Here is a 143588-nt window from a genome sequence, read left to right as displayed (position 1 = left end):
ACAATGCCAAGTGACTCCTGCAATCTTCCATCCAGAAGTGGGGCAGGTGAGTTTTGTTTGCCAGGATAAGGGCCGAGATTTGTGTTTGGGGGCCTGTGTCCAGGAGTGGCTGCCTAGACCCTGAAATTCCACCATAAACAGGATGGGTCCCAGACCCAAGCTGGCACCAGTGCCAAGTCGGGCTGGTTTGACAATGCCAAGTTGCTCCTGCCATCTGCCATCCAGTATCAGGACAGGTGAGTTTTGCTTGCCAGGGAATATGACTGAGTATTCTTTCGGGGGCCTGAGTCCGGGAGTGGCCGTGTGCCTTCCTTAAGATGCACGAGACGCAGGATGGATCCCAGACCCAAGCTGGCACCAGGGCCAAGTCAGCCTGGTTAGACAGCACCAAGTGGCTCCTGCAATCTGCCATCCAGAAGCGGATCAGGTGAGTATTGTTTGCCAGGGAAAAGAGGCGAGGGTTGTCTTTGGATGTCTGTGGCCGGGAGTGGCGGTCTGGCTCCTGAAATTCCACGATATGCAGGATGGTTCCCAGACCCAAGCTGGCACCAGGGCCAAGTCGGGCTGGTTTGACAGTGCCAAGATGCTCCTGCAATCTGCCATCCAGTAGCGGGGCAGATGAGTTTTGTATGCCAGGGAAGAAGAACAATTATTTCATTGGGGAGGCTGTGGCCGGGAGTGGCTGTCTGGCTCCTGAAATTCCACCATACGCAGGATGGTTCCCAGACCCAAGCTGGCACCACTGCCATCTGGGCTGGTTTGAAACTGCCTAATGTCTCCTGCAATCTGCAATCCAGTAGTGGGGCAGGTGAGTTTTGTTTGCCAGGGAAAAAGGTTGAGGTATGTGTTTGTGGGAATTTGGCTGGGAGTGGCCGTCTTGCTCCTGAATCTGCACGATACGCATGATGGTTCCCAGACCCAAGCTGGCACCACTGCCAAGCTAGGCTGTTTTGACAGTGTCTAGTGCTTCCTGCAATCTGCCATCCCGAACCAGGGCAGCTGAGTTTTGTTTGCCAGGGAAAAAAGCCGAGGTTTGTCTTCGGAGGTCTGCGGACGGGAGTGGCCGGCTGGCTCCTGAAATTCCACTATAAGCAGGATTGTTCCCAGACTCAAGCTGGCACCAGTGCCAAGTCGGGCTGGTTTGACAATGCCAAGTGGCTCCTTCAATCTGCCACCCAGAAGTGGGGCAGCTGAGTTTTGTTTGCCAGGGAAAAGGACCGCGGTTTGTGTTTGGGGACCTGTGTCCAGGAGTGGCCGGCTGGCTCCTGAAATTCCATGAAACGCAGGATGGTTCTTAGACCCAAGCTGGCACCAGTGCCAAGGTGGGCTGGTTTGACAGTGCCAAGTGGCTCCTGCAATCTTCCATCCAGAAGCGGGACAGGTGAGTATTGTTTGCCAGGGAAAAGTGCCGAGGTTTTATACGGATGTCTGTGGCCGGGAGTGGCCGTCTCACTTCTGAAACTCCACGATACGCAGGATGGTTCCAAGACCCAAGCGTGCACCAGTGCCATCTTGGGCTGGTTTGGCATTGGCAAGTTGCTCGTGCAATCTGACATCCAGTAGCGTGGAATGTGCGTTCTGTTTGCCAGGGAAGAGGAAAAATTATTTTATTAGGCAGCCCCTGGTAGGGAGTGGTCGGCTGGCTCCTGAAATTGCACGATAGGCAGGATGGTTCCCAGACCCAAGCTGGCACCAGTTCCATGTAAGGCTGGTTTGACAGTGCCAAGTGGCTCCTGCAATCTGCCATCCAGAAGCGGGGCAGATGAGTTTTTCTTGCCAGGGAAAAGGGCCGATGTACCTATTTGGATGCCTGTGGCCGGCTGGCTCCTGAAATTCCACAAAAAATCCGATGGCTCCCAGACCCAAGCTGGCACCAGTGCCATCTAAGGCTGATTTGACTGTGCCAAGTGGGTCCTGCAATATGCCATCTAGAAGCGGGGCGGTGAGTTTTTTTTTGTAAAGGGAACAGGGCTGAGGTTTGTGTTCAGGGGCCTGTGGCTTGGAGTGGCCGCCTGGGCTTGAAATTCCAAGATACGCAGGATGGTTCCCAGACCCAAGCTGGCAGAATTGCCAGGTCAGCCTAGTTTGAAAGTGCTTAGTGGCTCCTGCAATCTGCCATCCAGTAGCGAGGCTGGTGACTCTTGTTTGCCTGGGGAAAAGGCCGAGGTTTGTGTTCAGGGTTCTGAGGCCGGGAGTGGCCAGATAGCTCCTGAAATTCCACGATACGCAGGACGGTTCCCAGACCCAAGCTGGCACCAGGGCCAAGTCGGGCTGGTTTGACAGTGCCTAGTGGTTCTCGCAATCTGCCATCCAGTAGTGGGGCAGATGAGTTTTGTTTACGAGGGAAATTACCGAGGTTTTTGTTTGTGGGAATTTGGCCGGGAGTGGCCGTCTTGCTCCTGAAATTCCACAATACGCAGGATGGTTCCTAGAACCAAGCTGGCACCAGGGCCGAGTCGGGCTGCTTTGGCAGTGCCAAGCGGCTCGTGCAACCTGCTATCCAGAAGCGGGGCCTGTCAATTTTGCTTGCCAGGGAAAAGGGTCGAGGTTTTTTTTCGGGGGCCTGAGAACGAGTGTGGCCGGCTGCCTCCTGAAATTCCACGATAAGCACGATGGTTCCTAGAACCAAACTAGCACCAGTGCCAAGTCGGGCTGGTTTGACAGTGCCAAGTGGCTCCTGCAATCTGCCATCCAGAAGCAGGGCAGGTGACTTCTGTTTGCCAGGGAATAGGACTGATTATTTTATCTGGGAGACTGAGGAGGGGAGTGGCTTGCTGGTTCCTGAAACTCCACGTTAACCATGACGGTTCCCAGACCCAAGCTGGCACCACCGCCAAGCTTTGGGCTCGTTCACAGTGTCAAGTGGTGCCTGCAATCTGCCACCCGGAACCGGGGCAGGTTAGCTTTGCTTGCCAGGGAAGAGGACCAATTATTTTATTCGAGAGCCTGTGGCCGGGAGTGGACAGCTGGCTCCTGAAATTCCAAGATAAGCAGGATGGTTCCCAGACCCAAGCTGGCACCAGTGCCAAGTCGGGCTGGTTTGACAGCTCCAAGTGGCTCCTGCAACCTGCCATCCAGTAGCGGTGCAGGTGACTTTTGTTTGTCAGGGAAGAGGAAGAATTATTTTATTGGGGAGCATGTGTCTGGGAGTTGCCGGCTGGCTCCTGAAATTCCACGATACGCAGGATGGTTTCCAGACCCAAGCTTGCAAAAGTTGCAAGTCGGACTGGTTATACAGCGCCAAGTGGCTCCTGCAATCTGCCATCCAGAAGCGGGGCCTGTGAGTTTTGCTTGCCAGGGAAAAGGGCCGAGGTTGCTGTTTAGAGGTCTGTGGCCAGCTGGCTCATGGAATTCCACGAAAAATCCGATGGTTCCCAGACTCAAGCTGGCACCAGGGCCAAGTCGGCCTGGTTTGACAGTGCCAAGTGTCTCCTGTAATGTGCCCACCAGATGCAGGACAGGTGAGTTTTGTTTGCGAGGGAAAAGGGCTGAGGTTTGTGTTCGTGCACGTCAGACCGGGAGTGGCCGGCTGGCTCCTGAAATTCCACGATACGCAGGATGGTTCCCAGACCCAAGCTGGCACCAGTGCCATCTCACTTTGCTTTGACAGTGCCAAGTGGCTCCTGCCATCTGCCATCCAGAAGCAGGGCTGTGAGGGTTTTTTTTCGAGGGAACAGGGCTGAGGTTTGTGTTCAGGGGCCTGTGGCTTGGAGTGGCCGCCTGGGCATGAAATTCCATGATACGCAGGATGGTTCCCAGACCCAAACTAGCAGAATTCCAGGTCAGTCTGGTTTTAAAGTGCCTAGTGGCTCGTGCAATCTGCCATCCAGTAGCGAGGCTGGTGACTTTTGTTTGCCAGGGAAAAAGGCCGAGGTTTGTGTTCGGGGTTCTGAGGCTGGGAGCAGCCACCTAGCTCCTGAAATTCCACCATACGCAGGATGGTTCCCAGACACAAGCTGGCACCACGGCCAAGTCGGGCTGGTTTGACAGTGCCTTGTGGCTCCTGCAATCTGCCATCCAGTAGTAGGGCAGGTGAGTTTTGTTTGCCGGGGAAAAGGACTGGGGTTTGTATTTGTCAGAGTTTGGCCGGGAGCAGCCTCTTGCTCCTGAAATTGCACGATACGCAGGATGGTTCCAGGACCCAAGCTGGCACCACGGCCAGGTCGGGCTGGTTTGACAGTGCCAAGTGGCTCCTCCTGTCTGCCATCCAGAAGCAGGGCAGGTGAGTTTTGTTTGCCAGGGAATAGGACTGATTATTTTATCCGGGAGCCTGAGGAGGGGAGTGGCTTTCTGGTTCCTGAAACTCCACTTTACCCAGTACAGTTCCCAGACCCAAGTTGGCACCACTGCCAAGCTGTGGGCTGGTTTACAGTGTCTAGTGTTTCCTGAAATCTGCCATCCCGAACAGGGGCAGGTGAGTTTTCTTTGCCAGGGAAGAGGACCAATTATTTCATTTGGGAGACTGTGGCCGGGAGTGGTCGGCTGGCTCCTGAAATTGCACAATAGGCAGGATGGTTCCCAGAGCCAAGCTGGCACCAGTGCCAAGTCAGGCTGCTTTGAATGTGCCAAGTGGCTCCTGCAATCTGCCATCCAGAAGCGGGGCAGGTGAGATTTGTTTGCCGGGAAAGGGCAGAGGTTCGTGTTTGGGGGCCTGTGTCCGGGAGTGGCCAGCTAGCTCCTGAAATTCCACAATAAGCAGGATTGTTCCCAGACCCGAGCTGGCACCAGTGCCAAGTTGGGCTGGTTTGACCGTGCCTTTTGTTTCCTGGAATCTGCAATCCCCAGCTGGGGCAGGTGAGTTTTCTTTGCCCGAGAAAAGGGCCGAGGTTTGTGTTTGGGATCCTGTGGCCGGGAGAGGCCGGCTGGCTTCTGAAACTCCACAATAAGCAGGCTTGTTCCCAGACCCAAGCTGGCACCACTGCAAAGCTGGGCTGGTTTGACAGTGTCTAGTGTTTCCTGCAATCTGCCATCTCTAACCGAGGCGCGTGAGTTTTCTTTGCACCGGAAAAGGGCCGAGGTTTGTGTTTGGTGGCCTGCAACCGGAAGTGTCTGGCTGGCTCCTGAAATTCCATGATACGCAGGATGGATCCCAAATCCAATTTGGCGCCAGTGCCAAGTCGGGCTGGTTACACAGTGTCTGGTGTATCCTGCAATCTGCCATCCAGAAGCAGAGCAGTTGAGTTTTGCTTGCCATGATCAAGGGCCGAGTATTTTGTTTTAGGGGCCTGTGGCCAGGAGTGGCCGGCTGGCTTCTGAAATTCCACGATACGCAGGATGGTTCCCAGAGCCGAGCTGGCACCAGTGCCATCTCAGTTTGCTTTTACAGTGCCTAGTGGCTCCTGCCATCTGCCATCCAGGAGTGGGGCTGGTGAGTTTTGTTTGCCCGGGAAGAGGACAAATTGTTTTACTGTGGAGCCTGTGGCTTGGAGTGGCCGGCTGGCTCCTGAAATTCCACGATAGGCAGGATGGCTCCAGACCCAAGCTCGCACTAGTGGCAAGTCAGGCAGTTTAGACATTGCAAAGTGGCTCCTGGAATCTGCCATCCAGAAGTGGGGCAGGTGAGTTTTTTTTCCCGGGATAAGTACCGAGGTTTTTGTTTGGGGGCCTGTGTCCAGGAGTGGCCGGCTGGATCATGAAATTCCACCATAAACAGGATGGGTCCCAGACCCAAGCTCGCATCACTGCCAAGTCCGGCTGTTTTGACAGTGCCAAGTTGCTCCTGCCATCTGCCATCCAGTAGCAGCACAGGTGAGATTTGTTTGCCAGGGAAGAGGACCGAAAATTCATTCGTGGGCCTGAGACCAGGAGTGGCTGGCTGGCTCATGAAATTCCACGATACGCAGGATGGTTCCTAGACCGATGCTGGCACCAGATCCATGTCGGGCTGAATTGACAGCGCCAAGTTGCTCCTGCAATCTGCCATCTGTTACCGGGACAGGTGACTTTTGTTTTTCAGGGAAGAGTACCAATTATTTTATTGGGGAGGCTGTGAATGGGAGTGGCCGTCTTGCTCCTGAAATTCCACGATACACAGGATGGTTCCCAGGCCCAAGCTGGCGCCAGTGCCATGTCGGGCTGGTTTGACAGTGCTAAGTGGGTCCTGCAATTTGCCATCCAGAAGCTCGGCAGGTGAGATTTGTTTGCCGGGGAAAGTGCTGAGATTTGTGTTCGGGGACCTGCATCAGGGAGTGGCTGGCTGGCTCCTGAAATTCCACGATAAAAAGGATGGTGCCCAGGCCCAAGCTGGCACCAGGGCCAAATCGGCATGCTTTGACAGTGCCAAGTGGCTCCTGCATTCTGCCATCCAGAACCAGGGCATGTGAGTTTTGTTTGCCAGGGAAGAGGACCGAAAACTCATTCAGGGCCTGTGGCCAGGAGTGTGGCCGGCTGGCTCCTGAAATTCCATGATGCGCAGGATGGTTCCCAGACCCAAGCTTGCAAAAGTTCCAAGTCGGGCTGGTTTGACAGTGCCTAGTGTCTCCTACAATCTGCCATCCTGAACCGGGGCAGGCAAGTCTTCTTTGGCAGGGAAAAAAGCCAAGGTTTGTCTTTGGATGTCTGTGGCTGGGAGTGGCGGTCTGGCTCCTGAAATTCCACGATATGCAGGATGGTTCCCAGACCCAAGCTGGCACCAGGGCCAAGTCGGGCTGGTTTGACAGTGCCTTGTGGCTCCTGCAATCTGCCATCCAGTAGTAGGGCAGGTGAGTTTTGTTTGCCGGGGAAAAGGACTGGGGTTTGTATTTGTCAGAGTTTGGCCGGGAGCAGCCTCTTGCTCCTGAAATTGCACGATACGCAGGATGGTTCCAGGACCCAAGCTGGCACCACGGCCAGGTCGGGCTGGTTTGACAGTGCCAAGTGGCTCCTCCTGTCTGCCATCCAGAAGCAGGGCAGGTGAGTTTTGTTTGCCAGGGAATAGGACTGATTATTTTATCCGGGAGCCTGAGGAGGGGAGTGGCTTTCTGGTTCCTGAAACTCCACTTTACCCAGTACAGTTCCCAGACCCAAGTTGGCACCACTGCCAAGCTGTGGGCTGGTTTACAGTGTCTAGTGTTTCCTGAAATCTGCCATCCCGAACAGGGGCAGGTGAGTTTTCTTTGCCAGGGAAGAGGACCAATTATTTCATTTGGGAGACTGTGGCCGGGAGTGGTCGGCTGGCTCCTGAAATTGCACAATAGGCAGGATGGTTCCCAGAGCCAAGCTGGCACCAGTGCCAAGTCAGGCTGCTTTGAATGTGCCAAGTGGCTCCTGCAATCTGCCATCCAGAAGCGGGGCAGGTGAGATTTGTTTGCCGGGAAAGGGCAGAGGTGTGTGTTTGGGGGCCTGTGTCCGGGAGTGGCCAGCTAGCTCCTGAAATTCCACAATAAGCAGGATTGTTCCCAGACCCGAGCTGGCACCAGTGCCAAGTTGGGCTGGTTTGACCGTGCCTTTTGTTTCCTGGAATCTGCAATCCCCAGCTGGGGCAGGTGAGTTTTCTTTGCCCGAGAAAAGGGCCGAGGTTTGTGTTTGGGATCCTGTGGCCGGGAGAGGCCGGCTGGCTTCTGAAACTCCACAATAAGCAGGCTTGTTCCCAGACCCAAGCTGGCACCACTGCAAAGCTGGGCTGGTTTGACAGTGTCTAGTGTTTCCTGCAATCTGCCATCTCTAACCGAGGCGCGTGAGTTTTCTTTGCACCGGAAAAGGGCCGAGGTTTGTGTTTGGTGGCCTGCAACCGGAAGTGTCTGGCTGGCTCCTGAAATTCCATGATACGCAGGATGGATCCCAAATCCAATTTGGCGCCAGTGCCAAGTCGGGCTGGTTACACAGTGTCTGGTGTATCCTGCAATCTGCCATCCAGAAGCAGAGCAGTTGAGTTTTGCTTGCCATGATCAAGGGCCGAGTATTTTGTTTTAGGGGCCTGTGGCCAGGAGTGGCCGGCTGGCTTCTGAAATTCCACGATACGCAGGATGGTTCCCAGAGCCGAGCTGGCACCAGTGCCATCTCAGTTTGCTTTTACAGTGCCTAGTGGCTCCTGCCATCTGCCATCCAGGAGTGGGGCTGGTGAGTTTTGTTTGCCCGGGAAGAGGACAAATTGTTTTACTGTGGAGCCTGTGGCTTGGAGTGGCCGGCTGGCTCCTGAAATTCCACGATAGGCAGGATGGCTCCAGACCCAAGCTCGCACTAGTGGCAAGTCAGGCAGTTTAGACATTGCAAAGTGGCTCCTGGAATCTGCCATCCAGAAGTGGGGCAGGTGAGTTTTTTTTCCCGGGATAAGTACCGAGGTTTTTGTTTGGGGGCCTGTGTCCAGGAGTGGCCGGCTGGATCATGAAATTCCACCATAAACAGGATGGGTCCCAGACCCAAGCTCGCATCACTGCCAAGTCCGGCTGTTTTGACAGTGCCAAGTTGCTCCTGCCATCTGCCATCCAGTAGCAGCACAGGTGAGATTTGTTTGCCAGGGAAGAGGACCGAAAATTCATTCGTGGGCCTGAGACCAGGAGTGGCTGGCTGGCTCATGAAATTCCACGATACGCAGGATGGTTCCTAGACCGATGCTGGCACCAGATCCATGTCGGGCTGAATTGACAGCGCCAAGTTGCTCCTGCAATCTGCCATCTGTTACCGGGACAGGTGACTTTTGTTTTTCAGGGAAGAGTACCAATTATTTTATTGGGGAGGCTGTGAATGGGAGTGGCCGTCTTGCTCCTGAAATTCCACGATACACAGGATGGTTCCCAGGCCCAAGCTGGCGCCAGTGCCATGTCGGGCTGGTTTGACAGTGCTAAGTGGGTCCTGCAATTTGCCATCCAGAAGCTCGGCAGGTGAGATTTGTTTGCCGGGGAAAGTGCTGAGATTTGTGTTCGGGGACCTGCATCAGGGAGTGGCTGGCTGGCTCCTGAAATTCCACGATAAAAAGGATGGTGCCCAGGCCCAAGCTGGCACCAGGGCCAAATCGGCATGCTTTGACAGTGCCAAGTGGCTCCTGCATTCTGCCATCCAGAACCAGGGCATGTGAGTTTTGTTTGCCAGGGAAGAGGACCGAAAACTCATTCAGGGCCTGTGGCCAGGAGTGTGGCCGGCTGGCTCCTGAAATTCCATGATGCGCAGGATGGTTCCCAGACCCAAGCTTGCAAAAGTTCCAAGTCGGGCTGGTTTGACAGTGCCTAGTGTCTCCTACAATCTGCCATCCTGAACCGGGGCAGGCAAGTCTTCTTTGGCAGGGAAAAAAGCCAAGGTTTGTCTTTGGATGTCTGTGGCTGGGAGTGGCGGTCTGGCTCCTGAAATTCCACGATATGCAGGATGGTTCCCAGACCCAAGCTGGCACCAGGGCCAAGTCGGGCTGGTTTGACAAAGCCAAGTGGCTCCTGCAATCTGCCATCCAGTAGCGGGGCTGGTGACTTGTGTTTGCCAGGGAAGAGGACCAATTCTTTTATTAGGGAGCCCGTGGCGGAGAGTAGTCGGCTGGCTCCTGAAATTCCACGGTACCCCGGATGGTTCCTAGACGCAAGTTGGCACCAATTCCAAGTCAGGCTGGTTATACAGTTGCAAGTGGCTCCTGCAATCTGCCGTCCAGAAGCGCGGCAGGTGAGTTTTGTTTGCCGGGCAAAGGGCCGAGGTTTATGTTTGGGGCCCTGTGTCCGGGAGTGGCCGGCTGGATCCTGAACTTCCACGACAAACAGGATGGTTACCAGACTCAAGGTGGCACCAGTGCCAAGTCGGGTTGGTTTGACAGTGCCAAGTTGCTCCTGCAATCTGCCATCCTGAACTGGGGCAGGCGAGTTTTGTTTGCCAGGGAAAATTCCAAGGTTTGGGTTCGGTGGCCTGAGGGGGGAAGTGTCCGGCTGGCTCCTGAAATTGCACGTTACGAAGGATGATTCCCAGAGCAAAGCTGGCACCAGTGTCAAGTCGGGATGGTTTGAGAGTGCCATGTGGATCCTTCAATCTGCCATCCAGAAGCGGGCATTTGAGTTTTGTTTGACAGGGAAGAGGACTGAATATTCGTTCAGGTTCTGAGGCCGGGAGTGGCCAGCTGCCTTCCTGAAGTTCCACGAGACACAGGATTGTTCCCAGACCCAAGCTGGCACCAGGACCAAGTCGGCCTAGTTTGACACTGCGAAGTGGCTCCTGCAATCTGCCATCCAGAAGCAGGGTAGCTGAGTATTGTTTGCCAGGGAAAAGGACGGAGGTTTGTCTTTAGATGTCTGTTGCCGGGAGTGGCCGTCTGGCTCCCGAAATTCCACAATACGCTGGATGGTTCCTAGACCCAAGCTGGCACCAGTGCCAAGTCGGGCTGGTTTGACAGTGCCAAGTTGCTCCTGCCATCTGCCATCCAGTATCAGGGCAGGTGAGTTTTGCTTGCCGGGGAAGAGGAACAACTATTTTATTTGGGAACCTGTGGATGGGAGTGGCCATCTGGCTCCTGAAATTCCACAATATGCAGGATGGTTCCCAGACCTAAGCTGGCACGAGAGCCAAGTTGGCCTGGTTTGACAGTGCCAAGTGTCTTCTGTAATCTGTCCACTAGATGCAGGACAGGTGTGCTTTGTTTGTGAGGGGACAGGCCTGAGGTTTGTGTTCGGGGACCTGAGTCCAGGAGTGGCCAGCTGGCTCCTGAAATTCCACGATACGCAGGATGGTTTCCAGACCCAAGCTGGCACCAGTGCCAAGTCGGGCTGCTTTGACAGTGCCAAGTGCCTCCTGCAATCTGCCATCCAGAAGCAGAGCACGTCAGTTTTGTTTTCCGGTAAAATGGCCGAGGTTTCTTTTTGGGGTCTGTGGCCGGGAGTTGCCGGTTGGATCCTGAAATTCCACGATAAACAGGTTGTGTCCCAGACCTAAGCTGGCACCAGGGACAAGTTGGGCTGGTTTGACAGTGCCAAGTGGCTCCGTCAATCTGCCAGGTTTGTGGGTCAGGTGAGTTTTGTTTAGCAGGGAAAAGGACTGAGGTTTGTGTTCAGGGGCCTGAGGCCAGGAGAGGCCGTCTGGCTCCTGAAATTCCACAATACACAGGATGGTTCCAAGACCCAAGCTGGCACCAGGGCCAAGATGGCCTGGTTTGACAGTGCCAAGTGTCTCCTGTAATCTGCCCACGAGATGCAGGACAGGTGAGTTTTATTTGTGAGGGGATAGGGCTGAGGTTTGTATTCGGGGACCTGTGGCTGGGATTGGCCGGCTGGCTCCTGAAATTCCGCTATACGCAGGATGGTTCCCAGAGCCAAGCTGGCACCAGTGCCAAGTCGGGCTGGTTTGCCAGTGCCTAGTGTTTCCTGGAATCTGCAATCCCGAACTGGGGCAGGTGAGTTTTCTTTGCCAAGGAAATGAGCCAAGGGTTGTGTTCGGGGACCGGTGGCTGGGAGTTGCCGGCTGGCTTCTGAAATTCCACAATACGCACGGATGTTCCCAGACCCAGGCTGGCACCACTGCCAAGTAGGGCTGGTTTGAGAATGTCTAGTGTTTCCTGCAATCTTCCGTTCCGAACTGAGGCAGGTGAGTTTTGTTTGCACCGGAAAAGGGCCGAGGTTTGTGTTCGGTTGCCTGAGGCCCAAAGTTGCCGGCTGGCTCCTGAAATTCCACGATACGAAGGATGGTTCCCAGACCCAAGCTGGCACCAATGCCATCTCAGGCTGGTTTGACAGTGCCAAGTGGCTTCTGCCATCTGCCATCCGGTAGCAGGTCGGTGAGGTTTTTTTGCGAGGGAACAGGGCTGAGGTTTGTGTTCACGGGACTGTGTCGTGGAGTGGCCAGCTGGGCCTGAAATTCCACGTTACGCATAATGGTTCCCAGACCCAAGTTGGCAGAATTGCCAGGTCAGCCTGGTTTGACAGTGCCTAGTGGCTCCTGCCATCTGCCATCCAGTAGCGAGGCTGGTGACTTTTGTTTGCCAGGGAAAAGGGCCAAAGTTTGTGTTCGGGATTCTGAGGCTGGGAGCAGCCACCTAGCTCCTGAAATTCCACCATACGCAGGATGGTTCCCAGACGCAAGCTGGCACCACGGCCAAGTCGGGCTGGTTTGACAGTGCCAAGTGGCTCCTGCAATCTGCTATCCAGAAGCGGGGCCTTTGAGTTTTGCTTGCCAGGGAAAAGGGCCAATGTTTGTGTTTGGGGTTCTAAGGCCGGGAGTGGCCAGCTAGCTCCTGAAATTCCACGATACGCAGGATGGTTCCCAGACCCAAGCTGGCACCAGTGCCAAGTTGGGATGGTTTGACAGTTGCAAGTTGCTCCTGAGGTTTGACATCAAAAACTGAGGTAGGTGGGTTTTCTTTTCAAAGGAAAAGTGCTGAGCATTGCTTTTTGGGGGCCTGTGCATGGAGTGGTCTGCTGAAGGCTGAAATTCCACAATACGCAGGATGGTTCCCCGACCCAAGCTGGCATCGGTGCCAAATCAGGCTGGTTTGACAGTGTCCAGAGGCTTCTGCAATATGCCATTGTGAACCGGGGCAGGTGATTAAATTTCCCAGAAATAAAGGGTGAGGGTTTTTTTCGGGGCCTATGTCTGGAGCGGCTGGTGGACTCCTGAAATTTCGCAATATGCAGATTGGTTCCAAGACAAAAGCTGGCACCAGTGCCATAACAGGCTTGTTTGACTGTGCCAAGTGGCTCTCGCAATTTCACATCAAGAACTGAGGCAGGTGATTTTTGTTTGCCAGGGAAATGGAGGCGTGGTTTATTTGGGGGCCTGTAGCAGAGAGTGACTGACTGTCTCCTGAAAGCCGGCAATACGCAGGATGGTTCCCAGACCCAAGTTTGCACCATTCACTAGTCAGGCTGTTTTGACAGTGCGAAGTGGCTCCTGCAATCTGCCAGCAACAACTGAGGCTGGTGATGTTAGCTTGCCAGGAAAAATGGGTCCGCATTTCTCTTGGGGGCCTCTTGTCAAGAGTGGCCGTCTGGCTCTTGAAATTCCGCAATACACTGGACCCAAGTTGGCACCAGTTGCAAGTCGGGCTGGTTTGACAGTGCAATGTGACTCCTGCAATCTGCCATCAACGATCGGGGATGGTGAGTTCACTTTGCCAGGGAAAAGAATTGATGTTTTTATTTGGGGGCATGTGGCTAGAGAGGTTGTCTGGCTCCTGAAATTCCACATTACTCAGAATGGTTCCCAGACCCAAGCCGGTTTCACAGGTCCAAGTGGCTCCTCCAATTTGCCATCAAGGACCGGGCCAGGTGAGTTTTCTTTTAAAAGGAAAGGGGCCGAGGTTAGGGTTCATAGGCTTGTAGCCGAGCATGGACGGCTGGCTCCTTTAATTCTGTGAAATGCAGTATGGTTCCCACACGCAAGCTGGCACCAGTGGCAAGTGAGGCTGGTTAGACAGTGCCAATTTGCTGCTGTAATATTCCATCATGAACCGGGGCAGGTGAGTTTTGTTTGCCAGGCTAAAGGGCCGAAGTTTGAGTTTGGGGGCCTGCAGCAGTAGTGGTCATCTTGCTGGTGAAATTGTGCATTACGCATGATGGTTCCCAGTTTCAAGCTTGCACCAGTGCCATCTCGAGCTTGTTTGACAATGCCAAGTGGCTCCTGCAATCTGCCATCAAATACTGAGGCTTGCGAGTTAATTAGCCAGGGATAAGAGTATGCATTGCTCTTAGGGGGCCTGTAGCCGAGAGTGGCTGGCTGGCTCCTGAAATTCTGCAATACGCATGAAGGTTCCAAGACCCAAACTGGCACGAGTACCAAGTCGGGCTGGTTTGACAATGCCAAGCGGCTCCTGCAATATTCCTTCAAGAACTGGGCCAGGTGAGTTTAGTTTTTCAAGAAAAAGTGTTGAGGGTTTTTTTCGGGGACCTGTTGCCGAGAGTGGCTGCCGGACTCCTGAAATTTAGCAATACACAGGATGGTTCCCAGACCCAAGCTGGCATCAGTGCCAACTCGGCCTGGTTTGACAGTGCCAAGTGGCTTCTGCAATCTGACATCAACAACCGGGGCAGGGGAATTTGGTTTGCCAGGAGAAAGATCCGAGGTTTTGTTTTGTTATCGGTTGCTGCGAGTGGCCGTCTGGCTCCAGAAACTCTGCAATACGCAGGATGGTTCTGAGACCCAAGATGGCCCTAGTTGCAAATTGGCCTGTTTTGTGATTGCGATGTGGCTCTTGCGATCTGCCATGAGGGATTGGGGCAGGTGGGGATTTTTTGCCAGAGAAATAGGCCGAGTTTTTTTAGATGGACCTTTGGCCAAGAGTGGCTGGCTGGCTCCTGAAATTACGCAATACACAGGATGTTTCCATAATTCAACTGGTACCACTTGCAACTCGGGCGGGTTTGAGAGTGTCAAGTGGCTGCTGCAATGTGCCATCAACAACCGGAGCAGGTGAATTTTCTTTACCAGGTATTGTATGGCATTTTTGTTCACCTTTCAGAGGCTGCCGCTCTATCCATCTCCCAGAGTCGTACCAGCGGCTGCTTGGCGCGAAGTGCATGGAGCGGTTCGAAGAGCATTGTGCCGGTCGCAGTACGCTCTGGAGCGCGGCTTATACCCAAAGACACCTGGGATCGGCACCCAGCTTCGGAGAGCTCCGTATCTTTGTCTTTAGCGTCTCCTAGTGCCTTTATCTAAGCAAAAGAGCTTTTCCACTATGTCTCACAAGGAGAAACTCTGCCTGTTCAGAAAACATTTCTGATCATGTTCTTCAGGTTGCACCGAGGTCTGCAGAGTGTTTTGCAATTGTCCAAAAACCCTTTGATTCAGATGTAATGTGAATGGAAAAGGCTGGAGAGTGGAAAGGTACTGTTTTCTATCAGTTTGGTAGCTGCGCACACAATCACAGTGTTGTGCGGCTTCGTTGTACACCTTTCGGAAGCTGGTGCTCTCTCCGTCTCCCGGAGGAGATGAAGTGTCTTCTTCGCACGAAGTGCATTGTGCCGGTTGAAGAGCGTTGTGCTGGTTGTGGAGTGCTCCTGAGCGCTGCTTATGCTGAAAGACGCCCGGGACCGTCGCTTTGCTTCAGAGAGCTCCGTATCTTCGTCTTTAGTTTCTCTTGTCAGCTACATCTAAGCAAAAAGCTTTTCCACTATGTCTCGCTAGGAGAAACTGTGCCTGTTCAGAAAACATGTCTGATTGTGTTCTAGAGGTGGCACGCAGGTCTGCAGAGTGTTTTGCAAGAAGCAAAAGAAAATTTTCCAAACACCCTTAGATTCAAATGTTAATGTGAATGGAAAAGACAGGAGAGGGCTAACGTACTGTGTTCAATCCGTTTGCAAGCTGCGCACACAATGCCAGTTTAGTGAGGCCTTGCTCTTTGTCTTTCAGAAGCTGACACTCTCTCCGTCTCCTGGAGGAGAAGCAGGGGCTTCTTCACGCGTAGAGCATTGTGCTGGTTGTGAAGAGCATTGGGCCGGTCCCTGGCATTTTGTGGCAGAAGCCGTGCTCCTGACCACACCGCCTCTGAAGCGCAGCTTCTGCCGAAAGACACCCAGGACCGGCACTTAGCTTCAGAGAACTCCTTATCTTCACCTCTATCGTCTCTTCTTGCCTACTCCTTAGCAAAAAGCTTTTCCACCATGTCTCACAAGAAGAAACTGTGCCAGTACAGAAAACATCTCCAAACAAGTTCTAGAGTTCACGGAGGTCTGCAGAGAGTTTTGCAAGAAGCAAAAGAAATTTGTCCTGAATGCCTCCCATTCAAATGTTAATGTGAATGGAAAAGGCAGAAGAGGGTTAAGGTAATGTTTTCTATCAATTTGCAAACTGTGCACACAATCCCAGTGTTGTGCAGCTTTGTTTTTTGCCTTCCAGAAGCTGCCCCTTTCTCCAGCTCCCGGAGGCGAAGCGGCTTCTTCACGCGAAGAGCATTGTGGTGGTCACGAAGAGCATTCTGCCGGTCAAAGAGCATTGTGCCAGTTGCAGAGCATGGTGCCAGTCACGGTCCGCTCCTGAGCGCGTCTTCTGCCGAAAGACACCCGGGACCGGTGCTTTGCTTTGCAGAGCTCCTTATCTTCGTCTTTTGCTTCTCTTGTCGCCTACATCTTAGCAAAAAGCTTTTCCACTATGTCTCGCAAGGAGAAACTGTCCCAGGACAGAAAACATCTCCAGTAGTGGTCTTGAAGTTGCACAGAGGTCTGCAGACTGTTTTGCGAGAAGCAAAAGAAAGATATCATGAACGCCTTCTATTCGAATGCTAATGTGAATGGAAAAGGCAGGAGAGTGCTAAGGTACTGTTTTCTATCAGCTGCAGCTGCAGCCACACTCCCTGTATTGTGAGGCTTCATTCTTCGTCTTTCGGAAGCAGCTGCTCTCTCTGGCACCTGGAGGCGAAGAAGCGGCTTCTTCACGTGAAGAGCATTTTGCCGGTCACGAAGAGCTTTGTGCCGGTCACGGTGCGCTCTGGAGCACGGCTTCTGCCGAAAGACGTCCGGGACAGGCGCTTAGCTTTGCAGAGCTCCCTATTTTCATCTTTAGTGTCTCTTGTCGCCTACATCTTAGAAAAAAGCTTTGCCACTATGTTTAGCAAGGAGAAACTGTGCCAGGACAGAAAACATCTCTGATTGTGTTGTAGAAGTTGCACGGAGGTCTGCAGAGTGCTTTGCAGGAAGCAAAAGAACATTGTCCAAAACACCTTCTATTCGAATGTTAATGTGAATGGAAAGATTGTGGGTGCAGATTGCAGGTGATAGAAAATAGTACCTTACCACTCTCCGAAGCTAAGGGACTGTCCCAAGCGTCTTTGTGCAGAAGTTGCGCTCTGGAGCGCACGGCGATCAGAACATTGCTCTGTGCATGAAGAAGCTTCTTCTTTGCCTCCGGGAGACTGTTGAAGATTGCTTGCAAGATGTTTCCAATTACCATCTGTATGGCAGATTACCTTTTTCAAGTGGGCAGTTTGCTTTATCTCTCTCTTTGAGTGACCACATTCTCATCTCCCTCGGGAGGAGACATCTGCTGATAACAGACTATTTAATGTCACTGCATGAATGTTAGGAACTATAGCATCCCATTGTGAAATGCTCCGCCCAGAGGGCAGAGCCAAGCATTGCTAACCTGATATAATCCAGAAGTTTTTGAGCGAGAAGCATGACTTTCTCCACAGGATTCCCCAGAGGAACAGCGGCCATCACTTCTTCCACTGGATCTTCAGAGGAAGAATACATCCTTCTGTACAGATCCCCCTTTCTCCCACAGAACCACACCTGATACTTCAGGAGGACTGCAGCAGCATTTCCAATTGGACCGCCACCAACACCCTGACCCACAGGGTGTCAGCTTGGGTTCTGACTCTGTCAGTGTTTTTCTAGTGTACTGCATTGTTTTCATCCTTTCATTTTTTTTTTTTTCCTATTAAAGAACTGTTATTTCCTGCTCCCATATTTTTTCCTGAGAGCCCCTTAATTTAAAATTTATAGCAATTCGGAGGGGTGGGGAGGGTTTATATTCTCCGTTTCAGGGAGGCTCCTGCCCTCCTTAGCTGACTCCTGTCTTTCCAAACCAAGACAGAGACGGAGAGAGGGGCAGCTTGTGAGAGGCGAAGAATGAAGCCGCACAACACCAGCATTGTGTGTGCAGCTTTCAAACTGATAGAAAACAGTACCTTACCACTCTCCTGCCTTTTCCATTCACAATAACATATGAATGGAAGGAGTTTTGGACAACCTATTTTGTTTCTTGCTAAATACTCTGCAGATTTCTGTGCAGCTTCTCCAGCAAGATCGGGGATGTATCCTGCACTGGCACGGTTTCTTCTTGTGAGACATAGTGGAAAAGCTTTTTGCTAAGCTGCAGGCAACAAGAGACGCTAAAGACGATGATACGGAGCTCTCCAAAGCTAAGTGCTGGTCCCGGGCGTCTTTTGGCACAAGGCGCCCTCTAGAGCGCACCATGACCAGCACAATGCTCTGTGCACGAAGAAACTGCTTCTTCACCTCCGGAAGACAGAGTGAGCGGCAGCTTCCGAGAGGCGAAGAGTGAAGCCACACAACACTGGCATTGTGTGCGCAGCTTTCAAACTGAGAGAAAACAGTACCTTACCACTCTCCTGCCTTTTCCATTCACATTAACATTCAAATGGAAGGAGTTTTGCACAACTTTCTGTTGATTCTTGCTAAACACTCTCCAGACTCTTTGGGAATTCTAGAACAAGATCGGGGATGTTTTCTGCACTGGCAAAATTTCTCCTTGTGAGACATAGTGGAAAAGCTTTTTACTAAGCCACAGGAGATAAGAGACACTAAAGACGATGATATGGAGCTCTCCGAAGCTAAGGGACTGTCCTGGCCATCTTTTGGCAGAAGATGCCCTCCGGAGTGCATGGCGACCTGCACAATGCTCTGTGCACACAGAAGCCGCTTTTTCGCCTCCGGGAAACAGAGAGAGAGGCAGCTTGCGAAAGACGAAGAATGAAGCCGCACAACACTGGCATTGCGTGCACTGTCGCCGACATCTTTTCATTAAAAATTCTTACTTAGGATTTTTCTTTCTGACAAGTTGAGAGGCCTCAGGAAGAAAATGTAAACAATGGTTATCTGCTGCTGTGGAATGCAACAGGTGCATCTGTGATTGGCCAATCTTGGATGTTTATAATTAATGGCTAATCACACCCCAGTTAGCTTGGACTCTCTGTCCAAGACACAAACCTTTATTATGCATTCCTTTCTATTCTTAGCTTAGCAAGCCTTCTGAGATGAAACTTTTCATTCTGTTCTCTTTAGTATAGTTATAATGTAATATATATATAATAAAATAATAAATCAAGCCTTCTGAACATGGAGTCAACATTCTCATCTCTTCCCTCACCGGAAAACCCTGTGAACACCATCAAAGATGGTGACCCTCGACTGAGGAAGAAATCATCACTTAGTGAGACTCCTGAAGAGCACTGCTACACTGGGTAAATCCTGAATGTGTGGCATTGATGGTCACCTCACAAGTGACGACAGAAGTGGATTGTAGCCAGGAGCTGGAGAACTGAAGGTCCTGATTTGGACAGAGTTCACAGCCAAGGCTGACCACAAGGAGAACCTTTTGAAAAGCCTCCAGGGAAGATGTCTGGAAAGCCTAGCAGCATCACACAGCCTGCCAGAGCCTGGTAGACACTGTCACAAGGTACTGTTAGCTTTTCCCTTCCTGACGATGCTGCCCTTCGCAGATTGTAGTTGCACATGTGGGGGAGGGTCCCCACGGAGGCACAGGTTCAATTCTCCCCCTCAAAGGAGTAACTTATTGCCCTCTGGCAAAAATGGGGTCATGAGGACAGTATTCCTGTGGTCAAAAGACATTTCTATGAGTTTTTTCCATGGGCAACGTTCTATGGGTTTTTTACGGCTGTGCTCTATGCCTTTGATATGTTCATATAGGAATGCATGGAATCAATTTTGGAAGCTGCCTTGGACCATGGCCTTGGATATCCTCGGATTAATCCATCATTCAGGACGCTTTTTCCGGTCTTGAAACGGATAGCAGCTTCCTTTCTGTAGATTGCTGATTGCAGGAAGCAGGCGCCATTCCCCCCAATTCCCACGGGAGAAGAAGATCCTTTTGGAGGGAGACGATCTACTGCTTCCCACGGAGCCGCATTCCCCCCCCCCCCCCCCCCGCCGCCGCCGCCGCCGCCGCCGTTGCTCTCTGGGGGGATCTGAGTTGGCCGCGCCTCACTGGCCAGCCCCATGGGCCCTGCCCCGCCCAGCGCTGTGGGCAGCACCGGTCCCTGGGGCCCCGCCTCCTGAGCCCATGGGGCCGCCCCAACCCGCCCCACGGGTGCATGTGGCCCCTCCCACAGGCGTCCCTCCAGCAGAGCTTGTGGGGGCTCTGGCCACAGTGGCTCCGCCTGCACCTTCACCTTCACGGTCGATCTCAGAAGCATCACTTCCCGCAGCTTCACCTGTGTTGCTAGGCAATCCACTTGGCCACACTGGCGGTCACCGGCAGGGAGTGTCTGAGGTTGCGCAGCCTGCGGATGCTCCCAGGGCCACCTGGCGCCACTCCCGCCTCTCCCCCCTGCTGTCGCGCCACCTCCCTAGCGGACTCTGCAGGATTCTGCGATTGCGCTTCCGTGGCCGATCCCAGAGACAGGGGCAGAAGATGCTGCCCACCCCGTGCCGTCCCCGCCATCCCCTCCCGCAGGGACGGAGCTCACGCTTGCGCTGCCGCTCCTGGAGCCAAGTGAGATGCCTGCTGCGCTTTCCTGCGCACCTCTCGCACCCCTGCTGCCCTTGCCGCCCGACCCGGTGGTTCTGCTGCCTTCAGGGACTCCGTCCTCTGTGTCTGCATCAGAGGCTGCCCTGGAACCAGCAGCATGTCCGAGCTCGGACCGTGCCGAGCCGTTTGCCCCTGCTGCAGCAGCTCTCCTTCCATGGGGGAGATGTGGCTCGGCAGCTGAGTGCAAGCGCAGCCTGGCTGCCTGCTTTTAAACTCAGCGTTTTTGGCAGGTTGGTGCGTGTTTGGTCAGTGGTTTCCCCTTGGGGGTTCCAGAGGTCTCTGCCATCCCTTGCGCGCCCCAGCAGCAAGGGGGGGTGGCTCCCAAAAGTTCTGCCTCTGGTCCCCAGACTGGGAGGCGGATGGGAGGAACACCTTTTGCATTTGCATTGCAGAGGCAGAGGAAGCAGCGGGAAGTGATCATCGCTCGCTTGCTGTGGGGAAAAAATATTCCCAGACCCGAGATGAAGATTCTTGGGATGAAGATTCTTGGGACAGCTTCTATTCCCCCACTGCCGATACGTGTCGGTGGTTTGGGAAGAAGGAAGTGTTTGGTCACTCATTCTGCCATTGCATTGGCAGCAGGGTGCTGGTTTGTGAGAACACAAAGCCCACTTTGGGGGCCAGGACTGGGCTGTTTGGGTCGGGTCCCTGGGCGAGGGCCACTGCCCAGCCTCCTGTTGGCCTTGGGGGTTTTGCTTCCCCTGTCAGGTCCTGGGCAACCATTTTGTGGGCCAGGTCTGGGGTTCCAGATCCTTCCAAGAGGGCCAGGGCCCCCCAGGGTCTCTCAGACTGTGTGCTGCTGCTGCTTTTCCCGAAAAAAAAAAAAAAAAGAAAAAGAATTAACTTAAATAAAAAAGGTTGAAAGATCTGGCAGCAGCTCAAAAGCATTGAAGAGCCAAAAATTAGCTTCAGTCCAAGTTGTTCAATAAAGGGCTGTGGCCAAGACATTCCAGAAATTTTCTCAAAATTGTTTGATGACTGTCAATGGATTTTTGATAACTATTGATGGATTTTTCTTTAATACTTTGTTGTTCCAGGATTCTGCAAGCCTGTTTCAGGACCAAAATGGACGTTCAGAGTTGTCAAAGAGGAACATCTTCAGTCCATGGTCTTTTCCTGAAACTCAGCTGTTCGGACTTGGACTTTCTTTGCATTGTTTTTGGATTTTCTTATATTAAAAGACTGTTTTAACGATATGATAGAATTTTATGTTCTACTGGAGAAGAATTTCCCTGTTCATTCCACATCAGCACTTGGTTGAGGTTTGATTGGCAACAGATAACCTGTCAAGTGTTTGTTCTTTCCTCTGCATGAGCCCAGCAGAGAAAATTACAAACATTTTTCTTTTAAATTTAACTAAATAAAAAATGTGACATGTCGCAGACATATTTCATTAAAAATCCTTTCTTAGGATTTTTCTTCCTGACAAGTTGAGAGGCTTCAGGAACAAAATGTAAACAATGGTTATCTGCTGCTGTGGAATGCAACAGGTGCATCTGTGATTGGCCAATCTTGGATGTTTATAATTAATGGCCAATCACACCCCAGTTAGCTTGGGCTCTTTATCCAAGACACAAACCTTTATTATGCATTCCTTTCTATTCTTAGCTTAGCAAGCCGTCTGAGATGAAACTTTTCATTCTGTTCTCTTTAGTATAATTATAATGTAATATATATATAATAAAATAATAAATCAAGCCTTCTGAACATGGAGTCAACATTCTCATCTCATCCCTCACCGGAAAACCCCTATAAACACTGTCACAGTGTGCAACTTTCAAACTGAGAGAAAACAGTATCTTACCACTCTCCTGCCTTTTCCATTCACATTAACATTCAAATGGAAGGAGTTTTGGACAACTTTCTGTTGCTTCTTATTAAACACTCTGCAGACGTCTGTGCAACTTCTACAGCAAGATAGGGGATGCTTCCTGTACTGGCACAGTTTCTCCTTGTGAGACATAGTGGGAAAGCTTTTTGCTAAGCTGCACGTGATAAGAGATGCTAAAGATGATGATACGGAGCTCTCCAAAGCTAAGCACAGCTCCGGGGCATCTTTTGACAGAAGCCCCACTCCAGAGTGCATGGCGACCGGCACAACGCTCTGTGCTCTTTTTGGCAGCCAGGAGGCACAGAGTGTGGCAGCTAGCAAGAGGTGAAGAACGAAGCCCCACAACAGAGGCATTGTGTGCCCAGCTTTCAAACTGCTAGAGGACAGTGTTTTCCCACTTGCATGCCACTTCAATTTCCTTCTAGCATTCGTATGGAAGGACTTCTTAGACAACTTTCCTCTGTTTCCAGCAAATTTTCTAGCAGCCCTCCATGGAGAATCTTGGGCTTCCCTTGAGGCTGCGAGATGCAAAGAACTCATAGATTTCCTAGGGCAAGTTCAGGGGATGTTTGATGTGCTGGTACAGTTCCTCCATGCGAGATGGAGTGGAAAAGCTTTCCACTTAAACGCAGGCGACAAGAGACACAGAAGACAGAGATACGAGGCTCTCTGAAGGTAAGCGCCAGTCCCGGTCATCTTTCGGCAGAAGCCACACTCTGGAGCGCAAGGTGACAGCGTGATGATTTGTGCGCGAAGAAGCCGCTTCTGCGCCTCCGGGAGACAGAGAGCACGGCAGCTTGTAAGAGGTTTGGAATGAAGCTACACAACAGAGGCATTGTGTGCGCAGCTTTCAAACTGACAGAGGAAACTCTTCTGCTTTTTCATTCACATTAACATTTCAGTGGAAGGACCTTTCATAGACCTGTGTATAGATTATCATTTGTCTTTGATTGACCCCGTCAATTTTTGACCCCGTCAAAACTCATAGCTGGTTTCGGTTGACTGATGAATGGAAAGGGGAAAGTCACAGAGCTTAAGTGGTTCCCATGTCAGCAACTTCTCAGTAGCAGGGAGATTTCTGTTCTCAAGTTTGTTACTTCAGCTAGCAGATTATGCTCACTCCAAAAGAAGGTGAGAAGGTTACTTCCCTAAATGGTCCAATAATTATTCCTGCTATTTGTGACTCTTCTGTATTACTGGATTTTGTATTACTGGAGTTTGTTACAGAGAGTTGGATTAAATTGCATGCATTCGCTCTTGGGGGAAACCGAGTATTCTTTAGCCAATAGCATGAAGGCTTTTAACAGAGATTGTCTTAACGGACTAGGAACTTAAAAACACAGCAATTCCTGCTAGTTCCAATTCCATTTTTAGGCTCAACAAACTGAATGGTAAACCTGCACCAGTAGGGAGGGAAATTTAATTAGATTTCCTCCTTTTTGGAGAGAAGATAATGAAAAAGTTTCACCAGAATCAGAGCAGGCTGTAAAACAAGAAGAGCATCATGAAGAGGCCAATCCTATCTTTTTAGTATTACTATTTGTGATTGGACTTGAATGAAATGTGCCAACTCTGTGTTCCTAGGTATCACATCAAAAATAGGTACTTCAGCTGCTTTACTTCTCTCCTAAAGCTAAGAATAGCATCCAAATAATCATGACTCCATGGTTACTATTCACCCTGTGATGCTGACAGATGAAAAAGGAGTGAAAGGTGCACCTGTAAATTAACTTGAATGGCCTATCTAAATCAGCAGTCACTGATTTCCTGAAGGCTTACTTAAGCAGTTAATCTGCCAGTGTGACTCATTTGGTATCATCTCATAAAGCAAATTCTGCATAGTTTCATGTTCTGCACAGTTTTCAGTTGCCAAGGAGCATAACCATTCAAGGGGCAAAGAATTGTAGGGCTGGGCAAGTTCAGGTGCTGAAACTGTAAGTGGTTAAGTCATGCCATATTAAAGTGACAGAGCAAATCAGTTGATACAGGACTTTCAGCTGGACACCTCTAAGAATAGCAACTTGTCTGCAATGACACAGCCATCTTCCTAGCTGTATTCCAGAAAGAGAAAAGGGACACCTTCAGTGGTTAAGATGTTTGGCATGAAAAAACAGCAAGAAATGTACCACAAAATACTTGAGCTGGATAAAGTGTGTTTTTCTAGTGAGAATTTTGCAGTTGTTCTTTCTTGTCTGTGCCTTTACTTTCACAGAAAATGATGGGAGGTTTAATTATTATTTTTCTTTTTTATTTTGTTTTGTTGACCTCCCTCTTTCCACCTGCAATTAACAATTTTGCCTTTATTTTATGGCTCCTCTTTACTTATAGAAGGTCGCATGAGGTCATCCAATCTTGTCATAAACATTCTCATACAGTGAAAAGAAGTAGAAGGTACATCTAAATCCACAAAAATAGAGTTTTTTACAGTCTTCTGTGGGAACATTAGGACACAAGATATCTTTGAACTATGTTATGCTGTATTGATTTAACTTTTAGTCCACTCATTACTATTATTACAAGTGTTTGGCCTTTAGTACATAGCCTTTGAAATCATGCAGCCCAATATTTTAGCTATTTTTTTTTAATTTCTATAGAGGGCTTTGTTTCTTAAGGAATATTCCAGAGCAAGAGCGTCCATGGTAGAGTTATGACGTCATAATCAAAAGCATCATAAATTCTGGTACAGTTTGTGCCGGTAATACATCTAGAAATTAAAGGGTTTAGATCTTTTTTTTCTTTCAAATGTACCCATTATTTGAAATAGTTAAGAGTAGGGGGTTTTCCCCCCCACAAAATACTTCTCTCTGAAATGTTACTCAGGGTTTACACACAAAAGCCCACCCTGTAAAACCTGTGGCAGATACTCTGCAGTAACTGCAGCATTGCAGCTAGTGATGATAACATGGGTTAAATGACATTGCTTCTGCAGTGATGGAAACTCTGTCTACACCGACATACTCCACAAATGTTACGATGACTTAGCTCCCATCCTAAAGTTAATGTGCATTTTAAAACTGCCCAAGAAGGTGAATTCAAGCTCCTTCATTTCTCTGCTCTGGAGTCCAAAGACAATTTCAATATACTTTTTATCATTTACAGCTGTCATTACTTAGCTCTTGAACATAAGAGTCCCTCTTGACTGATGACAGTTGTCTAGTTAAGAATTGGTCAAAGACATGGTCCTGCTCTAGAAGGAGATGAAAAGATTTTTGCAGTCTTACTCATCTCTACTGCTTGTGATTTCTATATGAAACCAGTGGGAAGTTTTCTGAAGGTAGTCCAGAAGCTGGCAATATGGACAGTTTACAGCCGAACACTTGCTGCAGTGCAACCATGGTGACACCAGAAAGGACTTCAAAAATTTCAAAGGGCAAACAAAGCAGCTGAAAGAAAATGAACATTAATCATTATTCCATTCTTCTAATATATCCTTCCTTAAATCATTTCCATGAAGTTTCACAACTTGAATTGGTATCCGTGAAAAGGAATCTGAGACAGAGTAAGCTTTTTAATGGAGTAGATGTGCCAAATGCAGGCCAAATTGTCTTTTTTTGCATCAAATATGAGTTATGCTTGACCTACCCTTTGCTTAAGGTACTTAGCTCACACTAAGAATTTTTCTCATGAGTGAGTAAATTTTACTGTCATGATTGAGTAAATTTCACTGTCACTCAGAATTTTACTGTCATAATTGTCATTGAAACTTTTCAAGGAAAGCTCTGAATAGCAATATTTGTGTAAAAACAGTATTTTATCTCCTGTATTTGTGTGAAGCAGGTAAGCCTTTTGCCATCAACAGTGTTACTTAACCTTTTATGTCATATCCCTCTTCATATCCATATTGAGCTTATGGGATGCTAATCTACTTCAGAATAGTGACATGTGGAATAAGATTACTTTTTCTTTTTGAAAGCTAATGTCATTTGACCTACTTACAGCAAATAATTCATGAATTCCAAGTCCCCGGCTAGCATCTTTTACACATATTCTAACCTTCTAAACAAGTAACAAAAGCACTCTCCAATACTTTACTTTTTTAAGCACACAAAACACTTCCCTCCTTTGCACTTGGTAACTCTAAAACAAATGACATGTCTGTGGTATTTTAATGTGTGCCATATTTAGCCAAGTAATTCAAAACAAATAAAAAGTAGTCCCTTCAATTTGGAAATATTTTTAAATTGGTTTTGAATATATGAAACATACCCTTACCTTACATATTGCATGCAGATTAAATCGTTGTGAAAGCAAACCAAGTGTTTCTGTTCGAATAGCACAGTTTTCCAGTTTTCCAGAATTGTTCTTGGCACAGTTTTCTACTTAACGTGACTTTTAGGACACTCAAAGGTACTTCTGAGGTACTGTAATAAGCTGAAAAGGAGGAGAGGTTGTGCCTTATTGCTGGCTTCCTTTGATTTTCTTTTTGGTTTTCTTCCTCTTGCTCTTTTTCATGCCACCTTTCTAGATAGATAGTGATTTAGATTTGCAATTTACTAAGCTATGTTTTCTGTCTGGAAATCTTGTAAATTTTGAAAGGAACCCAACCTGTAAATATGCATCTTTTTATGGTTTGCTAGCAACATTTAAAATCTTCCTCCTGCTCTAAAATGCTTTTATTTGAAATGCATTTTTATCACCATTCAAACTGAAAGAGAACAATTCCCATATTCACTGCTTTTGTACTGCATTCAGGTCAATGTGCGCTAATGGTGCAAAAAAAGTCCTGCTGGAAGAAAGAATCTGCATACAAATTGACCTAGACACATGCTACAAGGGTCTTGTAAATCTTCGAAGTGTCTACCTCTCTGGCAGTCTGTCTTTACAGCAGGACTTGGTTAGGTATTTTGCTAGCATTTATTTGACAGAAAGTGATAGCAAAGCAAGCAAAATGGAGCAGCAAAAGAAGATAGCAGCAAAACATATATTATGCCCTCTTTTATGTATCATTTCCGAAACAAAGTTTTTCTCACCATGTTACTTAAAATACCTTAGTAGAGCTGAAGACTAGGAAAATGCAACTTTGTTCTGGATTCATTAAAACCAAACCTATCTGTGGTCAGAAGTGCCCAGAGTGATGCTGGGAACTCCTAGCTGGTTTCAGTAAGCTGTCTGGAGAACTGCCTTTTCGTTGGGCTTTACTTGCATGTCTGTAAGGTGGGGAGTTTCTGTGGGGCCTTGAGCCCTGAGAGTGCCATGGGCACAGAGACCCATCATGTAGCTCTCTGACCAGCCACAGCACACTGAGGCATGATGGATTACTCCCAGAGTTCACGCGGTATAAAGGTTTTCTGCCCCCATGAAGGATGACACTTCCATTTTCCTGCCCAGAGCCATTCTGTATGTTACAATGGCACCTTGAATTAATCAAGTGCTTATTTAACCAATGGTCAGGGAGCTTGGATTCTTAAGCTTCTTGTGTTTGATCTGTTTCCTGTTTCAGTAAATAGCAAAACTTCCAAGGACTGCAACGACAAGAAGATGAAGCTGCTACCATATTCCAAATGTTTGCCTAATAAAATGGTGATTCTTGCACATATTCACAATGGTAATTTCAGGTACCGAAACACCAGCTCTGCTCAGGGTAATTCTGAAATTGACTTGAGCTCTTTTCCATGTTTCTTAGCGGCTGAACTGAGACACTTGTAGCTTTCAAGGCAAGGTGTTTGACAGCAGCCTCAAAAAGGCTCAGGCTGTTGGATGAAAAGGTGAAAAAACTGGGGTGAATGGGGGGAAATCTCACTTATGGTTTATGTCATAGATTCAGCCAGATGATCAACAATCATTAGTTTAATGAGGTACCAGCATAGTCTTTCACTCTCGCAGATCCCCAAAAGTTTAAAACATCCAGAAGCTTCTTCTTTGCAACAACCACCACAGCCAAAAACCAGGCTTGGCCTTCACCTTCTCCTCGCAGCCTACAAACTCTGCCAGACATACTGGTGATTCTCATTTTCCTTCTCAGCTACATGGAAAAGCGCATCCTCTGAGTGTCACACAGTCCTTAGTGAAACTGAACAGCGGTTCACCTACAAACAGCTCAAGTGTGCCAGGACAGAAAGCTTTCATTGACTTGTCCCCTTGCCTTTTCCTTGCAGCCTTCTATTTTCAGAGCACGCACTGAGGCATTGCACTTTGCTTCTCAGCTGAGCGTATTGTCATATTGCTGGAATCCCATATATCCATCTCCTTCTCACACAAACTGCTTCTGTTGAAACATGCTGATGTGATGTGCTTTCCTGCTCAGCTATTCGCACCATCTGAACCTCAATGGAGAAGTTTCTGGCTATGTCTCACACACACAGATATGCCAGGATGAAAAGGTTGCTTGGACCTTGCCGCTTAGGTTTGAAAACACCCGTTCACTCCACAATCAAGAGACAGCTTTCTTTGCTTTACATCCTGCAAACTTCTCTCTCTCTCTCTCTCTCTCTCTCTCTCTCTCTCTCACACACACACACACACACACACACATGAGAGAGCTATGCACTTTCTTTCTTTCTCAGCTGCACTCACCTATCCCTGTTTTGCAGAGAAAATAAGAGAACTCCACAACTTTGTAAAAGCTGTAAAGCTGGTATGTTTGTTTATTGCAGTGCTGGACACATGCGGATATTTCTCTCCCTAAAAGGGCATGCGTGCCTCTGAGAACTTCAGATCTCTTTTTATCTCTCCTCCCAAATACATATGCATACAGTTTCACAATAGGTTCATACATATTCATTCTTATGGACTCTGTGTGACATTTATCATCAGTTCCTCTTTATCAAAAAGAATTCCTGGGTCAGGGCGGCCTGCCCTTGCAGTAGTTTCTGTTTTGTTTTTTTTTTTCTGTCTCTCTCTGTCTCTTCATTATCTCTGTCCTGCAGTTTTCCCTTCAGCTTTGGCCTTACAGACTTTTCACCCTTCCTAGACATTTCACCTAATTCAAAATGGATTTTTACTCTGGGAGATTTTTCACTCTGTCTAATTCCCCCCTTTCCTAGAAAATAAGTAAATTCTTTTACTTAATGCAAACCCTTACGACAATAAGTGTCTCTTAATGCTTTACCTTGTAGGTTTGATAAAGAGGTTAATACAACTATTTGTTGTAGTATTCTCCTATTCTAAATTAGCAATATAATAGATAATCTTAAACTTATCTCAACTAATATTAACAAAACTATAATGGGATGACACAACTTATTAAAGATTCCGTTTGCAGTTGGTGACCACCCAAAGATCACATCTTACCAGTGATGATTCACATTTTGTATTATTCTTTGTAGAACTCTGGTTATTTCTTTTGTATCATGTTGGAAAGTAATTCAGGTTTTCTTTCTACTTTCTTGGATTTCCTTCAAGATCTCTAGTAGGTCTTGGTGCTTAATTAATTGTTTTACTAATGTAACGTCCATCTTAATAGGGGTTGGTGATAGTCCGTGATACATTGTATAATTGGTTTTAAGCAGCTGGTGGGACATCACTGGGGCCAAGTATGAAAAATCACACCTGATAATCTTAACAAGATTACAAATACAGAAATTAGAATTATTTCTACTAGACAAAATAACATCATTGCTATCAATTTTTACAGCAGCACAAGCAGTTCTCAGGCACACATACTCTTTTCTAGTATATATGAGCACAGTTTTTGGTCAGTGACTGGATGAACTTCGAAGTGACAAATACTCTGTTCAGTGTCTAAACACACATCCTGGGCATTAATAGTATTGCTTTCACAAATGAATCTCATCTGTTCTCTAGTAATGCAGGATTCTAAGTTTACTGTCTGCTACTTTTCATTCATCTTTTGTGCCCACACTCTATGTTCTGAAGGGTAGAGTATTGTTTTTTCATGGTTTAATCTTAGTGCAATGATGGGATGGATAACATAAACAGTGGCATTATATTACAGTGCCTGTGTGGGTGGCTGCTGGTGAGAGAGAGACGGGAATCTTGTTTCTTGATCAGAAGGCTGGATTTATTGATATATGATATATAATACATTATAACTATACTAATAAGAATAAAGAGAGAAGTTTGCAGATGCTAGCTAGGCTAAGAATAGAAAAGAAAGAATCCAAAACAAAGTTGTGTCCAGGGACTCAGTCCCCTAGCTTGCACTGGTGATTGGCCCTTAATTATAAACATAGAAAATGAGCCAATCAAGGTGAATCCTATTACATTCCACAGCAGCTGATAACAATTGTTTACATTCATCTTCTGGGGCCCTTTGCTTCCCAGAAGATACAGAAATCTGAAAGAAAGGATTTCTGTGGAAAAATGTCTGCGACAGCATTATATTTGGTAAGCTCAAAGGCAGTGGCCACATTAGAAGCAGGATCATAGGTGAAATTTACCATAGTCCACCAGGATTGAAATTTCTTTTCAAAATCAATTGCATTATCTCAAACAATTTTTCGAATTTTAGCTGGAAAATTACCTTCACCCCTTTCCCATATGATCAGAGCTGCTGTTGCTTGCATCTATAACTGTGCTTGTATACAACTGAAAGCTAAAGACACATTATCTTGAACTGTACTAAGTGCTTCTACTATTAACTTGTGGTCTTGGTCTCCAGCCTTTTCGTACTTTCTTACTTTGGCAGTAGCTTTGAAATCTGCCACTGGCCAGTTTCTAATGCCAACAGAGATGACTGTAAAGGCTGCTTCAATTTTGTTAGGCTACCTGCTGCAGTGGCCAGTTTATTCACCAGTATTTCTGAATCAATTCTATTTAAAACTCTTAATCTTGTCTCTAATATCTCAGTTAGATCTTTTCTTATTCTGCTCTTGAGATATACTTGTCTTTGTAACTATGTTGTCTAGCCTTCAAAGGATGTTTTTAGGAAGGAGGAGCAGGCTGGTTGGATTTTTGAAATGTTAATTTGCATTAGCAACTCAACACTTTTGAGAGACCATTCTGGATTGAATAATAGTTGTTGTTCACCCACATTCTTTGCTCCATAGGGGCTTATTTCATACACTTTAGGTTAAAGTTTGGGTTGAATCTGAACTATTTGAGTCCTAGTATGTGTTGTATAAGGCCCTGCTGTTGCAAAAAGTGCAGCGTCTACTTTGAATTTAAATGAAAGTCTGATAGCAACTCAAGCTCAAAGGCAGGTCACTTCTACAGGCTGTATCAAGGTGAAATTACACCAACAGTCTGATTCACTTAGGCTATCACAGACTTCTTGGTGTTCATATACACCAGGAGAGGTTGAGACACTAACTGCATCTGGTTTCTCATAAGCTGTCCTATTGATGACCTGACACCCTACTTTGATTTCTTCTCTTCTGATTTCTTGAAGTGCCCACAGTTCTCATTCCTGCCATTCTTGCTTCTCATATACTCGATTCTCGTGGATTACTACAGTAGATACGTTTAAATCTTTTTTCTCAGGAAGTTGTCTCATGGATCTAGTATACTGATTAAAAGCCTGGGACTAAGGCCATTCAGCATTGCTTTGGATAGAGGTACCCTTTAGTTCTGAAACTTCAGTTATAATTACATACAAAACAATTCTGTAAACTAAAGTATGAACTACTCTCGACTGCAATATACTCATTTTGCCTGAGTAAGTTTTAGTCTCAGTTCATTGTCTTCTGGCGTCACTCTCTAAGGGACTTCTAGGGCTTTCTTCACTCGAGAGTGATGGATCTAGGCATTCTGCTCCTTGATTTTTATTGCGGTGAAGGTGGTAAGAAGTACTTGCAGTGGTCTCTCCCACTGTGGTTCTAAAGTCTTCTCTGTTAGAGACTTAACATATACATCATCCCCAGGCTATCTAACTCCCTGCTCCGAGTTTTAGTTATATGTTTCTCAATTTCTCTGAGCTGTTTGCTTAAAGCCACCATGTAGGTGGCCAGTGTTATCACTCTAATGTGGGTGGACATTCCCTTTGTATTCCATATGGTCTTCTATAAGGCATTTCAAAAGGATTCAGCATTCTTTTAGCTCAAGGTTTAGTTTGAATTTGCAATAGTGTCAGTGAAAGAGCTTGGGGCCAGGGTAGATTAACTTCTTGCCCCAGTCTTACAATCTGCTGCTTAATCAAATGATTCATTTTCTCTACCTGGCTGCTTGATTGGGGCGTTATGGAGTGTGAATTTCCTAATCTACGCCCAGGCAGCTACTAATCTGTTGCACTGCTCTGGAAATGAAATATGATTTTCTATCTGAGGATATTGTGGCTGGAACTCTGAAGCGTGGTATTACTTCTTGTAGTAATACTCTGGTCACCTCTTGAGCTTTGACAGTTCTGGTGGGGAATGTTTCTGGCCACCCTGAAAATGTATTTGTCAATACTAGTAAATACTGATACCCCCCTTTCCTTGGGAGTTCTGAAAAGTTAATTTGCCACTGCTGTACAGGCCCATGGCCTCTCCCAGTCTGACTGAGTTTCGGCCTAGGGGTATTTTTGGGGTTAGTCTGGAGGCAAGGATCACATTGTCGGCTTACCTGAGTGATAGTGGCATATAAATTCCTGACAACAATTCTTTCAATCAGATGTATGTTCTAGAAAGCCTGTGGAAATTACTACTTCAAAGTCAACACTTCATTTCAATGCACTCTGTATCACTGGCAGCCTTGGTCATTTTGGGAAAGTAGCCACACTCTCTAAAAAGCTTTCAAGCAGTTAGGCCCTAGTGTGTTTTCTAGTGCTCTTCCTTCACTAGTAACCATGAAAATGGGAAGGGATTACTAGCTGTCTTTCAATGGTAGTCCACCCCTTGTCTCTTTTGTACGTCTCTTTTGATTAGTATTATTGTATTATGGCTTACTTTCAAGGAAAATCTGTCCATAATTACCTCATCCTTTGCTGCTTTCTTTGCCTCTCCATCTGCCAGCTCATTTCTTTCTTCCAATTTTAAGCTCACTCTCTGGTGTGCCTTAATATGCTTTTTCAGGTAGCTGAACTGCTTCCAGCAGCCAGATTGTCTCTTCTTCCTTTGTGAAGTTAGCAGTCCCCTCTCCTTCCAGATGGCTCCATGTGCATGCATGACTCTGAATGCCTTTTGCTGTTTCTAAGGCATGGGTCAATGTATTTATCTCAGCCTTCTGTGCAGAGGTACCTGTTGGTAAGGGTCCAGACTCTATTACCTCTCTGCAGGTAGTCACTGTGTACTTTGCATGTTGCTTTCTACTGGCAATGTAGCTACTCTCGTCAGTGAACCAGGTCTCTGCATCATCTAAAGGAGTGTCCTTTAAGTCTGGGCGGCTGGAGTAGGTAGCTTCAATGGTTTCTAGGCAATCATGGTGTACTGCTTCTCCTTGATTCCACTGAGAAAAGAAGCTGGGTTGACAATATTAGTCACCACTCTCTCTACATGATCTTGCTCTACCATGATGGCCTGGTATTTCAGAAACCTCTGTGGTGAAAGCCAGTGGCCACCCTTTACTTCTAGTACTGCAGACACTGTGTGGGACACTAGCACAGTCATTTTTGTCCTAGGGTAGACTTGGGTGCCTCTTGAATATTCAGCACAACTGCTGTTACACCTCTGAGGCAACCTGGCCATCCTTTGGCTGTTGCATCTAGTTGCTTAGAGAAGTAAGCAACTGCCCTTCGGTATGGACCCAAGTCCTGAGCCAGTATTCCCAGGGCAATTCCTTGCATGGAAAAATATAAAGAATGGTTTACTTACACCTGGAAGTCTCAATGCTGGAGCTGACATGAGGGCACTCACTAGCTGGTGAAAGGCCTGTGTGGCTCCTTTTGTCCACTGGATATCTCTGTTTTCATTGGCAATAAGAGCATAGAGGGGTCTGACGAGCAGTCCATAATTATAAACCCACACTGGCACTACCCTGCTATGCTTAAGAAGATTCAGAGTTCTTTCATGGTCTGGGGTTTCGGGGTTTGGCATATGGCTTCTGTGCCTTAAAGTCTGCTGCTCAGCACTCACTTCTTACTCCAGGTAGATTACCTTCTGTTTCACTATCTGTGCCTTTTTCTTTGATACTCTATATCTTTGGAGTCCTAGGAAATTCAAAAGGCTTACCGTCCACACCACACATGCTTACATGCTTCTCTCGTCCAAGTGGCTACTAGAAGATCATCCACATACTGCAACAGATTCCTTTCCTCTTGTGGAGCTTCCCAGGACTCTGGGTCTTTGCAAGCTGTTCTCCAATCGGAGTGGGGAATTTTTGAAGCCTTCAGGCACATGGACCATGTGAGCTGTGTTTGAATGCAAAAATTTTCTGGCTGGCTTCGTGGATAGGGAGGCAAAAGAAGGCATCTCTTAGGCCTAAAACAGTGAACCAGGTTAGCTCAGGTGTTAAAAAAGTTAGTAAAGTATATGGATTTGCTACCACAGAGTATAAATTCTGTGTTATCTTATTGACAGCCTTCAATCTAGTACTATCAATTATTGGGCTGATTCCTTCTCTATCTTCCTTTTGAGGGTACTGCTCAGTTCTCACTGGTTGTGTTCTTTCCTTAAGCTTGATTACTATGCAGGGGCATTTTTCACTCTCCCTGGTACAGCAGAGTCCCATACCCTCGAAAACACTTATTTACTTATTCTAATATCTCTTTACTAATGTCTTTCTTGATTTCAATGGCTGTTAATGTTAAGCCTAACATCTTTATATCATTTGCCTCCAGAGTAACCTTTCTCATTTGAGAATGTTTAGTGAATTGAGCAAATTGTACAAAAGCTATTAAGTACACATAGTACACATGTTACTTAAAAGGTTTGCAAAAGTATGCCTTCTCAGACTGGCCAGTTGTTCTCCACACAACAACATAAACATTCTCCACAGGTACTAAAGCTTTATTTAAAACTGAATATATGGCCCTTGTGTCAACTAAAATTCTACCCTTTTCCTTCTTCTGATCTCACTGCCTCTTGCAGAGGGGTCTGTTACATCTTAGTTCTGGATGAAATTGAACTGCCAGGAGCGGGGAGGGTGATGGATTCGAGTGGGTATACTTTTGGAGCCTAAGTCTTCTTCTGTTTTGGGGAGGTCATCTTTATCCTTCCTCCCTTACCTTAGGAGGAGCCTTTAACAAATCATTTTGTGTACTCATTTTGCGAACTGTAATCACTTTGCATTTTAGCATGATAATCTTTGTTTGACTTCATACGTTGCTATCTTATGCTGCATGCTGAACAACATGCTTGATTTGCTTTCTCTTTGCCTTGTTTTCCTTTTCAAGGGCCAAGACCAGAGGGTGGTCTGATCTCACAGTCTCTTTGCCATTCTGGGTGATTTCTTAAAACAAAAAGACATATCAGCATACAAAACCCCATCCCGTTTACCTTCCTATTTTAAAACAGTATTAACTGCAATGAAGTATTGTAAATATTTTTATTTTCTGAGCTGCTCCTACTGGCAGCCTTCTCCCAGTGAGCGCCTCCTAAAAGGAGCTAGTTTAGGATCCTCTTTGCTCTGGTCAGTTCTCATTATCTCTTTCTCCTTGCCCTATCTCGCTTCCACCAAAACTTCTCTTTACAAAGCTTCACAGTAGTTTCTTAGTCTTCTTCTCACACTCCCACATACAACTCCAGGTGGCAGGTATCAGATGTGAGTTCCTACACATGAGCTTTAGGATCTTAGTTTCTGAATCAGCTTGATCAGAAAACTTTAATTTACACTCGGGGCATGTGCCCTGACGCTTATTAGAACAGCAATACCAGCATCTCTCACAAACTCTGCACTGCAATAATAATAACGCAGCGTGCCAGCTTCTTGATGCACTAAAGGCTTACAGGAATTGCCTCCAGAAGCAGGCTATTCCGTTTATTACAGAGAACTCCAAATCTCCTACAGCAGGCTGTTCCCAGTCCAGACTTACTATAGTAAGCTGAAGTCTCATAAATTCATTCATCTCTTCTATCTAAACTCTGTTTTACAAAATATTAGTCTTTTCTAGTTCTCTTCTTGCGCAATCTAATTAAGCACTGTGTCTACTTACACTCGTTTTACTGCGTTGCAAAAAGGCTGTGCTTGTCACAGCAGAAACTCTGATATGCCCACAGACACATGCACCCCCCTTCTTTATCTCAAATTCACTAGAGCCAAGGCTTGAATTGCTGTGGGGGGGAGAATTCTTGGAATTCCTTTAATTCGCTTTACTATAGTTAAACATAAATCACCATACTATTGTTCTTCTGTGTAAAATGCTACTCTTGTTGTAAACAAAATCTTAAAATCTCCACAAACACCACTATACAATCCGAGAATCAAATTACCACAATGCAGTGGAAGAAAATCACCACACAAAATCACTGGGAAAGGGCATATCTCTCAAAGTGCCCACTTTTCTCAACACAACACAGCATACCATAATTCAGCATTTACTCACATCAGTTTTCCCTGGACACAATCAATCAAAATAACAGCACACAGTCCAGAGATCAAGTCCAAACTCTCTGAGCTTTTACTCGTGGTTAAAATGTACCAAATCTACACAAATCACTACATTTAAACACAATAAATACCATCACAGACGTTCCTCCTCTCATTCCGCTTCTCTGCGGGGCACTCCCTGCCCCCACAGCCTGCTGCAGCTGGCGCCTCAGGCCTCACTCGGCTGCTTCAAACACAGGTAGTACTCACCCCCCTGCGCCCTGGGTGAACTCACTTGTTTGCTTTCTCTTTCATATACCACACACTTGCACGATTACAGACACATTAATATTAACCACACAATGCATTAACTATACAATGACACAGTGTCTGGACACCACACACACACACATAGAGATTCACTCGACCCACCCCCAGGGTCGCTAGCGGTCTGCCCTATCAGAACAATGAACCCCCGATACAGTGTCTGGACACTACATACACACACACACACACACACATAGAGGTCCACTTGATCCACCCCCAGGGTCGCTAGCGGTCCGCTCTATCAGACAATGAGCCCCCCCCCCCCGTCTCTAATCCAGCTGCTCCATCAGCTGCACCCAGACGTCTCTAAGTGATTTACTCCCTAGTTCTCTTTTCTCCCGGGGGCCCCTCAGTACATACCATATCCTCCTCCGCAGGCCAGCAGGTCCTTGTCTGTCTTTGCAGGAGGGAAGCCGAGACGAGCGGAGCCCCACTAGGAAAAAAAATCTTAGAGCACACCTTGGAGGTCTGTCTATCCCCCCTGCCCCTGTGGGGACAGAGAACTCCTGCCTCGCTCACCAGAATGTTTTGCAGAGAAAAGAAGAGAACTCCACTACTTTGTAAAAGTTATAAAGCTGGTATGTTTGTTTATTGCAGTGCTGGACACATGCGGATATTTCTCTCCCTAAAAGGGCATGCGTGCCTCTGAGAACTTCAGATCTCTTTTTATCTCTCCTCCCAAATACATATGCATACAGTTTCACAATAGGTTCATACATATTCATTCTTATGGACTCTGTGTGACATTTATCATCAGTTCCTCTTTATCAAAAAGAATTCCTGGGTCAGGGCGGCCTGCCCTTGCAGTAGTTTCTGTTTTGTTTTTTTTTTTCTGTCTCTCTCTGTCTCTTCATTATCTCTGTCCTGCAGTTTTCCCTTCAGCTTTGGCCTTACAGACTTTTCACCCTTCCTAGACATTTCACCTAATTCAAAATGGATTTTTACTCTGGGAGATTTTTCACTCTGTCTCATCCCCTACCTTGAACTTTCTACCACTTTTCTCTTGGCTTTGCTGTGCATGGACATTTCCTCTTAAGACACCCATTGTGTTGCCTACCCCTCCCCTATATTGCCTTGCCTTTCCTACCCAATCTTGCATTTCCTTGTCATTCCTGACCACTCCTTTACCTTCCTGACCCATGCACGTCCTTCCCTTGCCCTTTGTACCAACCCAGTGGCTTGCTCACCTACCCTCCTTTTCCTTCCCAGTTGACCAGCTCCAATCTTTCATTTCCTTCTCCTTCTAGGACTCTTATTGCCTTGCCTCCCTCTCTTTTGTGTTGCCTGGCAAAGCCACCACTTGTCTTGCCTTGCCCTTGAACGCCTTCCTTGCCTTGCATGACCTTGCTCACCTGTCCCCCACCTGGAATTCAACACATCTCTGTTGGGATCTATAAAATTAGAGGGTTTTGAGAAAGTGGTAAAAAAGACAGGCCTCAGACAGCAGATTTGTGAACAGTGCTAATGCAGCAGAAAAGGTTTTCTAAGCTGTAGAGCAGACGTGAGAAATAGAACAATAAGCTTCTGTGATTTGCCCTTTTAGGTTGCAACAAGTTTATTTAGTGTACATCTTTAGAAAGTTAATATGAATGAGTCTCTGTGCGTTGTCTCTCATAAACGAGCCATTGTGTTAAAGTCTCTATTGTGTTAACTACAGTTACGTGTGCTTCATATGATTGGATAGAATTATTGTCAATATGTTTTTGCTCTATGTGTGATTGGCTGAAACTTGGACTGAGATGGCTTTATGCTCCGCTGTAACGTTACGTTTCCTTGGCATTCTATTTGAATCAGCGAGCTGTTAACATCTGTTGTCTCCATTGTCCTGACAATCTACTGAGATTGATGTTTGAAATAAACAGCTCACGGCACTAATTTCGAGTGTCCCATCCTGTTCGCGACTGTATATAGTGTGCCGATGGCAAAAATCTCCTTTTGTGGAATTTCTTCAGCTTGCATTGCCCTGCCTGCTTCTCCTAGGATTCTCCAGGCTTTCACTGGCTTTTTTTTCTCAAGGCCCCAGTGTTTCAGGAGCATGTGGGAGGAAGCCCGGAGGAAGTCACATGCAAGCACACCTATCTGTCCTGACAGCTTTGTTCTGACATCTATCCTTGCATGTCTTGAATTTTGGATGCAAAATTCAGGTTTCACCCTTGGGCTTCAAGACCAGAATGACAATTCTTTTGCATACAAAGGAAAGCAGGTAATGCAAGTGTCTTAGTGCAGATTAGCGATGGCCCATGCAAGATCAAGGCTGGACAGAGTGGTCTAACCTGGCCACTTTTGTGTACAAGCAATATTTGAATGTACCTGCCACTTGCCTTGCTTTGGCAACCCAACATTTTCCTTGCCTTGCCCTGCTGATCCTCCATTGCTTTGCATTCTCTTGCATGCCCATGCCCCACATTTGACCTGCCTACAGTTTTCCTCTGGGGCTTTGCTTTGCCTAGCCCTTTCTGCTAACATTACTTCCTATGCCCAGCCTTGCCTCTAACTTCTGGGACTTTTCTCACCTACCACTCCATTTGCTTTCCCCTCACAGCTCCAGCCTTGCCTACCTCTCCCTTGATTTGCCTACAATTGCCTACACTTGCTTTGCATTGCCTTACCTCCATGGAAGGCAAGGCAAAGAGTGGTAGGCAAGGCAAAGCCAAGCTAGGAAGTTATTTGTAGGGCTAAACGAGGCAGACATAGGCAAGGAAGCAAAGCTAGGGTAGGCTAGGAAAACTAGGCACAGTACTGGAGGCAAGGCAAAGCCAAGTGACTTGGAGTGCCTTTCCATAGGAAGTAAAAGATATGGCGGCAATGTTGGTAGGGCAGCTGATAAGGTACCGTGGGGAGGTATAGTCCAGCAAGACATTTCTGTCCTGGCCCCTTCTGTGTAGGAGCCATTGTTGGACAGAGTCAGTATGGGACGTGGTATGCAACTTTTGCTTGTTAAGTTCCTGAAGGAGAACAGCAATGCTTTCTCATGGGAAGGAAAGAACTTAGCCCCAGTTTGGAGTTGCAGATAAGAAGCTGTGTCGTGCAGCTTAAGGGCAGCAGTAACTTTCTATCCTGGCATATTTGGTTTGGAAGCACTGACTCAATTCGTACATTCATGAAGTCGGTATCCATCTTTGGAAGGCAGTCTCCCTCCTGAAAGAATCCATTTGGCATATGTTTTCCACTTCCTCAAGGCAGCCTTCTTGAAATTCTGCAAGCACACTTCTTTTGGACAAGGTAAAGAGCTGGGCTGGGTCTTAGTGTGCAGCATATCTAGTGCCCCATGCAGCTAATGCCCAATAGCAGTGTTCTGACACCTTTCTATAGGATCAGGCCCTGGATGTTTTGGATTTTGGAGGGGCTGCCTTTTCTTTTGAGATGGGCTTCTAGTTCTTCTTCTCCTTGGCAAAGTTTGGATGGGCACTTTGGGTGGTCTCAGTGAATTGAAAGGCTTTTCCCAACAGGCAGTCCTCTGGGTTAGAGTTGTTGAACTGTCAGTGGGAATGCAGAGGCCAGGCAGGGTTTTGTCCCTTGTAGCTTTCATGCATGAGCAGACCCTAGTGCCATTTGGATCCTGACTCAGAGACTGAAGGTTAACGATGGTAACTAGAGCTGAGAAGGAAAGTGGTAATAGCAGGGTGGGTGTTTGTAGTTTGATGGGTGCAATTGAAATTGTAGGTAGCAAAGAACTTTCTCCACTGACAGTTTTGCGAGATCTGTTTTTGGCCAATGTTTGCAAGTTTGTTACCAGACTCTAAGAGAAAGAAAAAGTTTGTTAGGGCAGAGGAGTTGGTGTTGGCCTTTGAGTGTGGTGCAAAGAAAAGTATCCACTTGGAATGTGGGAGGCCATGGGTCAGGCACTGAAGTGGGAATGCCCTGGGAAGAAACTCCATTCCAGTTCAGGGTGAGAAACTGAAACATTTTCCCAAGATTCTCCATTCCATTATGTAAATCTAGCCTTGGCACTCCAATAGTACTCCCTCCCCTGTTCTAGAAGACTCTGTACCTTCTGTTCACCCACTGGCCTCTGTTTAGAACCACTCCCCTTTCCGGTCACCATTGGATGTGGTCGTGTCACCCCATCCCAGCTCCTCCCTTCTCCCCTAACCCTGCTGGTTTATTTGTGTCCCAACCCCTCCCACTTTTCCCCAGTTATATACCTGGTCCCCTCCCCTGCTTGGGGCTGTCAGTGCCTTCTGCCTGGGTGTCTTGTGCTTCTGTGGGAGCGATCAGCACCCTCTCTCTGGCTTCTTGAGAGACCCTTGAAGGGTCCAGAGACCCTTCAGTTGTGGTTGTGAGCCTTCCAGCCAGTCATACTCTCCACCTCACCTGGACCCTACCTTCCCTAGAGCCTCCGCTGTTCCTGTAATAAAGCCCAGTTGGAGTCCTCGAGTCAAGAGCCCTCCTTCATTTTCTGGTCGAGCGTGCATTTATTCCATCCAGGCCTGAGTTTAAGGTGGTCTGGGGGAGCTGGTCGTCTGGACCGGGAGGGGATTGCTCTTGGGAAGGTTGTCACCCCAACAGCACCTGCCCAGGGGTGCCTGTGTTGCAAGGGGAAGATTGGCTAAATCTTTTTGTCCGGACAGAGTTGATTTGAGAGCAGGGACGTTGCTGACTTGGCTGTATCCTAGGGGTGGTTTCAAGCTGGGCTCGGTGTGTGTCCTTGTTTTGTGAGTCGACAACACCATGGTGTGGTTATTTTGATGAGCATCGACAGTGCCCAGGAAAAAGACAAGTGCTTTTCTAGCCCAGCCCTGTTTGTGTGGGAGCAGGGTGGGGGCAAGAGCTCCACTGGGGATCCTGGCTCTTGGGCACTGACAGAATGTGATACTGCATATAGCAGAGAAGGAAGAGGAATCATTTCATTGTTGGAGGTACAGTTTATAAGCTTCAAAATAAAAGGCAATTGCAGCACGGCCTCTTCATTTTAGAATGTTTTCTGGGCCATCAGCTGCTCAGCATGGAACTCGCACCCACTGAACCGCATCCAGCTCCCTGGAGATATGCACTTTCCATCAAGATCTATGTACCATCTTGCACTCTAACTCCTGAAGATCCCAAACCGCTTTAAAATGTCCAGCAGCTGCTCTCAAAGAAAAACTCCTACAACAAAAAGGCAGTGTTGGCCATAACAGTCCCTTGGCAGTCTGTCAACTAAACGAAACCAAATTATTCAACAAAAACCCAAAGCTGTAACTTTGAAAAAATCTTTTATTGAAAAGTAGTAAAACACTGGAAAAAGTGTAAGTTAACTGCTTGTCAGTTTGCCTAAAATGCATAAAGTGAATTCCTGCTATACAGAAGCTCCAACATATTAACAACATGATTTGCAAGTCTGCCTTCTCAGACCTCCAAACAAGGTGGCTGCACATACAAGAAGGCTCTTCTGATGAGTTACAGCAGCCTCTCATAGAACAGAAGATAGGCTTGGGAGCTCAGCACTTTGGACACAGAGACAGGTTGTACGTGGGTATCGCTGATGTGGAACCACTGACCCTTGACTGGCTCCGTTTCTGAAGCTGTGAAAGGAAAAATTTAGGAGTAAAAGTTACTACAAAGAATTGAAGCAATCAGTTCTATTACTGTTCTTCAGTAAGAATCATAGAGTATAATCATAGAATCATTGAGGTGGAAAAGACCTCCAAGACGGAATCCAACCTGTGACTGATCATTGCCTTGTTAACCGGACCAGAGCACTGAGTGCTACATCTGGTTGTCCGCTGAACACCTCCAGGGATGGGGATGTCGCCACATCCTTGGGCAGCCCCTTCCAATGCTTAACCACTATTTTGTCCTCTTTTCTTCCTAATGTCCAACCTGAACCTCCTCTGGCACAGCTCAAGGCCATTTCCTCACATCCTGTCACTGGTTGCCTGGGACCAGAGCTGGACGTCCACCTTGCTACACCCTCCTTTCAGGCAGTTCTGGAGTGTGATAAGATCTCCCCATAGCCTCCTTTTCTCCAGGCTGAGCCCTCCCAGTTCCCTCAGCCACTCGTTATATCATTTCACTAGCTTCATTGCCTTTCTCACAGAACTTAAGAGCCATGGCAGGAGGCTGGAACTACACGATCTTTAAGACCCCTTCCAACCCAAACCATTTTGTGATTCTGTAAGAAATAATTTGTAAAATATTTCTAATTATTTACCTTGAGATTGTCCTCTAAGAACAAGATCAGAGAGGTGGCTGTTCATAGCTCTCATTTTAACATAGGCAGTGTAGTGCCCAGACCTCATTGTTCCACTGTGTTCGACAACTCCATAGAGAGAGTACAAGACCTTTGTATTCCCTTCAGCCACATTCTAGAAAACCACAAGTTTAGCTATGTCAGCCAAGTGCTGGGTTTTGAAGAATGCAAACTCTTTGATTTTTTTGCTGATGAAATGGAAACTGATCATTAGAGATTCATGCAAGCACTACAGTTATGAGCAGTGAAGTACAAGTTATCACACAAAGTAACAGGCTTGACAAGCATTGTACAAAGATTTTGCTATGCAGCTTTGTTGTGAAAGCACATTAGAACATGGGAAAGGAGAATCTGATTGTTTTCCCACTTACTTTACATTTAGCTGTACAGAAAGGAGCCAAGTCTATCACTTCTGGGAACTTGATATGCCTGTTAACCTTCTGCAGATTAAATCCAGCCTTAAACAACCAAAGTAGAGGGAAAACCCCATCATGTTAAAATGGAGCATACTAAAACCACACTTAGTTACTAAATGTTTCAGGTTAAAGTTTCAACAATACAAATTAGTTTTACATTACACAAAACTGAGAAAAAGCAGGTTTTTTTCCTCTGATGTCCAGTATTCCAGCATTATTTCCTTGGCCCCACATGCTGCACAGGAGCACAAGTTAAGATGGCTCTTCAGCTCACTCATACATTAATGTAATAGTAGCAGAAGTGGAAAAATAATCAGCTCTAATGCACTTCAGTAACTATGAGGACAACTCTGGCTTCTCAGATACTGTCACATGCCTGAGGATCTGATCTTAGAACACCCGAACTGACGCAAACTGCTCCCACCTTAATCAAACAATCGTCCAGTATCAAACTGGAAAAACAAAAGGAGATGATGATAAATGTTATTTTCTTCATAGTACAGTCTCGTGGATCAGGCTACACATTTCCATTTTCTATATGAAATTGGTTTTCATCTAATTAAAGATGCCTCCCTTATTTTTCAAGTATATCGACCAAAAACACCAAACAGGTTTAAATTTAGAGGTACTGTCTCCCTTTCCTTTCTTCCTCCTCTCTTGAAAAGCTAAAGCCCTGAGTCAAAAATTTTTCTACAACTTGGGAATAAACAGGTCAGTGTCTGTAAATAAAACTTAAGTTACTTTTCTTTCCTTTCATCCTTCCTTCTGCTCCACAAGGCTCAGAATCCTCTCTTTTCCACTTCTGCCAACTTGTTACTTATTTGTTATTAGTAAGGGATTCTGTTTACCTATACCTACTGAAATATATGAGCCCATGAGCAGCTGTAATTGTAGGAAACCATTAATGCTCGGATTCTGGTTAATACAGTAAGCAGTAAGAATAATGAGGGAATATGTTGTGAATACATTTACAAAACAGTATTTTGCAGTTAATTAAGGGAATATTCTTTCAGGAAAACACATGTTAGTGCCTCAACGACCACAAAACACAATGCTGCATACGAATGCCTTCCAAACTTTGGGAAAAAACCCAAACTAATTTTATAGAAAATAAAAGTAATGTTAGCATATTTTCAAGTTAAGCTAATACTACACACACATGTACATGTATATACATATTAACTTGAGGCTATATACATGTATCAGCCTGCTACTTACCTGCTGAAACCTCTTTAAGTGAAGGGTTAAAATTGGAGGAGCTAAAGAGATGAGCATCTGTTTTTTGGCATTAGTATAAACACACTTCTTTTCACCTGCAGAAAAGAAAAATCACCAAAGATTAAAACAAGTGATTTATATCAAAACAAAGGTCACAGCAGGAATTTATTTTTACTATTTAAAGTGTTACAATGTCATCTATTGCAAGACCTGAGAAGCTGAGCATTCTCCTTTAATACAATGAATGAAAGTAGACAAAGTTACACAAGGGATAATCCCCCCACTCTTTACCCACTCAAGAAGCAGACAGGGATATGTTTAAAGTTTTCTTTTAAAAAGTCTGTCATACTTATGTTGTTCTTTGGTCCAAAATGCCTTTGTGTACACACATCACACAGTAGTTTATTGGTCTCGGTAAGTGTTTCATTACGGGTAAACTGATACAAACAATGATGGACTGAATCTTCCTCAGGGTTTAGCTCTTCCCTGTTTGCCAGAGTACAAAATGCCATTTCGGGGTCATCTGTAGATACTTCGCAAGTCTTGTTAGGAACAGGCTGAAGGTCATCCAAGGTATTTGTGTCACTCGTGTCACTGGCACTCAAGTGGAGTTTTGAAAAGTCCATAGTAAGCTCTTCCTCATTTTCATTGTCATCATCCTCCTCTTCCAAAGACAGGTTGTCAAGGCCATTGACAAACTTCACAGGAGAATCTAAGCCTTCCATAGAGAGATCCACGAGTGACTCATTTTCTTCCCACTCTTGTTCTGGCTTTCCTCCATTTTCATGCCTGCTCTGAAGTTCTCTACTATTTCCCTGTATACTCAAGTCTTTCTGAGTTAAGCAGTAATCTTTGCAATCATGTGATGATTCCTTTTCTTGCTTCTTATCAAGAGTTTTGGAGCTCATTTCAGTATCTGATTCTTGGTTGTACTTGATATCTATCTCTGGCTGTTCAGTTGTGCAGAGATATGTCAAGTGAAGCACCTTTCCTTGAAGTTTTTCCTGCCGGCGTTGGCTCTGCTTATTTGAATACATAATAAACAAGAGTACAAAAAACGAAGTAAGTATAATTTATATTTAGCATTTCTTACCACTTCTTTATAATCTTTGTTGCATGCCATAGATGCGCACACAAGGCAGGAGGGGGAAGAATAATCTATGATTTAATGATCAGAGGTAATCAGTTCTAATACTGAATTTATCTTCACTCAGACATAGTTCCTACTGCTCCCTGTTATATAGTATCATCAAAAGACAGCTAATGATGCCCTTGCTATCTTCCTGATCTTTCTTGTGTCTGTATTCTAAAGTTTTGTGGAGATTCTTACAATCAATGACTGAAAAACAGTATGATACAAATTAAGGCATCTTCAGACACGCAACAAATTCTACTGGATATTATTATATTATTCCTACCCAGCAACACTCAACAGAACATCTTAACACCAAAGACATGGGTATAATTGGTCTTTTCAGTTATGTATTTTGAAAAGAGGAGAAGTTCTACGCTATCTCTTCCTTCATGTAAACTAAGGAAACAAAAAAGAATTTCTTGAACAGAAACAGCAAGCACAAAGTGAAATACCTATCCAAACCAACCTTGGCTTTTTTTTTGGCCTGTTTCTTCATTTTTTTCTGAAGGTGCTTACTTGTACCAAGGGGCTCATATTTCTGCTTAAGGTAATGGTCATTGATTTTATCCTCTTCATCTTCAGATTCCTTTTCTTTGTTTTTTTTAACGTTGTCTCTCTTTGTAATTTTCCCTTTCTACAAAACCCAAAAAGCCACAGAACCACAGAAACAGAGATGTTGTCTGAGTTTTCAACTTAAGGTAACATTTTAATCATGTAACATACAACTAACTCACACCCTGATGTTAATGGAAGGAGTGTCTCACTTCAGAGAGTCCATATGAAACAGAATGAAACAGTATGAAAAGTAAGGCTATTGAGGGCCAAAATCTAAACCTGTAAAGGGGCAACATCACCTTTGCCTCTAACAGATCTCATTAAATACATTAAAGAGTAATGTTTTACACAAGCAGAGACATTTTCTGTTTAACTGTCTGCCACAGAATTTGTTTCTGCTAAAAGGAAACTTGTTTGATGCCAAAGTCATGACCCCTTTGGCTCTGGGGGTTCCATTTCAATGTTTATGAGTAAACAGTGCTACACAAAAAAATCTGAATTATTACACATAGAGATTATCAATACAAAACATAAAGCAAATCAAGTACTTTGAGTGTCTGAAGATTAATCCAATAAGTATTCACATACTATCCTATCAACATTTCTTATCTTTATTCCATAATCTGAATATTAGGAGAGATGTTCTTGGACTTGGTGCAGGAAAACGGATGAAAAATGTGAAAACAAACCCACAAAGAACTCCAACAGTCTGTGTGATTTTGCTGAGAGAATTCATAAGCCACAACTTACAGGAATGACTCTCATTAAAAATCTTATTCTCTATCTTTCTGTGCAATTTTGACTTGCAAAAGAGACTTCTAGAAAGAAGCTTAAATACTTTTCCTAATGACTGTATAATAAGTGTTTCCCTATGAATTAAAAAAAAAATAAAAGCTGAAGAGTACCTATGACTGTTTCTTACCTGAACATCTAGTACGGGAAGTGACAAATCAAGGAAAGACTCATGGACCAAGGACACCTTTAAATGAATAATCAAGAGTCCAATTTAATTTTGTTTGGAAACAGCTGGCTTGCTGTCAATAGGTGTATTTGTACATGTGCAATCAAGGCCTGCTTGTGCACTCAACTGTAAAACATGGCTCATTTACCTCCACAAATAGCTTCCAATGACCAAAAATCCAGCAGTCACATTACCACTGAAATGAGCAGGAAATACTTTTATGAATTTCAGCTATCTAGTGAGATTGCACCTTAGGTCCTAAGAGACTCATAGCTGTAATCCATCATAATATTCAACTAGTCCATTTGCTAATACACTCAATTACTTCATTCTCAGGATATATTATCCCAATAGCATCTTCTTGACTGTCCTCCTGGCACTCCCACTACCATTTTTCATTGTAGTAAAGGGGAAAATGTAATCCCCTGAATGAAAAAGGAAAGCACATCATAACCATAAATTTGCTCTATGATCTGTACCACTGGAAAGTGTTCACTGGAAATCTAGGAGAGAATTCTGGCAATTAAGTTTGCTGTTTCGGACCTCTTTTTCTGGAAGGCTTTTGAAAGGTACTGCAAGATTAACTTTAAAACAGAGTGGAAGAAAGATTCCAGCCAAATCATCCTTCTTTTTTGAAAAGCATGCAGCTAGTCAAGTCTTATTTCTACAGACAGTCACTTTGGGGTTATCCTGCAGACTACAGGACGTGACACTCTACGTTATTCAGAGCAGGCAGTTTACTCACAGTTCTGCATTCCTCACACATAATTGTGCTTGTTAATTCTCCACCAAAGATTCGATCTACAAAACTTTGTATTCCCTTTTTCTTTTCATATTCTGAGAATTCAAAAAGTATACAGTAAAGTTAAAAATATTACACACAATATACTGGCAACCAATCTCATTACAACATACCTAATAAAAAAGGAGACTATAACATGCAAGATGAGCGACGGAACATGTTGGCCTGCTCTGGTTTCCTCAGGATAGCAAATACAGCAAGATTCTTAAATTAAGAATCTTTTGTGGATCAAAAGAATGGGGATGAAAATACATTCCCAGAACACAGCTTGGTTAAACCATACCTCTACCACTTTCTCTGCTCAAATGCATTTCCCTATTTTCTCAGAAGTACTGCATTTCAGTAAGAACTCCTGTTTTCTCTGAAGACTGAAACAACTATCTGAACTTAAAAAATGAGCACCAACTTTTGTCACACAAACAAAACCATTTTCCTCAAGTTGTAATTTCAGAGTAACACAGTCTGAATTTAAATTGTCAGATCATCTCCCAGGTCATGTTGAAAAGTTAAAAAATTCTTCTGTTCACTGTTTGGAATTTTTCTATACTACTGTTAGGTAACAATGGACTATTAGCAGCTGCATAAATTATATTCACATACTAGTATTTTAATTTCTTATGTCTGAATTATTAATCATTGCCCAAACATATTTTAATGTATGATGTCTTCAGAATCAACTCTCTCTTATCCTGTTAAGAAGGAAATGCCAACAAAGTTCAGCAAGACATTTAAATATAGACTAAAATTATTGAGCCTTTTATTCTAGATACATGCATACTCAAGAGGTCATAAAGCTGTACAAATAAACATGTATCTTTTAGTTGATACTATTAATGTTACTTTATATACTTCAACAAAGGAGATTTTACAAGTTACTGATGCTGTGATAATTTACCTTTAATTTTCTTTTTAAGTTCTTCTTCATTTTGTTCGCTAGAGTCACTCAGTGCCTCTAGAATTCCAATGCTTATTTGCTGAAATTTTCAAAACAAATATACTCTGTAAAATTTCCTAAAATAATTCAGTTAGCTAGTTCATTTTATGTGTTTCAGATGGAGGGAAAAGTATAATCTTCATCAACTAAGAGAATCAATACAAACAACACAAATACCACACAATAGTTCCTGTGGATATCAAAAAAAAAAAAAAAAAGAAAAAGAAAAGAAATCAACGGAGAAACGGAGAAGCTGCAAATTAAAACTGACATAAAACCCAGGAATTTCTGCAAGTGTGTTTCAGAAATTAAAATACAAGGATATTCTTTAGGGTGCCTACACATACTCCAAACCCACTTTTTCTGTGGGTTCTCATTGTTAATATGGTTCAAGTGAGTGCTATGGACAGCACAAACACACTTCAGAAGCTGACATATCTCAGGAAGTATGTTCTTTCTCCCTTCAGCAGAATAAAGAGTCTGGGTCCAGAGTACGAAGAGAAAGGTATGCACAGCTATGACTTTAGCACTCACCTGGATTTCTTCTGCTCTCATTCCATCAAGTAAGTAACGAAGCAGTTCATGACTGTCTTGCTGCTGATAACCTTTGAATCGTATTGCTCTGTTAAATGAAATTTTAAAGTATAACTGAACTCAGAGATAAAGCAAAAATTATTCACAGCAAACATACAGTATTTTCTAAAAATACGATGCCAGCTACACAGTATGTCACTGAGTAGCTTTCATTTTACAGCTATTCATTTTTATTTTGCTCTTTCAAAAATTAAGATTTCTTTCAATAATTAAAAATTATTCTATAAATTCTGTATGCTGTGTTCTGAGCTAGAGATAAAAAAAAAAGAGGAAAAACTGACAGTCTTAAACAACAAATTTTTTCATACCCACTATGACGTGCAATTGTACAGATACTTACTTTTTACAAACCTGAGCAAAAAGTTCCTTAGGAGTCACTACCCCTTTTTTTGTCTCTTGCATTTCTGTCACAAACTGATGCATGGCTAATGTTAAAGGACCTGGCTGATCTAGTTTTATTAGCTGAGGTTCCTGTTTGAAAGAAAAGCAACAGAGCTGTTTTGCCTTAATTCAGTGGCAGATTGTTTTGAATTAAGTTTTTCCTTTTCAGTTCATTAAAAATGTTAGTGTCAAATAGAATACCCAAAATTCCAAAATGGTAATCAGTTAACCTGACAAAAACGATGTGTGGTTTATCATGAAACGATATCACAAATCATTTATTTATTGCTGAGTTCAAAGTCTGGATTTCTTACCTTTACTAGGAAAAAACCTAATTTCTTAAAAAAGGTTGTGCATTTTCTGTCATCCAAATCTCTAACTATAATGACAGGTGTGCTATTTAAGTTAGTGCTACAGACATCCTCTAATTTCCTATTCTGCATTTAGACAAGTGGCACTATAGCAAGAGTTACACATTTTCATCCTTTAAATAACATCATCATAATATGAGCACTCCTACGACAGAGTATTGAATCACTGCTCTTACACTCTGAACAAAATACCTCCACTGACTTCAGAAGCAGTTTTATAGAAAGCAGTGGTGAAGCTCCTGCTGATTTTACACCCTAATCTTGTTAGTATTTAGCTGGACCATGTAGGAGAAGGGACTGTAAGCAACCCTGCCCCTGATGAATCACGGCTTGTGCTAATTATCAAAGAGTGGAAACAGCCTTGCCCATCCAATGAGGATGGGTGTTATAAAACAGTGGGCTAGCTAGCCAAGGGCAGTCTGCTGGGGATGGAGTTGGAGTTTACTGGCTGTGAGTAGGAAGCTGGCAATAGGAACAGCTTTAAAACTGACAGATCAGTATTGCTGATTTCCTTAACATACTGGAAGGTGAGGACAAACACTACGGAGGTCAAAGCATATTACCATGCATAGCTCAGGTGACTCAATTTTAATTGTTGTGCCAGGTATTTTAGCTTCTTGAAGCAGCTCCCTCAGGACTGGAGTTTGTGATAAATTCTGTAGAACACAGAAGACAGAAAGAAATTGGAAAATAGGGACAACGGGAAGGGCAGTTGAACTTCATTAGTCATGGAATTTGTAGCAACCAGTTTAGCAGCATTTTCCCAAACAGGGAACTAAAGTGGTTAATTATCACTCTAGAATCCCCATCTGTGTTTAAGATTTAAAGGTACATTCTGTATAGCTAATAGAACCTCCAGTGCCCTCCATAAGCATTAGTTCATATTGCAGAAACCCTAAATGTATTTTCCTTATAGAGACTGATTTTTTGACAAGTGTATTTACTAGTGTCTATTTCTAAAAATTCAAAGGATAAAATGCAATGTATGTATTTGCTTGGTTTAAAGTGTTTAAAAGTGAATCAAAAGCAGTTTACTAAAATTTGCAAGTACAGTGGGAATTTTGTTTGAGTAAAGCTTCAGTATCAAAAGCCAAAGAGGACAAGATAATGTCAGTTTCAATACACATGAAAGAACAAGTTTATTTTACATTTCTGAGCTGAACAAGTCACACAAGATGGTAATGCCTGCAACTTGCTCATCCTGTTTTTTTAATCCAATATTACTTTTGATTTCCTTTTGCTGAGAGAGACAGTTTTATTACAATAAACACCCATGGTTTTTTGAGTACTAATCTCTTATAGTCTAAGAGGTCACAAGGGTGAAATATTTCATATTTTTAAAAAATAACTAGAAGTTGGCAAGCTTATTTTATTTCAGTGAAAAATGCTGTCCCTCAAGGACAACACAGCTTATTGTGTTTACCCTTAGAGCAAGTCTGAACCTGTGGCTCCATTTCTTCGTATTTCTCTGGGCCAACACACTATTTTTAGAAAGAAGCCAACATTCCTGGCAGATAAAGTATCCCATTCTAATTGTGTCACTGTAAAATGCTGGAGGCAGGGTTGTTGGTTTTTGTTTTGTTTGTGGCTTTTTTTCCATTTAAAGTTTTTCTAAAAACAACAGCAAGTCCTGTACCTGCATCACTGCATTAAAGAAACATGTATTCCCCAAGTTACTCAGTCCTTTCACAGTGACTTCTCCATCAGCAGTTGAAGGAGAATTTTCTTCTTTAAGTGAAACTTCTTTTCCTTGTTTATTTTTGCTGTCTTTTTCTACTTTTTTATTTTCAACTTCTTTGTTCTCTTGTTTTTCGACTGAAATAATAAAAACATACCACATGTTAACACAGTTATAGGGTATAGGCTAGGAAAGATTATTACAGCAGGCAGCAATCTATGATGTTTAGAGCTCATACACATGATATTTAATTCTTTCATTTTTAAATACAAAACTGGTTTTGGTTCTTAAATTATCTAGGTAATAGAAGTTAAAAAACAAACAAAACAACAAATTGTGAGCCCCCTGAAATGCCATTTCGAATCAGCAAGCAAATTAAACATCTCTTGGCATACAAGCAATTTATGCCAACATACTCTGAAATTCCTCAGAATGTTCCTGTCAAAATCACCTATGTGAGGGCTTTCTCCCACAAAATCCAAATGGTTCCCACTGTTGAGGCATTCTCATATTCATTTCATGTACCTAATCAGATGATACTGAAAGGTTTATAGTCTTCAAGACAAGTTAAAAATATTTTCCCCCAAATTATTTTGGTGTATTGCCAAAAATTTCAACAGCCTGTTTAATAAAGCTGTAAGGGAGTTCCAGGCTGTTTTCAAAATAACATCCACACTGGTTCTACCTGTTTGGCCATCAGCTGTTATTAGGTTTCTGATAAATAGGGCTGAGAGCTAATACTATCTGTAAAATCAAGTAAAACAAGTTCAGAAAAAACAAGAAAAACAGACAATACAATCTTAGAACAAGAAACAGATAGATGAATAACAACACAGAATACATGAAGCAGGCAACAACTGGACGCCAGTATTCATTGGTTTTCCAGTTCAAACCCATGAAGAAGATTTTGTCAACTCATATGAAGTTCAACTGTGTCTCTGTGAAAGACTGACCACTCAAAAAACTCTGCTCCCCATGGGAAAACCTCAGCTGCTTTCTGAAAAAAATTGAATTCAGAGACAGCCATGTTGCTGGATGTTTGTATTCCATTTTCCACAAGGCCTGTGATTTCACCCAAGTGTTGGAATTTCTTACAGTCATTTGTTATAGCACTTACTTTCATATGCAAATTAATCCAATTTTTCTAGTGGGAATGCCTTGTACAAAACTAGTTTTGCCACTATGGAAACTAGGGGGTTTTTGCTGGGTTTGCTTTCTTTTAAACAATCATATTTTACAGACAGACTGCAGGCTGAACACAATACTTTAGAGTTCTAAAAGCACTGCAGCTGCCTAAACTAAACATACAGATCCAGTGATAAAACCTCTGTATACTACTGCTTCCATTAGGATATGTGCTGCAACAGCTGGAGACTTAGTCATTCCTAATACATTCAAAAATACCCACAAAAAGACTTTAGAAAAATCAAATCAAATTATGCTTAAACAAAGACAATTTTTCTTTAGACCTCAAGACAGACTGAGCAACACTGATGAATAAACACAGCACCCTAAGTACTGAAAGTCAAATGCCTATTTGCAGAAAAACTGAACATCGCATTTTAGAAAAAGTCACAGTAAAACTGTCCTTTTATCTGCCTGTTCTTGTATGTTTTGTCTGTAAATGTTTAGGGGATGCTGAGCAAAATTCTGATCTAATTAGGCCTATGGGCTAGGACATTACTTATGCTATCAGAATTGTGACAAAGAATATTAAAAAAGGGGAGAAATTAGTTTTTCCCTTTACCATAAAAAGTGTAAATTCTGGATTTATAACACAGTCTCCATAACTTAGGAGACCTGATTTACTGTACCTATACTATAATTACTTACCTGCATGTGATGAGTCAATACCAACTTGTTTTCTAACAAAATCCACAGTCTGGCCCAAAAGGGTTGAAGTTTTATATGGAACTTCATTATCACATGGGTAGCACCTGTCTCCGCCACCGCCAAAAGAAGACAATTAATCCTAGTTTTTCTATTATTTAAAAATCCCAAGCTATTTACTTTTTTGATGCAATTCATTACACAAAGTTATAAAATTACAAGGTTTAGTGTAAGAGTTATAAGTCTTAGAGAAGAATTCAATCTACTTGTCACAAAACTAAAACACTTTAAATTATCTTTAGTAAATTATTTTGGTGACTGGCAGTTGCAATTTACAAGTATAAATTAGACTTTTAAAAGATGTGCTTAGAAACCCTGCAGCAAGAAAAAGAAAAGCTTGGATAACTTTGCCAAAATCAAGAATCTAAGATATCAAGCCTTAAAGGAAATGACTTATGAATATAATGGTATGGAAAAATATTTTGAATATTCTAGACAAGCAAATATTTAATTGTATTTAAGTCAGATAAGAAGTAACTCAAGTGTCCACCCTTAAACCTGCAGACTTGTATTTGCTCTTCTACTGCTGATACAAACCCCATTTGTCTCTTTACAAGCAAAGAAGCTCAGGTTATGCCAGTAATGTGCTTTAGAAAAAATTGTAGCAGAAGTTGCAGTCATAAAGCCTCAAGAAGGCTAAAACCATGACAGGACACAAATATCTGAAGGAGTTTTACATGTACCAATTTTGTAGTTCCACCCAATCAACTCTTTAAAGAAGTACTGATACTTCTGCATTTTGGAAAACACCAATTACAGTTCTTAGGCAGATTTCAGATTACCATAAGTCAGACTTAATTTTCTGATATTAAAAGCAGAAGTCTGCAGCAAAGTGTTTCCCCAAATCTCCAGCCTCCCTGGCATGAGCTTTAGTCATCACATTTTCTCATATTTAATTTAAAAAATTGATTCAGCTTTTGTATCCCTGATTGCTTGTCTATTGTCTATCTGATTAATAACAAAAATAGACATTCTCACTCCTGGAATGACAAAGGACAGTTACTTCCATGGTGTGTTTTAACACCATAACCTTCTACCTGTCAAAAAAAGTTGTAGACAATCTTGAAAGAATCAAGGTAGTGGAAAAGGTTTTGTTAGTGATGGCTGTTTGACCAGCACTGAAAATAAGTACAACAGCAGTTGTAAACGCAAAAGCACAGAACTTAGTGAATACTTAGAACTCTCCCTTTCTTCTCCACATGTCTTTAAACTCTTTACAGTTATTACTTACATCCAATTTGAACCACATGTGTATGCACACCACAGACAGGTTTGGTCACACATTCATATAATTAATAAAAGAATTTTTATTAGAATTAGAATTTTGGTTAAAATTTTGATCAGAATTTCTGTACTAGGCCCACTCTGAAATACAGTTCTTGACAGTGGGTTTGATCTACAACTAATTTATAGCCAATATATCAATCTTTGAATAATTTCTTGGGCAAATTTGTACAACCAAGAAATTCTAGAAGGAAGCCAAAACATCTTACTTCCACAACTTCCTCTTACTTGCAAGTATTTTGATTAAAAAACAGGGAAAATAGGGCACTTCAAACCCACAATTTTAACACTAATTTAAATTCACAAAGACAAGCTTACTAGCTCATTAGTTATAATGTTACTGACAATGTCCATTTCCATTCTAGAATTCATTAAAAGTAGTGATCATTACATGTAAGTACTAAGTATGATCAAGTAAATAGATAATGTTATATAAAATGAACAAAATGACAGATACTAAGTTGCAAAACCACATTACTAAGCAAAACAAAAACTCTTTATGTCAAGCACAGTATTTCTATATAGCACAGTTTAGAAAACTGGGGTTCCCCTCATATATACAAGTGTATAATTACTTTTGAGAGAAGCAAAAACTACCAGGGACGTGGATTTTGTATTGCTTGATCCAGTAGCATCTCGTAATTCTAGCTATGCTTCCTGTCTATATGTAGTATTAAAAAATCGTATTTTCAGAGGAGATAAAAGTAATGTTGTCACTAAGTGCACATCAGAAAGAACTTTCTTCCCAAGGTCAAAACTTAATATTTAGATCTACTGATCAACACTTGTGTCCATGTGTCAGTATTCTGACCAAGTAAAAACAGTGAAATATTAAGTCAAAGACATTTACTAGTTGGTCAAGTTCAACCTTAATTATGAAGATTTCCAAATCATAAATTTTACATTAAAATAACATTTATTCTGCAAATCTCAGCAAAGACTGCTAGAAATTACATGTTTGGAAACCCTTTAATATATGCCTAGAGAGAAATCTCAGAATTCACAAAGAAAGGACAAATTATATTCCAGCCTCTGTTGCCCTCCAGCTCTGTCTTGTGCTGCCTGACAAACTCACCACACACTCCAGTTGTCCAAATTGAGAACCAAACAGTGGGGATCTGATCTTGGTGTTTCATAATGCTTTAAAGCATGCTGGTCAGGAGAATTTCTGTCACAGCCCTACAATATTGATAACCACAAGTGTCACAAAATCCATTTGACTGCCAATGAAACATACATAAATTCAGAGTAAAAACAAAGTATTACAATCAAAACTGTTCAATTATGTTCAACTAATTGGGATCAACAGAGGGATATCTATTTCAAAATATTTATTTTTGCAGATGGATAAATTACTGGGTGCAGAATAAAGCTGCTATGGGACTGAACATTTAATGAATAAATTCCAGTCTAAACACCTGAAAGAACGAAACAGAACCAAAACCTCTTCAGCATGCAGAGTTCTAAGTTTCATGAACTAACATGAGCATTAAGATCTTGCAAAAAAACCCCACAGATTAGGAGTATTTTTATTTTCTCTGAAAAATAATTCAAACTTTCCACTGCATTATGAGACACTGAAAGGTATTAAGACAAATTAACAACAAAAGAGATACCCTATGGCCACATTTTAGGCATAACCATATCGAAGTGCCTTCATCAGTCTCCTCCTCCTCAGCCTTCTCCTGTGTCTTACTGTCTGCCTTGCAGTCCTGACAAACATGCCATTCCACATTCTGCAGTGCCTTTCTCACAAGGCCTTGGTCCAGTCCTTTACGAATATGCTTGCACACAGGTTCTACAAATTAAAAAGCAGAAGAAGGATGTAGGTAGCATAAAAAATCCAAGCTTTGAATACACTGGCAGTAATACAGAAGCTAGGATAGTCTTTCTAGAGCCAATGAAACATGAACAATTAATCAGAGTATCAGAAAGAAACCTTTTGTTACCACCATTGACAATATGGGAATACTGTTGCTACATCCTAAACTTTGAGCTGTTTTTATAGTTCAGGGTGTGACAGTTCATAAACTATCTTTGTTGAGGCAAGATTACAGCCTCAAGATGGCAAACTTCTATTGGCATAAGCTGAAATTGGTGCAAATTTTTGTACCTCCAGTTTTGTTTCTGTCAAAGATTACAGGATTTTATCAAAGTGCAAATGCTAGCCAACAAGGGACAAACATAGATATTCAGCATTCTTTTAGCCTTTCTGAAAAACATAAGCTTCATCTACAAAACTGTCATTTAAAAAAGAAACAAAAAAAATTTTGTATATCGGCAACTACTGTTACAGTGGAATTATTCACCATGATTAGTCTTAGTTTCATTTGTAGCTTTACAGGTCTTTGTCATCATAAGGTAACCTATTCATAGGCAAAAAATTGAGATGCCAGCAGCAGCTAGAACATAACTGGTCTCTTTTGCAGGAGAAAAAGAGGAACAGTTACAGTAGACACTAACCCTGACTCCAGGAAACAAGCCCCCAACAACCAAACCAGACAAAAGTAGATAAAAAAAGGCATCCATTAGAGACAGAAGCTAACCAGACAAAAGTAGATAAAAAAGGCATCCATTAGAGGCAGAAGCTAACACAAGAAGACCAGGACAATCAGGAAACCAAAGCACAGTGGACTTAAACAGGCCATCCCACCAAGTCTCCTCAAACTCTTAAGTGCTCTCTCCCCCAACTAAATTAATCTAGTTCAAATCCCTTCCCCAAAAAAGATGAGAAAGACACAATCTGTAACCTGGCAGATAAGGTAGTAGAAAAGAATGCTACACAACATAAGTTAAAAAAAAGCTACAACAACCAAGGTAAACAAATCCAAAAAAAATTCACAGGTGAGACTGAATGGAGCTAGGAGAATAAAATTTAGTATCTGTGATTAGGAACTATTTGGAACAGAAGAACAGAAAGAACATGTTTTAACCAAAATACACTATAAGAGCTGAAGTGTCCAGAGTCAGTACCAAATTAACTGCTAGAATAAAGGGAAATTGCTTCACAAAAAGTATTTTAGTCACAGTTTTTACTGTTAAAGCAAGAATCTTCTGCAACAAACTTTTCACTAGGAAAATGCAACTTAAGCTTGGCAGCTGACTCCACAAACTCTTTATATTCTGAGTAATTTTACACAATCTGTATCAGTAAAGAACTGTGTGTTTGAGTTTCCTAAAAAAAAACCAGAAACTAATCTCACTTTTCAAGACAGGATTATTATTTTCTAGCATGCTTAGAAAAGTCACGACAACAATATTTCTTGCTAGACTTGAGTTTCAATTAAAAATCCAGATTTTGTATATGTGACTTCAAAGCCAGTGGCTAGTGTGAAGGCCTTCTAATGTTAATCAGCTTTCAAACCTTCTCTGAGTTAAAATAAACATTACATCCACAAACTTCTCCAAGGAAACATACTCAGTATATCTGGAGACTCATCAGACTGTGCAGTTTTGACTTTGATGCGTTTCTTGCCCATATTTGTTGTCTGTAATTGTTCCTAAAAGGAAGAGTGACCTAAAAAGAAAAAACAGTAAGATTAGAAAGTAGTTTTAGTTGTCCTTGTTCATTGCTACACAAGTTATTTCTATGGCCAAGCTGTCCCTTGAGGTGAATAAACTTGTTTTAATTTGACATTTTCAAAACAAAAAATATTAATTATAGATTACCATGAAACAATTGTAGCTGTTGTATAGACAAGATCACAATGTGAATTACAAAACCCAAATGATTTAAAATGTTAAATCAAAAGCATTGCACAAAACAAGTAGACTGGAAGCTTCATTATCAAAAATCCTATAAACCTTAAGGACTTAAAATAACACCACAGGAATTTTATGAAAAAGAATTTGTTTTCTCCGAATTCAATCTTGAAAAATTTGCAACCTTTTAATTTTGTTTACTGCAAATTTCCCGTGTCTTTGATGAAATCTGACACAAGTAAAATACTCTTGACATATTTAAAGATACACAGACCATGGGAATTCTGATTTTTCAATTTCTTTGCAGGGGAAGATTTATCATCACCTTCCCCTCATATCAAGCAAATAATTCAGACAGGTCTGTTATCCACTATAACTGTGGACCCTTCTCGACAAGAGTGATCTACCACTTCAGTGTCCTAACCCAAATGCTTGGCTTCAGATAGGTGGCTACTGCACATGTGATAGACCACGTTTAGTTTCTAGTCTGTGTGGCAGCCTATATTGCTGCTAGTAAAGTCCCAGGTAAAGAGGCAAAGAGGGCCTTTGCATAATATCCACAGATATATTATTTAGCCACCCAGTAAGATGTTCAGGTCACAGGCACACACACATGGAGGGTCCAAGCTTATCAGTCTCTGAGGGACCTGGGGGGGAGCCTGGTCTCGGGGCAGTACGGAGATGAGGGCCAATCAGAGAATAGGGAGGGAGTGGCTCAGGGACATAGGAACAGGGGAACGAGCCAATGGAGTCTTAAAGCTTTTTGAGGTAAGTTTCTTGTGTATCCCTAAACCAGGGAATGCCTCCCAGGGTCTCCACAAGTCTGTAGTCCCTGTACCTTACCTGACAAAAGCTCATCCAAAAATATCAGGTAAACTTAAAACTCACATTGTACAATGAAACAAAAAAGCTAAAAGGGTTCAAAATCAAATCTCTGCAATCTTTGCAGGCTAGCTTAACCCTGCTGTCCACCCTTCACATAAACACAACCAGCACTAAATCTGTATCAGTCCACCTTTTCAAATTAATTTCTATGCTGGTACATGGCAGCACACCAGCCCCAGAGCACAACTGTGTGCTTGGAGCTTTCACAGGCAAAATTATTAAGTCAGACCAAGAGAATGAGAGAAAAATTAAGCTGGGGAGAGCTTAGGCATGATACTCACAGAGGACGTTTTGTATGAAAAGCCATTTATAAACACGAGCATGTTTGCATGAGCATACTCTTAGGGCAGATGACCCAATTATTGATGGCTGCTCGGCAGCCACTTGATCGAGAGCAGAATTGCCAACTTTTGCAACTTAGCATTCACCTTGTTCAGAAAAAGAAGTAACTGTTCACCGAACAACCTTCCTCTACAGCATGTTTTTCTGCAAAAAGCTACAACACTTGATCTTGTATAAACAATTTTAATTAATAAAATCCTTTCCAAATTGTCCTTGCTCCTGCCGGGAATGCAGGCCAGCATCAACAGGTGGGGCTGTTAATTTAACCCAAGCTGTGCCTGGGCAAACTTGTCCGACAGGCTTTGCACCACGGCAAAGCCCTCACGATGAATGCACAGCCTAAACGACTGAAGCATTTTATATATTTTTTAAATAAGATCGAACGGTCTGTAAACGACCAAACACGTACCTGCCTTTGACTGACACCCTGGGAAAAAGCCCTGAGAGCTTTTTCGCTTGGGGAACCTTCAGATTGCGGCGGGCAACAGGCCGGACCCTGTCGCCATCCCGCACTTCCCGCCCGGCGCGCAGCAGGTGAGTCGTAACCCTCGAGCCCGCAGCCCCCCCGGCCCGGCCCAGCCCGCGGCCGGGCCACCCCCATGACCCCGCCTGCTTCCGATTGGCCCGCGCAATGAGCGACAGCTGTTGTAGCCAACCAGGAGCCCCGCGCGTTCTGGCAGAAGCGATGGCTGCAGCGTGCCGGCGGAGCGAGTCCGGACTTAGGAGGAGAGTGGCCGCGGCGGTAGGAGCGCGGCGGCAGCAGCCACGGGGGATTCCCGTCCTTCACCTGCCGGGGCGGCGGGGCGAACAACTTGCTGGAGCATGACCACTAAACGAGGCAGACGGCAACCTCTTACTTCAATCACCAGTGGAGGGGCGTCGGTCACCGGCTGCCATGCGTGCTTCTGGCGCGCTGCATTGTGGGGCCGTGACGGGGGGGAGGGGGGTGTGGGGTGGTGCGGGACGCGTACGCGCATGCGCGGGTGCGACGCCGGCTCACTTTCCCCGCCTCTGTGCTCTGTGGGCCGCGCTGTGCGGCGGGGCGGTGGTAGTGTTCGAGGGGCAGGGGAGGCTCTCCAGCGCTCAAGACACCCGAGTAGCAGCCCTGTGTCGAAGGCGTTGGTTTGGTGAGACACCAGCGCGTCCTGTCCCACCTCAGGGCAGTGTAAACTGCGTGGGCTGTGTGTGTGTGTTACCCAGACTGCCCGGCAGACACGAGCCCGTTAAGATGGGCTTGTTCATAACTATTAATATCCGTTAAGTCTACGGCTTCGTCGGGAGGGGAAGTGGAGAGGGAGGCACTCTCTGGCGACCAGTGACAGGACCCGAGGGCAGGACATGTATCTGTGTCAGGGGAGGTTTAGGGTTGGATACTTAAAAAGTTTTTTCCCTCAGAGGGTGGTTGGGAACTGGAACAGTGTCCCCGGGAAAGTGGTCACTGCATCGGCCTGACTGAGCTCAAAAAGTGTTTGGACAATGCTTTTCACGCTCAGGGTGTGACTTACGATTGTCCTGTGCAGGGCCAGAAGTCAGACTCGATGATCCTTGTGAGTTCCTTCTAACTCAGCGTATTCTGTGATTCTTTAACATGATTTTCATATGAGTAGTTAATGAACTTTGTCCCGTATTCAAGCTGTGTCTTTCTTTCCTTTATTTTTCTTTGCTCAGGGAACAACAAAAATGGCCAACCAAGAAGCAGCAGAGATACAAATTTCAGAGTTAGATTTACTGTTTAGCATGTTTCCTTATGAGGAAGAGTTTGCTGTCACAGACCAACTGGCTCTAGCTGAACTGAAACACTATGTTGAAAATGAGTCTGCAGAGGTGCCATCTTCAAAAGTTCAGTTTTTACTGAACATAAGGACAGAGATGCCTAATGCCTCTACGGTATTGTAAACCCTTTTAAAAAAATTATTGTATTACTTTGTGGGATTTTATGGCTTATGTGAAGTAAACATTTCCTCATTTGTTTTTAGGTGGAATTCTCTATATCCTGTGCTTTACCATTTAAATATCCAAGTGTTCTCCCAGAAATTACCGTGAGGTACAACTGCTAATAAAAATATTTATAAGTTAGAGTGTACTGCACAAATATAATTATGATCAGAGAAAGCAGTCCTTTTTTTTTCATGGTTTACTGCTGAATTAAGCCAGATTGACAACAGTGCTGAAGAAAAAACAAATATACAAGCTTAGGATTTCTCTGTTGTGGTCAGCAAATTAGTGAGGGAAAGGGAGAAAGTATGAAGGAGCCATCACCTGTATAGAAGGGTTACATGTAGATACTGTTCATAAGTCTGATGCTCAAGAAGAAAGATGTGTCTATTTTAATAAAGCTTAAGACTTACTAAACGGGTGAAAAGATAATCAAAGGTATTACTCTTCCCTTGTCACAATGCTGTTTCTTCCACCCTTCTGATTTTTTTTTCTGTTTAAAGAAGTAGACTTGTGTATTCCAGGAAATTAGTTCAGCCACCATACTTACTTTTAAAGTACCTTTTTTTTTATTTTATTTTACAGATTGGTAGTGCTGTTTGTGAATTCAAGAGCTAGCACACCAATTAAATAATAATTAAGATGTTTTCATAGCTAATATGAGTTAAATATGCACGTGCATATTATCTAGCTATGCCTGATTTTCTTGGCAACTTGAAGCAAAACTTTTCAAAAGTTATTAAGGGTCTGGAACACAAGTCCTAATCAGAAGCAGCTGAGGGAGCTGGGGTGGTTTAGGCTGGAGAAAAGGAGACTTGGGGGACCTTATCACTCTCTAGAGTTACCTGAAAGGAGACTGTAGGCAGGTGGAGATTGTGAGGCAGTGACGGGTCAAGAGGAAATGGCCTCAAGCTGTGCCAGGGGAGGTTCAGGTTGGACATTAGGAAGAACTTCTTCATGGAGAAGTTGGTCAGTCTTTGGAAGGAGCTGCCCAGGGAGGTGCTGGTGTCGCTTCCCTGGAGGTGGTCAGTACATGATTGGATGTGGCACTCAGTGCACTGGTTTGGTTAACAAGGTGATCATCTGTCAAAGTTTGGGCTTGATCTGGGATGTCTTTTCCAAACCTAAGGATTCTGTGCTTTTAAAAACATGGTAAATTGTAAACACATATATATATTTATATGCATTTATTTCTTTTTTAGGTCATTGTTATTAAGCCGCTCTCAGCAGATTCTCTTGAACTCTGATCTAAAAACATACTTGATGCAAAACTTCAGTGGCGAGCCCTGCATACTGAGTGCGAGGGAATGGGTTAAAGATCATGCAGCTGCTTACATTGACAAAGATCTTTCATCCTTCTCAATGGCAGCCTCAGATGCCACAAAGTCAGAAGTCACCACATTCACTCGATTGTGGATCTACAGTCATCACATTTACAACAAGCAAAAAAGAAAGAATATTATTGACTGGGCCAAGGAGCTCTCTCTGTCAGGGTTTTGCATGCCAGGAAAGCCAGGTGTTGTTTGTATAGAAGGTTTACAAAGTAGTTGTGAAGAGTTCTGGTCAAGGTTAGTTCTTCTTTATACTTAAATGCCATTAGTAGTTAGAATATTGCATTTTGTCATGTTGTACATGTGGCCAGAAGGTGGAAATTCAACCAACTGCCAAGCTGTGAAGATCTGAAAAGTGTGTTTATAATAATGTATGTACAACTCTGAATATCTGCTGTAGTGTTGGTTGCAGCACTCAAAGAAACTGGTACTGCAGGATGCACGTTTATTTCTGTTTTATATTCTTCTGTGTTTCACTTTGATAGAGATGGACTGCAGTACCCCAGTTGTTTTAGATTTGTGTGCTTTTATATCACTTCACATTTGTGTTTAATTTTGCTCCCATCATTTATCTTTCTGGGTGGTGCAGACTAAATAAGCATTGTAATTTGATTGTATCAGCTAAGAGTCTCGGAGAATTCTTAGCACAGGGAAGACAGAAGTGAGTCCTGAAATGGAAACCACATCCTCGTTAATTATTTTGTGAGGGATAGCATTAAAGATTTCCAGTCCTGAGGAGATAAAAAAGCCCCAAGCTTCTGCTTATGAGAGTGTTTGCATGTGAGTAGTATTTCTGTGACCAGCTCATGAACCGTTATCTCTGTCAATATATATACACAAATAGAATTTATTGATTTTTGTGATAGTAGTTATTCCATAATATTTCCCAAAACAGTCTTTATTTTATAAGTAGATTAATATTTCCTCAATTGCTTTCAGGATAAGAAGATTAACATGGAAGAGAATCCTTATTCGGCACCGAGAAGATGTTTCTTTGGAAGGTGGAGGACATGCTGAGATCCAGAAGCAACGAAAGTTCCCCACTTTGGAAGAAAAATGTTTTGATGCACATGGTGCCCGGGGAAATCATATGGACTTGGGGCAACTATATAATTTTTTAGAAGAAAAAGGATGTGCTGACATATTTCAAATGTACTTTGGGGTTGAAGGGCATTCAAGTGGTTGATCAGCAGAGGCCCCAGCAGCTACATTTTTAATTTAATCCTCTTAACAGATTCCTTAGCTTTTCTGCAACAGTTGATCATAGAGGGAATTAATAGTTCATGATTCATGTGATGAATTCAGTTTTCAGTATAAAAAAATATCCAGCGAAGTCCTGAATAATGGAAATGACTATATGAATGCTTTGTGCACTTTCTGGTGTTAAAGAGATTTAGGGTACATACCTATTTAAAATGAAAGAAAATGTGTTTGACAACCTACTGGACAGTTACAGAATTGTAGATGGATGAATGTGGTGAATGAATATACAAATAAGAAAAGACAAAATTGCAGTGTGGGTATCTCAGGAGCGAGAACATGATGTTTACATTAATTGTTACTGTTTACGTACCCTTAATGAAAACTTGTTTTCTAAAGAATCTTCTACATTCAACCTGAAAGTTTAGTAAGCCCTGAGATCATTATTTTTTTAAAAAAAAGAACAAATGGAGGGAGCAAGTTTACTGGAGTCTTATTCATGCTACCAAGATAAGCTAGGATTCCCACTCTAAGGCTTAAGAATTTTCTGTAGTAAAAGTGTGTGTGCAGGTAAGATAGATACCATGGTGTCTCCACTACATCTGTTAATTTGGTTTGTGTAAAAGCAGCAGGGTACCAAGGATCGGGTTCCCTTATAGCATGCTCAAAAACTCTGAAACGATCCTCAGCCTTCTGAGTTACCAAGTTTTCAATCCTGTAATGTGAAGTGCATTATGTATTTTTGAGTGGGATTTCAACAAAGTTGTATCAATGAATGCTAATTTTGCAGATACTGCATCTAAATCCCTGTAGAAAAAGCAGACATTGGTTTCTATTGATTAAATATTTTTATTAAATATTGATTAAATGTTTCTGTACCCATCCAGTAAAATCGCTAACATTCAGCTCTCTGGTATGGACTTGGAACACCTCTTGTAGGGATACTTTATAGCGATGTCATTCCACAAGGGTGGGTGAAACATTCCCAAATCCAAAGTCCTTGTAAGTGTACAAGAACGCTGCGGCTCCGTAAAGGCCCCACGGGACGCTCGAAGTTTAAGATCGATTGATTTAACTTTTATTTCTTTAAAGGATATTGCTGTGTTTAAGGCCACTCGAGGCAGGTACCCTCCCGCGCCGCGCGGCCCCGCCCCGGAAGTGTTGGGGTACCCGCGGTGGCTCCAGTCGGGCCCGGTCCCGGTGCCGCCGTCGCCATGGGGGGCAAGAACAAGCAGCGAACCAAGGGCAACCTGCGGGTGAGCGCGGCCCGCGGGGCCGGGTGGCGGGGCCGGGCCCAGGGCTCGGGGGCTCGCGGTTCCGGAACTCCAGGTGCCCTGGGCGGAGGGCCGCCGGAGCCCGGCTCCCTTGGCGGGGCAGCGCGATCTTCGGGGCCGGTTGTGGTAGCTGGGGCCGGGCCCGAAGCCGCCTCTTGGCCTGGGTCGTGCTTTAGGGGAGCGTGACTGCTGCTGCTGTGGTATTTGTACGGAGACGGAGAGCAAAATCACCGCGGGTGTAGATTCAGCAAGGGGCCGGTGGTACATTCGGTGTGGTTTTCTGTGCAGAGTTTTAGAATACACTCTTGCCAAAACGCCGGAGATGACGTGACATCTGCCCTATCACTCAGAATTATGGGAGAAGTCTGGTGTTCAGGTTCCCTAATTCCTCCGTGGATTTAAGGAAGACTAGGGAACGCAAAGCAGCATATCCTTTACAGCTCACATGCAGAAAAGATTATTTAAACCCCACAAGCTCACAAAATTGCTGCTGCCATAAGGAAATAAAAGTTATTTGCATTATAAGGTGTCCCAGAGGACATTTTAGCCTCAGTTAGTTTTGGGGCAGTCTTTCGAAAAGAGCGTTGAAACAAACCTGAGCCAATAATACAATGGGCAAATGGGGTAAACTAGAAGTGGTGCTGAGCTCCAAAACACACACTGTCTGATGGTATTTATTATATTTGTTACATATGCATGCTTTTGCTACATTTCTCTAAATCATTTTTGGCCACTTGGTTGCTGGGAGAATCCTTTATTTTGTCTGTATGTTTTTGTTTGTTCAGAGAATAAAGGAGAATTCCCTGGGAGCTGTATTGGCCTGTATAAGAACTAGGAAAGCCAGAAATAGTGAAGGAGGATAAATAGTTTCTTAAAAAATTGTTTATAGATTCTTAATAAATTGTTTGCTTGCAGAAGGAATTTTCTGTTAGCAAAAAAAAAATGAAAGCAATAATTTTCCATAAGTATTCATGCATTATGTGAAAAGGGAATTTTGATTCACAGAATCATCAAATAGACTCACAGAGTGATTTAGGTTGGAAGGGACTTTAAAGCTCATCCAGTCCCACCTCCTGCGAGGGGAAGGGACACCTTCCACTGGACCAGGTTATTCCAAGCCCTGTCCAACCTGGCCTTGAACACTTCCAGGGATGGGGCAGCCCCTGCTTTTCTGGGCAACCTGTGCTAGGGCTTCACCACCCTTACAGGCAAGAATTTCATATCTAATCTAAACCTATTTTGTTTCAGTTTGAAGTCATTCCTCCTTGTTGTATCACTACAGTTCCTGATGAAGACTTCTCTCCAGCTTCCTTGTAGGCTCTCTGCTGATACTGGAAGGATGTTATGAGGGCTCCCTTGAGCCTTTTCCAGGTTGGACAGCCCCAAGTCTCTCAGCCTGATCCTAAAGAGAAGAATAATTTTCTAGGTTTCTATGTTTAAAGCACAGGTGGACTCTTCTTTGAGAGACTTTATGTTAACTAGAAGGTTCATTATAAAATAAAATTAGCATCATATTTTTAAATGCGTAATGCGTGCAAAATAAAATGAAATGGATAATTGACTCCTGTCCCTTTTCTTTTGTCAGCCTTCTAGCAGTGGCCGAGCTGCAGAGCTCCTTGCCAAAGAACGTGGAACAGTGCCTGGGTTTATTGGCTTTGGGACGTCTCAGAGCGATCTAGGATATGTTCCTGCAATTCAAGGAGCAGAAGAAGTAGACAGCCTTGTGGATGCTGATTTCCGAATGGTATTGCGAAAACTTTCTAAAAGGGATGTCACAACCAAGTTAAAAGTAGGTGTATCCTTTGCCTGCCATATTTATTTTTTTTTAATTGGAGAATGATACCCTTTTTTTAAGGGTTTTTTAAGGGAGAAAGAGGAAATACCTAATTTCACTTTGGTGGATTTACTAGAACTGCAATACAGATTATATCCAGGATAACCTATAGCAAGGTCCATCATGCAATTATATCTATAGGCTCATTTGCAAGAAATTATTTGATTTTTGGAAAAGGAAGTTGCAGTTTCAGATACAAACTGGTAAATTACAGATTATATCTACCTGACTTTTTAAGTCATGCCCTTGATATTTTAATTTTAGGCTATGCAAGAGTTTGGGACGATGTGCAAGGAAAGAGAAGCGGAAGTTGTTAAAGGTGTTCTTCCTTACTGGCCAAGAATTTATTGTAAAATTTCACTGGTAAGTATTGAAACATTTAAATTAGAAACTTACCTATCTACTTCCTGTGACTACCTCTAAGGTGGTCTTTGTTTGTTTGTTTGTTTGTTTGACCTATCTACCTTTGTTGGAATTACTGACTTGTTCTAGGAGAAACATCAAGTTGAAGAAAAATACTGTTCTTTTTGTGGACATATTTCAGTATTGGCAGTGGGTGGAATCTTGAACTGTAAATGTCTGGGATGTACTTCCTTGATAGGTCTATTAGACCTTTATGTTTAAAAGATGGTACTATATTTCTGAGGAAAAGTTCTTTTATGTGGATTCCAAAAAGGCTAGAGAGTCTGTTCAGTTAAGATAGTTATAAACTTTCTTGATCTAGGGCTGACCAGACTTAACATTAAAAAAATACCCCAAACCCAAATATGAAAAGACCGTGTGTAGCCAGATTAGCAATGAGTTTCTTCATCTATTTATAGTATTTCCAAGCTGTCTAGAATGGCTACTGTTGAAAACATGGTATGGAACAAAATGAATCGCTATTCTTAACTATTAGAGGGATTCCTACTGTTTCTTTCTGGAGTCAAGAGTGTAAAAAATCATGATGTTGTAAACTCATTTGCAAATGAAGGATTGCAATGCACAGCTTATGGTAGTTCTAACTCAGATGTCTTCAAGGCTTCCTGTTTCTCCTGCCTCTTGTCTGTCTGTAAAGTGTTTGCATAAATTGGAAACAAAAACTGTTGTTTGGGATATCAGGAGAAAGTTACAATCTGAGTGTACAACAGTTTGGGAATATGATGCTACTAAATTAGGACGCTCCCCATATCTTGGGATAGCAAAACTTTTTTGTCATTGGTGTGTATTTTCAAATCTATGTTTCAAATCCAATTAATTGCAAACATGGCTTTTTAATCACCACTTTTGCTTTGAAGTACCTGAAATCAAAGGTGCATTTCTTAAACCAATAAACCTTTCTCTTTTTTTCCTTCTTTTCTTTGTTTAACAGGATCATGATCGCCGTGTTCGAGAAGCAACTCAGCAATCTTTTGAGCAACTGATTCTTAAAGTCAAAAAACACTTAGCTCCTTACTTAAAAAGTATCATGGGTTACTGGCTGATTGCTCAGTGTGACACTTACTCCCCTGCTGCTTCTGCTGCAAAAGTAGCTTTTGAAAAAGCTTTTCCTTCGAGCAAACAACCTGAAGCCTTAGTATTCTGTAAGGATGAAATTCTTAATGTGAGTTTACTTTTGTATTTTTTAAGGCTATATGTATATATATATATATATATATATAAACTTCTGTTACAAGTTTTAAAGTCATCCTTCCCCCATCTGTGCTTCATGGTTAAATTTCTTTCTTGCCTGAAACTTTGCCCTTGTGAAGAGAATGGTTTGGGTTGGAAGGGACTTTTAAAAGGTCTTTGTGTTCCACCCCCTGCGATAGGCTGGGACACCGTCCACTAGACTTGGTTTCTCCAAGCCCTGTCCAACCTGGCCTTGAGCACTTCCAGGGATGGGACAGTCCCAGCTTCTGTGGGCAACTTATGCCAGTGCCTCACCACCCTCACAGGGGAGAATTTCTTCTGTAAGGAAATATAAAAAAGAAAAATAATAAGGAATGCAGAGAAAAAAATACATATGTTTTTTTGGACTTGAGATGAGAACGACTGGAACCAAAGGAATGAATCATGAATTTCCTTGTGTGCATTCCTATGTAATAATGTTCAGTCAACACATAATGTTGCTGACAGATGGAATAATGATGCTGGAGTAGTTTAGCTATAGTGAAGAAGAATGCAGAATGCTGAGCAGTGTTTCAGCATCTACAAGTTTAATTCTGGCCATTATGCTTTTCTGTCAGTTAGATATGATACTCAATGGACCGAATTAAAAAAAGTTCAAAGATTGCATTGCTGGTCCGTCATGTGCAAACCTAACTGATTTGATTTGCCTCATTTTGGCTTCTTTTTAGCAGGAGCACATTGGCATGGGGCTGCAATTTAGTAAGTGTTAGGGAGACTCAATTCAGACAGTACCACAGCTACTATGTTCACCATGAGTCAAATTCTCTTCTAGCATGTTTACCAGCATGTCTAAAAATATTAGACAGCTCAGAGGCTGTGAAATTTTATTGTAGGGCCATCTCTGAATAATGTGTGGACTATATTGTTCACATATAAGTATTACATTTCTTTGGGTTTATATGCATGGTTTTTTCCCCCACAGGTACTTCAAGATCACCTTCTGAAGGAAACAGCTGATACACTTAGTGACCCTCAGTATGTTTGCCTGATAAATGTATATTTAATTCTTTAAATCTTGGTCTTTATTGGGTTCTCTGTCCCTGGAAGTAGTGAATTTAGTTTTGTTTCAGGAGACAGAATAATTATTTGAATCCAGATCCCAGCAACTTTAATTGGGACTTAAGTGTTGCATACAAGTAGAGATATTATAAAAGAAAGGCCAAATATATATATATAATTATTATATATATAATTATTATATATATAATTATTATATAAAATATTAATGTTATATAGTTTATTATACAAAATCAGGCCTTGTTCTGCTAAATTACCAGCTAGCCTGTTACTTATTTTAAGTGCATCTAGCTTAGCATTTTTTTAGGATTTTTCACATTCCCATGTGAAAAATCATAAAAAATGAAGGCAGTTAACACAACAGACTATTCTGGTAAGAGAATTGTTTGCACCTACAATAAACAAAAAATCTGTCTCATAGGGATCAGTGAACAAAATATCTAAACTAACCAAAAATGAAGTGATTTGACAGATGGACACCCTAGCCATTTATTGACGATTAAACTGAGTGTCAGTGTATTGTTAGCCAATTTGGTCTAACAAAGTACCTTCTGATATTTCCTATTAATCTGAGCTTTGTGAATAAAGAATTGGCTTTTTCTGCATGATAAAATTGAGTCCCAGCTGCTTATTACTACAACATTTAATATAAATATTTTTGAAAGTGTTACCAGTTATCTAATTTTGTTTCAGCTCTTTTAAGAATATAATTTGTGAGTAGCTGGAAGATGAGATGACTTGTAACTTTTTTCCTAAAACTTCATAGTGTAATTTAGAACCTATGGAAAGTTTATGTATTTATATTGCTGGCACCTGGAAATCAAAAAATAAACACAAAAAAAAATGAAAGCAGTTTAGTTTAGACAAACTTGGGATGACTGCTGGTTTATTTGTGGTCCACTTTTAACTTTTTTTTTGTTTTGCTTTCTGAGAACTGTACCAGAAGAAGAAAGGAAAGCCAAATTTTTCCGTATTCTGACCTGTTCCTTGTTAGCTTTAAAAAAGTTGCTCAGCGTATTGCCAAAGAAAGAGATGCATTCATTGGAGGAAAAGTTAATGTCACTTCTGTCCCAAAACAAATTTTGGAAATATAGCAAAAACAATGTATCACAGGTGAGTTTTTAATTTCTTCTTTATTTTGCTTGGTTTTTGTTACAGGTAATACCCTTAACCTAAGGAAGTATTAATTACTTGTATTCTACAATGATGCTCTTGGTACTTTGCTTAGGTTTGAAACAGCCTTCAGGTTTCTAGGTAGATTCTAGAAAGGCTAAAGAAACTGTTCAGTTAACATAATTATAAATTTTTTTGATCTGGGACTAATATCTGACTGGACTTAATGTTAAAAAACCCGCCAAACTCAATATAGACAATATTACTTGAAAATTTATCTAGTAGGCTAAATTTTTATTTCCATATCATCATAATCTACTTTTTGGCAATCTGCCATCATTAAAATTCATGTAGAAGATACAAACTGTCAACTTACAGCATGTATTCTTGGTGCTTTGGGGTTTTCATTTTTTAAATAGTTTTACTGATTTTTAATCTGTACATAGAGTAATGAAGTAATGCAATAGTATTTTGTTTAAAAGCTTTAAGTTGCTTTTGGGAAAAAATGCCTTTTGAGAAGTATATAAAAATACAACTTTTGACAGGCATTTCATCAGTAAACAAATTGTATTAAAATATTTGATAAGACTGTTTAATAACTATTTTGTTTTTCTTGGTTTTTAATAATATTTTAACCTTTGTTAATGTGATGAAATATGGGCATGGTGTGTTGTAAACTTTTATTGACTTTAAAAGGAATCTTATTAACTACATGTAGTGACAAATTCTGTTTTTCCTTCTGTGGCCTCTGTCAGGTTCGCTCAGCTTTCTTTGAGCTGATTTCTGCTTTTTGCCAGCACTTGCCTGAGGTGGTGAAAGCTGAAGCACCAAGAGTTTGTCCTGCTGTTCTTCTCAGCATTGATGACAGTGATGCAGTGGTGTGTCTTGCTCTTTGGGAAGCAGTGCTTTATACTATCACCACTATTGAGGTAATGTGAGATATTTTCATCAAATTTAACTTTTCACCAAGTGTGGTTCTCTGTGTAGAATTAGGAAGACAGGCTTGACTGAGTTTTCTTTATGGTTAATAACAGGAACTCCATAAGGGTACATCCTCCTTCTTTCATTGTAACTTTCAAATATATCATGTCCAGCATGTCTGAAAATTAGAGTTGTTTTATGAATTTAATTTAATTAATCTGAAACCCTTTCATCCAATGTAGTTACTAGTTAGTCAAATAATGCTTAAAACCTTTTTCTTTGTTAAAGACAGTTACAAAAAAGACCTGCAGTGCATTTTTGGTTAGTTTGTTTCCCCTTCAAATATAAGGGTTCTGTAGCTTTTTTTTTTCCCCCCTTAATTTTAAGTGAAACACTGGCTTTGAATTTATTAGCAGGATGAGTTGTTGCCATAGACTGGGATGCTTTGAAGGTTTAATGCTGCAGCTCCCTTTTGCAACTGCTGGAATGAACTGGAACAAGTTTTCTTGAAGAAAAACCCCTAACGGTCTTTGTTCAGCTTGTTATAAATATAGGTACCTTGAACTATAATAGATATGATAATAATTAAAATAGATCAGATGACAAAAAAATTTAGGGAGGGGGAAGTGCCAAAGCAGTTTCTAACCATCAGAAAATTTTTGAAGAGAGTTTTGAATTAGTGATACTTCCAAACTCATTGGCTTTCCGTGATAATGAGAACTTAAAATTAAATACAGTATTAATTACAATAGCGATTCCTATGAAGCATGATTCCTATGAAGCATCATGAAAGTAGGATTAAAGAGAAACCTTTAATTGCAGTTGCTATTAAGAAAGGTCAATTGATTTTAAACAGTGCAGAAATAGTTTTATCATGTTAACTTCACAAGCCAAAATAGGGAGAAAGTGATTTTAAAGATACTGGCAAGTGAGTAACTTAACAGAATTTAAATTTCACAATGACATGTTTCACTATAATATGGGGATGTATGTTAAATGGCTAACTTGGGGGTTCTTCTGAGGCAACATATTGTTGTTTAATTTACAGTAAGTTAATTTCTTTCTGTAGGACTGTTGGAGTCATGTAAATGCCAGAAAAGGAGTTCTGCCAAAGCTCTGGACAGTGCTTCGAGAAGGTGGGCAAGGATTAGCTACTGTTATCTACCCAAACCTCCTGCCCTTCATTAGCAAGGTGCCTCTTGACATTGTGGAACCGAAGCTGGAATACTTCAGAGTTTTTTTCAGCTCTATAATTCAAGGGTATGGACCACAAATTTATTTATTTGGAATCAGTCTCTTTTACGTTTGGAAACAAAGAAACTAATCTTTAAGCATTTGAAGATAAATGAGATTATATTTTTTAAATTATTTTCAAAATCCAAAACTGGAGTCAGTCCTTTGTGGCTGTTCCTGTCATTTTAAACCTTCAGCTTTCCTTTTGATTTTACTATATCTTCCTTACATGAAGCATTCTTATCTTTCCTTGTCAAAGCCTTGTGTTTATTCCATGACAAATTTGAATATGGAACATTATTATAATTAAGAGTGACTCTTAGGAATCACACTCTTCTCACCAGTGTGTAATTCTTACATAGGGGATTAACTTTGTGATAGTGACATTTCCTTTATGCACAAACTGTAATTCTTGTGATACTCATTTTTAAAGGATGAAACTGCTTGTACTTTGTGCCTTTAAAATACCTCAAAACCACCTTTCTATCAAATCTAATTTAAATGTGCACCTGTGCATTGCATACTCAAAAGGATATAGAAATTATTTTACGAAATGCTGAAATTTAATTTATTTAAAAAATAAATGAAAAACAAATTCAGTTCTCTGCTGATGTTGGTGTGAAAATTAGCAGAGCTCTTGGAGAAGAGAGTTATGTGGGGGTTTGTTTGAAAAGTGTATAGAATTTTATTACACGTAGTAATGATTGTAATATTTCTGTGATCATTCGTGTGATCTAATATTCATTAAAAAGCAAAGAAATTGCAGGTTTTCCGACTCAAAACTGGGGAGACTGTCTTTAAGTGGCTTTCTTTTTTTTCCTCCTTTTTTTTTTTTCCTCTTTTTTTTTCCCTGTAATGACAAAAAGTCACATTCTCTGAACTTCTGTGTATTGTGTGGAAAATTGCAAAAGAGTTTTGACAGCCAGCTGAAACAGGAGACAGTGTGCTAGGCTGTATATGGTTTCTCTGTTTATGTAGATCTGTTTTTTCTGAAGCTAAGACTGAATGAAGAATTTCATTGATATAGATTCTGTTAAATTCTTGGGTTTATCAGCTTTCTAAATTGACTTTATTTTTATCTGATTCCTGCAAATGACTCTGTGATCCTGTATTCTCATATTGGTGTCTGGATCAGAACAAGGTAATTCAGGGTACATTGATAACATTCATACTGGGTTTCTTGAAAACTGGGTTACTTGGTTTCTTCTGTGTCTTCTCACAGGTTGTCAAATGAGAGGACAATAGCCAGTCCTTCAGAAAGTTCAGCAATTATAACTGCATTTATGGAGTGTCTGTGCTTTGCTGTACTACAGAAAGGAGAAGACCAAAGCCAGATTCATCAAATGCTTATATGTGACCAGGTATTAATCAGAAATACTAAATATTGTTGTGTGTGCATTTAATAAGTCAAAATTAAAGAGAAATGTGAATTTTAGGTGAGGATTTACTTCTCTGTTTAGATTTTCCCTAGATTTTATGGCAAAAAACCACACAGAATTGTCAGGGCTGGAAAAGACATGATCATCCAGTCTCACTGTCAGCCCAGCACCACCAAAAATCACCCCCAGACCATGTGCCCAAGAGTCTCATCCAGATGTCTCTTAAGCACTTCCAGAGCTGGTGACTCCACCAACTCCCTGGGCAACTTATTCCAATACCTGACCACATTTCCATTGATTTTTTTTTCAATACCTGGTCTGAATTTTCCCTGCTGCAATTTAAGGCCATTCCTTGTCATCCTTTCACTTGAGACACGGCAGAAGAGACCCACCTCCACCTCCTTTCAGGGAGTTGTAGACAGTAATGTGTAGCAAAAGTACAGGTACTGAATTTAGGGTTTTTTTTCTTCCTATGAAATCATCCTTTTTACTGTGCAATTAAAGTTATATTTATGGGGGATAAAAGTGCCTCCCATCCTGTATGTTTTTATAAAATGTTCAAACATAAATAATTCTGATATTTGCAGAGTTGCTTCCAGAATGTTTTTCAGAATTATATAATTTCTTGGTATTATAAAGAATAAAATGGTTTTATAAATTGGATCACTGTTCTTTAATACATTTTTTTTTGTCTTTATAGTTAATTCCTTTTGTCAGTGCTGTACTTAAGGAGCCCAAGTTACAAAGTGGACCGTTGTTTTATCAAACAGCAGAAATGCTGAGTTCCTGGGAAGCTAAAGCAGAACTCTCCAGTGATGATGGCACAGATGAAGTTTTCCAGAAACTGTTGACAGATTTTTGGGGCCATCTTTCAAAAATGTGTATACTTCATGTTGATAGGTTGGATGCTGACAGGAAATTACTGTTTGCCATATCTGGTATGCTAGAAATTCTTCATAATCCGAAGAGTGCTATGAAACCAAACAATAGAAAATCTCTAAAAATCAGATTTACAGATGAGGATGAATTTGAAAGGAACACTGAGAGTCGAAAGCTCATGGAAGTTAGAAATGGTGACTCTGAAATTCAAGCTGACTTGCAGCAAACGTCACGTCTAAGGAAAGAACCTCTAGAGAACTTAGTCTGCAACCTGGCTGAGCTGAGCATTGTGTATGTCAATGAACAGAAGTCAGAACAGCATTTGAACTTTCTCTCTACCCTGCTCAACACTTTTTCCTCAAACAGAGTTTTCCAAGTACTTTTAGAGCAGGGAAATAATGTAAGTCCTGCTCAAGCTGAATCCCAAAATGAAGTGAAAGCTCATAACCGAAGTCCATCTGTACAATTTCTGTATCTGAATTTAATAACCTGGCTGAAAGAAGACTGGAGAAAAGACACCCATTTCCTGGTTGATATTTTATACAGTGTACTTCATTGTTGCAACAATAATGATGAAAGGAAAGTCATTCTTGATGATTTAGTAAAGGTATGACTGGTACATGATGTTAATTTTTATCAGAGTCATTACTGTTATTGTGGGCTGTGGTTCACTAATAATCTTATTTTGGCACTGTTGCATGGATGATAATTCTACATGAATTTGGGTTAAGTTCAGCATAAGGAAGATAGTTTTTGGAAAGTTGGACATGATAGTGTTGGGGTGAAAGGTTCTGTCCTTTTCTATATGGTCTAAATAATTTTGAAGAAGTATCATCAGAATTTCTCTCCTCTTGGTTCTTTATACAGTGTACTTTAATAGTAGTCATTGGTAGCCTTTTGTATACAGTCCCTTACTGAATTTTGTGGGAAAGATTTACAAGACAAAAATGATACAATCAATAACGTTGTTACTGAATTTTATCAGCTTCTACTTATGCCTACAGAACAGATAAAATGGCATTATTTCTTCCTAGTCAGCAAAGATTTTTATTAAATATTGGGGAATTTTGTTTTTCTTTTCAGATGGATCTTAAGTGGGTTATTTTTCTCCAGATAATTCAAAAGGTAAGATTAAGATTTTTCTTTGTTCTTGTTATGTGTAATTTTTAATAATTCTCTGATGTTAGCTTTGAGACTCATATGTGTTTGTAGTGGTAATTTCCATAGTTTGAAAATCTTACAGTTTTAGAGTACTGTTTGATTTAAATGCACTTAAATCTGGGGACATTCTTAAAAATGAAATGATGATGCCAAAACAAAAAAATCTTTGTCCCGCCTGTTTTTGATCAGTTTGTTTTGTGAGCCAGAGGGATTCCTGATTTGTGGATCATCTATTCTAAGCTAGAGAGAATGGAGCTGGGGATTAGACCAATAATTAAAATTATTATTTATATCATCATCCTACAAGGTGCTTATAAGGGAAAGGTAGTATTCGATTTTTTCTGCTGAATATTGACAAACTGACATTTAAGTTGGGATGGGATGAAATAGGAAGTGTATGATGAATTTTTGGACAAGGACTCATAACACTTGACTTACGGTCCGGTACATAGACCACAGGATCTTCCCTCACATATGCTGTGTATATTAGGAATACTGAGTTTTTGTGATTTTTTTTAACTTACAGTGGCTCATCAGCAAAATAAAGTTTTTGTGACCTTCTCTTTCTTCTTTAAGAAATTCAGTTGCTGTAAACAGTTTTTATGTTGTAAATAGATTTTATTTCAGCCAACTCGGTCATCCAGAAGTTATTTTTCTAACTCCAGTGTAGGAATTTCCAGGGCTCTATAATTGGAGGAGAAACATAAGGAAGCATTTTCAGAAAGTGACTTGTTTCACTCTGCAATAGAGATCTGACCCAGCCATAAGTTGTGGTCTCTGACAAAAAAAAAGTTGGGGGATGTTGTTACAGATGTAAAATCTGAAGGCTTTTTATGGCAGATGATGTAATTCTCACTCTGTGTGTGCAAGTTTGACATACTAATCTTGTGCTTAGTAATAAAAGTTAATAGTTAATAATGGATTACACAGAGAAGCTGTGGCTGCCCCATCCCTGGAAGTATTCAAGGCGAGGTTGGATGGGTTTTGGAGCAGCCTGGTTTGCTGGGAGGGGGTTGGTACTTAAATTGGAACTTGGAAGATGATCTTTATGGTCCCTTCCAACCCAAACCATTCTATTATTCGATACCCTCAAAAGATTCCTGGAATGTTTTTCTTGTGATCCAGGCATGCTCAGGCACAACGAAACTTTCCTTAGTCTCTGACTGGCTGAAAGGAGACACGCTTGGAGAAAGACTGGTAATGCTGGCAGATGATCTGTGTCACCTGGGCTTAAAACCTAGAGCAGCCTCATCAGGATCAGCCTCTTCGGAAATGTGGACTGTTCTGAGCTTGGTGTTGTCACAGCACGTTAAAAGTGGTGAGCATATATAATCCTTGGAGTTCATGAAGTGTAAATGCTGCACTTAACCCTTTGCATAAGATTGAAAGAATTTGGGATCTTCCAGAATACTTCATGTAGAACATTTAGGCTTTCTCCCGGTAGTTTATTGTTGATTGGTTGGTTTTCGTCGGGGTTTTTGTTTCATAGTTTTGGGCTTTTTTTATACTTAAGCCAGTTTACTACATACTATTTAATTTTGTAAACACTAACTTGCAGCAGTAGCTGCCATTGTTTTTGGTCCACATTGCTAAACAAGGGCAGTGTTCAAAGAGAAGATTCAGATTTGCAAGTTTTGAAAACTTGAGGAAAATTTAAGTAAGCTTGATCTATCAGCTGATGTGCTGTAATGTGAATTTTTAAACCATACCATGTGAAATTTACCTTCAAAACTGGAATACCAAATCAATTGTTATGGACCTATGTGTGTTTTAGCAATGCTTTGTTATAGGATCTTTGAATTTTTTTCAGCCATTTCCATTTATTTTTATGTCTTTAAAACTCAGTATGTGGTCTTATGCTGTATATGTATTCGGGTTTTTTTCTTAATAGCTATTACTCATAGCATCCTATTTAATTTGTTAATATCATCCTGTTTAATTTGTTTGCAATTTTAGTATCTTATATAGACTTCCAGGGGAGTTAATTTTTCTTCATGTTTTCCATGTAAACTCAGCATTTACTTTGATCCCTGTGGTGACATATTTCAGTGTCAGTGGATGCTGTGCACATTCATAGTGCTTCCAAGTTTCACAGGCAGCTCACTGTGGTGCATGTTCTTAGACAAGGCATCCTGAAGGTGTCCTAAGATTGTTTTTTCTGTTACTGGAACTTCTGATGTAAAGGACCATCAGGAAAACCTCTTTCCTCTCTCCACAGAGAGTTCAACAAATGTGCTTGTGAGTGTGTGATGTTCTAGGGCTGATTGTCCAGTGACTTTGCTTTTTGACTCTAGAGCCAGAGGCACTCCTGAGCTCATTTTCTGCTGGGTGGTGGATGACCTGTTTTTAAATCATATTGATTGAAGCCTAAGAGATTTTGAGGAGCTATGATGGTTCTTGACTTAGTCATTAAAACCAAAGTAGAGTATGTGGACTTGCAAAAGGATTTTTTTAATGAGATCTCTTATCTAAGTTTCTTAAGCAAATTGTCTTGGAGAGAATAGGAGAGCCTTTCATGGGTCTGTAGCCTAGGATGAAAGGAATTAAAAGGGAAAAAGGATAAATAGTGAAAGGAAGATAATTGTTGCTGAAACTTCACAGATCCATAGCAGTGTGTTGTGATGCTGAATGCTTAACTGATACAAAAGATTACAAAAGAAATCCAAAGCCAGTAAATACTACAAGTATACATGGGAAGAACACAATTGTAACTGTATCAATTCAATGACAGACTCTGACCTGTTAAAACTCAGAAAGAGATCTTCAGTCATTGTGGTCTTTCCCTGTAAGTGACAGGTTGTAAAAGAGTAGTAAAAGAGGAACACAGTTTATTAGGAGCTGCTGTGAAAAGAACAGAGGACAAATGAAAATTATTATAGCATGTAGTCAATATACTGAATATGTTGTTAATATCTGGAATACTGCATGTAGTTTTGGTCACTTGCAATATTCTATATGCTTTTGAAAAACATGTAATAGAATATGCCCAAAGAAATCTGGCAGGGATGGTTAGACAAGCAGTGGCTTCTGCTTGTGGAGGCAAGAAAACAGACTAGAATTTGTAAGTTTCTAGTGGAAGTGATTAAGGATGGGGTTATGCTTAAAAGTCGTAAAATCGCAATTTGTATAGAAAATGCAAATAATGAGAAATGTATCATTGTTTCTTTCAGTGGAAGAACTTGAATTTCTAACACATGCTTAGATAGCAGTCTTGAGGGCCGAGAAAAGTATACTTCTTCATGCAGTTTATAATTAAATAATGGAACTCATTGCCACAGGATACTGTGGAGTTTGAGGAGAAGTGGGATTGGCTTGCTTGTATCCCATGAAAAAGGATCTAAGCATGTTTGTGGCTATATGCAATAGTACAGTGAAATCTTCGGCTCACAGTTGGTTGCCAGAAGCTAGGAGGGCATAAAAGGGGGAAGGATCACTTTGCACTTGCTCTATCTTTAATACCTTTTTCAAAGCTGCTTCAGCTGGCTTAGAGAAAAGATACTTAGTAGTGTGAAATGTTGGCTGGTGTCTGTGAAATAGAAGAGGTTAGGTATCCATTAGACTGAAACTGTTTTGCACTTTATTTTGCATTCAAAATTAGTTAATAAAAATCAAATTAGTCTATATTAATATGACATCTTTGCATGGTCGTGTTTATCAAGCAATCAAAGCATATTGTCTTTCTCCTCTGCCCAATAGAATCATTGATTGGTGAAACCTTTGTTGAAAGGATTATTGATAAACTTCAAGCAGCTCTGTCTAAAGCAAAGGATCTTTCTCAAGCTGGAGATACTGAACCATCAGTATCTTTCATCTGCGATGTGGCCTCAAGCTTTTTCAGCTCAGTGAAAGGCTGTTTGCTGATGCCATCCTCAGAAGACTTGCTCCTTACCATCTTCCAGCTGTGTGCTCAGAGGCAGGATGCAACATACTTGACAGGTAATCTGGAAAAAGAACTTCAGCTGAGCTTTTTCATAGGTGATGATTACATATAAATTCTTCCTTTTCATGAAATAGAATCACGAAAGTATGTGATAGAATACTGACTTCACCATACATTGAGCAATTGCAGCTGTAACTGACATGAAAATCTGCTTTAATTTACAGTGCCCATAGTTACTACTAAGTATCAAGTCCTGAATAGGTTTACAAGGATTATTAAGATTTTTTTAATGTTAGTATCAGCTAACTTGGAGGCTATGATATTGCACACTTTTTGGACTGTTACAGAAGTTGTTTAAAGTCTATGAAATACAACAAATGAACTTTTTTTGTTCATTTTACAATCTGGGGAGTCTGTGAAAAAATGTGTACAATCGCTTCTTTACAGATAACATTCTGAAACCATTTATATTGGCCAAGTTGCCCAGACAAATTGTGATCCATGTCTCTCTCTACCAGTGTCTCATGTTTATGTTTATCTGAGATGATGAAAGCAGAATTCTATATTCTCTGAAAGGAGAATTTGAGGGTGTTAAATTGATACATGCATTTACTGAAATTAATACAAGTAAATACAATGTTTCAGTGTTGTCATAGAAGTGAAGTAGGACAGTACTAGCTTGGAAAACACTGCTGCTTTATAAATGACTGTTGATATTGTGAATGGTCAATATTTTGGTAGAAAGATATGTAGTTTTGAAGACTGTATGGACATATGGTTGCAGACAACAAGAACATCACTCTAATTCTCAAATGAATTAAATCTTACCTGTGAGTCACAGTTAATTTAAAATTGCTTTTCAGCAAGAAAGCTATGTATGTGCCTTTGATGGTTTTTGCATGTAACCACAGAAAAGATAATTATTTTCCTACTGTAGGACCTTTAGACATGTGATTGTTGCTATATGCTGTAGTTTGTAATTAGAGTTTACCTGTTTGTGATAGTTTTGCTTGTCTACTTGTTGTTTTGTTTTCTTTTTTCCTTTTCCCTATAATAGATGTACTTGTATGCAAGTTAAAACACACTTGGATGTCTGGTATAAATTCACTTGTGCATCAGCTTCAGGGCACTCAGAGCACCTTTTTGCTTAAAGCTGCACTGTGGGTCAAGAACCAAGTTCAGTCTTCCTCTTTGGATGTTAAAAGGTAATTGGGATTCACATCTGTTCCATAATGTGTTGTTCTCCAAAACAAACCAGGATCAGTGCTATAATAGCCTTTATTTAATTGACATCTGTATTACTGAGGCTTTTCAGCCTATTGGAGGCAGTGGGTAGAGCAAAACTTATACCACCCCTGGTACAGCAAGTATGGAGCATTGTATCAATGGAAAATATGCAGGTGGCTCTTAATGAATAGTGCCAAACTTGTTTGCAGTGTTTTCTCCTTTTCTTAGGCTTCAGGTTTTGATCTCTGCAGTCAGTGATTTGTTGTTGAAGCTCATGGAAGCTGATGGACAGTCTGGATGTCTTGTGAGGGCTTATGTTGAGCATGTGACGCCGAACAAAATTGAATGGGGGAAATTGCATGAATCTCTGTGCTCTGAGGTATGGAAATGTTAATGGATTGTACAGGGCAGTCAGTCTTTCCTCAAGCCTCTGTCCCCTAGGGTGGTAAGCTTTATTTCTTATGACATGGCACTGCACTTCTGAGTACCATATGTTTGTGCAGAGGTTCTTGTCAGCCTTTGTCTATAAAGAGGATAAAATCTCTGTTTATGAATCCATCCAGTACTACTGGAGAAAAATCAAAATCCATGAAATTACCCTTTTCTGCGCAGAACACCAGCAACTTGCTTTACAGTTCAGGAATTTTATCTGACAGAGTATACATTGTGAAGATGTTTTTATCTCTAAGTTAATTCTTCATAAGGATTAATTTTGTGAAAGACACCAATATCTGCAGAAGAATGTGGTTTGCTATCTTTTAACAGAATGCTGACATGCATAGAATAGAGAGTGGGGAAGGACATAAATTACCCGTGCAGCCACCAGTAACCCTATAATTTCTTGTAAAATACATAGAGTTCTAAAGAAATGTATTTGTTTCTGAGCAGCAGTACAATTCCAAATTACTGCTGTACAATTAGGTTTTTAATACACTGGAGTGGGTCATCCTCACCATTGTGCTTTTGATATGAATGTGTATGTTTCGTGTTTGTTTCTTAATAATTCTGAATTTTCAATGTTAAACAGATCAAAGTATTTTTTCATACTCTTTTTATGCACATATTACAGTGGATGCACAAGCCTCTTTTGGAAGGAAGGCTTAGTATGAATTGTGAACCTCTGGGATCAAGTGCCAAGCTGTGTGGCGCAACTAAACTTCCAGGCCATCTGTGTACTTCAGCCTTATTAAGTAAAATAGTACTACTTCAACTGAAAAATCGTGTAGTCCATGGAGATCATGATTCTGAAAGAAAGGAAATTGATAATATAAGTAAGTTACAATGGTAAAACTTAAAGGAATTTTATTTTGTAGTAGTTGTAACCTGAATTGAAAATTAGAAATGCATAGTTAAAGTTTGGCATACAAGTATGAGAAATTATCCTTTTACCTTTTGTTGCCTTTTTTCCTTTCTTTTTTTTTTTTAATGTTCAGGTCTTCTTTAAAAGTAGTTTTTATATTCGTGGGACCTCTTTTGATTATATACATCCTGTCTCAATAGAACTTTTAACTGGGAGAAGTATGAATTTTTAAAACTTCAGATATGTTCATTGCCGAAACACACTGTGCATTGGCATGAGTGGGCAACAAGAACTGTATCCCTCCCTTGAGGGTTTAACCATAATGTAAAGATAGTTTGAGACAACAACTTTTCTTAGTTCCACGAGGTGGAATCTAGTTTCCTTTTATTTTCAAGAATACTCAAATTAAATGCAGCATTATCAAATTAACAATTCTATCTCCAGAATTCTCGCCATGATGAGAAGTGTAATTGTGTAGTGTGGGTCTTGTAAGCTGATGAAGGAACCACGTGCTAACTCTTATGACATTTACTTGGTTTTCTTCTGGACTTAGGTATTGACTGCGTTGTCTGCAAGAAATATATGTTAAAGAAAAGGGGGAGAACAGAGAGGAGTCATATCATGCTTAATTTGCTTTAAAATTTCTTGACTATCTAGAACAGATTACTGTAGCTTTTTTTCTCTTGTATGTTATGATAAAACGGCAAATATTCAGTTCATGCTCTGAACCACCTGAGATTGCATGTAAAAATAATATCTTTGTTGCATTAAAAACATATTTTAAAAAATCAACAAAATCTTCACCTGAAACTTCTTGCTTATGCAAGTCAGTAGTCATTTATAAACAATATCTGTTATTTAATTAGTTGCAGAACTGTTATATTCGCTACAATGGATTGAAGAATTGGAGAATCCTCCTTATCTGCTTCTGGAATATCTTCATATGTTAGAAGAGATGCACATAACATATGAGGAGTTCAGTACTCAGAGTAGTACAGCTAACCTGCAGCAAACTATATTTGACAGGTATGTAAGAACAAGTGAAACAACACTTAGCTCTGTTTTCACAGTTTGTATTGTATGGAGTGCCACTATATTTCCATATGTGTGTTGATTCAGAATGCATCCAAATGCTTTTGTGGTGAGCCCTGAGCATCTGTATATATTAACCAGGGTATTTCTTCTTCTTTGAAGATCAGAGGAACATGGAAGACTCTGGTCCTTAACCATGGCCAAAGTAATCCGTGCTGAGAATGCTGGATCCTGGGAGAGGAAAGAACTTTTCAAGACAACAGAAGGGTATCTTAATACTGCTGCCTATAAACTTGCAGTTTGTTGTGAATGTTGATAGTGTGAAATGATCCTGATTCTGACCATTGACAGCTGAAGGCTGGTAATGAAGATACTTGTGTACGGCATGTCAAAGTCAGACTTGGTTTAGCATGTGGGATTAGTTATGTCAGAGGATATTGCCTCATTGTGAACTAACTGATACTTTGTTTCCTAGTTCAGCTTTTGCGTTCCTTTCATTGTTGGTGTTTTGCTTGTATGAATAGGTTTCTTCCATTAACAGAGGGCAGATTGCATACACTTCAGTGTTTATCATCTTTCTTAATTGAGGAAGAAAAGAGGGAACTTGTCTTCCATTGTGTGGCCAAACTTATGACATGTACACAGACAGAGCTTTCCAGCACTGACGGTGAGTATGTTCTTACCTCAGTGTAGTTCATCAGAATTTAAGAACATTATTTTGTAATAATGTTTGGTTTTAGATAAAACATACTTATTATAATATCATTTTTCCTATAAAGAAATGCTTTCTCAGTTTGCCTATTTCTTCTAGACTGTTTGGCATAATAATTTTCTGCCTCATTCAGAAAGTACAAGCCTTACTGCCAGATACAAAATTAAAATGAAAAGACTTAGGCTGTTATTAAAAGCATCCTGATGTCACTGTACTTCAGTGAACCATTTACGCTTTACACAGCATGCAAAAATACTACTATTGTCAGCTGGTCATGATAGTCTTTAGATAGTTTGCCAAGAACTCTTTCACAGTTTACACACACATAATTTTTTAGTAACTCCTCCAACTGAAACTGCACTACATTAAATGTCTGCAGCTGTGGAAAATTACCTAAGATAAGGTTGAGATGTATTATGATACTGCTTTGAATGTAGCCACTTATTTTGGGTCTACAGCCACTCTATTTGGGTGTAAGTTTTCACAAACTTGCTGCTTTTCAAGAAAACTGGAAATGCTCGCATACAGTCCTTCTATCTGTATGGATTACATGTAATTTAAGAGGAAAGTCCTTTGTGTTTTTGTCCCTTACTGCTTTTGTGTGTACTTGTATCTACTCTTATTGATCAGTCTATATGAAAACTGAAATGTATGGTTTTTATTTTGTAACAGAACTGTGCTTACTTAAATTGGAAAAACCTATCTTTGGTTACTTTAAACTGTGGACATCTGTCCCTTGGCAGTGTTCTTAGGATTTCAGATGAGTTCTTCAAATGGATGTTCTTCAGGTGTGAAAATGATCAGTGTTAGTGACATGCAGAAATTGAGAGAAATATTAAGTATCTCTACCATGGTCGTTTTCTACTCTTTCAACTTAGTTGAGGCTTTCTGGCTTTCTAATTGAACCAGTGAGACAAACAAATGTGTCTGTGAAACTTTGAACAGAAGAAATGGAAGAATCCTCACTTCTCCTCTGTTGTGGAGGCCTTTTATTTGTAATTGGTGCTTCCCTTCTACTACTTCTCTGTTTTCTAGGTATTCCTGAGCAGAACGTATATGTCCAAATTCACATTAAGTGGGATGTAGGTTGTAGGCTTACCATTCCAATGGTGTTTTTTCTTTTCAGCAGCTGAAAAAAATTGCTGCTGAACTTGTTTAAGTGAAGCAGGGGTTTGTTTGGTTGGTTTTGCTATGCATATGTGATACTTTACCTTTTTTTTTTGTCATTGTGCTTGTTGGAAATGTTCATTTTCTCCAAGAAATCTAGATAAATACAGTTCTTCTTAAAAATGGAAAACAGTACTAATGCAACAGTTGTACTTCACTCTAAAAGTAAAAATTAACATTCTGACTAGAACTCCAATTAACATTCCAATAATAATAGAATTCAAAACTTTCAGTTGCATTATCTGCTTCATTATCTGCCCAAATTATTGCTTAGCTTACTGTATTTTTAGTAGCACAAAGAAATTTCAATCTTAGCAGGTATTTTCCTTTTTTAGATTTTATAATCTATCACCTTATCTTATAGGAGCTGTTTATTTTTAAAAGTTTGGTAAGATATTGTATTTTGATTTAACAATGACATTTGTGGATTAAGTGTTCAAAGAAGAAAGCTTAGGTATTATCCAAACTGTCTTACAATATTAAAACGAAGTTCTATTGACGCACATTCTAATGTTTGTTTTGTCTTGATAGTTAAGACTATTGAGTTTACATTTTATTATGTCACAGGAGCATTTGGGTGTCTTTCCATTTTGAACACCTGCTTGAAGGATAGAAGTATTGATTGTGATCATCTATTACCTGCAGTACTGAAAATCATAATATCTTGGAAAAAGGATAATGAGGACAGCTTTCTCTTTAGCTGGTAGGTGCAACTTTGAGATAATTTGACTTTTTTTCTTATTTCTAAGACAAGAGTTTAAAAATACAGACTAATTCAAATTAATTAATTAATTCAAATAAAATCAATCTGTACAATTGCCATCTACTGCTCTAATATTACATATTTAAGCTTTTGTAAAAACCTTGGCTTAGTATATCACTAACTCATACTGCACAAAAGTACCTGGAAGGCTGGGAGACTGAGGAGCTTTGTAAATGCTTTTGAAAGATGTCAGCTGTTTTCAAATGTATTCAGAACTGACCAACTTTTGCAGATGTTGCTGGATGTTCAGTTCCAAGTTCTGTTTGATTATTTTGGTAGCAGGAAAAAAAACTTGCATACCAGACTTAGCTGTCTTTTAAAGGTCTGGACCCAAAAATGTAACTTGAAAAGCTTCCAGCGAGGAATGAAAATATACTGAGATTATCTTTTTTGACTATAGTGAGAAAAATCCAGGTAACAAAGTTCCAAAATAATCATAAAACCATTGAGTGTTCTGGGTTGGAAGAGACCTTAAAGCTCATCCAGTTCCAACCCCTGCCATGGGCAGGGACACCTTCCATAAGACCAAGTTGCTCCAAGATCTGTCCAACTTGGGCTTGAACTTCTAGGAATGGGGCAGCCACAGCTCCTCTGGCAACTGTGCCAAGGTCTCCCTCACAGGGAAGAATTTCTTCCTGCTAATCTAAACCTATAATATATAATATATAGTATTTGGACACTTGAGGGCTAATAACTTTTCCTAAATCGGTAACTTTAAAATGGTTATTTTTCTTGCATTGATTTAATTTAAATTGCTGACACTCCTAATTTATGTAAGTATATTGATTGAGCAAATGTTTAAATTGTAGAAATGTATGAATCTGTAATTTAGGAATCTTCTTTAGACTTGGCAGCTAATGTAGCACTCTACCTTTGAAAGACAGAATATCAAAAGCACACAGGACATAGCATTGTGGTGCCAGACAAATTTGTCCTGTGAGGAGGAGTGAAGGCAAGAATATGAATACTCAGGTCTACAATATGAATCTATGTAAGCTTTGGTTGTATTTTTATTACAGCAGTCTGAAAGAAGCAAGTGCTCAATTGCTTGGTTTCAACATTGAGTTGATGCGTTACCTTCCCTTGTTGCTGAAATATTCTGCAGCTCCTTTGGCTGATAATGAGTGGGACTTCTTGATGTGCTCCATGCTGGCTTGGTTAGAGGTAATATGGAAGGATCTTCACTTTTAATGTCCTTACCTTTTTGATTATTCCCTGAATATGGCAATGACACTGCAATCTCAGCCAAATTCTTGACACAATGATAAGTAGAATTGCACAAAATCCAGTTTATGTTGGACTTTGGACAAAGATTTAAAAGCACAAGCAGTTATACTGTCCTGTTTCTTTTTGTGTTTGGAGATAAAATCAGCTCACTCTTCAAGTAATACGATATTTAATAATGGCATTGGTAATTGGAGAATAATTTTGAAATATATCTGCTGTAGGTCTCTATCTTGAAAAATAATATTTCTTTAAAACATAGTTTAACATGATACATCAAAATCAGCTGAATGAAAAGCAATGTCTACATTTCAATATCTAACTGATCACATGAAGTATCAAAGTTATATTCTAATGCTGTTAGGAAAGAGGACAGTAATGTTAGTAGTCAGATGACTACTTACTGATTAATCAAATAAATATACAGAATCTGTCACTCTCTGTCACCTGTGCATTCAGACGGGCAGGCTGGAAATTTCATGTGACCTTTCTTGGTCTCAGGATTAATCTTACCTAATGGTATGTGCCTTAAAATTATGTATTTTGTTTAAAAACAAGCAACAAACTTATAAGAAAATCTTGTTGTGTAGACTATGTAGGGAATATTTTTAATTGATAATGATACTCCTTTCTGACAGAATGAGTAAGAACAAAGATAAAATGAAAGCAGCTTTGTTGGGGGAGAGGAAATATTCGCCTGATAGCCACTTCAATAATTTCCAGTTTTTAGTAGTATGTTGTCCATTGAATTTTCTTTTTGTCATTATAAGGAAGGTTATATAATGGAAACAATCCATGTTTCTAATGTTGGTGAGACTTGGGAATTAATTTCAGGTAGTCCTATTGAAGTACAATTTCTATTTTTAACCCAACCTACCTGACCCACAGAATTTTTGAATGGTTCTTGCAATTTAATTGTCTTTGAAATTATACTTTCTGTTGTAGACAGGAAATGTGAAACAAATTTTAAAGCAAATTTATGGTTAAGGAATCTTCCTCTGTGTTTATTTCCTCCTAGACAACAAGTGAAAGCCGTTTGCTTTACCATATCCCGCTTGTGCAGATTTTTGCTTGTGTCAGTTGTGACTTGGCATCTGCCCTTAGTGCTTACTTTGAGGCTGCACCTCCTGACAGTACTGTTCTTCCTAAGAACTTGGTCAGTGAATGGAAGGAATTCTTTTCTGAGGGAATTCACAATTTGCTGTTACCCTTGTTGGTGAAAATCACAGGCAAGTATATGACAAGGGGATAACAGCCAGGCTGTTTTGAAGTAGAACTGAACAGGCCACATTTTTGAATTTACAGGAATATAATGTAAATAGAGTTTGTAACAACTCAGTTTGTTTAACACTTATGTGTTAATTAGTAAAGCGATTGCATATAACATAGAGATTGTTAAGATTAGATGGAACCTGTCAAGTGCAATCTTGAGTTGTTTCCAGCAGAACTTGTTTATGGTATCTTCCATACATTCTGCATCACAACTTGTTTTCTTTTAAACAGGAGAAACCAAAAATGCATCAGAAGGCTCTTTTCAGAACTCTGTATTATCATCTTTGGGTGAAGCTCTAACTTACATCTCAAAGGACCAGTTCTTAAACCATAAGCTGCCACCGAAGTTTGTTGCAGGCCAGAAGACAAATCTTCCAGATAAACTCCAGACTCTACTGAACACACTCTGTCCATTATTGCTTTTCCGGGCTCGACCTGTACAGGTTTCTGTCTACCATATGCTGCATAAGTAAGAAGCAACAAATTTTTCACTCTCATTGCCTCTCAACCCTCCTGCCCCTTTTCTTAAAAATATGTGCTATAGAATATGCACTTGTAGCAAAATCATGTTCCATTATGGGAGAAAATCCTCAACTGGGCAATTTGTGTTCTTTTTTGGAGGACACTGTATAAAACTATGAATGCTAAAGTTAATTGTATTAGCAGACTTAAGAAAGGTATTTATTTTCAGCCCTTATTTTAGCACTCATGGAATCCTAAAATGTAAACTGAAATATTCCGGGTTTTATCTGGGCCTGACACTACCATTAAATAGTATGACATTTTTATTTTCATTCATTTAGGTAAGAAAGTAAATATAGATAGGTAGTATTGCTGTGAACTTCTTGGATATTTCTAATACCCAGAGAGACAATACAGAATTTGTAAAATTTGTGCATTTGACTCCCCAAAATGCAATTGCAAGGCAGATGGCTTAAGCCAGCCACCATTATCTTTCACTTATACTGAGGCATAAATTTGCAATAGCTTTATTCTGATAGAGAATTTTATTTTAGCATGGCTCAGGAAAAGTAAGAGGTCTGGAAAGAGAAGTGAGCAAGGATACATGCTTGTTGGGTGTCGCTCTTGACCAAAGATGGTGGCATGTTTCTGAAAGATTCTGTGTTGTTGTTAAGGAATAACTGCCTTTATTTTATTGTCTGTCAAAATGTTGATGTTGATAAGCAAAGAACTATGCATCACATATATTAAAATAGTTTATTAAAATTATTTTTAAATTAAACCTGATTTCCTTTCCATATTTCTATAGATTAATGCCTGAATTGCCTAAATTTGATGATGAAGATCTCAAGTCCTATGGTGATGAAGAGGAGGAATTGGCATTGTGTGTATTTTTTCCCTCACTTTTTATAGGACTGTCTTCCATATTTTTAAAATGTGTTAAAAGCTTGAAATTTGCAGCAGAGTAGCTGTCAGTAGATGTTAAAAAATTGCATAGCTATGACAATAAGGTTATAAATATTTAGAATATTAAATATTGTGGTCCTTTGCACTAAAACTGGAGACAGTATTTGCAGTTGTTTTTAGGTGCAGTTACTGGACTAAATGCTGTATATTAGGAAATCTTAGCAAATTTTTACTTGTATTCAGGATGTATCTGCACAGGTAATTTCAGTTACTTGAAACAGAACAAAAAATTAAGTCTGTGTTTTACACAGCTTGAATCCTGTGAATTCTCTGGTTTGAAGAGAGAATGCAGTAACTGGTTAAAACTCCTTTTTAATCTCAGCCCAATGATTAATACCTTTCCTAACTGCAGAGAAGCAAAAGACTTTTCAACCTAGAGCCAAAAGTGATTAGGAGATCATTGTTCAGTTGTTCGTTTGTTGGTGTGACTCCAGAGAAAGCAAGCAAAGCGGCTATCCATGATGAGGGTTAAATCAGATCAGCCATAGACCACTCCCATATGAAGTGATCAGCATTCAGTTTAAATTTGTCTTCTAAGAAGGTAAAAGCACCAACTCTCCCATTCAGGGAAAAAGAAGAAATTTTTAAAAGAGTAAATTTTCTTGTAATAAAAGGCTTATTTTATACTCTGCATGCATGGCTTTACTTTCATGACTCTCTAGGAAGGCTGTGAACTTAAATTCAGTTCATGCTGTGCTCAAGATTTGAGTTTACTATTCCAGATAATATTTTTCCACAGATCACCTCCAGCAGCTCTTATGTCTGTCCTGGCCACTCAAGAACTCTTGCTAGAAAACATCCTGGAATGCATTCCAGTTGGAGAATTTGCAGTTATTCAACCCCTGAGTGATGAGTTCTGCCTTGTTCTAGGATATCTTCTCACTTGGAAGTTAACATTAGCTTTCTTTAAAGCAGCTTCTTCTCAGGTATATTTTCAGAGTCTTTTTAACTGAATTTCTTAACCTACTTTTTTAGTTTCAGTCTCAGTTTCATCCAGCCGTTTTCTTTTAATTATGTAATTTCTTATCCCTTGTTTCTGTGAAATTAGTGAAAATTCTGAAATCACCAATAGACTTTGATTTCTGCACCACTGTATTTGAGGATGGTAAAATTAGAGCAACGAAGAACTAAGATTCATGAAAAGATGACTCTTTCTTGCATTTTCAAACAAGCTTGGTACATATTATAATCTTTTAATCATTCAAAATGGTGCAGAGAACTAAACTTGTCTTCTAAACACTACTTCTGAGTCACAATGTTGCTGTTCCTCCCTGCAAGGACATATTTGTATTATTTACAGAGTAAGCTGTATTTACCATGTTTTGGTTTTTTTGTGAATTTTTTTAATGCTACCAGCTACGCGTTCTCTACTCACAATACCTTAGAAGAGCTAAAAGCTTGAATAAACTGCTTTATCACTTGTTCAGGCTTATGCCTGAAAACCCTGTCTTTTCTGGGCCAACTTCAGAAGTTCCAAATAAGGACACAAAAACCTTCTTTACTGAAGAGCTTCGTTTAGATGTCAAAGGTTAGTAAAAACTCTATTTGTGCATTTGAGAGAGTTGTTCTATTTGAATAAGCTGTTTTTCTTAAAAATACTTATTTAGAAAATCTTATCTATAAAACAAATACACAGAGAGACAAATACATACATATGTTTAATAATCTTTTGTTAACTCTCCCCATTTGAAACTTAACTAAAGTTGACATGTTTATCAGAGAAACCAAGAAAAACAAAAGTCAGGAATAATACATTGCTACTATTGAATCATGAACGTAACAATTCCAAAACACTAGAAATGTGTGATCTATTCTGAAACCATTGCTTCTAGAGATAATTTTTAATATTAAATAAAATTTCCATATTTTATTGTATTTCAGTATATAAATTCAAAATATTAAAAACCATTTTAATATATATTTTTAAATGTTTGAGATGTTAAATTGTGTGTTGTTTTTGTCATGTTGTTCAAAAGACCCAGTTAATCAGTGGTGATGAGAGAAGATACGCTGCTTTTTTTACCCGAGAAACATGAAAAAGGGAATTAGATTTTGAAGTCCCTTCATTTAATTTTTTTAATGTACCTACATAGATATAAGCAAGGAAATGGAGTTTCCATTTCTTAATTTTTCTCTTGGACATCACTGTATGTTGCAGAACAATTTATCTGCATGACAGTAAGAAAGAATTACTAACATGACATCCCAAGGGAAACTCTTCCCTTAACTCATCATAGAATCATTAAGACCTCTGGGATCATCCAAGTTCACCCTTTGAACACCACCATGTCCCCTAAACCATATCACAAAGTGCCCTGTCAGTGTGTTTTTTGAACACCTCCAGGGATGGTGACTCCACCACTTCCTTGGGCAGCCTGTTCCAATGCTTATTCACTCCTTCAGCAAAGAATTATTTCCTAATATCCAAACTGAACCTCTGTTGGTGGAACTCGACATGCTTGCAAAGCTCAGCTGTCCTCCAAACACCTTATTGTTTGTTCACTCCGAAGTGAGTGTTTTGTGATTTCTACAATATAAAATTATTTTTGATTCCTGGTGTCCACTTGGAGTTGAGTCTCTAAATGAAAAGGTGAATTCTGAGGTGTGGAGTATCAGGCTAAGGAACAAAAAAAACAGCCTGGTGAAGAAGGGCTGAGTCAAACAGGCCCTTAGAATTGCAGTAGTAGGAACATGTACATGAAATTCCAAGTACCACAATTGTTTTGGAATCAGAAATTTGTATGTGGTGTGGAGGCACCAACTTCCGTGACTAATGTATTAAGAGTATTTCAACACCTTTTCTTTCCCTCCCAGGGACTGGGGGGCTGTCATCCCAGATCCCACACTTGGCCTGCTCTGTGTACCATATAACACTGAAAGATCTGCCAGCCATGGTGAGGCTGTGGTGGAATAGCTGTGAGAAGCGTGTCTTCAATGTTGTGGATAAATTCACAAGCAAATATGTCAGCAGTGTGCTCTCCTCCCAGGAAATATCTTCTGTTCAGACTAGCACACAGTTATTTAACGGCATGACAGTAAGACTTTTTGTTCTTTCTTTTAATTTACTTGAGTTTTTTGCAAACATTTCAGGAAATTTTACTTCTCAGAACCAGACTGTGGTTCTGTTTTATATGATTGCAATTTTGTTGTTCTAAATGACTGATTAAACATAATTTTGCTTGGTATCAATAAATTAAATTGATGTTTATTAATATTCTGCTTGCAAAAAACTTGAAAGAATGAATATTAGGATGTTGAAGAATTTGAGGAAGTGGAAGGTACTACTATCAATATACTACTTTTTATTTATTAAAAGATGTAATCAATCAGTAGATTGAAAACTGGCTGGTAATTCCTTTTTAGTTTATTGAGATATGAATAGATTTTTGTTTTCCTTGCAAAAAGTGTTTACCTGATCTAAGAAAATCATTTAATATGCATAGGAATGTGTTTATTGTGTGTGTGTGTGTGTGTATATATATATATATATATGTGTGTGTGTGTATATATATACAAAGACTAGAGATGCTGAATGGCATTTTTTAATACGTGTATTTTTTTCAAAGGTTAAAGCTCGGTCTGCAGCACGAGAAGTCATTGCAACCTATTCTGTTGATGATATATTTATTGAACTAATAATACAGCTTCCATCAAATTATCCACTGGGATGCATAACAGTTGAGAGTGGAAAGAGAGTTGGTGTAGCTGTACAGCAGTGGCGCAATTGGATGCTACAGTTAAGCACATATCTTACACATCAGGTGAATTTCAATAAAGTTCTTAGTTTTGAAAACTTAATAAGTCCTTATAGCAGAAAAACATTCCTAGTAATGCAGTATTGTATAGATCTGTGTAATAGATCTCGTTAGATTGCAAACCTTTGTAGAATTGGGTCACTCTTACCATCTGCTTTCCTCCAGATACATCAACAGAGGTAAAATGATCAGCCTACTGTTAAATCCACAGCCCAAGCTGAAAATTTAGATCTCTTAAAATATGGCCCAGTGTTTGTCCTGTGTGTCAGTACCATCTCAACTATAATTTGAAAAAAACACAGACAAACAAATGACAACAACAAAAATCAAAACCAAAAACCCCATCCATGGAATTCTCTAAAAGACTGGTGGTTGCTGAAATGGCATAATCTGTGGTTAAACCAAAACAAAGCAGTGATTGAAAATTTCAAAATCTGTTTTTAAGTGCTCCTGAATATGCTCTTCCTGCACTATTGAATACTCACTTTTCTGTAGATCAGAGTATTATAAATTACGCACTGCATGTATTGCATGTAGTTTCAGATTGTAAATCCTTCAGGCCTTGTTTCCTTCATGTTTTTATGACCACAACAGGAATAGTTCAAAGGAGTTCTCTGGTATTAACAGCTCTTTTCCCTCTTTTAGAATGGAAGTATTATGGAAGGCTTATCTTTGTGGAAAAATAATGTGGATAAACGTTTTGAAGGCGTTGAAGATTGCATGATCTGTTTTTCAGTCATTCATGGTTCAAACTATTCTCTTCCCAAAAAAGCTTGCAGAACATGCAAGAAGAAGTTTCATTCAGCTTGCTTGGTAAGTACCTGGAGTAAATATTTTTAAATAGGCAAAATACCCTAGAATCATAGAGCAGGGTCAGAAGGAGCTTAAAGCTCATCTGTTCCATCCTCCTGCCATGGGCAGGGACACCTTCTGCTAGACCAGGTTGTCCAAGCCCCATCTGGCCTGGCTATCCATATAGTTTAAACCAGAAACTTCTACTGTATTACCAACAATTTTCCACTTTGTCATTGGAGTATCTGGGATTAACAGCACTCATAAGTTATTTTTGTGAATTTTGTACTAAGATGTAAGGGCAGGTAATGAAAGAAGAGCTGCTACATAGTGTATGTCTAATAAGTGTGTATACAAATACATATATACATACACACATGCATACATGTGTGAGTGAAAAGGGGTTTTTTACCATTTCTTGTTCTTTTTTTTAAAGTATAGGTAATGTTTTGATAGTTACATTCACAGAATCACAAAATTAACTAGCTTAGAAAAGACATTTGAGATCAAGTCCAACCTATGACCTAACACCACCTTGTCAGCTGGACTATGACACTAAGTGCCACATCCAGTCTTTTCTTAAACATCTCCAGAGATGTTTAAGAAAAGACTGAATGTGGCACTTAGTGTCATAATTCAGTCATGGGGACAGTGACTCCACCACCTCCCTGGGCACCCCAATCCAATGCCCAGTCACTACTTCTGTGAAGAACTTCTTCCTATTGTCCAGTCCAAACCTGCCCTGGTGCAGCTTAACACAGATCCTTGGCAATAATGGTTATTGATGATGTACTAGTGTTTCTGTACTCAGCTTGCCTTCATATATTAAACAGATGTATTTCTCTTTTTCAGTACAAATGGTTCTCATCCAGCAACAAATCCACATGTCCACTCTGTCGAGAGACATTCTTGTGAAACACATTGTTGAAAAATGTTCTTCTTTCTGTGAGCCAAATAAGAAATAAAGAGCAGGCAATAAACTGTATGTTGAAAGAAGTTAACTATTTGGAAATAACGTCAGTTACTTTAAGTTCTTCACTAGTGGAATATGACACACCTCTGGACTGGCTTTTTGTAAATTTGAAGATTCTTCTTTGATATAAAGAAATATATAACAATAATTTATTTTAATTGGTATATTTTTAAGATATATTAAAATTTTCAGAAATAATGTGGAGTTATGTCTGAAAAATGGTGTTTAAGCCACAGCATAGTTAATTAAAAACTCTTATTTTAGGCATATTCTAACATGGTGTTATGTAATTAACCCAGGTGATACCTCTTAATATAACAGCTGAATATAACATAGGTTACCACCTAAAGATTTGATTTTTTATTATAATGCATTTCATAATAGTCCCTTTTTTGGTGGAAAAAAGAATGCGTTTGCTGTTAGACATTAAGGCATGAAACTGGGGTGATAATCTGTTAAAGCGTAAAATTTAAACATAGCCTCTTCTAATAAAATGAACTTTCACCTTTCAAAGTTTCTTTTTGCCAAAACTCCCCAGCCATCCAGTAGCCTAAAATCATGAAAACCCAGAAGGCCAACTAAGGAGAGAGACCACAAAGAGAGAGACCAACAAAGTTCCTGCATCACAATGATACCATCTATTTATTGCTGATTGGCTTTTAAAGAGAAGGCAGATGCACTGATCAGTTCTTGTTTGTCTTCATGAGCTGCCAAATTAGCTATCACCAAATGTCTACTGTACTTCCACTGTCCTAGAATAATAAGGACTCTTAAGTGAGTCCTGTGTCCTTAATGCTCTTAAGTGAGCATCCAGATGTATCAGAATTTAATAGCCTTCAACTATACATGTTTTCATGCCATTTTTTTTAACAGTGGTAGCATACTAGTATATTCCAACTTGGATGGTATTTGTGGTGGGTTTCTTTGAAAAGTCAATAGAAGTGGGGAATAAATAAATAAATAAATGTTGTCAATCTCTCTAGTCTCTGGTTTGCTATCTCTTCCTGTGTGTGATAAACTTTTAGAAATTAATTTTACAGATTTTCAGAGGCCGAGTTTGTAGTATGGTCAATTGGCTGTACCTCAACAGCTATTATTTTAGATTTTTAGCTGTTGATAACTGAAGTCTGTATTTTTAACAGATAATGCTGGGCTGCCAGAGGAGAAATTCCTTGACCTTTTGTTTTGAGTAGATGAGAATGGAAAGGATTTAAAGCTGGTATTGAGAAGGTCTAACTGAAAAGACAGAGTAGGGAACAAACTGTATTGTTTCATAGTTATTGATGCTAAAACTCCATCATTGCCTCTGTTTCATCACTTTGGTTATTCTAAATTACTTCTTTGCAAGGTCATTGACTGATCTGAAGGCAGATACCTTAATACCTTTTAATGGATGAGTACTGTTCATCTAGATTACTCCATAGTAGTATCCTCCTTGTAAAATGGGATAAAAGGGAGTACAATCATAACCACACTGCTGCCCAGAGATTTCAGGGCAGTAATAGCCTGCCTTGAATCATGGAATTGTTAAGGTTGGAAAAGACATTTAAGATCCTCAAGTCCAATCATAAACCTAGCACCACCTCCATGTTCACTATTAAACAGTGTCCTCAGGTGCTGTATCCACATGGGTTTTGAACACTTCCAGCTATAGTGACTTGGCCACTTCCCTGAGAAGCCTGTTCCAAAACTTGACAACCCTTTTTTCCCTAATATCTAATCTAAACCTGCCCCAGTGCAATTGAAAACCTGAGGCTGTTCTATTTTGTCCTGTCCCTTGTTCCCTGTGAGCAGAGCCTGATCCCCACTTGGCTCCACTCTCCTGTCAAGGAATTGTGGGGAGTGAGAAAGTCCCCCCTGAGCCTTCTTTTCTCCCACCTCCCTCAGCTACTCCTAGTGCTCCAGACCCTTCCCCAGCTCTGTTCCCTTCTCTGGATATGCTCCAGCACTTCAATGTCCTTATAGTGAGAGACCCCAGGATTGGACATGCTTCATGTGAGAGACAACTTTGAAAATTTAAAAAGGTTTATTAAGCCTTAAGAAAAATACAACAAAGGACTACATAAGGGAAAAGCTGCAGTGCTGAGAACTGCCCCTTGTGTATACCATATGGCCAGTTCGTCTTCAAGATGGATGCTGAGTCTTTTATACCCCTGGGGGGTTCCATCAGCCAGCCCTGGCCCCTCCCAAAGTCTGTCAGTCAGTTCTTCTTTGCCATTTACCACTGGAGACTGCTTTCTTGTAACTTGATTGGAGGTCAGGTGTTGCCATGCCGCACCCCCTAAGCAACAAGCTTATCCATTCCCCACTGCCCCATACAAGGGACACCTGTGCAGCCTTCTTTTTACCTGCCCTAGACAGCCCTGGCTGTCTGATGGTCACAATACAGGGGGAAAAGGGAACTGTGGGGAGAACAGAGGACATCTAAACTACAATAACATAACTATACATCACTAAAGTTTTTATTAATATTCACAACACAATAGTTATCTTTTAATTGCGAGAGCAAATCATCCCATTATCCATCTATAACACTTCAGCAGTGCCCAGCACAGAGGGACAGTCACTGTGCTGGTCCTGCTGGACACACCATTGCTGATACAGGCCAGGTGCCTTTGACCTTCTTGCTTACCTGAGCACACCTGGCTCATGTGCAGCTGCTCTTGACCAGCACCCCCAGGGCCTTTCCTGACTGGCAGCTCTCCAGCCACTCTGCCTCAGCCTGGAGCTCAGCTCGGGGTTTTGGAGACCCAAGCGCATCACCCAGCACAGGGAAGACCCTTGCTTTACCTTTCTATTCAGAAGGACACCATTTCCTTCTGACAGAAGCAAACTCCCTAATTGTGCCTTGGACATGTAAAAGTGCCTGATAACTACATCAAAAGGAGCACCACTGATTCAGAGCATTTAAACCCAGCATAGCTACAGAGAGGAGAAATTACAGACTGGAAGTTTTAATGGTTGTCTGAAAGCTGAAGTACAGGATTTCTACTTCAGTGCTAGTTCTACATAGTACATCTTTGTGAGAGTCAGTCTGAAATATCACTCATCTGCCTCAGAATCGTCATTTGGGGACCACTGAAGAAGAGACCCCCCCCCTCCCCCTGTCTTAAATTTCTGGTTCTGTAGGAGAAAGTTACACACGCCAAGGGCCCCGAGACCTGAGCATAGTGCTAAGCTATTGTTCACAGGTGGTGTTTGCTGTATGCTACACTGAGCCCAATGAAAGAAGGGGACACCGTGCCCCTTTTGCAACAACAGCCTTGGAAGCTGTCCCACCTCTTGGCCTGGCTGGACTTCTCCTGCGTTCTGGGTGGTCCCCCCACAGAAGACCCCTCACTTGTCTACAACTGCCGTGACAGACAGACTGAGATGTAAGAAGCCTCTTCACTGGAGAAAAACTGAGACATGAAACCCCTATGTGAGAAGACCCCCTCTCATACTTTGCAAGGACTGGGACTGAAATCACCAATCTGGGGGAGGTGTGCGGGGGGAGGCAAGCTGACCAAAGCAAGACAGATGTTGCAAGTGTGACCACTGGACCAAGAAGACAATGGCTCTCGCTTACTGCTGAGAACATGGACTACCTGTAACATCTATTCCTTTTTGTATCCGTCTGTCCCCCCCCCGCCTCGCAATTTCCAATAGTTATCATAATAAAAACCTCTGAGTTAGCTAGAGATTTTGAGATCTCCCCGATGTAACAGGCGGATCCTTGGCTGGACTGGACCAAAGGACTTCGCCTCTACGTTTGGTATCTATATCCCCTTCTTTCTCTCTCTCTCTGTCCCTCTTTTCTCTCTCTTTTTCTCTCCCTTAATCCCTCTATCGCATTTTGCTGTAGTCATTCAATAAAAGTGCATTTGTTTTGATTATTGCTGCAAATCCCCTGTGCCGTGTCAGGTTTTTTTGCACCCTGAGATCAATCCACAAACCATCACAAAACCCGTTCGTAAGGACGGATTGTGACAATCTTGTATATATATTTATACAAGTCTCTAATAAAATTCAGTTCATGCCCCTACTCGGGTCACTAATCTTACCAGACCACTAGTCAGTGGCTAAAATTTAGAATTCAACCCAGCAAACCCAAGTGTAGGCTTGGCAATTTCTCTTAGAAATGGGAAAATGGATTTCTAGTCACAGCACTACTTATTTGTTACAGAAAGTGAAGTAAATAGTTCAGGCTCTGTGATGGTGCATCCCCCTTCTGCCTCAGGCTGCACTATAATAATCTCAGAAACGCTCAACAGGCTCTCTTTGCTTTCATTTCTGTATGTATAGAATTGAGCTAATATTCCTTTGTGAAAAGAATAGTTTTTAAAACATGAAAATGAGAAATATATATCTGAGGGCTAAGCATTATTTATTATTGCATGCAACAGTTCTACTTGCTTATAGTCTAGTGGTGCTCTGTGCTAGGCAAAAGATTGTGCAGTTGTAATTCTGGAAATACCATGATTGTTTCAGAAAATGTACAGGTGCTATGTAAGTGGTAGATGTTCACCCTAATACTACAAAAGCAATTTTAAGGCCATAATGTCAAGGGAAACATGGATTGGGAAAATACTTTCTACAACTAAAAATTATTTTTCAAATTGTATCCATTTATTTTACCAGGAGTTGTGACAATCCTGGGCCTGCCAACACCTACTTCAAAGACAGTGGAAAAAGGAACCAGAAAGACAACTTCCCTTCCCTTCCCTTCCCTTCCCTTCCCTTCCCTTCCCTTCCCTTCCCTTCCCCTCCCCTCCCGTCCCTCATAATATACTTTTACCTTAAATGCATACTGATTAGGACAAATATATAACTGAGCTCTTTCAGTGGTGACTTGGCTCACAAATACATCTGCTACAAGCTCTGTGGTTTGGGATCATAAGAATTCTTAGCAAACTCCATCCCAACAAAGGTGATTGAGTCACATGCTTTGACATGGATCCTGAAGACAGACTTCAGAGAAATTTAGCTTAGAATTTTGAAAACTTATCTAAAATCTGTAAAAGCCACCTGCAAACATGTTCCTAGATATACAGGGTACAGAACTATAGGAGAGGCTCATGAATGCTGAGGAGTCTACACTGCCTGACTGGGCACTACAGCAGCCACAGCCACCTCAGCCACTTGGAGGTGAGAGGGAGATGGCTCTTGTCCCCTTGGTCCAAAAGAACCACTGTCAGTAGACAGAGCATTTCTTTGTAAAAAACAGGTGAGGAGCATAGCACCTAACACATCAAGACTGCCTGCTGCTGGGATCATAGCCAGTAAGCCTTCATTCTGTCCATAATAATGAACATCCTCTCCTCATCCCCAAGAGCCTGTTATTCATTTGTGGCTTGAACCGGTTGATAGCAGACCCCACTTGAGGGCTGATCCTTTGTCCCCATCCCCAGAGAGGTGCTCCCAGTGTCTGCTGCCTGCCCTGCTCCTGGCTGACAGGTAGGACAAATCCTGGCTGCTGGACTCACTCTGCTGCTCTGAACCAACTCTCGCCCTACTGCACTCTGACACAGGCAGAGAAATCATCTGTAATCCCACTCCACTGCTGTTAGATACACTCAATTTTCTCTGTGTGGGGGATGGGAAAGGATCTAAATAAAAAAGACAAAGTAATCTCCTGTTTTTACTTTATCTAATTACTGTGGAAGTTAAGGTGGAAAGTACCAGACTTTCAAAGCATACTTTCATTTTCTACTTGCAGGATTTTTTTGGACGAATGTGTCAAAGCATCCTACTTCCTCCGGGAAATGTTTTAACTAAAAACATACCCTGATAACCTGAATCTGCTTGCAGAAAAAAAAAAATACTCTGTAATTTACACTTGAAATATTTTCAATGTACCAAAAGTGTACAGATAAAACATGTGCAGTTCCCACAGATGGGGGATTTAGTGAACTGTCAGACCAATGCAATCATCTGCATTTGCTCTTGTAACAGATGTCAACATCCGAGCTCACCTTCCTAATCTAACAATTATTCCCAAATAGTTAAGTGATGGCAAAAATCTCACTAAAAGAGTCGATGCTACGGAAGAGAGAGATGTCAAATACCAAAGAAGGCCACACAGAGAGGTTGCCTACACCAGGAAATTTTTGCCCAGTATATGCCAGAATTTTATCTGTCTCTTTCTACAGGTGACTGGCAGGTAGCACACCCGTAAGTCAGGCTGACTGCATCAAGAAGGTGTGGAGAGTGTCGTTCTACCCAGCCCATGAGCACCAAGGACCAAAAAAAAACCATCCTCCACTTCAGTGCCGGCCAAAGCCCAACTTAGTTATTCAGGAAACACCAAAGGTAAACTTTAAAGCCCTCTCCATCCTAGAAAAGGTCACAATGAGTGACCAAAGCCTCTGCAACCTGGCCATCCTCTGAAAGGAAGAAAGAAGAATGGGCGGAGAAGAGCAGGCGGGGAGGATGGAGGTGACTTGGCTATGCAGGGGCAGAACCTTCTTCTCAGTGTTCTTTTCCCTGGGCATGCATCCCTCACTTCTGATGAGGGTTTTAAAGACATGACCTGCGCAGCCTAGGACTGGTTTTTTGGCAAGCCACTAGATGGCAAGAAACGGCAAGGACTGAGCACCAGCTGTGCCCTTCTACCCTGCAAAAGGGATCCCTCGTGCTTCCCTCAGGCCCTGGCTGGAGTCAAGCTTGTAGAACGCTCCTCCTAACTTCACCTGAGAGCATCAGAGCACAGGCACAACCCCTCTACACTCAACGGTCCTCGAATTAATTTCCTCTTTTTATTTGTAGGTGATATTTTGGGTGTTTTTTGGTATTGCTTAATTATCTTGCTGTGCTAGAAGAAGTCATGGCACCTGTTCTGAAATGCCACTGAACTGTGGTGATTCATGAACAAAGCCTGTTCACTTTAGGGAAGAGCAGGTGCTTCTCTGTAAGACAGGTTGACGTGCCACCAGCTGAAAGTGATTTTCATTGATTAAAAACAAGCCAAAGTCCTCACAGAAACGTATATTATATCTTTAATTGCTCAATCTTTTGCTCTTTTTGCTGCAGTGTTATGTGTCCAGAGAGAAAATCCCACAGAACTGTTGAAATTTCAGGGGTAAATGTCTTTACTCTGAGCAGTTTACAGCACTACCAGCTGAGGTATGATTTTTATTTGCATTTTTATCCAGAACAACTCTCCTTTGTTAACCTAACGAACACCAAAATAATTTTACTGTAATTATCCATTTTCGAGTCTTTTCTCTAAGCTTAGGCTTTTTCATTACTCTGTGTCAGTCAGAATGCTTATAATCCAAAAAGTTATTTGCCAAACAGAACAATATTGTTATTAGCAATGTCTTTGTTACCTCCTGTCTTCATGGACCCAGAAGAATTCCTTACAAGGATGAAAGCTGTCCCCTGCCCCATCCCTGTCTCGAGTCCTGGATATGCCTGGCTACATAAAGCCAAGTCAGGGAGCTGAACATCTTTTGTTTTGGTGACTCTCCAATTGCCACAAGTCCCAACCCCTCCTTGCAACCTGCAAATACAATGCCTTATCTGCCAGGCTTGCTTATACTTGGCTGTTCCAAACAAATGGTTAAACTAATTGACTTCTTTAGACTTTCTCAAAATAATATGTTTCTTTTAAATTCAATTTCTCTGCATTTTCTACTCCCAACCAGGTTTGTTTCTGACAGATACAGTATTTCAAAATATGTTGTCTTTTCCCAGAGTTCCTTCTTCCTTCAGGAGGCAACTAATTCAATGTAAAAGAAAGTATTGTTTGTCATATGGAATGTAACCAAGTCTCTTAAACCTGACCTTGTCGTCTTCTCCCTGGAGCCCAGCTCTGGTGTGGGATTCATGCCACCCACTGCAGACAACTACAGTGGCATATTGTATCTGAGCCAGGCACCAAAAGGCTCCATTGAGACTCACGGGAGAAAGATTAATCATATCTCAGAATCTGTGCACATCATAGTTACGTGGGCATTGGATAAATCACCACATCATCATCACTGGCTGATTCGGTCCTTGATTGGGAAGGAAGTCTTCCCATCCACAGAGTACAGCCCCAGTGACCTTGCTATGAGCTTCACCAAGAACACAAATTCCTTTCATCTCCTGTCATGCATTTATTTTCTGTCTTCTGCAAGCCTCCTTTCCAACTGCTGTAAAAAACATCCACAAGGATCAATTAAGGCAGGTCAAACACTGAGATCTGCTTGCCTGATCTGTCTGCTAGGTCTGACATCCTTTGGGTCTAGATCCAGGACTGGAGATCCTCAACCTGCGTGAGTGTCCTGCTACAGCTATGGACAAAAACTGAGCAGGAAGCTAAGCAACCATGAACCACAGCAGAAAGTACCTGTCAGCCCTTCAAACACAGAGGATTGGAAGCAACTGAAGCTACAGGGCTGATCTCAGGAGCTCAAAGCAGTGAGCAGGTAACACAAGGAAGGTCTCAGTGCAAGAGCTGGCACCCACCACTCTGCAGTGCAGGTGAACAGAGCTGCTGCCTTCTTCCCTAACATCAAGGTGGCAGCAAAAGGAAATCCAACATTTGTGTGCACAAAAAATTTCAGGCCAGATCATAAATGTCCTTTAATCCCTGTGGCATCTGAAGCAAGATACCAGATTTCTAGGTAAACATGGAAAAGTGCTGCCTTCCCCTTCAGGAATAGAAGATAATAGATAATAGAAAAGAGTATTTTCATAGTTTCATATTTGTCTAAACAGAGAGCCTTTGAGGGTAGCAGACATACCACGCAAGCTGTTGCATCTAGAATTAACCTCTTTCCATCATGGAACTTCCTTAAAATATGTGAGGGCAAGAATGTTAAATTCCATGGCATAATTTACTGTGAGACCAAGTCTGTTAAAATCACTCAAAGACAACCATTAGAAACCCTCATCCATCACTGTAGAGAGTAAAGGAAAACTCAAGACTAAATCCTGAACTGCTACTTCTTCCCTTCTTTCCTAGCTAAAGACATGGCTGCTGGAAGAACCGTCAAAGAGAGATGTCTGTGAAGTCAAGAGAATATCAGGTCAGCCATTTAGGATAATCTCTCTTTCATGAATTGCAGAAATGAAAGAAGGTAGACAAGGAAAGAAGGGAATTTTACACAAGTTCCACCCAGGAGATCAGCGCAAGCATGGAAAGAGCAGCTGTGTTAGTTTAACACAACCTGGCATTTAGTGGGGATGTAGAAAAAGCCACAGAGGCTGCTTCTGAAAGAGAAGCTCCTCAAAACTTCTACTGTGTCCAGCAGAGCCAATCCCTAAAGGCTCTGACGACGGACATCTTGGCCAGCCCAATCAGAGAAGTTAGCAACACCTCTGTGAGTGCATATTTACAAATGAAAAAAGGAAAAAAACTTATGCAAGCCCTCTTTCTTCCTCCAAGGGGTAGGGAGGAGGCCTCCGGGAAGTCTTCTGGCATGGCTGGGAGGAGCCCATCCTGGCTCATCCCAGCGCCAGTAGCAGCCATGTGGCCAGGATGGCACAGTTGGGGCAGCTCAGCCAGGATTGTGCGGCCGCTGCCATCTTGGCATGACTTGCAATGAACTTTATTTATTTAGTTGCTTTTAACCAGAAAGGCAAGGGCAGCTGGTGTGGCCTGTGTGGGGTCGGCAGGGACCCCATGATCAGCAGTGAAGGGCATGGCGAGCAATTGCCTGATGTAGAGCCCAGACGGGATCAACATTTCAGCACTGCAAAACTCTATAAAAACTTTTCAAGTGATAGAACTTGAGAACAAATGAACCTATGGACACCAATTCTCTCCCAAGTCAGAGAAAAGAAAAAGATGAAGACATGTGAGGAGAACAACATGGCAATGCTAAGGGCAATGAAGAGGAGGGAGGGGGAGGAGGAGGTGCTCTGAGTGTCAGAGCTGAGATTCTTCTGCAAGCTGTGGTGAGAACTAAAGTACAAAAAACTGTTTCACTGTAATTCATGAAGTGCATGGGGAGATGTAGATGTCTACCTGCAGCCTGTGACCACAACATAGCAGAAGAGACGCCCCTCCCTAAGTGAACAGAAGAAAGACTTTCAGAAGTGACTGTTGCAGCCGGAATAGCTGCTAGTAAAGTCCAGGGTAAGGAAGCAAAAAGAGCCTTTTCATAATATCCACAGATGTTTAATTCAGCCATGTGGTAAGATGTTCAGGGTCACAGGCACATTCATGGGGGGACTCGAGGTTTTTTCCTGCCAAGGGACCTGGGGATCAACCTGGTCTTGGGGCAGTACAAAGATAAGGGTCAATCAGGAAATAAGGATGCTCAGGCTCAGGGACATAGGAACAGCGGAAGGAACCAGTGGGGTCTTAACAGCTTTTTGAGGGAAGCTTCTTGTGTCTCCCTAAACCAGGGAATGCCCCCCAGGGTCTCCTTAGTGACAAACTGACAAAACACCCCATGTTTTGTCTCCCTGCGCTGTTGGTAAGAAAGAAAGAAACACCTGAGGGCAGGAAGGAAAGGTGTTCTAAAGGTTTATGTTGGTACTCATTTTCCTCTTTTAATTCTATTAATAAATTTTTATTTCTGCCTTTTAAGTTTTAAGCCTGTATTACCTTTAGAGTGTTTTCTCCTAATTGTTATCTCACCCTATAAGTCTTTCAGATTTTTTCTTTTCCACTCCTCTGCTAACCTGTAGTAGAGGAGAATGAGTGAATGGTTTCTTGAGGGTGCCCGCCTTTTAGGCAGTATCAAACCCCCACAACGACCAACCCTGTGTTTGGCAGTGTGCACTTGGGGTCTGAGCTGAAGAAGACTGCAATGTGGAAATTTACTATTCTAATCCTTATAAAATGCCTCACCCAAAGGACTGTCCCAGCAAGTACAGCTTTCCAGAGCCAGAAAAAACAGTTATTGCACTTAAGTATCACTTATGTCCCAAAGAACAGAAAACAAACATGACCTATTACAGGCCTCCAGAGAACTGCAATTTTCCCAGATCTGGGGGAGGGTAATTATTCAAAATAAATTCTGATTTTTTTTTTAGCAAGATATATAAAATAATTCTCCCTAGAATTCTCACGTTTCTTTTTCTAATTTTTTTTTTTCTTTTTGCCAGCTGCTCCTTTTCCATAAAACCTTTGCTTACTAGTTGTACAGGGTTAGATTTTCTTAAAGTTTTAATAATTTTTGTTTTGGCAATATGAAGTAGTAGATACACTCCCTAGTAGATTAGTCTGTTTCTTAAATACAGATAGACTTGTTTCAAAAATTGTCTATTATCACATGTAGTCCCACGTTGGATACCATTACTACACCAACCATTCCATTATAGTTACCATGGAGAAAACTGCACATACTGAGAGGTTATCTTGACCTTTGAGTATTTTTCTTTCTTACAGAGCTTCATTCATTGGTGAGGGAAACTGGGACAACCAGATTCCCAAAGAAAAAGGGTGGCAGACAGTCAGAAACATTCATTTAGAGATGACCTTTGCAATCAGCCAAGCTAAAAATACTCATCCCCCATCCACACATTGCAATTGGGCCCCCCCTAGCCTGCTGGTTGTTAAGAAGCAAAGGTAGCAGTGTTTTATGGGGCTACCTCAGGCAGTGTCCCTGAGGTTAAGAACAGGTAAAGCTCACAGGAAGACTTGGGAGCTCTCATTAGTTTATCTGATCTGGCACACAGCTCTGGTGCAAGTTTTGATTTATTTCAAACCCACTCAGGGTTCACAAAACCCACAGAAACAAGTGAAGCTATCTACATTGGTAGCACACAATGGGCACTCTTAGAGCAGATGGGAGCAATTGGTGCCTGGCAAGTCTTCCAACAAAAAACAGATCTAAATGATGAAGTTCTGGTTTTCTTCTTAAAAATGATGACGGTGTTGTGGCCCTCTCCAGAGCGGAAAGTCTATGATAAGGAGAAATAAACAATCTTAGTTCTTTCTGAGCCTGTCCAGAGCTTGCAAGATTTTTTGGAATAATGAGCAGGCACAGATGCCAAACAGAGGACTTAACATCATTCCTTAAAAAAAAAAAAAATATTCTCCTACCATGTCATCTTGTTTTCCCTGAATTTATTGCAAATGCTGCTTTGTTCCTGGCAGAAGGTTATGTTTGTAGTGGAAGGTTATGTTTGAAGGACTATTATCAGGGTTTGACACACAGAGAGCAATAACCTATAATTTTCATAGACACATGGATGTCTGTGTCACTGCATAATTTCTTTGCTATGTCTAGGCCACAGGCTCAGTCTCTGTCAGCAGCCACAGAAAGAAAAGGGAAGTGCAGAAGAGTAAGTGGCCCCAAAAAGGCAGGAAGGAGTCAACATCGGCATAGCCAGGCCACAGTCACATGCCAACCTCTGGAATTCTGTTCAGACTGCCAATGTGCCAAACTGGCTTCAACCACTTTAGGAGGGGAGAAAAAAGTTTTTAAATATATCAGGTGTATGAAAACAGCTATTCTATCTAAAGAAACACAAAAGGTGTTTGACAGCTCTGTTCAATAGTTTACACTGCGGCTCAGGTCAGTGGTACCTGTAATGCTTGTAATGTTTAATGCAGTCATCTTAAATGATTCCTTTACTTTTTCCCATAGGAAAGCTTTACAAACTTTGTCTCCTCCTAAGTTCTCCTAGAATATTGATGGAAATGTTCAGAAAAAAACCCAACCCAATGAAAATAAAACACATTTCTGCAAGACTGTAAAATGTCATTTCCTCTATGTCTGAAAAGGTGGTATATTCTCTTCATTTAAAAATGCAGGTTTAATTCATGTGTGGCTTACTTTGAGACCTACTAGTTAGCCCGTTACCACAGCAGCTGTTGCTTCAGAAGTGGTTGTCTTGGTTAGGAAATTACAGGATGAGTTAAATAGTCCTTTTCTGACAGGCACAGAAATCTGCCATCTTTATGCAGCCACCAAGGTAAAATTATTGTCTATCTCCATGATGATTCAGAAAGAAAGATAAGACAAAGGACCTGTTTGCAGGTTACTGATTTCCTGACCCTCTGCCAAGGCCCAACGCCCACCGCACCCAGGCTCCCATGTAACTCCAGAGCACTCTACATATCCATGGTGTCTTCTTCAGGAGAGACGAGAAGGACACAGGAAGAGATGGGCCTCTGAAACACTGACATAGAACACTCAGAGCAGTGAAAGCCACTGAAAACCACATCTTGAACATCAAAATAGATGAGTGCTGTCCTGCCATCACATGTGGGAGAGCCCCATGGAAAAATGTAGGCTGAGACTATGCTCATTCAGTCCACCCAAGGAGCCAAAGTTCAAACTACGTGCATAAACTTTTCATTTTACAATTTCATACCTTCCATTTACACAAGGGGACAATGCTGGTTTCCCTGTTATTCATCCTATTACCTGGGCAACACATTTATTTTAGGATCTCCTTTCCTCTTTTTAATTCAAGGGCAGATGGTTCTTCCTTTGGTTGTGTCTTTTCCATTCTTCATGCTTCAAACAGTCAATGCAGAAGAGGAATTCCTACACCCTTTTCCTGTGTTTTGCTTGCTGCCCATTCCTCAGCAGGATCCTTCTTGCCAACTCCCATTAGGCTTGCCAATAAAGTAAACAAAATCATAGTTTAAGAAATCACTTAGAAAAAACATTGCCTTTTCTGATGCCCTCCATGAACTACTTTGTAACAGCATCCTGAGTGCAGCAGTCTTCCTCTTCAGCTATAACCCAAACTATATTTTGGGCCTCACAGAATATTTTGTGGCATCACTGGACAGATTCTGGTCCAAGCAAATCCAGGAAACTCAGTAAGTTGCAGACAAAAGTAAACATATTTGCTTGCTACCTAACACCCAGGCTTGGATATTTTGAGCACAATTTTCAGGAAGTCCCCTCTTCCCAGGCAATTTTGCTATTTATGCATTTTTGGGAATTCAAGGGAGTTTTGCCTTTAAAACACCGACTGCTTTACATAGAGTGTAGATCAGGGGATCTCTTTGCTAATTTCGCTCAGCTTCAGACTAGGTCAGCCAAGAGCTGCTACCCATATAATTAATTATTTTTGGCCTTAAATTGATGCCAGCTGGCAAATTAGGACCTGGGGAGAACTAGCAGGGGTTTTGCTAAATATGTTAAAGTAAATAGAAATGAAGAATTTATTCTGGCCTTTACTTATTCAGCAAAGAAAAGAATATAAATGTTTGCAGAACATTTCAGAAAGTTTTGATACATAAATTTTGTTTAGTTTTAGTGAGATGTTTCTACTTTCACGCAGAGCATTGCATCTCAGTTCCACATACTTTGCTGGTTATCTTTACTGGCATTGACATCATCTGTAAGACTGGATGGCCTCTTACCATGTCAGGATGGCAGGTTACACATGGGGCAGCCCAAATATGCATTCCGATAAAAAGAAGGATATTTTTTGCGGTTCTTCAAGGTGGAACATATCACCAATCTCATCTGAACATCACACAGTATTTTAATAATATATTTCTAGCTAATAGGCAAGAAAATTCTCCTGGGTAGCTGAGTAGAATCAGGGACAAAGAAATCATAGAACACCTTGGGTTGGAAGACACCCTATAGATAATCTGTTCCAACACCTCTGCCAAGGGCACAGACACCTTCCATCAGACCAGGTTGGTATCCAACCTGGCCTTAAACACTTCCAGGGATGGGGCATCCACAATCAGTTCCAGAACCTTACTGCACTCACAGTAAAGAATTTTACTTAATGATTTTACTTAATTAATTTTACTTAATTAACTTAAAGAATTTACTGCCCTCACAGTAAAGAATTTCTTCCTAATAGCTAATCTAAACCTACCCTCTTACAGTTTGGAGCCTATATCCCTTGTGCTATCACTACCTGCCATTGTAAAAGGGTCCTCTCCATCTTTCTTGCAGTCTCCTATTCAAGTACTGAGGTATTCAGGTACAATAAGCTTTTTCTGGAGCCATCTCTTCTCCAGGCTGAACAACCCCAATTTTCTCAGCCCCTCCTCATAGGAGAGGTGCTCCATCCCTTTAATCATATTAGTGTCCCTTCTCTGGACTCACTCCAACAGGCACATGTTTTCCCTGTGCTGGGACCCCAGAGATGGATTCAGGGTTCCAGGTGGGGTGTCACCAGACGGGGGCAGAGGGGCAGAATCCCCTCCCTCACCCTGATGGCCATGTTGCTTTGGATGCAGCTCAGGACATGTTTGGCTTTCTGGGCAGCCAACTGCACCTTGCCAGCTCATATCCACACTGTCATCCACCAGCATCCCCAAGTTGGCAGGGCTGCTCTCTATCTGTTTATCCCCTGCTTTAATACCCAACACAGGGGGCTGCCCCAACACAGTGCAGCACCTTGAACTTGATCTTGTTAAACCTTATGAGGTTCTCATGGGCCACTTCTCAAGCTTGTCCAGGCCCCTCTGGATGGCAGAGTCAGATAGTTCTGTCTTACTTCTTTTCATTTAAGTAAGAAGGAGCTATTGCTCCATCTCAGCTAGCACATATGCATTTTTTCCATGCAAGATTCTTAAAAATTTCCAGAGTTTGCCAAAAGAGTGTGCAATGGCTCAATAAGTGTTATGTGTTGCTTGGGACCTCCAAGTAGGTGGGTGTTCAATTTTACATTCAAGACTATACACACATATATATACACCATATATAGATATATTATACATAAATACATGTGTGTGTGTGTATAAATATATACTATATATGTAATCCAAGATTATATACAAATCCCATAATTTAAAATGGAATTCACTTATCTTCATGGTACGTTAGAACGTCAGCCTCCAGGTTGGAAGAACTACTATTACAATGTTTGCTGCAAGCTGTTTCAGGTTTTGCATTATTTATTTGCTTATGAGAGACTAAATCTTCAGCTGGAGTTCCTCTAGGATTGCAGCTAACAGCCAAAGTCTTCTAAAATTATTTATACTGGGCAAATTAATGAATACAGTCTTTTAGGGTGAGCTTAGCACCTTTGAAGTCTGGTGCAAATCACACACCATACACCTATTCTGCAGTACTACAGTGTAACATCCATCAGTGCCTGCCACCCATCTTTGTATGAGCTGAACCATAGATCCAGCTAATGTAAAACCACAAAATGGACTATATGCAGCTGTTTCACATGCCCGTAATTGATGAGTATAATTCACAGAAGAAAAATTTACTCCACATCAAAGGTCTCAGAATTATTACCCAATAAGAAAAGGAGACTGTGCCCTGCAACCACAGGCTCTACATGAAATAGGCTATCAAGAAGGCTGAAGCTTGAATACTCGCCAAAAGCCTTTATCCCTTGAGCTAAGATGTTAATTGGTGATACATGTTGTGCACATGCTCTTACAGGAGCTATGGATGCATCCACAGGTTGGCCTAGAGAGTAAGATAATGTCTTTCAGCAAAAGAAGCAACACCCTCTGCCTCTTCCTCTCTGCTGTAGCTGATGGAAGAGACAGTAACAAATCTGGAGTCAGTCTGGGGACCCTGGCACTCTATTGCTAACCTGCTGAAAGCCAAAGATACCAGCGTTTAAATTTGCACTGACAGATCTCTCTCCAATTAAAATTCTGTTTCACCAGCCCTCTAGCAGAGTGTGTAGAGGGCACAAGGTACTCCAAACACGGACCAGTCCCTCTTTTTACTAAATATTATTCCTGGAAACAGAAGGCTGCTGGTTTGACAGCTATGTAAATAGAAATAAGTTTACACTTTGTTTAAATAAATACTTGATGACAGTGTACAGTAACAGCAAGATGGTTACCAGTTGTAGAGACAGGCCTTACATGTCTTCTCCCTGCATGTGCAAACTAGAGCTCTGTAATCTTCCTGTGAAGCCTGACCTTGCTTCCAGAGATTGTGCTATTTCTTTTTCCTTCTGAGCTCCATGTTCAGACGAGCTGGTCTCCTTCCCTGCTTATCTGACTTACAACACAGGGGATTTGGCTGCTCAAAACACTCCTGTGCCTCTAAAAAGCAGTTGCTGAAAACTGACCAGCACTTGTGGACCCCCAAGCCCACAAAAGCAGATTCCCAGAGGACTCTGCTAAATAGCTCCCTGAATAGCTTAAAGTTTGCTCACCTGAAGTCCAGGGTAGAAACTCTAATGTCTTTTTTTCTCATTACAGTGACAATTTTAAACACTTTCTGTGACAATTTTAAACCATTCTGTGATCATTGTGGCCAAGACAGTCACATACTGCCACATGCCCCTTGAGTCCTTCTTTAGTCGCAAGTCCAGGAAGGAGGGCATCTTTCCTAGCTGACTCACTGAGTACTTTTGTGAAAGAGTTATCTTCAATAAACTACTGGAATTTCCCAGACTTGCTTGTCACATGAGTATGGTATTCCCAGCTGATGTCTGGGAAGTTGAAATCTCCCATAAGGACAAAGGCTGTGGATCCAGATATTTATCTTGACTACAGAATAACTCATCAGTCCTATCATTCTGCCTGGGCAACCCATAGTAGACACCCACTACAATATTTACTTTGTTTTCCAATCCCACTATTCCTTACCCAGAAGCTCCCAGACATGTAATTTCTAACTGTAAGGACTGTACAGCCACACATTTCCCTCACACACAGTGCAACTCCTTCACCTCACCTGCCCTGCCTGTCCCTCCTGAGCAGCCTGTGGGACTCATCCCACCACATCTAAATAGCACCAATGCCGTCACAGGATTGGGAACAGACTGGTGCTTCAAGTTCATCCTATTTGTTTCTTATACTGTGTGCATTGGTGTATAAGCATTTCAGATTAATAAATTAAGTGTTTTGGTGAACAGAAGCACAAAACCTAAGGACTGGGGTTTAATCACTTCCTACAGGATGGCAGGGCAGGATTCAAACCTCACAATGTGATCCTGAATCATATAAGTGTTTTATGTACATGCATAAAACACCCCCTATTTTGTATCAATGAGTAAAGGTGAGCAGTGTGCTTAGTTCAATGCTTCCTCTCGTCAAAAACTCAGGAGGAGAGTGCCACTGCCTGAGGTGGAGGATCATTTTGCCTTGACTGGCAACTGAGGGTTGCTATGACACATTTACCATACCCCCCTAACTCTCCCTTCTTGCATCTCTGCCTCGCTCACAAGACCTATCAAGGTGCCATCCAGCTTACCCTGCAAAAGATTTTCCAAAAGTCTGAGAATAGCTCAGCGCTGTGCCGGAGCTTCATATGAAGTAAGGGACTAGGCCTAGTCAGATTCATTATCCCTGGAAAGAGGGATTTTTCACTGGTTCCTAACATATAGTCACGTTCAGAGGCATCCCCAGGCATAGGTAAAATGAGGTAACAGAATACACATGGTATTCTTGATGCTCCAGGACTTCAGTACAGCTGCATTTATGGAAGTGAAAGAAGAATGTGGTACTGTACTTCATGTCTGAAAATATTTCCCCTATCTTCCTAAAAGTTGGTTTATAATTATTATTTCCCAGAATGAACCTCATGAGTACTGGCACAAAACATTCTAATGTTCTTCTTAATCTTCACAGCTTTTCAATTGTTCTCATTTAAAAAAGAAAGTGGCAAAACATCTACATATCAGCAAAAAAAAAAAACAAAACAAAACAAAAAAACCCCAAAAAACAAACAAACAACAACAACAACAACAAAAAAAAAAACAAAAAAAAACCACACAAAAAAAAAAAAACCTCCTCAAAAAACCAAAAAAACCCAAACACCACCAAAAAAACCCCAAAGCCAAACCAAAACCAAACTGGAAAAAATAACAAGAAAGGTTACAGTTTATGACATTTAATCAGAGCATCTCAGTTCTGGAAGTGAAGCGCTTTAATGCCACGTTGTTTTCTTTGATGTGGACTGAGTCATTCAGATAAAAGTCACTTGTGAAATACTAGGGCATACAGTCTGTGGAGGCCCTGGAGGGGCTTCTCCTATGTTACACCCCATTGGCTCCTTCCCCTGTTCCTATGCCTGAACATCGGTGCTCCTGAGGCTCTCCCTCCCTTTTCCCTGATTGAGCCTCACCTTGATACTGCCTGGAGACCAAGGTCAGCCAGGAGGCCCCTGGGGGAGAGAGCGGGACCTTAGGGGAGAGAGTGTGTGAGAGGAGAACATCTCACTGTGCAGCTGAATTAAACATCTATGGATATTATGCAAAAGCCTTTTTGGCTTCTTTACCCTGGACTTTACTAGCAGCAATTCAAGCTGCAACAACAGTCTGCACTAGTTTCCTTTATAATTATCTTTTCAGCATGTTTACAGTAACAGGTTCTGGAAAAACTGGGGCTCCCTCCCACTTTTTTGCCTTTTATTGTTAAAATAAACATTAAAACATTTGATATTTTAAATACTTAATATTGTACAAATATTGTAATTTTTTTTTATAAATCCTCATTGAAAGGGTTGATGGCACTGGACTGACCTCAACACTCACAGCACATTTGTCCTGGCTGAAAATAAAGGGCATTAAGTCTTCCTTTGAGCCTTGTCTCCACACCCTTCTTCAGCTCAAAGCAAATGTTTCCATTACAACCACACCAGCTTGAAATCCACTAATAAAGGTCTGCAGGCATCCGAGCAACACCTCCAAAATATACGCAATCCACTGAGAGCCAAAATATGCATTGCTGGCTTATTTTCACTGCACTATGTGTGGCACTAGGGGACAACAAAAACAATAGCAAGTAAACAGTCAAAAGGGCCACAAGTTATGAAGTACAAAAAAAAAAATTAGAGAGAGAATGTGGGTAATGAAAAAAGTTAAGGCACAAGAACAGAGAATATGCAAGATGGGGACAGAGAAAACCCATCTGTGAATCTGAACCACGAAAGTCACTATATAAGTTCCTTTCCTACCCACATCAATGACCCGCTCTGGCTCTCACTCCCCATTCCCTCCTAATCACTTCTTGCAACCTGAAACTCACAGATCCACATTCTCTTTCCCCTGGCAATTTTCAGATACCTTTCATGGATTGAAGTAGTGAAGGCTACAAAATAAGAAAATAGCTCAATAAGCAATCCACATCCACATATGCATCTGTCATCTGCCCTTCCTCTGCACTCTACTTGTAGGAAATTAGTGGTAGCCACCAGAAACCTCTAAGAAAAACAAAGGATCACCATTTCAAAAGTTTTGCTGCAAGGCTGAGACGTTTCCCCCTTTCCTGCCTCTCTCTGGACTGGATCATTGTATCAACAGCTTTGCTCACAGGGAACAAGGTAAACTTGTAGTTGTGCACCTTCCTGCTCAACTGCTTGGGAAGGGAAAAAGAAATGCTGTGAAGAGAGCAATCTAAACTTTCTCAGGATATGGAAAAGCCAAAGTGTTGCTGGAAGCTAACTCTCCAGAGATTATGAATGAGAAAGAAAACACAAACTCAAAATTAGGATTTAGTGAAAAATTTTAAGTACTATCCCCACAGGACAAAATATTTTTTCTTCCAAGTAAGGGCAGAAAAGTGTCACTCTTAGTACTTTTCTACATTACACTGCTTCATCATATGGAGAACAAATAACATGAGAAAAAAATCTAAGTCTCCACACCAAAAGATTTTTTTTCCAGTCTGAACTCACCGGATTTATGCAACTGGGTTATGTCACATCTCTTTTTTTTAGTATTGCATTTTCTATTTTCATATATTTTTCTCCCAGAAGACTCAGTGGTCTGAGGTTTTCTCTAACGCCTACTAGGAAAGATGAAAATCTCTGATACATAGCAAAATCAGATATTTTCCTTCTGGAAGACAAGATATCATGGACAACCTGGACTCAATGCACCTAGAGAGCACTGTTAGAAGCAAGGACCTGCCTAGAGGGACACAGCAAGCTGGGAAAAGGATACACACAGGCCCTTTATTTCTGTCACCTCAGTTTTCCCTTTCTAGAATGTGAAGCCACCTAGCTTAAATACTAACTAAACCCTACTTTTTTTGAATTTACAAGTCATTCTGTTTATCAGTGGAAGCTCTTGTCTTGGGAATAGGGCTACCTGAAGTCAAAGCTGGAGCCATCTCAGGATTTTATCACAGAAGTTGGCAAGTGGCATAGTAAAGTACTAGTTGCATGTACATATGTATGTATGTGTGTTCATCTTAAAACAGAGGGCTACATGTACCACAAGAAGGAATCTGGAGTATTCTTTAAGTTTTTTTGCAAGAAAAAACCCCAAACATCTATATTTTCACATATTTCTATTTGATTCTATTAGCTAGAACTAATGACATATCTAGAACTAAAGTCATATAAACAGAAATTATCCTGTACACATGAGAATTTGTGTGGGTCTGGTTTGGGGTGTTTTAGCACAGAAGCCATTAGCAAAACAACCTGGAAACAGGTGAGTTCACACAGGCAGCAAAAATCAGAAATCCTGTATCAGGCATAGATTTTCCAGAGGGGCTCTCCTCCTGTACTTCAAATTGCACCTGATTTCTGACTTGCACTCCCACCAAAATGTTCCCCATGACTGAAAGAAATGGCCTCCTTCAATTCCTCTTCACAAAAGTAAACTCTCCCCATAATCCTCTATAATTCCCGTAATCACGTCTGCTACCTGCTGTAGTTCCTCTCCTGCTCTATAGCCCAGCGCTGATGGCACCCCATATCACACAGGGCAGGCTCAGAGTCTCTCCTCTAACTAGGGGGCTTGGCTTCACCATCATGTGTCTGTCAGTGCTCTGAAGACAAGGACACGGAGTCATGTGGAGATTGCTCTTGGCTCTTCCTTTAAGACAATTCCTCTTCAAGTCAGGCAATTCTATTTCCACATAGTTACTGATTTGAGAATGCCACTGGGAAAAGAGATTAATATTTTTATGAATTTGTATCTTTATTTTATATTTTAATGAACCTCATTAATATTTATGACTCTTTCATATATTTATAAATTCATTTTTTATTCCATATTTTGATGAATCTCCTTTCCCAGGGGCTTTGTCAAACCTCTACCTGAAGTCTCTAAAGTGGCATTCTAAAACCTCTACCTGGTGCCTCAGAAAAGCTTACTCTGTTTGTTGCACATCCTAATCATTGCTCTCTATTTTCCCTTGACTGTAGTCTCTTATCTTGAACCAGAGCAGCAATTTAGTCTGAATATGTAGATTTGCATTATTTAGGGTTGTTCACAAGCTATCTAACCGTCAGCATAAAACAGTGACGTGGTTTGACAGGAAATAGGTTTTCTGGGGTGCTGTGGTCAGGCCAATGGGTGATCAGATTTTAATCTATGCCCCAGTTTGGCCACTGGGGCATAGGATCCGCCTCTGAGAACACAGAGGTTAAACGCAGAGCTCTCCCCTGGAAGGCTCTCTTGGGATCTCCGGCGGGAAAAGGGTTTGGATCTTGTTATGAACAAAAATTCGGTTAATATTTTTTTTGTGAGAAAAAGTTACAAAAAGGCAGTCAGATCACTGTCCCTGCCAAAGTTCTGCATGTTTTGTTATTGTAATCACGGGTCGTTGTGGCTAATTGCTCCTTTTGTATTAGCAGAGCCTTGCCCGAGGCTAAGTTGTACCTTTCCCAGAATAGTGAAGACACCTGAGAAGGTGGGGGGGGGGGGGGGGGTGTTATGCAAAGTGACTCCAAGACCAGAATGCTTTGTGGGTCCCCCGCTGTATTGAGAAGACCCCAAAAACAACGAGCCAAATAAGAGTTGAGAGACTGGAGTGATGTCTGGATGTGAGGAGCAGAGTGCTGGGCCTGCAGAGATGCTGGAAACCTTCATTGTTCCTCACCCTGTCTTCGAGAGCCCCCGGGCCAGGTCTGGGAGGAAGCGAGACTCGGACCTAACCAACAACTGGAAGGGATCAGCAGGCCCTAAAGGCTCTCGCGAGGATCTGATCCCCAGCTCTGCTCCTGGTGGACAAAGCTGTGCATATCCTCCTCCTCTGAGTCACCCTAGGAGACGACGGGAGGCTGCAGCCCTGCCGAGCTGCCCAATCCTGAGCTGATCACTCTTAATAAAGGCATTAAAAAGGAGAAGTCTCCTGGTCCTGTTTATTTCAGATCTCTTCCCCCGTCCCAGCTGCCAGCTGGGCGAGATGGGGGGAAGCCATGCGGCTGTGAGGTAGGCCGGGCCTGGGACAGAGATGGGAGGTAGGCCTGGCCCAAGGGTGGAAGAAGTACTGAGAGGTATTTTCCCCCACCAGACGGGGAGAGAGAGAGCCACGCCGGGGACGGTTATCTTGAAATTTGATACCATGTGCTGTGGCACAGCCCGGCCTGCGGCGAAGGTGGAGGTGGTACAGCGAGTCCCCGCTTGTAGGAGCTTTTAACTCCTTTGTGGACAATGAAAACTTTGCAGAGCATTGACCTTTCCTGGAGGGGAGATGGAGTGGAGGATGAAGAGGGAACTGAGCATGTGTTGAAGGTCTGAGTGGGAGAGATGTGAAAAGAATGGAGAAGAACCTTGGGTGGAAGAGATGATGGAGTGGCTCTTTTGCTGGACTCTTTTTGTATAGCCATGGACAGAACCATGTTTCCTTGTGATACAGAGACTGAATTTCAGGGAGAGGCAATGCCTCAGAACCAGGAGGGTTCAGTGTTGGTACCCCTCGGTCCCAGGGCGTGAAAAAATTTGGGGGGGACAGGTGTCCCAAAGGAGAGACTGTGCCCTTTTTGGAATGGGACAAGGCATCCTTAAAAGATGACCCTGGAAGCAGCTCTGGTCCGTGTTCAGTGGTGAGAGCACTGGACATGAAGGAAGAGGTTACCATGGCATAAGAAGGACTCCTTCTCCTCTTGATGAACTGAAGATTGATTGTCTGAAGGGTAGTGCCGGACCGAGAGTTGGTGATTTGGGGAATGTATTGTATTGGAAATTTGGTGGGAAGGACGAGGAGATGTATTTAAGTTTTCATTTTCCTTGTGTGGTTTTTTTTCCCCTCTTGTAGTTTAGTTAATAAAGTCGTCTTTGTTTCTAAGGGGGAGCCTGCTTTGCTTATTCCTGATCACATCTTACAGCAGACACCAGGGAGGGTGTATTTTCATGGGGGCACTGGCATTGTGCCAGTGTCAAATCATGACAAACAGTTCACAGCAATTTATAAAGTTAAAATCAAACTTAAGGAACAGTTTAACTTAAAGACTTATTAAACCTTGAAATACTTCTCTTGTAAGATATTTGCTAAGTCCACAGAAGGAACTTTCCACCATTTCAGTGGGAAAGGCAATTGTTTATACTTGCCCTATTTTTAGAGGCAAAAGTTCTGGCAGTGAAGATGGTGAAGTAATACTTTCTTTTCTTGAGTCAACATTATTTACACTGTAATTATAAATATTGAATAAACTCTTAATTTCAAAAACAGAATGCACCATATACATGAATGCCAGCAGACAAAAATGCTTTCGAAGCAGCTAAATAATACCAAATCTGAACTAAAACAGACAGTGTTTTGGGACAGAGTTATAAAAATAGACCCACTTCTCCAAATGCTCAGTGGAATTTACTCTGAGAAACAGCTCCAAGCCAGTTACCTTCTCAAAAGGATGTAAACGCTTTTAATTCTAAAACTCTCCCAAATATTTTGTCAGAAAAGGCTAACAAATGTCTACCAATATAACCAGTTAGAAATACAAAATTCTAACTATATGAAAGCTGTGCTTGCCCAAACCCATTCCATAATGGCATGGATTATGCACACACCATCCAAACAGCCACTCTACACAATGCAAGCAAACAAAGCAAGGATATTAAACTGAGCCTTCTTGTGTAACCCCAAGAATGAAGTTAAACCACGGAGCAGAGGATTTACAGCTAATGTTAAATAATTTGTCATAATATCCACATAATACAAATTAGGCCGATAGAAAGTAAATTTATGCCTATTTTTTAGAACTCAGCCCCTCAAATTTTTAGACTTTAAAAAGGTCATAACAAACAGAAGAAGCAATTGTGCAGTTTCCAGGAATGTCTTCCCTCTTATATTAAAGCACCAACCCTTCAACCAATACAGAAAAGTTTGAGCAGGGAAGATCTTGAAGCAGAAACTCATTTTAAACACAAGGGGAAACATCCTGAAAATTGTTTTCAGGAAAACAGAAATCTCTTCCTGTTGCTTCAGTCAGCTGCTTACATAAACCATTTGTGATTTCCAAATCTGATCTTTCTCAATGGCTCTGCCTTCCCTAGTTTTAGCATAAAAAATTTTCAGGGTGCCCATACAGTTTACTAGGGTTCATTTTTACCCGTAGGTTCTTTCTCTTGACTAGATTAACATGGAAAGCTATGTAGAAGGGAGAGGGAAAATATCTGGGTTGCCAGCAGAGACACAGTTTCAAATTCCCACTGGGAATTAGATTATTCCCATAGATGGAAGTGCTACTTAAATGACAAAAAATAAAGGCATAATAAGCCCTTTATATGGACTGTTAGGCATAACATTCATCCCACAGCAGAGAATTTAATCTTTCCAAAATTTAATAGCAGATCAAAGTTTCTCACAGAAATTTAGTCTGCACAGCACAAATACAAATGTGTTGGAAGACTCAGAGTCCAGATTTCACATGATCCTGAACGGTCCCAAAAAGCACTTCATAGGAATCCAACTGGGAGACTGGCAAAAACCTCAGCCTTGATAGTTCGACAAGACCATGCTGAGTAACCTCTATAGCCTGATGCTGTATGTCCATCACAGGGCTTTACATTACCTCTGCTTCCTTACTGATTTGTAGGGGACAGGACTGTCAGGACCCAGGACATCCCTCTGGCTGTCCTCAGCAGCCAAGACCCCTGCCAGGGGTCTCAGAGACCCTGACAGAGAGTCCAAAAATGCCTGTAGTTTTGATTATGACCCGTGGAGCAAGTTACCAACCTTAGATGAAGATCTGCAAGCCATGACAAATTAAGTAGAATGATAGTGAATTTATCACAAGGTGAAAAAGTAGATTTTGGAGTTTTAGAATAAGAATTCAGAAGAGCAAGATGGAAAGATCTGGGTGTATCCAGCCTTTCTTCTTCTTCTTCTTAGCCTCCATCTTCTGCTGTGATGTTGGCACTTTTAGATTAGTTTAAAGTAGAAGCTCACTGTCTAACATAAGTGATAAGTATTGGAAAGTTATTGTAAACATTGTATACATAGTTTTTAGTATAAAGACATAACACCGCCCCGGAGGCAGGCAAAATGCCTCTGTCTGTCTTGCTGAGTGGACCTCAGCAGCACAAGAGAAAGAATTTTATAGATAAGATACAATAAACAACCTTGAGACTGAGAAATGAAGAGCCTTGACTCTTTCTTCAAGTGCTGGGCTGAAAAAAGAGACTTTCCAACTTTTCTCAGAGTCACTCTGACCAGCTAGAAGCCCCGACTAGGACCACACTGGAAGGATTCCCCCTCAATGCTTCTCATTCTTGGTAGATCACCAAATAGCTCCTATGTAAACCTTATGAACTTGTGTCTTTTCTCTTCCTTGACACTGGGATTTCTGCTCTTCCAGGGAAAACTCAACTTTTGCCTAAGAAGCAGCCAACCTACTCAAGGAACTAAATTTATCCAATTCCAATTTTTCAGTTGCTCAAGTGGCCAGACAGCCACTGTATAAACACTGCAGTTCTGACAGGCAGCCAAACCAAAGCATGGCTGGGGAGTACGGGCAGAGCAACAAATCCTCCTTCCAGTGAAGCGAATGGGAAAAGGATTTCAGCTCATGATTACTACTAGAAGTTGCAATAAGATTTATCTCTTCTGGTGCTGAAATCAGTCTAGAAGTATAATAAAACCTCGATCTTGGCCTTATTATTGAGCAATGCAAGGATGGTCCGGGAGCCCAGTCCCTCTGGGAGACAGAGTGCCCGAATGCCAAGTTAGCTCGTGGCCGTAGCCACAGGTTACCCTTTAGCAAGCTTGGTGATTGTCAGCTCTTTAGTGATTATCAGCTCTCTTAGGATATCAGCTCTTTGCTTGCTTGCTAGGGTGCCCTTGGCTGAGGCTGAAGCAGACGCGAGAGAGGTGTTCCACAGCGATAGTTTTATTGGGGGAGTCTGTGAAGGGTCTCAGCGACAGCCCCTTTTTATAGGGTATAGGGGGATCCAAACTTGTCCAATAGTAAGGGTTAGGGAGAATGACCTATGAGGTTACTAAGATAAGGCTAACGGGCAGGGGGTCGGAGACAGGAGCTTATTTTGCTGTCTCATCCTGACTCAGCAGTTCCTACTGTTAAGTCTCAGTCCTCCATGGAGCTTTCCCAAGCTCTATGGAGTCTGCTACATAGAAGGTAGAACTCTCAGCTGCAAATTAGGAAGAGATGGGAGTGCTGAGGGCAGTGGGAGAGGGAACTGCTCACAACAGAAGAACCCTGGCCAACAGCACTCTTACCCTATTGATGATAAATAACATTATGACAAACTGAAAATTCTAAACTTAAAATATCAATCTCAAGAAGCACTATATACCTAAGTGTAAAAATATTCCTGAATAATTAATCTGACATCTTACTATCAATTCAGGTCAAACAGAACACATTTACCTTTGTTTGACTCAACTCCAATCTTGTTCTTCCACAGAGACAACAGCACAAATAGCTACTTGACTCCAGGCACATCACTTGGAGACAGAGCAGGACACATCAGCTCTCTCTTATCTCTCCAGTGCAAATACTCTATGCTGGGACACCCAGAGCTGTCAGGGAAACAAGCCAGCTTTCTCTCATCCCAAGTCTTCTAATCTCTCATTCCAAACATTATGCCTTCCATTCTGTCCAAGAAAGTATTCTCTTCTGTTTTGATCAAAGCCTATTGAGTTCTCCTAGTTGCTGCTATCATCATCACAGATTTCTCACTCCTAGGTTAATTAGTCCAGAAAGGAAATAAGACTGACTAAGTGAATTTCAAAGTTATTACAGAATCACAAAATATTCTGAGTTGTTGGAAGGCAGCCCACAAGGATGATCAAATCCAACTCTGAAATGAATGGCCCATATTGGTATCTAGCCCTCCACCTTGGCTTCACTAGCACCATGCTCTAACTGAGCCATCTATCTCAGGCTGTGACAAGATAAAGGACACCAGAGAATGCCAATATTTATCATCCCTAGACAGGATCAGTCAGCTGAAATAACTGGTTGCTTAACAGAAATCAAATTTAATGCATGCAACAGTCGTGAGAGTATGCTTTCCTTTTACTCCATGCTGAAACATCAACCATGTTACTCAGGCCCCCAGTTGCACATTTTCTTTTTCTGTACATTTTGATGGATCAATCACGCAGCCCAGCAAGGGCGGCAGACACATGTCAGTGGGTTCCACATGAACTCCAGGCAGTGTGTGCCCAGGATCTGGGCTCTCTGGAGCTCCTGCAGACAGACAGGAGCAGGGACATTCTCCCTAGGTCTGTCTACTGGTGTGTATGTTGTCTTTCCTTGAGGGGCTGCCTCCTGGTTTGGAAACAAGGACAAGCTTTCAAAGAAGCCATTTTCACTTTGTGATTACTGTGAACCAGGAAGATGAAAATACCTTCCAATGACAGAGTGACTGTTGTGAACACTCGAGTACCAGAGAGGGAAAGATGGAGAGGGTGTCCAAATGAGCAAGAAAATACCACGCTTCAGGCCAAGTCCTTTGCAAAGAACAAGAATGATCAGGAAGGAACTTGTCCAGGACCAAGAGAAACAACAAATCAGGGAAGCCTGAACAGCGAAGTGCAAAATCAGGAGGAAGGAAGCTGAAATCAAGATCACTTTAGGAGTGAATAAAATATAAATCATTATCTCAGTGTGTGTTTCCTTATCAAATTACAATAACAAACTCTTACAAAAAACAGGCAATCTGTCTGATCCATATTTCATAAGCAAGGACCAACCTGCTTATGCTCTGTTTTAAGTGAGAAGTGGGAAACTTTCTTTTGTCAACCACTACACTCAGATACATTGTTTTCCAGAAGTGATGTATGAGACTGCAATTAATAAGGAAATTATGTCTCCTTTTCCTCTAAGGAAACCCAGATTAGGCTGGGCTGGCAATCCTGTTCTTTATTTCCCAGTTCTGCCTGTCCAGGTGGCCACACTTCCTTCTCTCACAGGCAGAGTGTCTCAAAGCACTAAATTCACTTTATTACCTTCTCCCAGGATGCTCACTGAATATGGTCATCAAAACACCTAAGCGCTTTCAACTTGAAGCTGCAGGACTTTCAGACCCTTCTGGGTGAAAAAAATACTGGTCATCAACATGCAAGTTCTTGTTCAGTGTGAATTCTGCCACCAACTTAATCCATCTTAGGAAAAAAAATCCAGTCAAACCTCCACCATACATCCTCTTAGTTTCTAGCTTAGCTTCCTTCCCTCATGTCTTGTTATGCAACAGACTTTGAGAGCAGCTGCCACCATGCTTTCAAAGCAAACAGCATTTTAGTTGGCAGAATAGCAGCTGGGAGACATAGAAGTGAAGCAGGCAGGAACATGGCATGACATGATATGGTAAAGTCACCCAGGAGCATCCCAAGTCTACTTCTCAGACTTGGAAACTGGAAACAATGTGCAGAGGCAAAATTCATGGGCTGGTGAAGGATAAGGAAGGGAGAAAGGAAAAAACACAAGTATGCATTCACTACTTCAGAGGCAGCTGAAGCAGCTGCCTGACCTTGGGCTGGGTGGTCAGTGTGGCAAGGCAACAGGAAAACACTCAAAACATCCAAGGCAAAAAGGAAGTCATTCTCACAGTGTGATCAGAAGTGATTTTTTTTTTTCAAATTCTGTTTTTTATAGGAACCAAGCTCTGTGTATTGGTGGTTTGAAGACCCTCTCTACATCCCTGTGGTTATGTTACCTCTCACAGACACTTTACCTTCCTGTCCCTTATGTCAGCACAATTCAGAGGAATGACATCCTTGAGCATGCCAGGGATAAAATAACACAAAGAGAAGAGACATCTGTAGGAATTAAACAATGCACTGTGACTTGAAAAGCAAGGCAAATGTTTTGACAGGTTCTAAGGACCAGGCTGTCAGCCAAAAAAGCAACCTTTTATAGATTTTACAGTGACCTTGAGGTTTCCCTGAGGAAACATGCTGTTCTGCACATGTTTACATTTTGTGAAGTTAAGGGTGGGCAATCTACTCTTTCTAAGGCCACTTAACTGTGCTACCATACCTCAGCCCCAGCATGAACCACCTCAGCCCACAGTTTGGTTTCTGCCCTGCTCTGTCAGCACAACCCACCCTGCAACTGGTGGCTTAAGGAGCACTTGAGCCAGCTGTGCCGGGAGCTCCTTGGCAGGCAAACAGCCTTTCTGCTCTTACGCATAGCAAACGTTGCTCTTCTTCCTGGGGAAACCACAGCTTGCCCTGCACTGTGCTCAGGGCAGCAGCACTGCTGGCTCGCTGCCTTCTGATCTGAGTGTGTCAGATTCTTAGAATTATAGAAGAGTTTGGATTGGAAGGGAGCTTTGAAGGCCATCCAGTCCAACCTCCCCCTGCAATGAGCAGGAACATCTTCCTCTAGACCGAGTTGCTCAGACCCCATCCAGCCTCACCTTGAATATTTCCAGGGATAAGGCATCCACCATCTCTCTTGGCAACCTGCTCCGCTGTTTTACCATTCTCATTGTAAAATACTTCTTCCTTATACATAATCTAAATTGACTCTCTTTTAGTTTAAAATTGTAATGCCTTTTTCTATACCAACAAATTCCCAGGAGAAGGAACTACAAAATCCCATTGCTCAGGGTGAGTGAGGTATTGCAGCCATAAGATTAGCACCTTTGGCCAGCACCCAGGAGGAAGTTCTTTAGGAGCCATCGCTAGCAACCATTTGTATCCTTGAGAAAATAAAAATTTTATGTTGCAATCTCTGGAAAACCTCTGGAAATCACTGTCTATTGTATTTTACCAACAAACATAGCTCCAACAAGCACATCTGGGATACAATCCCATGACATTCAGCACCTCTAGGGATACAGTACCATTGACACATCCTTCTAACTATATTCAAGTTTCTCATTACCACATCTTTTAAGAAGAAAAGTACAAGTTGATGTCACGGCAAACAAAAATTATTGTGGCTTCACAATTGATCTTTAAAGGCCACACGTATTAAAGAATACACTGGATCACTACTGCTTTTCCCAAATTAATTAGTCATACACTTAGAACTCATGAATAATACTTCTCTCATTGATTTATAAAATCTCACAAACACTGTGCTACAAATGAAAGAAATTATGTGGCCTTATGCTCAATTTGCTTTATTTGGCTTCTTTTCATCCAAGGAAATACAGAAAACAAGACAGACAATATATCAGTACAGCATGTAACTTTAGATAAAAAATAATTAAGGAACACACATGACACAGACAATAATTGTAAAAATATAGAATACACTGTTTTAATTGACTGAAGTTATTTTCAAATCTGAACTAAACTGCAGCTGCTGTGGTCAAAAATACTTCTGCAAATTTATCTCAAAAGTTTTGTTCAAAACATTCTTTTAGAAAGAAAGATTGCCCCAAAACACCCTAAAACCCCCATTAACTCCCATTTTCTGTTCAGAAAGGAAGCAAAGTATAAATCAAAACTACTAAAAAGCCTGGTTTGCAAGGATGCATTTTTAGTATCCTAAAAAAGTAGGAAAAAAAAAAGGACCAGTTGGTGTTTTGGTTGGATCAGATTTTTTTTTTTTATTTTAATTAGAAAAAGTGAAAGGTACAAATAAATAATTCATATTGCACAGACAACAGTAGAGCAAAGATCACCCCTCACATCCTCAGTAACACAAGCAGACAGACACACTAAATTTTTTTGCAGACTCTGCACAGGTGACAGCTTTAGAACCAGCAAAATATTTGTTCTGAACACTAAGTTTTAAATCTCTATTGCTGATTTTTCAGCTTGACAGTTGGTACCCTTAGTAAACATATGAGATAAAAAGGCACAATCCAAAATGCTACGCACTCTGGTATGAAGGAGTATTTCAGATGCACAAACAAATGCTCATCAAAGCCAAAAGAAAAAGAGAATACTGTCAGTGATCTTGATACAATGATAAACATTCAGACAAAAGGAAGAACAGAACGAGAAACACCTTAAACTCTAGCACTCATCAGCTGAACAAAAAATCACCAGAGGATCCTCTGCAGTCCTCTCATCTGTCTGTCCTGTCAGTAAAAATGGGCCACTAAGAAGGTACATCCAGAGGTAGGCTTGCATTTAGCAATCTTTGCCCTGTGGAGAAGGTACAGAGCCCTGCAAAGGTGCTCAGATGCTGTCATGGTTTAACCCCAGCAGCAACTGAGCACCACTCAGCTGCTTGCACAGTCCCCCAGGAAGGAAGGGGACAGTCAGAAAGGTAGCCTCATGAAGTGGCTGCCGGAACCTGGGCTAGCTCTTAGAGCTCTGGTGCCACGCCAGGAGTGGGGACCTGCCTCGGTATGGGAATTTACCAGAGGCAGAACCTTTAGAGTCACTTGCTCTAAGGTGCCAGACACAAGCCACGACAGGGACTAGGCAGAGGAGAAAGGAGGAGGCTCTCTGTCTTGAGGTTCCACAAGGAATGGTTTATTCCAGGTGAAGGGAGCAGGACAGAAAGCCTCAGGCTCCATTGTACAAGCAGTTTGGGCCAGATACAAGTCAGGGTACAAACAGCTAACCAATAGGGAACCCCATGGGGAGGAGGGAGGGGATTACATCAAGTGCCTGGGTCCAATAGGGGTAGGAGGGTGAGGGTGGGTCATATGGGCCAACAGGGCATCCAGGAGTAGGGGAACTCCAAAGGGATGCTGCAGATAGGGAATTGGCCCGAGGTTTAAGTGGCAGAGAACGTTTGGGAATCAAGGGTTGGGTTGCCTTGACAGACAGGGAAAGAGCTGGAACAAGGGGCAGGGAATGGCATGAGGGACAGCTTTGAGGGAGGGTAAAACCCAGGGGTAAACCAGCTTGGAGAGAACGTGGGGGTACAACAGAACAAACCACTTAACAAGGAATCAATAAAATAAATTTGAACCACAACAGCCTCATACTAACGTCTATCAAGAAAATTAACTCTGTCCCAACCAAAACAAGCACAGAGGTAGAGGACACCTGGAGCCTTCAACCCCTCACAAAGATGAGGAGCTGCAGGGCAATGCCCAGGAGTGCACGGCACTCCTGAGCAGCCTGCTCAGAGGGGGTCAAGCACCTGGAACTTTAAGCATGGAAATGGCCGGACCAGCAGGCTTGGGCTGGCAGTGATAAGCAACTTGGAACAGCGGGAGAGAAGCTGCAATCCAGCCTGGGACAGGAGCAGAATTAGGTCCCAGCTCCTAAGAATAGTGCAGTGTCTTTGTCTGCTCCCAAAAGCCTGACAAATCAGTAATCTCTGTCTCTGTAAGACTACCAGCTGATATTGCAGCCACAGTGGTGACACAGGACAGCATGACACTACTCAGCGTGTGACATCCCACTCAATGAGGTCCAGCCATGGAATAATGGCTTTTAGCCAGCTAAGCAATTTATCTGTGTTTAAAAAGACACAATAAAAATGGATGAAGACAGGGAAGACTACTCTGAACAGTGCATAAGATGAGCACAAAAACTATTGACAAAATCCATGCCTTTTGACAGCGCAGCAAGGAGTACAATAGGGACAATGTTTCCACTACTGGGCTTTGTAACCATCCTCTCCTCACTTACATATTTAACCCCACCACACACATCTCCAAAAAACTCATAAAACACAGAAGAAAACACTCTAGGATTAGGAAAAAAAGTAAAATAAATTACTTATATATTGTACAAATTATTTACAATTCTTCTTTCCAAATTGTGGCTGCTACTGCCTTTATTTAGTCACCTGCTTGGAAACCTATTGTTCTTCCCCTATAATTTTGCCAAATGCTGCGTAGTTTGAGTCCTGTGATTTTGAGTCCAGCAGATCTTTCCAAACAGAGAAAAAGGAGCTGGAATAACTGGATAAGAGAAGAAAAACCATATGACAGGAAGAGGGTGATGAACTCAAGAGTTGCTGAAAGTGAAATTGCAGACACATGTTGGCAAAAATTAAATCCTCTCTACTCTCTAATGCAAGAGCAATTGGGCACTGGAAGAGAATCCCTAGACAGTCTGCAGAGCTTCTATCCCCGAACATTTTCAGAACTCAGCTGGAAGAAGACAAATACATTTTGCCCAGCAGCAGTATCAAGAGTGGCATGGGCAAAGAAGGTTTTGCCTGACAAAATCTCCTCCTCTGCAGAGTAGTTAACCAAGTAGTCCCTCCAGTCCTACATATTAAGATTAAGGGCCTAGACCAAATAGCAAACGCTGTGTTAGTTGTTTCAGTGATCAACTCAGCTTCCAGATAGGGCAGTATATATGATGTCTTCTTTTTTTGTTGCTTTTTCCAGCCAGTCAAGTCACTATGTGTAATGTTGACTTCAGGCTGCTAGCTTCTAATGATCCAGTAGATGGATGGAAATCCTCAAAGATCCTAGGAAACACAAAAACAGCCCCAGGAAAGGATGAGTTGTGGCCATTGTGTTGCTGTCTCAGGTTTTGCTTGGCAGTGTGGTTGCTGTTGGGACAGGAGGAGGAGAAATGCACAGTGGGGAAAGTGGGGAGCAACAGTTACAAACCCACCATTTGGTGAACAACTTCCCTGCTTTTTTAATTCTGGAAATCACACACTGTGCAGAATTCAGAATGTGACACAACAAATATACAAAACCCTGAAAGGATTTGTAAACTGTGAAAAGTAAACCAACTTTCCTCACTAGTAATAATACACCAGTTATTAATTAACTGGTTTAATTTAATTTTCAAACATATAAAAGATATTCTGAAATATCAAACTATTTATATACTCAATATATAAAGTTATAAATAACTTTATATATTTATATATAAATAGTTTGATATTTCAGAATATCTTTTATATGTTTGAGATTTAGTCTACAACACTATCTTTACATGGCTTTGAAGACAGTAATAAAATATATGGTATCTTTACTTTTCATGTAGAAGAGTATGAAAGACGTTCCATATCTAATAACTCTGCATTCAGACAAAGAATTTTGTAAAGGACTTTGGAATTGAGTTTATAAATAATTCTTACCAAGGAAGTGAATGAAAAATTGAAACAGTGAGGCAACTATTCACATATTACAGGAATGCCGTTTGTTCTCCCTTTCAGTTGCCAGCCATTTTATTTTCTTGTTATATACAAAGCCCTATTGTTGGAATGAAAAGTAGAAGGAAGGACCAGAAAATTACTTCATAATGCAATATGAGCACAAATATGATGCACAGGATAGCAATTGTACTAGTCACATAAGAGCCTTCCTGTTTGCAATGAAAGGGCTTTGTGTTCTAGTGGCATGCCCTCCTTTACATGCACAGGACAAACACCAAGATGTTTCTTACACCACTACCTTCATCCTGTTGGTAGCAAAACAGGATTTATTTAATCCTTCCAGACAAAAACCCCAGCCATGAACCAGGAGAGCAGAACTCACCCATGTGACCTCACCTCCCTTCCTCCTCCTGCCACCCCCGCTTCCTGGCTCTTCTAAAACGAAAGCAGGATAAGGAGCATGCTTTTTCCAGCAAAATGTGACAGGGAAAACAAAAAAACACCTGCCATCCCTGTCCTTCACAAAGAAAACAGATAGCAGTAAAGCATGGAAAGCTTGCAAAGTGTGCCCATCCTCCCTCTATATATGATACAGACCAGAGGGTACTGCCAGGCACATTTCTGTGAACAGAAAATTAGGTGGAATCACTAGGTAGCAAGAGTTGTCTTAAAACAGTGTGTGATTTAGCCCAGAAAACAACTTTACTTGAGTTGCAAAATATTTATGTCTGAAGGAAACCTGATGGGCAGCCTGACAGCAGAATTACCCTTTCACTGACATTTTTGTCATGAGGGTTGTTTGGTTTTTTAATTCCTCCGCTCAGTAGCTCTGTTTAGGTCTGCTTATCTATACTGTTTTTACTCTGTGGCATTTTTGGGTTTTGGGATTTTTGGTTGGTTGGTTGGCTTGGGTTTGGTTTGGTTTTTTTTTTTTGGTTTAGCATTAAGAAGGGTAAAGGAATGCAGCTGTTGTATATTCATAGCATAGTTTTTGCTATTTTTCAGGAATTCAAAATAGGACAAATATAATCTCCTACTTCCATAACAGCCACACTTAAGAGGAAACCAAGGCTACTTTAAAATGAGCCTGCCAGAAACCCATTCCTGTGTGAGCAGAGGAAGTATGTTATATCCATCTGCCTCAGGAAAGAGGGAGTTATAACTCAAGTTTATCATCTGAAAATCTGGTATTTAGTGGGCTTCTCTGGAATTACTATTCTGAAAATTCTTCTAAAACCAAGCTGCTACTATATTGTTCTCAACTACTGAATCTCTCACTAATAAGAAAACCAGATGTCAAAGCAAACACAGGAGAAACCTCTGAAGTTGTAAGATAAAATAAGAATTATTGTAATTTTTAAGCTAGAGCTTCAAACAGCCTTCCCCAAACTGAATACAGACTAGAGAATACTGCTATAATGACTCTTCCAGAATTAATATGTTTACTATAAACAAAGAAATGAAAAACATAACCAAGTACTTGTTCTTATAAATTTTCTCAAAAACTGGGAATTCCTGCATAGTATGTATTTCCCAGCCTTCCAGGACATATTTGACCACCAATATTTGGGTTTCTCATATCCACATATTATAGCTGATCAGCCAAGCTACAATTTTACACTTACCAGACCTGATTATCTGGTATTTGTAGCAACTGTCAAATTCAAAAGGGAATCTTGAATCTTATAGAATTCAATCAGGGAATCTTAAATTCCTATTCAGGGTATTGAGTGATCTCCAGCTTGTAACAAAGAGGTATTTTGAACCTGTTTTGGAGTACTCGTCTAACATATTAAGCACATGGAGATTTAGCATTTCTTTGGAATATAGATAACAGATAACTGGTTTGTTCAGACACAAACAGAATCGTAGAATCACTAAGGTTGGAAAAGACCTCCAAGATCATCAAGTCCAACCTTTGACCAAACACCACCTTGTCAAGTAAACCATGGCACCAAGAGGTAAAGGCAATGCTGCTTACATCTGAGTTCCAAAAAATCTCCACTTGAAGGAGAGCCTGAATATTTTGATTTCCAAACACGAAAACCACATTTCTATGCTGCTGCTTTCTGCAGAATGGAATTTTAATCTGGCATACTCTCTTCTATGACTCTTCAAGTTTTCTTCTATGACTCCTCAAGTTTTCTTCTTCCAGGTTAACCTATTCTGTTCAGCTTTCTTACCTATTCAGTATCGTATCTACTAAATTTCAAGTCCCAATTTTTTTCCCCCCTTGTTATAGTTTTTTTAAACACAAGTATATTATTTGAATATTTCTGAAGCTTTCCACATGGCAAAATCTGCATAAGCTACCCAAGAGAGATCAACATACCAATTCCTAAAACCCAAACCAAATTTAAAAAAAAACCAACAAAAACAACATTCTGGCCTTGAAATGCATTGGTGACGTAGTCCTTCCTCACAGGCTACCACAAGCCTCCAGAAAAAACGTATGTGTGGAATTTTATGCCCTTGCAGACTGATACATCCTGAGAATTAACTATAAAGCTTTTTAATTGTCCAGGCTGAAATATGAGTATCCTGCAAGCCATGAAATAAGCAAGTGATGCTATGGAAAGCATTCAAGTGAAGACACATGACAGGTAAGTCACAGGAATTTATTCAGGCGAATAGCCTTTATTTTGCTTCTACCCAGGCATGTAGCTTCTTAACTGGATTGTTTTATCTCAGTGTTAAGCTCTATTAGCTGAGTAAGGAATGAAAGGATTTAACTTTTTATCAGATGAGCAGTATCAAGAGACTTCAGGCATGGGAGAATTTATGCCTGGTGATTTTTCTGCAGCCTGCTCATTGCACTTACATCAAACGATGGGCACAGCTGGGTTTGCCTGCCTACTTGGTAGAGGATGCGATACAAGTTTTCCAAAGCTTCTATGTCAGCACTTGCTACAAAGACCGCTCAGTTTGATTCCAGATAAGTCACTTATCCACAAATGTTGTGAAGACACTTCACTGGGGACATTTTCAGGGTGAACCAAAATGTATGCATGCTCTGTAACAGATACACAAGGCAAATGCCTGAGGGATGGGACATTGACTTTCAGCCCCAGATACCTGGTTCCCAAGTATCTACCATGAAGAGGAAGGGAACAACAAAAACAAAAGCAAAGCAAAACCTAACCATATTCCCAGATGCAAAAGTACTTTGAAGAAACTTTGTCAGAGAAGGCTCCCCAGCCACCCAGATAAAAAGCTACTGTTTTACTTTAAAAGATTAGTATCTTGACAAGCCTGGAAAGGCTGTGCTTGTTATCTACTGCAGAATGAAAAGAAGTACTGAAGCCCCAGACAGACCCTGGTATTCCTGAGCCAGTGCTATTAGCTCTCTATTGTTAGCTCTCTCTTGTGGTGTTACAAACAGCACTTCCAAAAGTACACGTGTAGGTGCTGCTCCTCATTCCACCCAGTCTGAGGACAACAGAGGGTAAAACCAGAAAAGGGGTTTCTGCAAGTTATTATTTAGGTGAACTAACTACAACCAATGCTTAAAAAAGCATAAACATATTTTACCAATGATCAAGGAAAAAACAAGTCACCACAAAACCAGACTAGGATCTAAAGATAAGAAGTTTAGGGGATTTCCTCATCATAGTACTTGTGGAGTGGTAACACACTGTAAATACAGTGTTAAAAATTACTGTAACTCCACAGATATTCTTAGTATTCTAAGGATGTCCAGGAAAGTCAAAGTGGAATCCTGTACTGTTAGCAGCCCTTAGCCACCAGCAGAAAAGAGCCTCCTGGGAGAGGGGAAAAAAAAAAATCAGATGGTGACAGAGTGATCAAACTGCACTGCCACTGAAGTTTTACAGCAAACTAATTAATAATGCCTTCAAGGAAACAGGTGTAAATTAAGAAGACCTTCTACACATTTCACTTAGATGGTCACATAGGAAGGAATATGTTCAGTTGGTAAAAATTACTCTGGATAAAGTAACATTGCCTTTATTCAAAACTGATCCGGGTCAATGCAATACATTTTTGAAACTAAAGGCCAAAGAGCAACTGAAAAGATATAGACTATGGCTAATAAAAACTGGACTACATTAAAAGAACATTACTGACTTACAACCTCACTGCAGAAATCACATCCTCTCATCACAGTTAAACAAAACCCATGAAAAATGGGAAGGAATACAAATAACTGATGTCATTCAAATCCTGCTTTTCTTGATAAACTTTAATCCAACAAACACCCACTACTAAACAGTGCTCATCTAATTTATGTTCCCTGCTCCAGTGAACAGGTATTTACATTAAGTCTTGACCTTGTGACAGTTGGCATGCATGTGGCGCCAGGAATCTTGATGTCTTCCCAGGCAGCAGGGCATGAGATGCCATTTCTTTGGAGACACAGAGGGTCTTAAAGCTTTGAGCCCTTAGCTAAGGAAAAAGAGGCACAATGCTTTCAGTTGAAACTAATGCTTTTCTGTGTCTTATGCTTTCCTTACAAGGCAGGGGAGGGGGATCTATTCAGTTTCCCAAATAAGAGATACTGTAGGCTCTGCTGCTGTGCATCACAGTGGCGTCTCCGCAGCAGTAAATAATGTATTACATGAGCCATGTCAGGGAAGAAGGATGCACAAAATGGCTTGGGCTCCAAGCCCAATACCTAGGGTGGTGTAAGATGTAAGAAACCTGCTGCCTGCTGGGGATGACCCTGTTACAAATTATTGCTGAACCCACTTGATGGCATTGCCCAGGGAACTACTAATACCCATGGGCCAGAATCATGCTAGGACATGTTAAGATCCTCAGCCTACTCCAAACATGAACAACCTGGTCCTATCAAGCAGCACTTCACTGAGTGGCACTGGTCCAGCTTCAGGCCCCAGCCCAGATGCAGCATGCCAGTGTGTTTCTCATCTGCCATGCAAGAAGCCAAGCGGCTTCAAAACACTGCAAAGCAGCACCTCTTTTCCTGGTCAGTCTCAGATCTGCTCCAGGGAGTGATCCCAAAGTTCTACCAGATCACCTCCCTCTCAAGGTCTCTCCTTCACAGTATTCTTCGTACAAGCTTATTTGTATTTGGAATGGTTGTTCTAGAGTAAAGATACGTTTTTATTGTAAGCATTTCACATGTTTCTTCTGATCCTTTAAAAAGCAGGGTTTAGGAACAAACTCCTTGCACTTTAAATTCCAGGTTGGTCTGAAAATTCAGCCAGAAATTTTACCTTCTGAGTTGTTTATCGGATCAATGAAAGCCTCATATACATTTTACAATTATGACATTCTATCTGGGATGCAGTAAGTGTTCATTTCTCTTTCTTCTCAGTGGAGACTTTTGCATCTCTGGTAACAGCAGATTCATTAGGTCAAAACCTCTTAAATAGTAGATGTTGTAGGTCCAAATTCACAATAGATAGGTGTGATACTCCTTGAAGCATTTCTTTATATTGTACTATTGCCCTGAAGCAGGTATTTAGCCAGGAACTGAGTAAATATGTGCTAGTGTTTCTCAATATATTAGTGGAATTTAAAGCCAGACATGGAATGTGGATTTAGTTAAACAACAGTGAAGCCACCAATGACCATCAAATTTCTGTGATTTCTGAAGCTTATGGTGTCCCCCTCATCACCCCCTGCCCTCCAGTCTTTTTCTGTTCATTATGTTACTACTAATTAAAACTAGAGAATTGAATTTATCCATGACCAGGTTATTACACACTCAGAGACATTACACTGACTTTACACTGCAACTTCTCCTTGACTCATCATTAGAAAGCACACTCAAGCCAAATTTGAGCACGCTTCTTAATCATATTACCGTTTATCTTAAAAAATAAAAAGATGGTGCCATGACCAGTAGAAAATTATTCCCCTGAAGGGATATCACTCTGCATGAGTGGGTTCCTCATCAATGTTTACTTCATCTGCCAAAAATTATCTGAGCATACTACACTTTGTAAGCTTCCAGGAAAATTTGAAATGAGCGAATTATTTCTGCTGCGACTGCTACTTCCAAAGAAAGTGCAGCATGCTCTGCTTAGATCCTTCCCTCACAATTCTCAGTCTTGGATTGTCCCTTGGCAGTGGGAAAACAGCTGTTAAATTTACATGCAACTGAGGCAACCTTGAAAACTGTAAACATATTACTATTATTATTTATTATTAATAAGTTTACTATTATTATTTATTATTACTAAGTTGTCCAGTGTGACACTCTCAAACCCCCAAATGGTATCCCAACAAAGTCTTGTTCTTCTCTGCAGATGATCAGACCTTATTATGGGCTCTAGGAAAACCACAAGTTTCCACACATTGGTGACTCACCACTTCAACTCCTCCTGCATAGGATCTTCCTCCAGAACAGAATCAGAACTATCATGACTACTAAAAGCACCACAATAATCACCAGCCAAAGCAATGATGATCCCTCTTCTGTGAAAACAAAACAACAAAACATCCACAGCAAATTAATCTCATTGTGAAAAAAAGCAAAACAAGCCACGAGGATGTCTGATTAATGACAGTGCTTCCTCTGATATTGTTAAAGGTACTGCTAGGATAAATGAAAGCAGCAATTGCTCAAAAGAGAAAAACCCATGTGTCTTCAAAAACAAAGCTACTTTTCCACAGAAAATCTGAAGAAAAGATGTGCTCATGGCAAAGAATACTGCCATTCCTATACCTGATACAGTGGTTGGCATACACACACAAGTAGAACTTCATACAAGTCTTAACTCTTTCAGAAGAGTTTTTTTTTTGTTTCACCCAGAATTTTATTATTTTTACTTTAAAACACTTTTTACTTTTAAACACTGATGAAAAGGCAACAATAATTTTAAGAAAATAAGACCGGCTATGTTTTGCTGCCTGCAAATAGCTCTACCCAACAGCTGAATGTAAATGTTCCTCCCTGGTTAGACATTACCACTTCATTTGACTGCTATTAATCAAAAGGCTCATCTCAACGTTCACTGACATTGGCTGGAAAATGGTATGACTTGAAATTTATTTGACTTGAGCCAAAACGATTATGTATTTTAACAAATTTATGTTGAACTATTCCTTTGAACTTCTTGTCCTCTAAAATATAAGATTGTTAAAACAAAAAGCTCTTAGCTGATTTTTTATCCACTTAACAAGAAATAAGACATCAGTCTTAGTTTTCTGCTTTCTGAGATATGCATTTGCTTTTTAGAAGACCAAAACAAAAGAATACTGGGGACAGGACAAAAAGATTAGTATGTTTTTTTCAGAATTGTAATGTAATTCAGAATTAAGAACGAAATTGCTTTTGAATGTTTAGAGAGCAGATATTAAAAATCAGATCCTGCTCTTTACTACTATTCCTGTAACAATCACTTCTTGAGCGTGTAATTTCAGAATCAACCCACAGCTACAAGCTGCTTTTCCTGTCTTGCTAATCTACAAGTGGCCTTCAATTTAAGGCTCTATATACAGAGACGTGAATTTTAAATCACTCAAGTCAATGCTCCTGTATTAAGTAAAAATGTTTCTTCAGCTTTTAATGTTTCTATTTCTTATCTGCAGAAACAGGGTCAAAGTCTTTCCAGCAGAACAGAATGTTGGAAAAAGAAATAAATTAACACTATAAGATATTCAGATGTTACATTAATATATCTAAGATTTCTGTATAAACCAAACATAAGTATCTTCAACTGACCCCCTCCCTGTATGCCTGAAAGTACTGTTCTTCTCTGACCATTACTGCAGTGGACATGCGCCTTGGCAAAAAATCAGAGAAACCAAAACATCATGTACAGATTATATACAACAAAACATGCAGTAAGTTGAACTGAACATTTGATTCAGAGACAGTTTGTTATGAATTTCAAAATTTCTGACTTGATCAACAACCCATAGAGTTTCTACTCATCATTCTACTCATGGATATCAGCTGACATATATTTATATTTATTTTTAAGCTGTTAAAAAATTATGAAGGCCTACGTGGAAACCTAAGTTCAATGTGGAAATCTAAGTTCAACTTGCTGTACAATGCATGGTGCCTCTAAACCCTGTATCTCCCCAGCTGATTAGTCTGGTTTTTTCCCTTCTTGGATAGGACTCCAATATGTTACTACCTCAAAGACAAGAGTGGATGCAAATAGGATTTCCTGACATATAAACATCTCATTCCCTCTACTTCCCAGAAGATTCCTATCCAAATATGCTACTGCAAAACATGGAAGCCAAGAGAATGCTAACAAGTTGCCTGTACTTCTCACCTACCTCCTTTTATTTTCACAGGTATTTCAAATGTTTCATTTGTGTTGCTTACTTTGCAGATCAAATCCTGTGCACTGATGCTCTGAATAGTGTAGATTTCCAGTGTACTGGTGATGGACACAATCCCATTTTTGTGCTTGACTGTCTTCTGTGTAGGAGTAGAGTTGAACAGGTTGTTCCAGGTGATGGTGGGCTCTGGGAGGCCATTAGCATTGCAGATGACTATCAGATGATCTTCAGAAATGTTGTGATGGACAGATGCATTGAGACCTTCCAACACACAAATGAGACAAGTCACCACCACAGTGAGCACCTGGTCGTAAGCAGTAGTAGCAGCCTAACCATTACAAATTAGAGCAAAGCTTACTGGATTCATACTGAGCCCAATGGCAAGGAATGCAAGAAGAGAAGAGTTCCTCGGGTAAGATCCCCTCCATGACTCAATATTCCTTCCTCCACATTGAAGTAGTATACCCCAAAGATTTCACTCAGTCTGAAATCCAAGTATTAAAATAATCTGTTAAGTAATATAATTTATGGGTCCTATCTGCTAATTCCCTATCAATGGTAGGGTTTGGAAGAGCAGCTGACAGCACTGGAGTTGTACTGTGCACCAAAAGGAAACTCCAATGGGCAATGTTGGTTTGCCCACGTTGCAGATGGGACTGATCAAGGACTTGGAAAGATTCCACTCCTTGTTTTTCAGCTGCTACTCAAGGAGTAACAAACAAGAGCCAAAATGACCACAATAATCTTGAATATGACCCACAGAATTTTGCTCACGGCAGTAGTGCTCTGTTTCTACATCACGTTCCACCAGGGGATGCTCCCATCACTGCAATTCATGAATCTGCTCAAGGAAATACTGTAGGTGAGAAAACACCTCTTATTTCACTAGAGACATATCCCTGCAGAGAACCTCACCAAAAACACTCAGGCAGGTATTTCCTGAGAGAGGACCAGAAGGGAAAACATTGAAGAGACACTTGTAACATCCTGAATCATCCATTCTAGTGTCCCAAAAAGTTATGCTTGTCTTGTTGAGTTCCAAACTTGTGAAATTCATCCTGTCTTTATAGGGCTTCTGAATCCTTAATCCGTTCGTTTCACTGTATGTAGCTATATTATCATGTAATTCTTCTGAGTCCTTTTGCCATGTCACTTGCAGAACATCCATGGGTTTTGTCAGGGCACAACTCAGAGTCACACTGTCACCCATCCTCACTGTTGTGTATCCAGCCTGCGGAACCACTGCAATGACAGTGAACAGTTAATGAAACGGGCAGATATCACACATTCAGAAGCCTAATGTTGATTCTAAGGCCTGGATTACCCACAGACACAACTCCTTCAGTTACATATTGTTTCTGTGGCTTTCCCCTACAAAAAAGTCCATCTCCTGCATACTCCTAGGAATCAATGAAGTTATGTTGATTTGCATTGGCTGAGACTTTAGCTTTCTTCTAAGCTACTTAAAAGACAAAAAGACGTACCTATTTCTGTACCCGTATCTACAGACTTCCCTCTTAAGTTTTACTAAATCAGCTCATGACTTCCTGTTCTCAGCAAATACTCAATTTTTGTTTCCTAAGAGCTAGAGGAAGATTGAATGCATAAGAGAAGTATGCAACAAGCCATTATCAGAGAAGTAAACAGCATAATGCCTTTAAAAGGCTTTCTGAACTGTAGTTTCAGAGTTCACAGTGCATTTGAGATGGAGGGAAGGAAGTCCTTTTCGGATGCCCCACTCTTGGAAGCTGTCAACTCAGGTTAACGATGGTGTCCAGTGTCACTGTCGATATGGGATGTTTCTTGTCCTTCCCATCTCTAAATGCTGCTCCAGGAGGATTTGTGTCACAACTACCAGCTCCATGTCTCTGTCTCATCTATGTAAGAATGTAAGTCAAGCAGTGCCAGCAATCTGTATTTCACCTAGTTTTGTCTCTTACTCTGCTGAAGCCTCAGAAACCTGAAACCAGTTCCCCAAACAATTTCAAGCAGATTTCAGGAAATTCAACTTACCATTTGCCTTTCCAAGCCCAGAATATGCCAAACACAAAACCAGAGCTTGTAAAGTCATTTTGGAAGAGAAAATCTGCTTCACCTAAAGAAAAACAGAGATGACGGATCATCCTCTGGTGATATTGTACATTCAGGGTGCAATAATTAACAGTAGATTTTTCATGTGAAAAAGAATATAGTTCAAGGGTCAGACAGCAAGACTTGACAAGTTTTATTGCCCTGTTTCCTTCAACTGAATTGTAGACCTGCCTGGAACTGAAGTTGGTGTTATATTCAAGAGGAAACACAATTTTGCAAAAAATACTTCTGTAACACACTCTACCCACTCCTGAGTTTTTTTTTGTCAATGCCTGCAAAACTAGCTGAAGCATCCTGGGACCATCTTCTGTCAAGAATTTAAGCAAAGCCCAACCTCTTAAAGATTTTCACAACATTCAAAAAATAAAAGAGACAGCTGAAAAGCATTTTCTATATTATACAGGTTAAAAAAGAAGGGCTGGTAAATAAATCAATAAATAAGACAAAGAAAAAAGTATTTAAAAACAAATTGCCAAGAACTTGTGTACATACTGCGTACACCCACAACCAGTAGCCTGCATTTAAATTTTAAACACGCTATGCTAAAACAACTCCTGATATGACTCTCCAGTTACCAAGAACAAATAGAGACCAAGATGTTACATGTAGAATCAGGAAACAAGAACATATCAGCAACGAGCCCAATGAAAAAAGTTTGTGTAATCAGATATTTGAGCACGGCTATAAGAAATTCAAATATTCCGCTAAGCATGCAGAAATCAAGGGCCAGCATAGCAAGCAGAAACTAGCGAGTCACAGAGCTTCTTTACAAAGAAGATGTACGGGAAGATGTACCACGCCTGCAGGCAAGCAGAGTTTTCAATAACAATCCTTTGCTTCACTGCTTTAGTACCCATTAAAGCCCTTAATGCACCACTGCACACACCTGGGGTAGCAACAAGAATTCACACAGTGAGGAACGAGGCTATACCGTGTAGCTATACCACGCACAGAAAGAAGTCCCTTTAGGTCACAACTCCAGTCACGGGTGCTGCAGAGAGTGAGAAAACACAAACCAAAACGAAAGGAAAAAGAAGAAAAAGGGAAAAGAAAAAAAAAAAGAAGAAGAAAAAAAAGCGCTAAAGATTGGGGCAAGTAAAGCGCAAATCCTTTACTGCGTCTTCCAAAACCGCACCTCGGAGGGCTCCTGAGCCACGGTCTGTGCCGCTCCCTGGACAAACCGCCCTCCACTACTGTCTGGGAGTCTCCCTTAACTTCAAAGTAACTTGCCCCCTGTTAGCGTCACAGAGGTTTTCGAAGGCAGCTGCCGACTGAGCCCAGCAGCTGGAGGGCCCTCCCGGGTAGGAAGGGAGGACGGAGGAAGGAGACGCGGCACTCGGGCGGTGCCTCCGGCCTTTCGTCCCCACGCGGGGTCCCCCTCCCGCCGGCGCTGTCAGGCTGACGCGCACCCGGCACTCACTGCTCATCTCCGCCCGAAACCCTCCTCGGACGTAGGAATGCGTCCGGGGATGGCAGCGACAGGCATGGCTGCTCACAGCCAAGTACGTGGAAACACGGAGAAAGATAACATAAATCCCGTGGAGGCGGAAGCTCCCAGGCCGCATCGCGGTCCTTGTTCCAGAGCTGAGCTGGTGTCCCATCCAGCGCTAACCTTTCCCTCAAGGGTATTCATAACAGCCCAGTAACAAATTATTTTAGGCTATATCGCATATATAACTGGGAGTGGTCTTTTGCTTTCGCTGCTACCTTCCTGTTGGGTGGGGAGGAAAAGGCGCAGCAGGAGTGATAGTGGACAATCTCTGTGCTATTTTTGTGTTGTTAGATTAGGATCTTCTGCTGATAAAACTACAACAGGGATAACTTATCAGACCTCGTTGCAGGCTTGGCAGAAACAACGCATTTCTCAATCCGATAAATTAGAAACAGCATTCTTAGTGATCAATACAGGACATTCAGTGCCTGCTCTTTCTTCAAATGCTTTCATACACATGCACACGTTCATACACTGTTCACACCACTTGCAAAATTTATCTTGCCAGACTATTTTAAGCCATCATTGCTCACAGGAAAAATCAAACACCACAATTTCAGCCTCT

General features: G+C 41.6%; 4 protein-coding genes across 14 annotated transcripts; 2 read left to right on the top strand and 2 right to left on the bottom strand.

Moving 5' to 3' along the window:
- Nucleotides 1-41716: 41716 nt before the first annotated feature.
- Nucleotides 41717-60793, bottom strand: USP16 (ubiquitin specific peptidase 16). 9 transcript variants are annotated; one of them, XM_054270208.1, is made up of 18 exons: nt 60716-60793; nt 58348-58446; nt 56546-56727; nt 56005-56108; nt 53589-53692; nt 51714-51892; nt 50641-50733; nt 49666-49796; nt 49266-49353; nt 48693-48771; nt 47741-47832; nt 46957-47013; nt 45946-46113; nt 44694-45363; nt 44345-44439; nt 43082-43168; nt 42672-42825; nt 41717-42042 (listed from the first exon to the last, which is right to left on the bottom strand). In XM_054270208.1, the coding sequence occupies exons 2-18, from the start codon at nt 58406-58408 to the stop codon at nt 41918-41920; spliced, it is 2469 nt and encodes an 822-aa protein (XP_054126183.1). In that variant the 5' UTR covers nt 58409-58446; nt 60716-60793; the 3' UTR covers nt 41717-41917. The 9 variants fall into 9 exon arrangements, with proteins under 9 accessions (XP_054126183.1, XP_054126184.1, XP_054126185.1 ...); XM_054270209.1 differs by lacking the exon at nt 60716-60793 and adding an exon at nt 60646-60712; XM_054270210.1 differs by lacking the exon at nt 43082-43168.
- Nucleotides 60794-60824: 31 nt separating this feature from the next.
- Nucleotides 60825-65192, top strand: RWDD2B (RWD domain containing 2B). Of its 2 annotated transcripts, none has more exons than XM_054270218.1 (5): nt 60825-60985; nt 61527-61745; nt 61835-61902; nt 62996-63361; nt 64064-65192. In XM_054270218.1, the coding sequence occupies exons 2-5, from the start codon at nt 61539-61541 to the stop codon at nt 64308-64310; spliced, it is 888 nt and encodes a 295-aa protein (XP_054126193.1). In that variant the 5' UTR covers nt 60825-60985; nt 61527-61538; the 3' UTR covers nt 64311-65192. The 2 variants fall into 2 exon arrangements, with proteins under 2 accessions (XP_054126193.1, XP_054126192.1); XM_054270217.1 differs by having other exon boundaries at nt 60825-61405.
- A 308-nt stretch (nt 65193-65500) lies between these two features.
- On the top strand, nt 65501-96898 carry LTN1 (listerin E3 ubiquitin protein ligase 1). The gene is made up of 30 exons (XM_054270372.1): nt 65501-65580; nt 67184-67387; nt 67697-67795; nt 68784-69014; nt 70005-70057; nt 71032-71212; nt 71968-72141; nt 73203-73393; nt 74589-74727; nt 75446-76231; nt 76708-76749; nt 77911-78103; nt 80482-80721; nt 81723-81870; nt 82121-82271; nt 82962-83163; nt 84059-84218; nt 84387-84491; nt 84749-84891; nt 86671-86806; nt 87886-88030; nt 89109-89319; nt 89594-89831; nt 90633-90707; nt 91530-91716; nt 92147-92318; nt 93605-93825; nt 94357-94551; nt 95191-95358; nt 96190-96898. Exons 1-30 carry the CDS (start codon nt 65539-65541, stop codon nt 96250-96252), a joined length of 5295 nt encoding a protein of 1764 aa, XP_054126347.1. The 5' UTR covers nt 65501-65538; the 3' UTR covers nt 96253-96898.
- A 33229-nt stretch (nt 96899-130127) lies between these two features.
- Nucleotides 130128-142702, bottom strand: LOC128933471 (OX-2 membrane glycoprotein-like). 2 transcript variants are annotated; one of them, XM_054270466.1, is made up of 6 exons: nt 142667-142702; nt 141454-141535; nt 140356-140682; nt 139435-139701; nt 137509-137616; nt 130128-130572 (listed from the first exon to the last, which is right to left on the bottom strand). In XM_054270466.1, exons 2-5 carry the CDS (start codon nt 141509-141511, stop codon nt 137513-137515), a joined length of 756 nt encoding a protein of 251 aa, XP_054126441.1. In that variant the 5' UTR covers nt 141512-141535; nt 142667-142702; the 3' UTR covers nt 130128-130572; nt 137509-137512. The 2 variants fall into 2 exon arrangements, with proteins under 2 accessions (XP_054126441.1, XP_054126440.1); XM_054270465.1 differs by lacking the exon at nt 142667-142702 and adding an exon at nt 142418-142470.
- Nucleotides 142703-143588: the final 886 nt, after the last annotated feature.

The sequence above is a fragment of the Melozone crissalis genome, unplaced genomic scaffold (genome assembly GCF_028551555.1).
Source record: "Melozone crissalis strain CALT ecotype California unplaced genomic scaffold, PUWL_Pcris_2 ptg000009l_1, whole genome shotgun sequence".
In the NCBI taxonomy this organism is placed as follows: Eukaryota; Metazoa; Chordata; class Aves; order Passeriformes; family Passerellidae; genus Melozone; species Melozone crissalis.
The sequence above is the reverse complement of the archived record's forward strand: the minus strand, read 5'-3'. Positions and strand labels throughout refer to the sequence as shown.

Excerpts from the sequence above, each read along its gene's own strand:
- LTN1 (XM_054270372.1), top strand. The coding sequence starts at position 65,539 with ATGGGGGGCAAGAACAAGCAGCGAACCAAGGGCAACCTGCGG. Across the intron at positions 67,388-67,696 it reads ATGTCACAACCAAGTTAAAA|GCTATGCAAGAGTTTGGGAC; the intron begins GTAGGTGTATCC and ends TTTTAATTTTAG. Across the intron at positions 76,750-77,910 it reads TTCTCCAGATAATTCAAAAG|GCATGCTCAGGCACAACGAA; the intron begins GTAAGATTAAGA and ends CTTGTGATCCAG.
- USP16 (XM_054270208.1), bottom strand. The coding sequence starts at position 58,408 with ATGGGCAAGAAACGCATCAAAGTCAAAACTGCACAGTCTGATGAGTCT. Across the intron at positions 56,109-56,545 it reads GCCTAAAATGTGGCCATAGG|GGCTGTGACAGAAATTCTCC; the intron begins GTATCTCTTTTG and ends TCAATATTGTAG. Across the intron at positions 53,693-56,004 it reads TTGGACAACTGGAGTGTGTG|GTGCTACCCATGTGATAATG; the intron begins GTGAGTTTGTCA and ends TGGCGGAGACAG.
- RWDD2B (XM_054270217.1), top strand. Across the intron at positions 61,746-61,834 it reads AGATGCCTAATGCCTCTACG|GTGGAATTCTCTATATCCTG; the intron begins GTATTGTAAACC and ends ATTTGTTTTTAG. Across the intron at positions 61,903-62,995 it reads CTCCCAGAAATTACCGTGAG|GTCATTGTTATTAAGCCGCT; the intron begins GTACAACTGCTA and ends TTTCTTTTTTAG.
- LOC128933471 (XM_054270466.1), bottom strand. The coding sequence starts at position 141,511 with ATGACTTTACAAGCTCTGGTTTTGTGTTTGGCATATTCTGGGCTTGGA. Across the intron at positions 140,683-141,453 it reads TGGGCTTGGAAAGGCAAATG|TGGTTCCGCAGGCTGGATAC; the intron begins GTAAGTTGAATT and ends CTGTCATTGCAG. Across the intron at positions 137,617-139,434 it reads ACCTGTGAAAATAAAAGGAG|AAGAGGGATCATCATTGCTT; the intron begins GTAGGTGAGAAG and ends TTGTTTTCACAG.